Source organism: Pseudopipra pipra, chromosome 2 (assembly GCF_036250125.1).
Source record: "Pseudopipra pipra isolate bDixPip1 chromosome 2, bDixPip1.hap1, whole genome shotgun sequence".
Classification (NCBI taxonomy): Eukaryota; Metazoa; Chordata; class Aves; order Passeriformes; family Pipridae; genus Pseudopipra; species Pseudopipra pipra.
Window position 1 is genome coordinate 70269113 of NC_087550.1, and position 144179 is coordinate 70413291.

Genomic DNA, 144179 nt, shown 5'->3' on the forward strand with positions numbered 1-144179 from the left:
AGATCACTCTTTATTCAAAATTTTTACTGAAGTCACTCCAATAATTAATTTTGAGCTATCTCTAGATATGGAACTCTGCAGTTTCTCTTTCCATTAAATTGAACCAGTCAGTACGTTTTGTGGATATACGCTGAATAATCCCCTACTTGAATGGCAAAAGTTAAAATAAATACTATTAAAATGTGCTCTCCTACAAGCCTTCTATATTTTTTCATTAAAGGCCTGATTGTTAAAACTGATGTTCATGTCCTTAGTAATTAAAGAAGACATTGCTCAAATATGCAAACAATTATGCCTATACTTCTCCTGCAAAAAATATGCTATGATAAAATAGAAAGTGATCCTTGATCAGGACGCTATCACTTGAAGTCCTGTGACTATTTGAGAGAGGAGGGATGTTTAGAAACATGGATTTCAGTCCTGATTTATATGTAAAAACTCGCTAAACAGTAATCTGGAGTAACTAGACAGATTTTTTTTTTTTTGGTGTGGCTATGGATAATAAAAAAAAAAATCATACCAGATTGTTGCTTGTTTCATTTTTTAGAAAAAGAAAAGATAATGGCTGTGATTGTCATTTATAATTTCCATTAAGAGGTCCTAATAACATATTTCGTGTTTTGATGATGGCTAAATAAAAAAATTAAAAAAAATAATGTTAATACTGCGGTTATATGAGAACATGTAACCATTTTACAGAATTACAGAATCTCAGAATATGCCAAGTTGGAAGGGATCCACAAGGATCGAGTCCAACTCCCATGCCCTCACAGGTTTATGCCCAATTTGTAATGCCTTTCTATTTTTCTTTTTTTAATTATGTTACTGATGTCACACATGCATTTTGAGTATTACATAACATTTCATATGGGGTTTGGAGTCTCAAAATCAATGTACAGTCCTTTGCCCAGCCTGAACATGAAGACAAAAAAATGGGAATCAAGATTTCTGTAGTTCTTATAAGATAAAATATCTTAATTAATCTGGTTGACCACAATATATCCTATAAGGAAGTTTTCGGTATAAACAATAAATATTTACATGCTTTGGGAAAAATAATCTCCAGTTCAGTTCACCAGTTCTCTTTATTTCACTTGCATAATGAAAGGATGAATTCTACCCTGCCTGCCATCTCAGAGGAGAAAAAAAAAAAGAAAAAAAAAGACCAAAAGCCTCTCTGAAGAACAGAGAAAAATATACTAAATGTTTTCCTCCTCCTTTTCTATCTGTGTTTGCACAGCTGATGTATTGAGGCAACTCCACTGGAGATGTAAGCACAATAGGAAGCCACTCTAATAATTGTACCAGATGCTTAAAAGCTTCTTCTCAAAGTTTTGTTAAGAATTTTTTTTCCTCTCTCTGAGGAGAGAAAGGCTTGCTGTACTCTCAATAGGGAGCAGTGTCTTTTTACTTACTTATGGAGGAAACTAATGCCTTAATCTTAGCTTTTGTTGCTATATGGCTGCTCTCTTTTATAGTAGAACCCAAAAACATAGTTTCAAGATCTCATGTGTAGGTAATTCCCTCCTTTAGCTGACACCAGAAGTAGATATCTCTGACAAAATACATTTTTATTTAATAGCAAACCAGGAGGAATAGGAGCTCCTTTTATGAATCTTTTTAGTTTTCATTCAAATAGATGATAAGAAAGCTTTTTAATTAAATTTTGATTTAAAATGATTGAACTCAGTTTGAGTCAACTTTCAGATTATAATTGTCAGCTACAGGATAAATAGACATGTCCTCATTGCCATTTTTGATGGCATACTATACGACAGTAGACAGGTAGACCACTGTTCTGTTTCTCAGGCTTTAAATACTAAAAAGAAGGAATCTCAAAACAACTTGAGGTCTGAAAGAATACTGTTTTCTTAAAACATGTGATTAGACTCTGATACAACTCTTTAATGCCCGTTGGATCACAGAATTTTCCTGTCCCTAAGTTTCCCTCCATATAATCCTGATGGCAGCTTCCTTCTGATTAGTCCTTCTGTCCTTACAGTACATAGCCCCCACCAGTACACCTCATGCCACCTGTTCATGCTGGTCATTGCCTGGAGATAACTGAGGATCTAAGGACACATTTCTGCTTAACAGGGAACCTGAGCAATTCACCAAGGTAACTTTGTAAGAGCTGTCTTTGGAAAGTTCATGACATTTTGTCTTTCAAACCAAATATCTACTTTTTTTTTTTTTTTTTTGCTAGAAAGCTTAAACAAGCATGAAGAGATGCAAATACTTGTCTGTCTGATCTTTCTTCCTTTTTATATAGCTTCAGTCTAACTGTGAACATCTTTAATATTTTAAACTTTTAAACCAGCACTGTGATCCATTTTTCCTTTTCTTTACTGATTTACTACATTGTGAAAGCTCCAAGTTTCAACTGCTCTGTGACAGAGACCAGAAAAAATCATAAACCCATGGAAAATAAGGTGGGGATTGACTCCAAGGAACTACTTGTTACCAGTGTTTTTCACCATTGTTATTTATTTCCACCAAAACCAAACACACTGATGCCACTGGACTACTTAGATTAAGATATTGTTTAATACAAGCAAGAGGATTGTGGTCTGCCTGCCTAAAAAGTACAGTACATGGAACAAGACCGAATTCACAAAGGACTGCATAAATTTTAACTTTCACAGGCTAATGTTAACCCCATATCTGAGAAAGTGAGGTGGTGAAAAGCTGGAAAGAACATCCTAGTCTAGTGGGAAGGATATGATGGAAGGTTTTTTCTCACTGAGATTAGAAAATTAATAAAGTGACTTAGGCTAATCTTTACCAAACAGGAACAGTGAAATAGTTAAAAAAAAAAAAAAAATAAAACAATAGGCTCTGTGTTTAGAAATCCTGAGCACCTAGGAGTACTTACTAGCCATGTCTGTGATAGCCATTGAAAAATACTGGAGAGAATACTCAGGCACTTTAATTTAATGCTTTATATCATTAATATGCAAGTACAATCCATTGGAGAAGTCTGGACTTTGCCAGCTTTTTAACAGTTCCCAGGAATGGTTTGGGTAACGCCATGGGTAAGGGACCGTTCCCAACAGGCAATTTAGGTCAGGGCACCCTGTTCTGGACAGCCTAGTCTCATAGCTGTGGGGGTGGGGGCTGCTCCATGACAATTGCCTTTAGTTCCAGAGAACAGCCTTGGTACGTTTGATTTCTTAATATGTAGTCCAGCCAGCTGATGGGGAAATTTCCAGATGCCTAATAATTTAGAAAGTTCGATTTCCTTAAGTTGAATGTATGGATTTCGGGCCTAATTTTTAAAAATACATTTTTAGGATCTATTTTTAAAAATATATTGGCCTGAATAACTGAATAAGTACAGGACAAAGACTTCTTCCTTAAAGCAGGAGGAAACTTGATGGCTAGGACACATGCCAGATGCCAGCTGCCAGCTGGATCACTCCTGAGCACTGTACTGGCTTTCCCCTACTCTGGCTGCTCTGTAAATGCCCGGAAGTGCTCTTTCCATTGCCCATTTGTATATAATTTATGCACACAAAAAGACTAAGGTTATCATCAGCAAATACTTCTGAGAAAAAGAGCAACACAAATTACTTGACTGGGTTTGCTTATACTTCTTTACCCTTTTTGTTACAGCACTGCATTTTCAAGCAGGTCATGTCTAAAAACTAGTTGATAAACTAACAACTTTCAGGCTGCAAATATCCTCATGTTAGATGCTCAAAGGGTGAAAAAAAAAGACGCCGCACAGATTTCACTCCTTGAAGTGCACAGCTTCTTTCAGCTTCAATGAACCGTGACAATATCAAAGGGATAATTTGCAACTCAGTATTTCGATGTTCATCAGTCCTCAGATTGCTTTAGTAAGAAAAACAGCTGCATCAGTATTGTACAGCATTGCATTACACGCTGCAACTTTTTTTTTTTTGGTTGGTATGACTGTCTCAAATTTTTAGTTCTGTTAAACAACATTGAATCTTCAGTGGTCCTTGAGAGGTGATGATCCTTCAAAAACTCAAAGTGGAAAATGTTTAGGGAAAGTGAAACCAGCCTATTTTCTATGAAAATGACACATAAGTGTATTCTTCCTTTTGAACCTAATTATTATTTCAAGGTATTTTCAAAGAAGGAATGGAAAATTCAAATGACAATTATGTTCCTATAAATTTAATGAAAAACAAAATTCACTAACCCAAATATAAATAGGTACTTAATTTTGTAATACATTGAATTGTCTTTCTTACTCAAATGTTCCATCTGTAAAAACCAACACTTTTAAGTGTCTTTTATATAGAAAGTATTTCACAATTAATTTTTAGTGCTGAAATTATCTGAAGAATAATTAGAAGCATTCTGTCTTTGCACCCAGGCCTTAATATACGCTGTCCCCAAAAAATTCTCAGTTAATGCTTGTAGGCATTTAAATTGTTTTAACTTACTGATATTTATGTTTACAGGCTGGTGGCTAATATAATTTGTCAGCGTACAATAATAAGTTTCTTCTACTTGTTGATCTTAAATTCTTTTGTTCAAATCCAATAATTATTTTTTCCACATCTTAAATATCTTGTATCATAACCATGTTATTAACATGTCTAAAGAGATGGTGGAACTCTTCTGTACTTGATATTCTGAAAATTTTATCTTCTCTTAAATCATTTTAAGTAGTAATTTTAAAGAAGATACAGAACATCCCAGAGTATTCCTAAACTGATACGGTGATTTCCCTCTTTATCTATATAGTGTATTTTTCAGCTTCAAACATCTAATTTTATCATTTAAATATTTTGAGATTCCTAACTTTTCAACAAAACCCAAGGCTATTTTACAGAATGTCATGGTGTGTTTCTTCCCCCCCCCCCCCCGATTCTACAAAATAAATATATTTAATATTATTTTCCATGTTTTTCTTGAGTAGCTGACAAATATAAAATATTTGATCCCCCAGGAGTATCTTTCTTCTAAATCTCATATTGATGTTCCCTTCTCATTTCCTTTGATTTGAGGATGATGTAATGAAGATGGCATTAATGATAGGGATGCCATGATAATCTTCCAATTTAATCTCGTCAAGCTTTCTCCAAAGTTGTTATGTGTAACTGTTCATCTGTTCCAGAGATACCTTCAGACTACTAGCTTATTGGTTTTTGTTATCTTTTTCATTTCATAATTAACCAAGAGATTTACCAGCATGTTATTTTGCTGTTCCCAAGAAACCTCATTTCATCTTGTTTATTTTAAAAAATACTTCTGCCATATTAGCTTCCAGAAGAAGCTGTGTGCTTATAACATAATTAAGAAGCTTAATTCTTCTCTCAATTTTTCTGTAACTGTATTCTTTGAAATAAAAAGATGCCCATTTTCATTCTCCATCAGATCTTCTCCACTGCAGTGATAGTATCTTCCCCTATTCCTTTTGCCCCATTCCATGTCCTTCAGATCAATATAGGCAGTGCTTCTATCATCAGCTCTTCACTGGTTTGGAGGTCTGAAAAAGAGAAGATCCAAAAGAAAGATAACAGCAGTCTACATAAGCAGGGTGGAGAGTGTGAGTAGAGATCAACTGCTGATTGTCTATTTGAAAAAAATTAGTAAGGGGTATCAGAAAAGGAAATACTTCTTCACACAGTGTAGAAGTCCTGGCCATGTGGCACTGGAATATTAAAATGTCACAGGAGTTCAAAAAGCAATGAACAAATGTATTGAAGGAAATACAATGGGAACTGTTAAATACAAAGACTGTGCATATATTTTGCAAGCTACAGGCTGCTGGGACTTGGGCAGTTATTCTGTCAGTTGGGCAGTTATGCTTGTCTTGTTCTTACCCCCCTCTCTGAGCATCTACTGTTGGCAGATTTTGGGAGCAAGATCTGGAGGGAGTGGGACATTTTGTGTGACCTAGAGGCCAGTCTAACCCTAACCCAAAGCTGACCTTTGGCCTCTCATCTGCCAGGGATTCTGTTTCCAAAGACATATGATCTACGAGGCATATCAGTTCTCAGTTGTTCTTTCCAGCCTTTATGAAAACGCTGTTTATTATCATTTCACTTGCCATACCATATGATGGCCTCCTTGTTAGTGTCAAGATCAGCCATAATGTTGCCACGGTTTTAAAATCCACAAGTCTATTTTATTAATATTATATGATATCCCTATCTTTATTGGAATTCCTCTAAAACACTGTATTTTATGAGCAACTCAACTATTTTCCCATTCTTTATTGTGCCAAAGGTTTGTTGTTGTTTTTTTTTCACTCCCTTTCAGTGCTTTACAGATTTACAGTTAATTTCCCTTATTAGTATTCTGACAGACACAAGTTAAGTGGCCACCATCTGGCATCATAATTTTTCAAAGTATCTTTTGAACTTATAATTTTGAATATGTAAAGCACATCTGTAAATGCTACATATCTAATATAGAAGTCAATATGAATAATGCAAGCTATGGATATTCCTTAAATATTAAATGCTTGGGAAGTAGAGGCTATTAGGCTAGTGTCATTACTGTCCATGGTTTTTAATTTTCAGTAATACTTGATTGCAACCCAGTCAGATTCCAGGAAGAAATACTATAGGACCAAACACAAGACGATTATAGGCCAAGTGCAAGATGCTGCACCTGGGTCAAGACAACCCCTGCTATCAATACAGGCTGGAGGATGAACAGATCGAGAGAAGCCCTGCAGGAAGGATTTGGAGGTGCTGGTGGATGAGAGGCTTGACATGACCCAGCAATGTGCACTTGCAGCCAAGGAAGCCAACTGTATCCTGGGCTGCATCAAAAGCAGAGTGGCCAGCAGGGCAAGAGAGGTGATTCTGCCCCTCTACTCTGCACTGGTGAGACCTCACCTGGAGCACTGCACTCAGCTCTATCCACAGGAAGGACATTGACCTGTTGGAGTAATTCCAGGGGGGGCCACTAAGTTTATCAGAGAGATAGAGCACCTCTCCAATGAGGAAAGGTGGGGAGGATTGGTGTTGTTCAGCCCGGAGAAAAAGCGGCTCTGGGCAGCCTTCCAGCACCTGAAAGGGGCCTACAAGAAAGATGGAGAGGGTCTTTTTAGAAGGGCATGTTGTGACAGGACAAGGGGGAATGGCTTTAAACTGGGAGAGGGAAGGTTTAGATTAGGTATTAGGAAGAAATTCTTCACTGAGAGAGGTGGAAAGACACTGGAACAGGTTGCCCAGAAAAGCTGTGGATGCCCCATCCCTGGAAGTGTTCAAGGCAAGGTTGGACGGGGCTTGGAGCAACCTGGTCTAGTGGAAGGTGTCCCTGACCATGGCAAGGGGCTTGGAACTAGATGATCTTTAAGGTCCCTTCCAACCAAAACCATTCTAAGTTTCTATGTTACTTTATTGTCTAATAAAAAATCCCAGGAAAAAAGCTATCTTCCAGCAGAGTCAGATAATGGCTAGGAAAGAGACTCTGACAGCTCAAGTCCTGGCTGTTCTCAGTATTCTTGATCTCTTGCTCTATCTCCTCTAGAGTTTACTATTTGTTTGATTTATAAAATATGTGTGGAAATAGTGTTATGATTTTTGTGATAGTCCACCCATAAATAGAAATGAGGCAACATCTGTGGCAGAGAGACTCTAACTTACTAGATAACTGCTAGATCTGGGAAAAAGGCAGGCATAACAGACTTTTTTTCCAGAATATTCTTTTTCCCTACACACCTTTCCTCCTGTATGTGCATGATATAAAATCACCCATTACTTGTCTGGGCATTTTTCTTTTACTAGCACATTGTTAATTGATCTACACAGTATTTTACTCATCTGTTGTGCCTTTGTTGTTAGCATGTTTCTGTTTCACTTATTAATGATTTGTTTCTGTGATAATTTAAGATAGCTTGTCCATTTTTAATCTTTGAGAATTTAAAAACAATATTTCAGAAAGATAATTTTATCAATTAAAAAATTAATTGATCCTGTGACCTCCTTCTTCATTTCTTATGAGGCTGCTCTGTGGGATTCCTGAGCTGAGTGGGGAGAAGGAAGAGAATTAGACAGAAAAGATACAAAAGATTGGTTTGTTTGCCTTAACTTTCAATTGCCATTTCAGAGGCCTGCAGGTTTCTCAGATAGATGCCCTTAGACACCACAAAAAGCTGAGGTATTCCTTAGGTTCAGCCAGCCCTATATTCCAAGACATATCCCATTCCCTGGGATATGCTTGACTGTCCCAAGGAATTTCAGATGACCCTCACCTAGAGTCTAAAATTATAGGAAAAGGGTAGGGGTCAGGTTGTTTGTTTGTTTGTCTGTTTTTAATCTACCATTTCCAATCGATTTGGTAAGCTGTGTAGCACAACTAGGCAAAGGGAGACAATGAAAGGAAATAATTGCAGTCATCCAGCCTTACTTTCCCAGGAACTGGGACAAGTCTAATAACTGCCACAAGTTATTTTATGGCTATGTTTAAACTCCAGTAATCTGTGTTCTGATTCATAGGATAACAACTCTATTCCAGAAAATAATAATTCAAAAAAAAAAAAGTTTTGGAGCAATGTAGGAGCTTGATGACATCTGAGAATTTATTTCATTGGGATTTACGAATCCTGTTTTTAAAGCTGCTTCATGACTTTGAGCATATGAAAGCAGTTAAGGACATGCAGGTACATATCTGGCCCTTACGGTTCAGAGATGTTTAGTTTAGCCTTGCTTATTTAAACATAGGAAGTTCTACTATTATGGTACTAACTGTTGTTGCAAAAGGCACTATTATTTTACTCTAGATTAATTTTAAAAGAAATTATAATGAGTCATTGGATCAATTATTCATACTTTGCTAAGTGACAACATGTTATTATACCAAGATATAAAATTGTATTTGCTCTTTAGCTTTGGACACAATGGTATTATTAAAAAATCAAATACTAATGTGTACTTTGGCACATTTTCAGCATTTGTGCCTCCCTCTGATAAAATGCAATGCAAGAGCTTTCATCCAGCCTCTGTACAGACAAGAACACTGCTTCAGGGGAATGCCAGACAATGCGGTAGCTGTTCTGAGGTAGCCAGGGAAAACATACTTTCCCTTACAGTTAGCTGCTACATAACCTTGTTTTTATCCTCTTTTCTTTTTAAGTGTACCCCATTCTGCTCTCATTCAGGTGAATGAGAGCTTTTGCAGGAATTATGCTTTTGTTCCATAGAAATTTACAGGAAGGAAACATTTTTTCACAAAGATTTCATTCCTGTGCATTTATGAATTTCCTATAGCAACAACAATTTCACTACATATATCTGCAATTAAGAAATAACCTTAATCTCTCATTACTGCCAACTACATGGGCTTATTTATCTTAAAATTAAGAAAGACATTTGAGATCCTTCTATGGGCTTAATAAACTAACTCTGTGCTTTCCTAAAACACCAAATAACTTCTTTTTATGTCTTTTTGCACCCATTGCCATCCTCTTGACAAGATAACTGGTGCTGCGGGGCTCCACATCAGATACTTTTTCTGCTTTCCTCTCATGACAGGCAATTGGTCAGTTTGTATCATTGCCTATGTGCTACTATGAGAGAAAAATAGATTTCACCTTGAAGTAAAAAGAAGATAGAATTGTGGCAGATTTTAGAGTCTGCAAGAGATATTGAATCATGAAGGGATTATTCAAAAATCACAGGCAATCATTACATGCACTTTTGTTTGCTTCATTTTGTGAAAACAGCAGAGTGATTTAAGATCTGCATCTTTTCCCGGTTATTGTGGACATAAATAAGTCACAGATTTGGAGGCAGATTCTCCAAATCTTGAACTATGCATGATATTCAATACAAAGTCAACATATAGTTGTTTATTTTGCTGGAGAACCAAATTGGAGCACTTGTCTATGAATATTCCAGCTGTGATGTACATAGTGCACATATTTAAGACATATTCTAGTTAGCAGTGTCTGTTGGGATTGTGCTTGTGTCCTCAATATTGCCAGACTTCTGTACTGAAGATATGAAGAATGAAAGAAGCCTAGTCACCACACAGTGTTTTGCCTTAGTAATTTGTTTTCTGCATCGGAAGTGTTTTTTTTTCTTGATATAGGTATTTAATCTAAGTCTTTCAGATTTCAGAGCTCTTATAGCCTGGTTGTGAGATGATGACCACGTAAACCAATTCTAAAGGCCACTAAATATAATTACTTACCTTTAGTGGCAACAATACTAATAGTGAAATGAATTAGCAACTTGATCTATTGAATATATTAATTTGGCAGCCAGATTTGGACAGAAGTAGTATAAGAGAGTAGTACAAGAGAGTGGTATTAGCCTCTTCAACTTCAAAAATAGGGGATACCAGCACTGATTTGCTGAATACTGACTGCTTCACTATTATTCTCTCTGACTGCTTCACTATTATTCTAATGTATGAATCGCTACACTTCTCAGTAATATAAGTCAGGTATAATGTTTAGAAACATTATTAGTTAGAAACTAAGTTACAGCAAAAATCCATACTGCTTTGTCCTTTGTTAAATCTGAACTTTGTACTCTGGCGATAAGAAGCCTTCTCAGAATTAGTAGAGGTTAATTATGTGACAGATCCCTAAATTCCCATGATAAAAATATCTCCTCTTTAAGCAGTACATTTCTTTTTTTCAGGAAAAAAAAAAAAAAGAAAAAAAAGCCTGAAAAGCTGTCTTTTTTCCCCCTCTTAGCTCTGTTCTTACAGTGTATTGGGTCTGGCTGAGCTGGAGTTCATTTCCCCACAGTAGCCCTCACAGTGCTGTGCTTTGCATTGGCAGCCAGAAGAGTGTTGATAACACACCAGTGTTTTGGCTACTGCTGAGCACAGCATCAGCACTGTAACATTCCTTCCTCAGTTGAGGGTGAGATCCTGTGAGGGGACCAAACTAGGCCAGCTGACCCAAACTGACAAAAGGGATATTCCAGACCATATGAAGTCAGCTCAGATATAAAAGCTAAGGCAAGGAGCAGGAGGCAGGTATTATTGTCTCCATGGCTGCCTGCTGAGAAACCTTCAGGCATACTGAAGCCCTGCTTCTCAGGAGTGGCCGACCATTGCTGCTCATGGGAAGTAGAGAATAAATAAACCCTGCTATCTTTCGCTTCGCTTTTGCATGCACAAGCTTTCGCCTAGCTTCTGCTTTAATAAACTGCCTTGTCCCAAACCACAAGTTGTTTTCCATCTTACTCTCTCCCCTGTCTGGCTGGGAAGGGGAGTGATAGAGCAGCTGGGTGGGCACCTGGCATCCAGCCAAGGTGAACTCACCACATATGGGCACCTGGTTCAGATGGAGTTAAGGGTCTTCCAGTTCATTCAAACATCTGGTGCTATAAATATTCATGCCTTGGTATTATTCCAATTTTTTTTGCATCCATTGGCTTCCTCTGCTAAAAAATATATGAAGAGTTTATATGAGAGGAGCCTTCCTCCATCTGAGTGCTTCCTCAGAGTTATGACTGTATCTCCAAAAACTTCTGGAGTAAGAAAATTGAGGTTGTATAAAAGCATTATAACTAGACTGAGTCAGATCTACAAACATTTAGACCAGCATCCTCTCCCTGACACTAACGCACATATGATGACACATGCACCAGCAGAGAAGTCCTTCTAACAGCCAAGCAAGAGAACAGAGAGTTAATGTGGACTCCAGTTGAAACAGACTCTCCATCCCTGGAGATATTGAAAATTTGTCTGGGCAAGGCCTGAGTAACCCAACCTTACTGGGCCTGCTTTGAGCAGAGAGTTCTAAACTAGTTGACCTCTGCATGTCTCATACAAGCTATGATTCTGTGACTCTGACTGTTGTGTTTAGCATCCATGAATCTACTGCTGGTACCTGGGATCATTTCAGTTATACAATGAGAATGTCAAAACACACATTTGTTATCTTTTTGAAGACACAGGGTATAGCTAGATGCCTATAGATGAGCTTGACGCCCCAGCTCCCGTTAAAAGTCCATGGAAATCAAATCAATAAAGTTTGTAGTTGCACCAAGGTTTAAGAACACAGGTTGCCCACAAACTAGTTCTCCTTAAACTTATTACTAATTTGTTATATTTAAATTACAGCTTATGTCACCCCTGCCAATTTGGTGCAATATAACTTGTGCAGTTTATGTGGGTGAAGAACTGGGAATTTACTGCTAGTCTAATTAAAGTCTTCATAGTCTAATCAAAGAATTGTGATTAATCTGGACACAATGATACCATCAATTATACTCCCAATTATCCAAACATTACAGCTCATCCCTGTAATGATATAGTGAAAATCAAAATACTCAAACTGTATAGTAATTGTCCTTTTCTATGGTATTATGCTCACCCTTCCACTGTTGCTCAGGCAACAGAGAGATCATGTCCTAAGGTTGATGGCTTCTATCTAGGAGGGGAGGGTGTCATGGCAAATCATTCATGGTGTGATATGGGCAGCTTTTTACTTCTCTTTACTGAAAATATGATGTTGGTGTCGATGGTTTCCTCCTCCTTGCTCTTGGGTCTGCTTAGAGCCATTATTATGTACTTGCTAACACAGTTTGCTTGCTCCTTATTCATTGGTTCACAATTTCATATTATACCAAAATCTACTATATGTATGTTTTACATATATTGGATACCTGGGTTTGGCTCTATTTCTTCGATCCAGTCAAACTCTCTCAAAGTATCAGCCAGCATCTTAGGCAATATGGTTTCTCCCATCTGTTGGTTTCTAAGTTTCCAAAGGTTCTTGCCAATTATTTTTAACCTGTTTCTCCTTGTCTGGTGGCTTCTCTTCTTTCTGAGACTTAATATTGCCTGCAGATTTTACAGAGACTTCCATGTTCAGTCCCCACCATCTTGCTTCTTATTATATTTGTCAGTGCAAACAGCCTAATAGCAGTATTGTCAGCACGTGATCCAGCACTCCTGGAAGCTCCCACTGCAGAGTATTCCAAATGACAGAGAAAAAAGCTCATTTAATTCTTATTCAGTGTACTTATAGACATAGGGCTGGAACATGCCATGGTCCTGATTCTCAGTCAGTCATTCTTTTTTCCGATACACGTCTGGCCTTTGTTTCTTTTTATTTCTGCTATGGCCACACTGCAGAACTTGCATGGTGGTTGATGCCCACAAGGTTTTCACCTCCAAGAGAATATGGCTATCATGTGAACAAAGTTCCAGAAGTACAGAAGACGTGTTTCCTATACCTAGAATTAAACCCTTAAATATTCTTTCCCTCCTTCATCTTTCCCCTTATTATGTGGTGAGCAAAATTAGCCCTTAAGTGTTTTTTTCCTCAGCTTTCCAGATAGAAAGGGCTAATCAAACAAGATATCCTAATAAAATAAAATAAAATGAGCTTCAACACTGAGATGAAGTACCTTCTGTTATTTTTCTGACAAATATACCCTTATTAAAGATATATTCCACCCACTCTCTGGGTCACTTATCATCTTCCTCATCTTGTGCACTTCCTTTTTATGTCTGAATTAATGTAGGAACTCCTTGCTCATCCATGCAGGTCTCCTGCTGCCTTTGATTGATCTCTTATTTGCTGGGATGGAGCTTTCTTGAGCTTGAAGGAGACGATATTTGAATATCAACCAGCTCTCCTGGACCCTTCTTCTATGCAGGGTCATATCCTATGGGATTATTCCAAGAAGCTCTCTGAAGAAGTTGGAGTCTGAGTTCCTGAAATGCAGATTTGTAGTCCTGATTTTTGCCCTGCTTCCTCCTCTTTGGATACTCCTCCTCCTGTATTCTCTTTGATCATGTGACCCCAGTGGTCATATGGCCATTCAGCCAAGGCTGCTCCAACTTTCATATCCCTGACCAATTCTTCCTTGTTTGTAACTATCAAGTCCAGGAAAGAACATTTCTTTGTTGACTCCTCAAGGCTAAGACAGTTGGGCATGGAGAAGAGAGGCTAAGGGGGATCCCATCCTTGTTGTGCTGGTTTAAAGGTAAACCGGCAGGAGAAATGAACCTAAAGAGATATAATAATCCAAAGAGATTATAAATCAGACTTACAATTTAATAAAAATAATACAATAAATACAATTATATAGACAAACAATTGGCTTTAACCTCCAAAACCCGGATTTATAGCCTGGCACCCTGGGGCACGAACAGAATGGTGTTTGTTGGCTCCATGCAGAGCCCCACGTGGTCCCCCTGAGTCCAAAAGTAAAAGGAGAAGAAAAACCTGTTGGTGAGAGTGGTGGTCTCAGTCTAGCTGAGAGTGGTGGTTTCAGTCCAGTCGAGGTTCTGGTCCTCCTCTGGATCCCACGAGTGTTACCAAAAGTCCCAAGACCTCAAGATTATATACCCTCAGGTTCAGGCAGGAATGCCCAGTACCTCCCCCAGGGCGGGGAGTTCCACAATGGGTGATTGTGAGTCGTGGGTGTGAGGACAGGAATATCCTCCTATCTCACAGGCCTCTTAACACCCAGTTTATAGCCAGGGGGTCAAGTGTGCTCTGGGCATCTGCTGCAAATGATCTATTGTTAACAGTTTCTGGGAAATGACATAGAGGGTATAGAATACACAGTTTGGGTTACACCCACACAGTGATGAACTGGTCCCAGCTGTTCTAACTAGCACACGTGTATAAACACCTGAACAGAGGGAATGAAGAAAAGGTGGTCAGACATTTTTCAGTGGTGTCCAGTGACAGGACCAGGAGCGTTTATCTTAGAATGAGATGAATTGCATCATGAAAGTGCCTGTTTTTCTGTACTCACTATAAAAATATCTGGATATCTGGATCTGATGCAGACACCTGTGACAGAGACACCTAAATTTAGGTGAGCTAACTGCTCTGTATTAGAATAAATCTAGGCAAAACAGCTGACAAATATTTCAAGATAAGCATTCCTCCTTTCATTTAGCTGAACTCACATCACCACATGGAGGATCAAACCCTTAGTGAACTGATTGGTTTAGAGCACTTCTGTACATTCCCAGCTGCATTTAAGACACTTAAACATAGCACTGCCTTTTTTGCCTCAAAACTGGCAGGAATGTTGAAATATCATGCCTGAAGTTACCTACACACAGCACACAATTGAACAAAAGCTGGCTTCAGAGGAAATCACCACTGAAGATTATTTCTCAAAATTTATTTTTCCTTTCTGCCACTGCAGCCCTGGGTCAGCTCAGATGTTGACGGACACTTCCACTCAGATTCACTGAACTAGGCATTTTTTCCAGAGACCAACATGCTTTTGAAAACAAGAGTATGGAAAAGACTTGAGCAATTTTAATTACAGTTTTGACTACATGTTTGCACATTGTTAGTTCCTGAGCTGTGTTTGGATAAAATTTAGGCAACTGCCTCTAGCTGAAATAGTACACTGTATTCTGACAGTGGGACACAATGTTGTGTGACTGCTAGCATAATGGACTAGTGAAAAAGAACATTTTTTTTTTCATGTTTAACAAATTATCTGTTGAGGTAAGTGGTCATGTTCACATGCCACCTAAGCTTATGTGGCTAGCTAATAGGTAAAAATTACGTACATCATAAATCCTCTAAAAGTCATTTGAAAAGTAATTTGAACCAAGATACAGAATGCTTACTCAAGAGGAAACTCAAGGCATGGGGCCTTAGAATTTAGGCTGAGTTAGCATTGCAGCTGGATAGGTCTGGCTGATGATACGGTGGTTAACAATATTTCTGTTATGTTCTGCTCTATTTCTGTTTATATTTTGACTTATGTTCAAAGGAGACTAAGCTAGCATTACAAGCAGCCAGTGTAACAGCTCAACAGCACTGTAACCACGCTGTGTTTTTTAATGCAGTTGCATTACAAACACAGAATAAAAGGGTGGTTCCTAATAAAGGAGGTTTATAATTTATACAGTTTTATTTTATATAGAAGAAAATCAATTTTGGCATAAGGCCTGCTCAAGAGCTCTATATATGGATAACATATACAATGATGAGGAGACTGAAAGTTATTTAGAACATAACCACTGTCAGTGCAGTGCAGGGCAGTGTCACAGCAGATCTAATTTGAATGATCAGCATAATTTTGACATTGAAAAGATAATTTTCATTTCATATCTTTTTCCAATAGATTTTTTATATTGTGTTATAAGTGTTAGGAGAAATGCCAACACATTAGACTTCGTGACCTAGTAGTAACTTACCATGAATATATATTCTGCTTCTCTCTCTTCCTGTAGGACAGAAACAATGCATTGCAGTTAATACTTTAAAGCAATATTGGCACTGCAAGAGCATGGAGTTACTTGGTCTTTCCTCTTCTAATTCTATAAAAAATTGATTTTCGGAGAGTATCAAGGTCTTAACTGTTGAGATTTTTTTTTTGCGTACAACCAATTTAAAAACAACATAGCTTTCAGATAAATGGATTCATGGATTGAATATCCTTTTTCCTAAGGAATACATATTAAAACTGCTTTCTACCTAATCATACCTTAGTGATATTACAAAAATGACAAGTATCGCCAAGATCAGAATGGAAATGTCTTGTCCAAATAAGACTTCATAACAGCATTGGATTTCTTCTTGCATCTGTATTGACTCTCAGTGCACTAAACCTACAGAAGTCTGTATTTTCTACCATTTCCTCTATTTTTCCCCCCAGCATATCTCAAGGGTTTGGGGATTGTTTTCTTGTTCTTTGTTTTCTAACTGGAGGTATTTTCTCACATATTTCCCACATTCCTTCACAGTTTGGTGTATATTTACATTCTTTATTCTGTACTTCAACTTTACTGTCATTGGTTTTATTGACTCTGATTGACTTCTGCACATTCCATTCAACCCCACTTGTTAAACAGAAACTTGAAAGCCACATGGGGATTTTTTTGTTTGTTAAACACTGTATATTTACATAATAGCACATGTTGGCAACTGTCAAGATCAGGTGTTTAACATCAGATCTGTAGCCGAAAACACACTGAAAAAACTAGGCCTTATAAATTTTAAAAAATTCTAGTTACTTCTCATCTTTTACATTTTGGGTTTTTTTTAGGTAGTGTCCACCATCAGTGTTCATTACGCACAAATATTTAAATTATTATATTATTTTACAAGGGATTTTAAAAAAAATTGTTATAAACTCATAGATTTTTAAGAGACAAATTAGTTTTAAAGAAAACAACGTCAAACTGGTAATGTAAACACTGATGTGTTTACTCCTGTGATTCATCTGCTTTGAACTGACTTCTCTCAAAGTACACGTACCTCTCCGAAAAGGTGGGACTTCGCAGATCCTTCTTAGTCACTGTTAGACCTTCCTCTGGCAGCTTCTGCATTTATTCTTCATAACAAAACCCAGTTTGTGTCACATTATGTGGAAATACAACTTTTTAAGAAGAATCCACTCAGAGAGACAAGCACTCCCAAGACAAGACACTGCCCCAGTCTTTATTTATGGACTCTGTACCATTTCCTCTAGATTCACCACTTACTCCACAAAATTGGCTAAGCAATCACCTTGCAGTGGCAGCTCGTTATGCTCTTTTTTTTTCCCCTGCAAAACCACTGAGCTATACTGAAGAAGCTATAACTGCTGCTAACGTGAGCATTGGCTCCCTGAATTTGTCCGAAGCACAGCTATGCCTTTTTGGAAGATGATGTTACTTCGCTTCTATGGTCTCCTGCATTAATCATGCTTGTGGTCAGCAAAGGTAATTAATCTAAGTTGTAAGAGAGACAACAGAGACAAAGGGCTCTATGCTACTAGCTTACAGTACAGCTGTTTTATGCACAAGCTATGAGGAGCTTGTCAGAATATACCTAAAGTAGTTCAAAATTGTCTCTGTGACTTAACAGGAAATAGCTGTGGCCATATAGAGATCCATGCAGGCTGCAAAATCTGTCCTAGACCAAGGAAAATATTTGAGTTGTTTCCCAACCTGAGCTCTGTGTTGCAGTAATGACATTTAGAGCTCATTCAGATACATCTGCATGGTGTTTGGACGTACCCAAAGACCAGACTCGTAAGACTATACACATGTATATAGACACTGAACGAAGATGATGGCAATAAAATCAAAAATCTGTATTCAGCTATGAAATCTTAAAAATAGCCCAGTGTTCCTGTTAATGATGGCTCTGGCATTGCCTACGTTGCCTAAAGAAAGGCAATTTCTTCTTACTAAGAAATTCAGTTCCAGTGTTTTGTTTAAGCCAATTTCCTGCTTAAGGGAACTATCTAAGCCCATATAGAGATCACAAATTTTATGCAGTTTACGTAACCAAGAACATGGAATTAAAACCAAATAGTTTAAGAAAGGAATTTGAAAACAGCGAGGAAAACAAATACAGTCAGTAAAGTCACAGCCTGCTTTCAGGTCTGTCCATGAGTAAATTAGGTACATTAATTTCACTAGATTTACACCAGGAAAAAAACTATTTATTTCCCACTGACATCATCTGTATTAGAGGTTTAAAAACACATGCTAAAGATGTAAAACAAAGCTACAAAACCTGAAATTTTACTTTTTTTTCAGTTTTTGGATAGGAATGTACAGCTTTTAGTTTAAATTCTTTATATGGTACAGCAAGCAAAATATGACAGTAAGTGTAACATTTACTTACAATAGTATAAAATTGTAGAATAGTATAAACATGCAGTATTGGTTTTATGTATGTTTATTAAGATAAAATTAACCTAGTTCGGAAATCTATCTACTCTATAAGTTCCATAAGAAATTTTAAAAATTTGAATAGGCTTATGCAGGTGAATAAATGTAAATACCTTGCTTTCTTATTTGTTGGCCACTGATTGAATAATGAATGAAAAACAAGATTAAAATTGCTAACAGTCCTGCACTGCTTGCCTTTGTGCAATTACGTTCAGACTTGTCTGAATTCAGATCCTATCCTTCAAGTCAACTTTTCACAGAACTGTGCTTGCAAGAACTGTTATTACCAAGAAGATTCTTTTCTTGGCTCATTTTCATAGTGGAGCAAAATTTAAACTGTTGTAAACTTGCTGACTAACAGCAATTAAGTTTCTTTTTTTCCTAAAACAAATCTGAAGCAATACTTTCTTTTAAATGTAAATTTAAAACTATTTTGACTACATGCTATTTAGAGCACTATTACTGTTTCCTTAAATACAGTTCTTTGACAAAAAACCACTTTTCTGCAGGATCCAGAAAACAGTGGTAACCATTACTGCCATTGTAGACCCTTAAGGTTTAAGAAGGTCAAACTGAAAAAGTAAATCTTAAAACTAGCATTAGTGTTTTAGTCAATGGGACTTGTTCATCTAAGTAATAAAGTCTGAAAAGTTCTGAAAGAAACATTTCTTACATTGAATATATATTCTGTACTAGAGAGTACAAGAGAGATATGGACTTACTGGAGAGAGTCCAACAATGGGCCACCAAGGTGATGAAGGGACTGGAGCATCTCTCCTTGAGGAAAGTCTCCAAGGTCTGGGACCCTTCAGCTCGGAGCAGAGAAGGCTCAGAGGGGATCTCATCGGTGGATATAAATACCTGAAGGGAAGGTGCATAGAGTATGGAGTCAGGCTCTTCTCAGTGGTGCTCAGTGACAATGGGCCCACACAGAAACACAGGAGGCTCCCTCTGAACATCAGGAAACACCTTCTTTTTTTTTTTACTGTGATGGTGACTGAGCACTGACTTCAGTTGCCCAGAGAGCTTGTAGATATTGTAGAATTGTAGCTTGTAGAATGTCCTTGGAGATATTCGAAACCCCTCTGGTTATGGATAGCCTGCTCTAAGTATCCCTGCTTGAGCAGAAGGGTTGGACCAGATGGCCTCCAAGGGTGCCTTTCAACATCAACCATTCCCGTGATTCTGTGGTTCTTTGATTTGAAGGAGCCTTAGTGCTTGCCAATTACTTTGCATTATAGATTGATATTATGCCATAATCAAAACTTCTAGAACCAGTTAAAATATACAGATAACACTATTTTGAAAATACAAAGATTTGAAAGAAATGCATGACCTTCCTCTTTTAGCCTTTTACCAGTACAATGACATAACTTCCTATCCAGTTACATAACTTTAAAAAAACCCTGAAATGTTCCAGAAAGAATAAGAACCAAAGAAGGACATATTTAAAGCCTAAATTAGTCACATGGCCTGTTTTGATATGTCCCGTAAGTACACTGATAATATTCCCAAAGAAATAGAAGTTGGGTCTCTGTATATAAGCTGTATCACCCATCCAAAATTTGTCCCTAAGTATGAAACTCGCTCTCCATACACAACTTTAGTATCTCTGCTAAATCTACCCCTGTCTCTACTGATTCTTTTACCAAGCGCTATTTCCCTATTAAATACATTCTGTTTCTTGCCAATTGTCCTTTCTTCCCTTAAAAGACATGAATTGCACAAGTTCAGAACTGAAGGTTGCATCTTAATAAATGCTTACTCAATTGTATTCCAACATTTGCAGACTCAAATTCCATTTGGCAGCTATTAACTATAGCCCAAGTCAGAGTTTCTAGGACAGTGTATTCCACAGAACTGAGATAGAACACTTAAAAACCCATGGAGATCAGGTGACAACTTATTGGGCTGAGATGTCACTTGTAACATTTAAGAAACAGTTTACTTTGGAGATATTTGTTGCTAACAATATAGAAGATGCTAGAAGTTAAACTGATTACACTGATTACATGAATGGTCCAATTTTCATGTCCCATGAAATCTGGCAATGTAATTAAGAGATTTTCTTCTATTTGGTAGCTGAAGCACACTGCAATACTCTGTATAAACTTTCTTAAACTCAAGATGACCCTTACTAATAACTGTTCCTTTTAAGACAGAATAATTAAACATAGAAACATTCATTATGTGTAGAAGTAAAGAGGCAAAAGGAGAAAATCCTGTTAGGAAAATAATAACATTAATCCATTTCTAACCTATATTTCTATGCCAAGTTTGTTTCCTAACTGCTAGGGCTTTTGATGTGCAACAGGAACATAGCAAATGCAACAAACAGGACAAGCCTGAAATTTTCAAACTTTTTTTTTTCATAGCTGTAGTAACTGCTGCATTAGCTAGATACAGGCTGCAAGCAAGGTCCCAGGCACATACACAAAGTCTCACGCTTCCACCTCCTCCTCTCTTATAATCCTATCTTCACTCCCACCCCCATCTAGAAACATAACTGCGAGCTCACTCTCCACTTCTCTGCCCTCCTACGCACACATATTGGGACTTAACTCCACTCCCTCAAGACCTCAGCCAGCTCATCAGTGATGACTGCCTGTACACCACTACTTTACCCTGCTGCTCAGGTCAGCCTCCACGCTGGCAAGCAGCCCACGTAAAGGTGATGACCTGGGCTGCAAGGTAAAGTTCTGCATGCTGGTCATTAGTGAGAGCGAGAAGCCACTTTCATGAGAGTATTTGCCTTGAAGATCAGTTATGCTGCATCACAGACAAACACTCCACTGCTGCCAAGAGCTGCATCTATGGCTATTTTGAAATTGTTGCCTACCACAGCTACACATCTGGCAACCTGGGAATCTAGAAATGAATCAGCCTCCTCTAATATACCTTTATGGGTGAAGGCATTTTTCACTGGTTTTATTCCAGGAGGCCATAAGCATCTAAACATTTGGAGTTTTAGGAGGAAGAGAGAAGAAAATCACATTTCTTGTCACAGAACGGTGCTTTGCCTTCACAAGAAGAGCAGGCAAACGGGCTCATGACCATTAATTACTTGAGGTAGATGCCTATTCAAAATCTCTCTCCGGGTCCCCAAGATGCCTTCTGTGCCATATCGTACTTCTTCTCGCCCCGTGATGACAAATATACAGGCAAGGCCCTGGGCTTGGGACGCAACAGCCTCACAGGACAGAGCCGAAGCGTAAAGAGCCGGGAAAGAAGATGACAACGACCCCTTCTCAGCACCCCCGAGAGAACCGCGGGGAGCGGAGCGTCGCCGGGGCCGCGCGGAGGAGGAGGAAGAGGCAGAGGAGGAGCAGAAGCAAAAAGCAGAGACATACGGACGCCCCAGCCCTGGGGAAAGCGAACACGGCCGTCACTCCGGCGGGCCGGGCCGGGCGGGGGCGGTGCCTGTGCCGGCTCCGCCGCCGCGGGGGCGGGCCGGGGGCGGGCACAGCGGGGCACGGCCGGGGCGGCGGCGGCGCCGGGAGAGCGGCCGGGGGAGGGAAGGAAAGAAGGACCGAGTGACGCGGGGCCGGGTCGGAGGAGCTGCGGCCGCGCCGGACCAGGATGGATCACCACCAGCCCGCCAGCCGCTACCAAGTGGTGAGTGCGGAGCCCCCGGGGAGGCCCCGGTTCTCGCCTCCCGCCGCCCCCTCGGGCCGGCGCGGCGGGCGCGGTGCGGCCGGGGCGCCCTTTGGTCCCGGCCCCCGCTTCGCAACTCCCATGCTCGGGGGTCTGGCAGGGATCTCCGGCGTTCCTCCAGCGGCCCCGTCCCGCGGCGGGGTCTGACAGCCGGGCCTTGCTTGGCCGTGGGCGCTGCCCCCGCCCGCCCCCCCGGAGCCGGAGGGGGCGGCTGCCCGGCCTGCTCGGCACACCGCCTTTGCCCGCCCCCCGTCCCCTCCCGCGGCTCTCCGCGGTGCTCGGTCCCGGCCCGGGGGCGGCGGGGTTTCCCGAGCGCCTCCCTCGCCGGGGAGGGGGTGGTGGCTCCCGGGAGAGCGGCCGGAGCAGGACAGCGATGCGCGCTGGGCTGGTGCGGAGCGGCTACGGAAGGGCAGCGTTAGTTGTCTCTGGTTAGTACGTGCCGGGGAGCGAGGCTCCGAAACCCTGTGGTTTCTAATAGCCCGTAGCTGTCTGGCGTAGGGTAGAGTGTAAGGCCTGGATGAAGGTTGGATGGAGGGAGCTGTAAAATGCAGGAGACTGACCTTCAGCCGGGCTCTGTGTCTGTGTGCGTATGCACATATACGAGCACACTGCCTTAAGAACAGTCTTCAGTGCTTTGCAGTTCACTGAGACCAATTTAAATGGCCGTTCTTTCGTTCCTGAATTTCACTCCAGAAATAATCATTTAGGATGTAAAGATTTTCCTCCCGCCCGAATTGACTGCCCTGGTTGTTTCTTACAGTAGTTGGTTTAATGTCAATTATACTCAAAATATATAAGCTTTTTTGATTATTGGGTGGAAAAATGACTTAGGTGCAGTCAGTGTCCTCAAAAGCTTCAATTTTATCCTTTAGTTCCTTGTACTTGATGGCTTTGCTGTCGATCTAAAGGTATGGAAGTCTGAAATCTTTGCTGCTGTCTGTAATTCAAATTTCTGTTGCAACCTTCTAGCTAAATCCTGATTTATTTATCTTGGGGCATTCGTGTTTAACAGCTCGAGCAGTGAAAAGAATGTCCACAAAAGTAAATCACATTTACTTCTGTGCATGTGTAAATACTTGTATTCAGATTCTTCCTAGGTTAAGATTTAAGAAAAAATACTGGCAAACCCCTTTATTATATTTGGAATATTTATTTGGATAGTCTTACAGCATTGGAAATTTCTCTGTGCTTTTGAGCACTTATATACAGAGGTTGTCATGTATCTGATGTGCACACCAAGCACCCCGTGACTTCTCATGAGTGATACGTGCCTTAAGATTGCCTCTTGGTTGCCAACTGCTTTACGGGTCAGTGCTTTCTAGCACACTTCTTTTCCTGCGCCATGCTTCCGTAACTTGAAATCAGTAGGAATTCTAAGTCATTCCTTCTCTGCAACGGAGAACGAAAATGCTGGCGGAGCGTTTTCTCAAGAGCCTACTGACGCTATCTTCCCTGAGGCCTGCGTATGTTTTAGTAAGTAACCTGGGTATGTTTTAAAAGGCCAGAAAAGCATATGGTATTAAACTTCAGGCAGATAAAAGTGAAACCTTAATTCAGTTCCTCAGAGGAGTTAACAAAAACATGGTAAGGTGGAATGAAGAAATAATATGCCTCTGTAATATTTCTATGGTAGCTTTGTTAGGAACTTCCAGTGATAGTGCTGGTGTCCAACTCTGGGAACATGTGCTTTGATGTGGCCTTCCAGAAGTTCTTATCTTAACGTTTGACTGCATGAATTGGCCTCCCCAGTTCACTGTGTATATTAAACTGCGTGGTCAATTTGTGGCATGAATTTTGTTATGGAAATGTTCTCTGAAGCCTTCACAATTACAGCATGTGAAGTTTCATCAAATTTTTTGTAAATCAGTCTGATGTACTCCAGAGTTTTAAACCTTCCTACTTACTGTCCCATAGGAAAGAGTATGTTGTTTTATTTGCTTGGTTATATCTGACTGCTAGAGATTGAGATTTTTGTTATGTTATTTATTTACTGTTTTGGGTCAGAGAATGGAAGGAACAAGGCAATTGCAGATATACTTAATTAGCACCTGATTATTCAAGCATGTGATTTTAAGTGTTGTGGTGTATTTGCTTACATAATGGCTGTAATAGGTACTAAACAATAGATCATTTCGGATTTTGTGGTTGTGTCCTAGTTGTTAAGGACAAAATATAGAAGAAAAAGACGATTTAATGTAACTAATACCACATTTTATGAATGTTTTATGAATTTAGTTTTATGACTATCCAGCTCCCTAGTGCTAAGCTTGTGGAGTCTGGCCTGTTCTCCTGTGCTCCCTGAATGTCTTTTTTTTTTTTTTTCTTTTTCCTCCCATGAAAAATAATAAACACCTGTTTTTTGGTTCTCTTTGTACCCATTCTGCCTTTACTTCTTACTGATCTGCTTGGTTCTATTCAGGGCAAATTCTCATCTAAATAGAAAAAATTGTAGATGTATGTTATTATGGAAAGAGTTACTGACTTAAATTTCTGTGCCTGGCAGTGACAGTAGCACTTCAGAGAAGCTGAAGGAGCTATCTTTCTGTTTGTGGTTTCTTCAAGTAACTTAAAGACTTAAAGACTGGCAGGCAATTTAGTGTTGAGCTTTAACACTAAAAGCTAGTTTTGTGACTTCTTATGAAACAGAAAATGTCTGATCATAAAGCTAACCCTCTTTTTTTTTTTTTTTTTTAAACTCTGTCGGAAATAGCTCTGAAGCTTCATTCTTGCATCTTGTTTTTCCTTGGGTGTCTGCATTTTATTTACAAAGCAGTGTAAAAATGTTCAAACCAGGCAGCTGTGAAAAGCTGGTACTTGGAATTGGAGCAAAGTAAGTGTTGTGAGCCAAGAGCAGGCAGTACGTCAGCATTACGTAACTATTTGCCGCGGGCGTGTGTGATTTGTATTGCTTTCTGCCCCTCCTTTTTTGTCCTCTCTTCATAGGACGAAAAGACAACTAATTGACGGGTAAGAATTTGTAATGCTTCCCTGCAGGAATGTGACATTAGAAGTAAATTAGCCAACCTTTGTCTTGCTTTACTTCCTTTTCTTTTGTCCTTAGACAGTTGCATGACTGCAATCCTGTTGGTAAACGTTGGTAAACATTTTGCATTCCACATTCCTTGCAGGTATAGTCAGTTCAACTGTGTCATTTCCTTATTGTTGTATTTTTCTGTTTCTTCTCCTATTCTGCTTTTTGTTGGGTAAGACATCAACTTTAGGAAAATTATAATAAAAATTCTTCAGTGGACATTCTCCTGATTGTTTTTACCTTCTAGCTCTTTGTCATCCGACCTTAATTTATCCATTACTATCTTGTTTGAAATGTCTGCTCCTAGTCCACTCTGTTTGCCAAAAAAGTGATTGGAATGATGCTTTTTGAATCAAAGAAAAAGAAATGCAGCTATTTTTTCCAACGGATAAAAACTGGGTGAACAACCGAGCATTAAAGCTCAAGATTGCCTTTTTTACTGTGAAATGTGGTTTTCCAGATAACTGAGTCATGAGGGAAGACTACACGTGCATACGAGTGATTCAGGCACAGAAGTTGTATTGAAGGCTGCAGGACTTATATGCTGTGCTGCTCAAGAATTATAACAAATAATAGTCTTTCTTGATTAAAGTTTTGGGCAACCAATTTGGGGTCAGGTAGTCATGAGTCTTTGACTTAGGGTTTTGTCAGAGCTAGATAGGTGAGTGATAAAATGGGTAGGTAACAAACCAGTTTGGATGGAGTCAAAGGCAGGATGTCAGTTTAGCTGCTGCTGAAGTTGCCATGCTGCTGTAGCACTTGGATCTGGTGGGGTTTGTAAGTGATGTGTGAGGCAAGACTGAGATGACAGCCTGCTGTTGTACAGCACTGTAGAGGGATAAAGAAATTGTGAGTTTTTTATTTTTTTTTTAAAGGTGTGTTAATCTTGTATGAATGTAAGTTGTGTGTGCTTTTTAGAAACAGGGTTAAGAGGTGAAAATTTGTACTGTAAACACTTTATAGCAAAACAGAAACTCAGATAAGGTTTTATTTTCTGTATCTGTTAACTCCATTGTTGTGGACACTTTACTCTCGCAAAGTTATCTGGTTAAAAACCTTTATCAAAGTCAAATTGTCTTTGTAACTCTCATGAAAGTCTACCTACACAGGAAATGTGAACAAAGAAAAATCTCTTCCTCCTTCCTTTCTTTTCAGAGGACTTAGCCTAATAGTGATTGGCAAATAAACTCACAAATATAGTTTATTCTATGCCTTTTATATAAGACCACTAGCTTATATCTAGCATATTTTCTACAGTATTTATTGTCTTAGGAAAACTCTTACGTCATTGGTGTTACTGAACAGATCAAGCTAGCTTATGTTAGGGAAATTCTGTTGCTTTACACAGATATGAGATGATGTAACTGGTAGATAAAATACTGCATCTAGAGGACTAAGTTTATAGTACTGAAAAATAATGAGTAAAGATGCATTAGCTGATAAACATTACTGTAGCCTGCTTGTGACAGTTGCACTGATATTTTTAGTGAGCCTTAGTTATTGAAGATACAATTTTTTTGTGGCACTGACTATTTGCATATGAAACACCTAGCATAGACTTTTAATAGTTTAGAAAAGCAACTGAGGATCTCCTGTAATGAAGTAAATGATGCTTTCAGACAATGGTTTGCCCATGCTGCTTAGTTGCTTTTTGGAATGTAAGAATAGACATTTTAAATTCTGAATTTATTTTTGTAACACTTTTATCTGTAACGAATTTGTCTATTAAACAGTAGTTTTATTCTTGAAGGAATACCTTTCATATTTTTGCCAACTTTTTAATGTGTTTTTTTAATGAAGAATCCTGCTACAGACGAAGAAGAAAAATTATAAATGTTGAGATATGTTTGCAAATACAGTAGTGATGCAGTTAGTACTTAATGGAATACATTTTAAATTTTTTTCACTTTTTAGTGGTTTTTAATACATTTTATACAAACAAGGAAATAAACCTCAAATCTCTGTGTACTGGACAGGTACAATCCTTTCTCTCTCTTCTTGTTTGTTAATTTAAAGCAGGGTGGTTTAACTTTGTGCATTGCCATCACTGATTTTTGATTTTCTTTTGGAGGGCCACACATGAAACATCCAGCTCTGCAGCTGATTCATGGGAATAACACTGGCTTACTGGTGCATCAGGAATATCAGTGGTTACAATAGCTTTCTGGTTTTTTATATGGGCATAGGTTGTGGGATGTGGGCAGTTTCCTTTTTTTTTTGGCGTGAGCACACAAGGACATAAGCTATGTTGTACACAAATTGATTTAGTTATAGAGAATACCAGTTTTACCATACTGAACAACAACAGAAAAAAAAAAAGAGTACATAGAACCAGCAAAGCACGCCTGGGTTACTCCATTCGGGTTTTTCTCCAGAGGTACTGGTAGGCCAAAATCTAAGGCTGAATCTGTGCAAGGGTAGTGCAGGAGGAAAGGTTAGGAACAGGAGTGGCCTTTGTGGTGGAAGCAAGCTGTTGGTGTGGCTAAGCCTGTCTTGTGAAACTGGGATTTTGAGGTTCTTGAAAGGTGCATAAAGCCCAAAGAAAGAGGTACCTGATCTGTGCAGTTACGTGAATTCAGGTAATGTAAAAGGGCAGCTTCATGCTGTGGCATGCATGCCATATCTTAGAAGTCTTCAGTCCTATTAGGAAAGTTCAGTAACATGAATAAAACGGCTTCAAATAGCAGGGTTCTTAGCAGAAGAACCTCTCAGCTGTGTTGTGGCCAAGCTAGATGTTCTTTTCATGCTTGTTTAAAAAGGAGAAACTGTAAGCCCGCTCTCAAGTTGTTCATATGTGAAAAACGTGGTAGGAACAGCATCAGGATAATCCCAGAAATCAAGCGCTACACTAATATGAAATGTCAGTAGCCGTCTTCTAGATGGGGAAAATTAGTTATTTTTGAGAAAAAGTTTCAAAATAAGGCTAGAATTAGCTTTCTGCCCCATGACAGTGTTGACAAAACAAGGAAGATGTGGCGACCGGTAATGTCATTGCGCCTAACTTTGTGAGATCTCAGTGCTCAATTTACAGTTATAGATTTGAGTATTGTGTTAAGTTTTGTAGCCTCGAACTTCCTCCTAAATTTCAAGTGCATCAGCTACTTTGGAAAGGGGAATGACCAAATCGGTGTATGCCAGTACACTCAATTTAGGCAAGCCATTTTCAAACAAAGAAGAAAAGTAATCCTGAGATTATGAGTAAAAAAAGAATAAAAAATTGGTTAGGTTGGAGAGGCACTGCCAGCTTTTCCTGCTGAAAGTGAACTACTGCACAGCCAAGACTATGGGTTTGAGCTGCCTCAGGCTTAGATCTCCCACTTCCTGGGCAAGTACTGTTGCAACTAGCTGACTTCAGTAAAACGAGCTCCCCCTTCACCAGCTGTGTTTAATGAAAATGTCTAACTTTTTCTGTTTGTGTTAAAGTCATGTCAGGCTTGCACAGCCTGCACTCAGAGCACGTCAAGGTCTGAGATTTACAGTGGAAGCGGAAAATATATTTCCATTTTAACATTTAGCTGTTTATTCCACCTAAGCATCATTTCCATTGTTATAGGCTAAGATAAGCTTAAAACTGAGATAGTCTAACTTACTCCTCAGTAACTCTATAGCGAAAACATTAGATATTGAGTCATCCCCCCCAGCCTCAGCCCTGGCTGTGCGTCCAGCTATGTTTTGGAATGGACAGAACAATTTAGAAAAAAGTCCTCCAAACTTTGAGTGGTGTAGACAAAATAAAATCTGGTCAATAAGCTGTATGTGACTTTATTTCTGTTTGTAAACCTATTTTTCTTAGAGTTACTAGGTGCTTGGCAGAGATTTGTTATATTCCTTCTTGTAAAACATGGATTTTCAGTAAAAAAAAAAAAAGAAGAAAAAATTTGGTCTCCCCACTATTGTGTGGTAACTTAACATATTCACAAACATAGTTTGTCAATTTTAGCTTTGAACAGTATTTTACCTTTTGACAGTAATCCTCTTAGTGTTCACTGATTGTTGATGTAGGAGAGGTCAGAATCATGTCCTTGGTAGATGTATATGTAGCTAGAGTTATTGAATGTGCTTTTGCTTTTCCTGGGTTAATCTGAAAAGGTTATGTAGACCAGCCTTGAGGAAAGATTATTATTGACAACTGCTACTGTAAGCATGGTCTTATCTCCTCACTGCCGGAAATAAGTTAAGGGTTCTTTAAAGGAGCAGGAGCTCGTGGTTAAACATTGCTTTTGTGATGGTTAGTGTAATTAACACTTATCTTTGAGGAATGGGTGGTGCCTTTGGTAAAGCATGAAACAATTGGGATAAGTGTCTTGGGTGATACTGAGGCCAGTTGTCTATTTTCATCATGGTACTTTGAATTGATTGTCATATTCTTAAATTTAATAGAAAAAGTCCTTAAGATATTTTTGAAGCATTAACGCTCTTAATTGAAATCTTCAGAGTTGTGGTTACAAAATTGGCTTGCATCAAATGCATGAAATAAATGGTTAGGAAAAAGATTTGTTCTTTACTCTTTAAAACCTGTTCCAAACTCTGTGTGCATAATTCGAACAACTGAGCTGGCCATGCTGCAGTGCTGGGCCACAACTGATATTGAGCATTGTGGTATATGTTCCTTTCTTGTGTGCCTCAATCTCTACTACTTTTTTTTTTCCCTCCTTAAAATGCTTCCTATGATTTAGCGATAGCACTGATTTGGTCATGTTCTGCTGTCTTCCAGAGAGGTGAACTTCCTGGGCTGCTGCTTTTTTATTTTGTTATTCTAGTTTTGTTTAGCTGCCTTATAATCAAACAATCTGCTGGAAAGTGCCTGTTTTCAAATGTGTGCATCATCTATCTGGCAATGGAGAGGTCCAGAGAATGGTCCTTTTGGCCACATATTTTGTAGGATTGCTTTAAAATGATGAGTCAGCACTCTTTAATAACAGGGTTGAAAAAACTCCATACTACCTGATTACACATAAACATGCTTTCTTTAAAGAAAGGGCATTTAATGTTTATTGGTGTTTGCGAGTTGTGGTTCTCATTGCTATTTAACTTTATTAAAACTGTGAGTCTCACAATGGATGGAAGGGAAAGAAGATTGCAAATCAAAAAGAGAATCTTTTCAGAAGAGTCTGTTCTTGCAATACACAATAAGTGTGTTTAGCTGGTGTTGTGTATGTGTGTGGTTTTTTAAGCTGTTGAAATTTGTGTCTGTATTATTTCAGTAAATCAAGGACCTCAGGTACTCCATTTCCAGTTACTAAGAAAATGAGTTATGCTGAAAAAGTCAAGTGCGATTGACCCACTAATAAGAATAAAGCTTGCTCTTATTGATTAATAATATCCTCTGAGTTATATTTTATTAAATTATTGATTTCATTTTGGGCTACTGTTGAGTATTTTGGGTATTGTTGAGTAGGAAATTGTTCTGCTTGATTGGCTTTATTTTGGCTTTTGAAATTTTTCGTAGTTTTTCTGAAGAACTTTCAGGAGCACTTATGCATGGTACAGGAGACACAAACTTGAGTCCTTTTTTTCTACTTCTCTCAAATCAAGGCCTTAAGGTGAAACTGTGTGCTGCTTCTGCAGTTCAGTTTCCATGATACTTCTTCAGGAAGAAACTGCTCTTTATCTTTGTTACTCCCTTGTACATTTGTCATTTTTAGCATCTTCCTGCATTGTCTTTGTACTTGAGCTTTCCCACTCTACCTTAAGTGAAGTATGCATAATATATTTTGAATAATTCAAATGTTGAATTTTGCAGCTGAAATGAATGTAGGCTAAAATGGAAGCTGGAACTAACTGTTGAATACTGAATTGACTCTTGGTGACAGCCCTGTCCCATTTCTTAATTTTACAGGCCTTCCTGTTCCCTCTACTTTTGCAGTTTATATGTTGTATATGTTCTGTGTGACTTCAGAGTGACTGGGATCTACTTTCTGTACTGGTTTCATAAAGCTTCTGGTAAGTAAAGACATGACCTTTTGACTTGCAGTTCTGTCACTGGTGGCTTGCTGAAGCTGTTGGTTAGTGGCAGCTGCCAACAAATCCTGATGAAACATTGTCCATCATTAGGGAAGATAGTGAGAATGAACAGGAAGCATTGTATGAAACATGGGACCTGCCCACATGTTGAGTTCTGTATGCAGTTTTGGCCTCTCATAAGAGGAGCCTAGAGGAGCTACAGAAGGTAAAGGGAAGCAGACTCCTTAAAAGGGATGTCTGAAATGGGTGGTGGGAGTTGGAAGTGATCAATGCTTGTAGAGTCACCAAGGCACTGGATAGAGCAGTTGTGGAACTTTTATTCACCAAAGTGTGCAATTGTAAAACTGGAGAGCTCTCACTGAGGTTTGATTTAGAAATTACGCAAGGAGAAGTGAACATATGCAGTTTGTTAATACATAAGATTTTAGAGGTAGATAATACTATCAGATTCAGGAAAACAAATTCACATGTGTCAAATCCATACCAGATGCAAATGGCATTGGCAGAGATGCACACTTTTCCAGCTGTAGTATAACTGCTGTGAATGGTGGGGAGTCTGAAGAAAATAGGTGGCAAATAAGTGACTAAGGCTCATGTGCTGTTCATCTATCTCTTGATGATTGTGTTGGAGACAAAACACTTCCTTTGACTGCTGGTCTCAGTAATATGCTTCTGTTTTTTAGTGTGTTTCTTACTTCTATCTAGAAAGCATTCAAGGAGGAGAGCCTCGTTTTATACTTTGTCAAACAATGACTTGAGAACAGCTTGAGGAACTGGTTTCAATTCTGTAAACAAAAAGAAGGCTACATGATGGGTGGTAATGTCTTTAGTAACTTCTAGAGTAGTAGATCAGAGTTGCAATACCTCATTGTGTACAAGCTTTAGAGTAAGCTTTTAACAACTTCTTTCTAGAATTTTTTTATACTTATGAGTGAAGATCTGAAAATGTTAGGCCCAGCCATAGTCTTTATTAGTATTTAGAGACACCAGTGTTTTGTTGACAAATTTCATTATTCATTCCTATAACTATGCAATTGGAAGAACTCTAGGAAACGATGCCCAATTTATAATTTTACAATCAATATGAAGCATATGCCTGTTTGGATCATACAAAAATTCCAGTACTAAGAAGTATTGCTGAATAATTCTTCAGTAGAGAAGACACCTAAAAAAAAAATGGAGAGAAATGGATATATTTAAAGAATAAGACCACACTTCTAGTGGCATTAGTCTTAGAATATTTACTTTTCTAAAAGAGTTCTCATATTCACTTTACTAAGAGCTTCATTTTTACCAATAATATGGGGGATTGGAAGGAATAGAAGCCATAGGGAATGAATGCAAATGTGCATGCTGTGCTGCTAAATGTATAATTAATTGTTTCAATCTGGATCGTAATTCACAAAAAATGAACAAGTAAAATGCTATATATAACATAGCCATTGGGATGAAGAGACAGAGAGACACATCTGTCGACACACATTATAATGTTTTTATTTTTTCCTTCACAAAGTGTTGATAATAATTGTTCTTCATTTTGTTTTTAATGAGACTTACAAGCTTCTTTTGAAAAAACCTTGGGAAATTCAATAGACTAAAGATTCCTTGTTAAAGAGATCTGACTAAAATAATTTAACCCACTTGTGCATGTAAACCACTTTCACTTGCTACAGAATACTTTATTTTTATACAAGGAGATTCATTCTGGTAGAAAAGCCATTCTCTCGCAACTTATTTTTCACCAACATTTAGTATAAATCTCTCTGGATTCTTTTCAGTCAGAGTTTGCCTCCAGAGGTTGTGGGTTTCCATGGTACCTAATCCTTATTTAGCGGACACACTTGGTATTTCTACACAGCTGTGGAAGGGCATCAATGGATTTCTGTTCTTTCCTGGTTCTAGTGCAGATTTTACACCTTTGACCTTCTGACATATTAACTCTTGTTGAAAACTGTCTGCAGAGATGCCTCTGAAAAAAAAACAAACAAACAAACAAAAAACCCAACAAAACAACTCAAACCAATCTACTCCATTATCATGAAGGGACATTGCTAGATCCAGGTGTGTGATAGTTGATGCTTGCCAAGTCAGGGGAAGTTGAGGAAAAAAAATAGGATCTGCATCTGTTCTGTGCAGTCAGAGATTCTAATCAAATTTGGTCACTTAGTTTTAAATACATAAAAGCAAAAAGTAACTGAAAGTTGTACTGGAATATACTGAAGTGCCTTATGAGCTTAATTGCTTTGTACTTCAGTATTTGTTAATCTGAGGGATCGCTAGTCTTTAGAGGTTGCTGTTTGTCTGGAGTGTTGTGGCTGTGGTCAGGTCTATATTTCAGGAGAGTGTGCATTTGGTACTGAACTGCAAATAGTTGCCTTCCTACAAGCTGGACTACACAGGTTTGTGGTAGGTTGGTGTTAAAACAGGCATTTAAAAAAAAGGGCATGCTGTAAATTACCGTATTGGTAAAGGATAAAAAACTGATAGTGAAGAGGAAGCTAGTAAGTTAGAATACAATGTGGTTTGTTGGGCTTATTTTCTCAAGAATTCTTGGATTCTAGAAAATTGTAAATATTTCTTTCAAAGGCTGATGTGGGTATTTTTTTTTCCAAATAAACAGGAAAATGAAACCTTTTTTTTGCAGCAGGATTTATCTCTTCCGCTCTTCAGATTATTTGCTAAGTGTAATTACAGATTATTGGGTTTAGTTTTGATTTTTTTCAGTGACTACTGACATTCAGTGGCTACCTGAATTAGTGCTGATTGATCTTAGCACTTGCCCTCAGCAAGCTTGCTAGTGACACCAAGCTGTGCGGTGCAGCTCACAAGCTGGAGGGAAGGGATACCATCCAGAAGGACCTTGACAAGCTTAAGAAGTGGTTGTGTGCAAACATGAATTTCAACAAGGCCAATTGTGTAAGGTCCTGTACCTGGGCTGGGGCAATGTCAAGCACAAACACAGTCTGGGCAGAGAATGGATCGAGAGCAGCCCTGATGAGAAGGACTTGGGATTCCTGGTGGAAGAGAGGCTGGACATGGTCCGGCAATGTGCACTTGCAGCCTGGAAAGCCAGTCATGTCCTGGACTGCAACAAAAGCAGAGTGGCCACCAGGGCAAGGAGGTGATTCTGCCCCTCTACTCTGCTCTGGTGACATCCTACCTGGAGCACTGCATCTAGCTCTGGAGTCTCCAGCACAGGAAGGACACTGACCTGTTCAAGTGGCTCCAGAGGAAAGCCAGCAAGATGATTAGAGGGATGAAGTACCTCTCCTATGAGGAAAAGCTGGACAGTTGGGGGTTTGCAGCCTGGAGAAGGTTCTGGGGACACCTTAGAGGAGCCTTTCAGTACCTAAAGGAGCTCTACAAGAATGCCGGAGAGGGATGTTTTACAAGTGTGTGTAGTGATAGAACAAGGGGAATGACTTTAAATTGAAAGAGGGTAGGTTTTGTTTGGATATTAGGAAGAAATTTTTTTCTGTGAGGTGTGTACGGCACTAGAACAGGTTGCCCAGAGAAGTTGTGGATGCCCCATCCCTAGGAGTGTTTAAGGCCAGGCTGGATGGGGCTTGGAGCAACCTGGAGCAACTCCCTCAGGCAGGGGGCTTGGAACTAGATGATCTGTAAGCTCCTTTGCAACCCAAACCATTCTATGATTCTGTGGATGGTGTTTCTGGTTTGACAGTATAAGTGTTATGGTTTTTCTAAAAATAAGGTAATAGTCAATTAGGTGGCATTCAGAAACGAGAGATGAATAGACAGAGGTCAAATCCATTTTCAACATGAAGTATTTTTATAACAGGTTCAGAATTAAAATTTATTTCAGGATCTTTTTTTGTTTTGTCTTGAAAATCCCAAGATTAAGATTTTACTATTTACAGAGAAATTAATCTATTTTTAGACTAGTAAAGCTGAAAAATGCAATATGTGGTTACAAAACAAGCATTTTAATTTGCAGCCTGTATTTGTTTCAGTGAAATTATTTTTATGTAGCAAGAGATCTGTGCTTTCATGCCTCATTTGTAGAGAGCAGTTTAGTTAAACTTACAAATCACTACCAGTAGGCAGGTGTAAAAGGACTTAGAATTTTTCAATAAATGAAAGCATCAGATGTATCACAGAGAGGTGAGAAGGTCTCTCTAAGCTTAATGAAGAAAATAGCATGGTTTTTTTTAACCTGCTGTTGGTTACATGTCTCGTATTTAAAATGGTATGATTTCTGTGGAAAAAATACCTGTGTATGGAAGATGTCAGGAATCTAATGCAGAAACATCAGACTTCTTTTTGTGCACTGCACGGGCAGTCTTGAGTCTGCCATGCCTTTCTCTCCCACACTAGAAGCTGCGATAAGTGGATATTTTTGGTTGGTCTTTTGTTATTATTTGAAAAATTGATGATAGAAAACCCAAGTGACTTGTGCAAAGTGAAGACGATGAACCTCTGTTGCCAAGTGTTGCTATTTGTGAAGGAACTGTATCAATGGACTGTACATAGAAAGGTTGAACTTGTGTGATGTACTTGGTTGTCTCCTTAGCATTACTTAAAGCAGAGTATTAAGTTCAGCATTATGGAATTTCTGTGCATTATATTAGTTAAAATGCAGTTTGGAAGAACCCATGAACTGGTCAGCATGAGGTCAAAACTAGAAGAGTCAAAGCTTCTTCAGAAATGTAATATCATTTGAAAGGTAGAAGGGTTTGTTAAAAGTGCTTTGTAATTTATGATTGTTAATGAGAGTTCTGTATAGCTCTATGGTGCCCCATACAGAACTATCACTGCTAAAATTTACACAGAAGTTTATCTAAAAGTCACATTTTGACAAGATTAACTGTTAAAGGAAGCAGGAGAAGAAAGCTGGCTAGTTGTTTGGGGGCTTGTGGGTTTTTTTTTGTTTTTGTTTTTTTTTTAAAAACCTGTATGCGTAATTTTATGTTACCGTAAAGAAATTATATAAAGAAATTATATAAAGAGCATGAAAAAAGCATATGTTTATGACAAAGGGATTTTAAAAATTTATATCGTGCTCTTAATTATGTTGCAATAACTTTTTAATATACTGGTTTCCCTAAGTCATATTTTATGAAAGGATTAAAGAGCAGCTTTTGAAATGTGCATAAAATTAGGTAGCAAAAATTGTGAGTGGGGGGGTGTGTGTGTTACGCTATGACTAGATTAAGTGTGCTACTTCAATATGCTTATCAGAAAGCATTGTTCTAATCTGGTGTATGTATGGTAGACATGATATAAGACATCCTTTTCCCATGATTTTTTTAAATGACATAATTTAATAAGTTGCTTGTATTGCCACTCTAGTACAGTCAGTTCATCAGAAATGAAGCAAACTTTGTTTTTCTAGGAAAACAAAGTTTTGTGGGTGAAACAAAGTTACTATCTGCAGGTAAAGGAAAAGTGTTAAGTAGAGAATGAGATCTTCCAGTTTAAGTTTTTATTTTGATAAGCCTAAATAGTTAAAGTATATGCATCAGTCCCCTCAGTAAAAGCTTCTGTACTAAGCACTTTCTCATGAGTCATGTTTCTTTGTAGGCCGTCAGCTGATTTCAGACAGTGCATCTGATTCCTTTGGAAATAATTACACAAACAAAATAACAGGCTTAGGGAAATCAATTAGAAGGAAGTATTAGAATGAATAATTCTGTAAATTGTAGAAGAATAATTTCTTTAAAGAAATTATTACTGTTAAAGTAGTTAGAAAAGAAAGGTATCTGTATTTTACACAGTATTTTGGTGCTGAAAGGTCTGGCATTGATTTTAACTTCTTCTGAAATGAAGTAGCGAATCACTGTTTTGTAGGCCTTTTGCTAGGAAGAAAACCGAAGATTGTGTATGATAAAAAAATCATATGAAGGTAATTATTATGTTACTGTACCCCCTTTAGTAGTTACCATAAGATTGAGTCATTGGTGGCAGAATAGCCATTGCTCCTCAATTGAACTTTGAATTTTACATGTCCTTACATAGGACATCTTGAGAATATGAGCCTGTAATGTTCTGTAGGTTGAGGGCTGCAAAAGCAGGGATTGAAATACTGGCATAAACAGTAATATGTCTAATAACAAAGTACTTCCTTTTTTTTTTTTAATAATAAAGCTCTATGTAGTCAGCTGGATACTGTAAGTACAGACTACGATGTGAAGGAAAAAAAATATTTGTGTGTGACTTGCTTTTAAAATGGGAGGGTGGGGATCAGGGGAAGGTACTAATTTATACTTGTCCGTGGTTTAATAGGTCTTGGCAATTGTTTTGACCATAATCTTGACAAAAGCAGTTTTGTTGCTTTGAACCAAATAATGGCTCAGTTGGGGCTTGGGAGGGACTGGGATGATGAACTGTGAGTTCTCCTTAGTCCTTTAAAAAGTAGACAAATAGTCTTACTATTGGAAAAATAAAATCTTGGATACTGTTTGTATACTTTTCACGTTAAATGCTTCTTCAGGTGACATTTAAGTACATAGCCTAAGTAATGCCTTGAAACAGATGTTTTCTGTTCCATTCTGGGTGTTTTTATCTTGGTTTCTATGGCAATGAAACCTGTGTGGAGTGTCAGGCCTCTTCTTCCCCTGTCTCCAAAAATAACTTCTAAATTTATCAGCCAGTATAAGCCAAAATTAAATGTAAATGGGAAGCTCAAAGGTAGACAGATTCCTACTGGTTTCAAGCAAGCTGGTGACTCCACAGAGGAGAATCAGTGCCCTGTGAAAATGAGGCAGAGTTGCTACAAGACAAAATGATATAAACCACTGCTATCTACCCTGCTGGCTTGGGCAAAATTTCCAGTTTACTGGGGCAAGTTCTGCTGCAGTTTTGGGGTTTTATTACCGAATCACCGAATATGCTGAGTTGGAAGGAAACCACAAGGATCATTGAGTCCAAGCCTTAGCTCTGCACAGGACCATCCCCTGGAGTCACACCATGTGCCTGAGAGTATCATCCAAACACTTTTTGAACTCTGTCATTGTTTTGCTTTCTTACCTCAGTGGATTAGTCCCCTGAGAAGAGCTGAAATTACTGCCTTGAGGAGAAACTAGGAGACAGGACACAATGAGAACTAACAAAAGCTGGTTTCTGTTCACTGAACAACTTGTGTTTATTACTGTAGCTGTGAACACTCAAACTACTTAATCCAGTTCTTGTGATTTTTTTTTTTTTTCCAGTAAAGGAGTCAGGATTTTTTGTTAAATTACTGCATTATGATAACCTTGATGCCTTTCAGAATTTCTGAGAGGCCTGTATAATAGAAGAGAGGATAAAGAGAAATACTTGGTTTCTGAATATGAGTCCTGCAAAATAAAGACTTTTTGAATCCACTAAAGGCCATAATGAGACTCTTTTGTATGGAGCCCTTAGGATGGATTTTTTCCATTTCCAAACTGCAGTTGCTATAACAAGTGAATGACTTGTTGACTTTGTCTTTGAAAACAAGAAGTCTCATGTGCATATTCTTGTCCGATCCTCACGTTAACTTCATCAGTTCCTAAATTACTCCACTGTTACTATATTAGAGATAATATGGAGAAAAGTAATTTTCAAGAAAGCGCGCAGAAGACACAAAATTACAGTTCTTGTAATGGCAAAGTGTTGGGGTTTTTTTTAAGCAGTAATGTGCTTTTTGACCAATGAAATGCTAGAGGATCTCTATGTCTCCAGAATAGTGACAGTACATACTGTGGCTTGGTAGGGAGAAAAAGTTGCAGGGATTGAAGTGGAAGGTGACAGGAGGGGAAGAATGGAGGTAACAGACAGATGTCAATTAACTTGGCTCTGCTGCTTCTCCTGCCTGTAGACCAGGTTGTTGTTGGGGGGTAGTCAGAACTACACACATATCCTATATGAGTGTCAGTGTAACAGCATCAGTGTAAAAAACTGTGCCAGTAATGTCTGGTTATTTGTAGCTTTTCTAATAAAATGACAGTTTTATTTAAGAACTAGGGGGTTTTTTTATTTGTCCATTGCAATATTAGATTTTTCTTGTGAATGGTTGTACTGAATTTAGAATCATAACATTTGTAGTTCTCAGGTTGTTCTTCTGACCCGTTTGACCTTTTTAGAATCGAGTGATTTGTATTCTCACTTGTTTTCTCTATCACTAAATATATTTTAGTTATTTTGAGGTACTTTTGTTTTCTTTGGCTTTAACTACTCTAAATGGCTATTCATATTTCTCTGATTACTGCTACTTTTGGATCACTGATTAGCCTTTAAATGACCTGATTTCTCAGTACCCAGAAACCCTCAAACCCTCCTGTCAGTTCCATTGAAGATGACCTCTGAACATTAGGAAACTTTTTTCTTTTTTTTTTTTTTTTCCCCTCCGTATTTTTAATAAAGAGTGGGTAACTGAGCACTGGAACAAGCTTTCCAGAGAGCTTGTGGAGGTACTCAACAGTCATCTGAATGTGGTCCTGCACAACCAGCTGTAGGTGTCTCTCATTGAGCAGGGGGGGGCCTGAGAGGCCTCAAAGAGCTAGATGGCCTCAGTGATCCCTTTCAGCCTCAACCATTCTGTGAACTTTGATATAATCTACATGTTGAAAGAATTTTGGTGTGAATGTTACACTACTTAATAAGAAATCTAGCATTCTTTCTTCTCATAATGTGCTTTTTCCAATAATCTGATTGCACTTTGCCTAATAGGAAATTAATGTAGTTATAGTCTTAATATTTTTGTTATTGAAATGGTATTTTTCTGTCGGGTATTCATAGAAACCACCAATTTGAAGCTACGGAATTCTGCTTTTAGATTTGTTCAACTTATCTTCTGGTCTGGGTTTTACGTGTGGCCCTTCAGTTGTTGACTTCTATGTATCTTATCTTGTAGTTTGCACTACCAGGAACTAGCACTTTTTTGTTTTATTCTAACACTCTTTTTAAAAGTTTGATTCATATTCTAAGCACTATCAAGATAGCTAAAACGATCAAAAAGGCCTTCTCTAAGAAAAGGTATTAGTTGCTGGATCTAAATTCCACAGTTTTAATCAACATTCTTGCTTATCCAAATTTTTATTTCTGTATATGCTTAACTGGGCATGTCCTTATAAAACTTCATCTTAATAAAACAAACAAACCAACCAGCAACTTAAAGTTTTATAGGAAAAAGATTGTTTCCAGGGTGTAAAGAAAAGCAGAATGTTTTGAAAAGTCTTAGAATTTGCATGGAGGAGCTCTTTGACAAATTGTAAGAAAATGAAAATCCCAGTTACAGAACTAGAAATGTCTTAAATTTTTATTTCTTCTAGATCAATACAATAAATGATAATATTTCTCACCTGTTTTGTTTTAAAATGGGTTAAGACATTTTATGAATGTATTTAGGAACAAAAATGTAATGGTGTTAAAATAGTCATATGATAGTATTTTCCATTATAGTAAATGAAAAACTCCATTATTGGAAAACTCCAGATTTTTAAGACTCTCTGAACATCTCTGATGAGAAGAAATACGTTTCGGGGGGGGGGGGAAAGGAAAGCAAGGCAGTTAAGACTATCTTTAGCTGTTTGCTTAAAAGAATTTAGCTGGACTACTTGAAGTAGTCACATGCTGGTTTGTAAATATTTTTTGTTTTGTTGATGAGAGTAATCTTCTCTCTTTGAACATGCTTCTGTATGTATTAGGTTGCTGTGGAAAGTATTCCCTGAATGCCTCTGAAATTCTGAAATTTTTGTTTTTCTTCTAAGCTTCACAATGAGGATGACCCACCAGAATCTTCAGCAGCTGAGCAGCCCTCGACGTCTGCAGAGACTACGCAGACTCCCCAGACAGCAGCCTTATCTGAAGCAGATACTTCCCCTCCACCTTACTGTAGCATAGCTGTGGAAGCAGCTGCAGCTTCAGGTATTTTTCTCACATAACAGCTTGTCAGGGAGGGGCGTGTGCGAATCAGTACTTGGTTCAAACTGGTACGATACTGTGGCATGTTTTTTTTTCCTAAGCACACAATCACAGTAAAAAGATATCCGTTCATGTACAGTCCTGTGGTTTATTCAGAAGAAGCACACTTCTAAATTACACTGATTGTTCTAAATTGCTAGACTAATGGATATTCATTAATTAGTATAATAGGTTTTATTTAAGTCTGCTCTAGTTCTGTTCCACATTTAATCTACATCTTTGAGTAGTGCTCCATTATTAGACCTCATTAGCACTTTTCATTGCCTCTTTATAAACAAACCCCTCAAACTTCTAGGTATGTAACATTGTTCCGTGAAAATATTGCTGTGAAAAGGTTAATTTTTGTTTAAAGGCTCTTGATAAAACTTCTCATGAAAAATGAGTAACAGGAGTCTCTTTATCCATTTGTTCACTACTCCCTTTCTCAATGAGATTGTCACTTTTCTTTGGGATATGGGAGACTTAAAAACAGGTGACATCGGAGTTCCCGTTTAAGTAAAGTTGCATGGATTTGTGTCTCCCATGTGCCAAATAAATATTTTAGAAGTAATAGCCAGCCTAATGTTTTTAATGTTGGTTAAAAGAGCAGTTTCCTGTCCTTTGAGACAGTATTTGCAAATATAATACATAGCTGTGTGGAATTATCCCTATATATCCCTATATATAACATCCTTGTGTTGCTGTGCTGACAAATCTGTTGACCATGTGACCCGTGCTGACAAATCTTTACCTCCTAAGCAATCTTGTTACAAGCTACTGCTGGCTGTAGGAGGAAGATCACGGTGTATTTTGAGTAGTTTTTAATTAATGTTGTAAATAATTCTATGTGATGATATTTTACTCTTGCAACATAGAAGAATGAAGTCTGTGGTCCATTTTGATGGAAGGAACATTTTTAAAAGAATGTGTTGAAATTGGAAAAACTGATTTTCACAGAGCAACTGGAATTAGCAACAAGGCCACACTGATAAGAATACAGCGTGATTTTTACTAGATCTTGATATTGATATTTAAAGGCTCTTTTTTTAGGATGTTTGTGTGCATGTCTTTTGTATGATTTGATAAAAAGCCTTTGGTTGGAATGCCCAGGGATATAACTGACATAGTATGATTTTTGTTCATAAATTTTTTGCCAGCATCTGTGTTAAAGTTTCTGTCTTGATTAGCAGCTAAAAGTACCATCAAGCTGCACTACTTTTTATAAAAGTATTTAAAAACCCCCGAACTTATTTGAAATGCAAATATCATGAATTTCAGTCTCTGTAAAAAAAAAAAAAAATACTTCAAGGATGAATGTGCATGTGAAAGTTAATATTCTTGACATCCTTCTGGTTTAAGAATACATAACTACATAACTTCTTTATTTTGAACAGAAACACAAAATGAATTTTATCCTGTACCACCTCCATACAGTGTAGCTACCTCTCTTCCTACTTATGATGAAGCAGAGAAGGCCAAAGCTGCAGCAATGGCAGCTGCTGCAGCAGAAGTTGCCCAACGAGTAAGTGATATAGTTCTGCTTTATTTCAGTTTTGTGAAACATGTTAGGCTAGTTAATTATTTATAACAATTGAGCCCATATTATGACCTATTACTAAAATAACAGTGGGCTGATGACTTAAATATTTTGGATACTTAGGTTTTGTATAGACAGTGTAAGTTAGTTGTAAAGTACTGTGAAAAGCATATCATATTCACCCTCTTCTGAGATGTAACTGTTGTCCAAACAACTTTAAAAGCCAAATTTTGCCCTGTTCTAATAGTTTATCCAGAAATTTGTCAACTTTTAATTAGGTATCCACTACTAATGTTACTTTGTAGAGTTATTGCTGACATTTAGTGTTTTGTATGGTAAAAAAAATGACCAAAGACCTTTAGAGAGGAAGGGCGAATTCCAACAGTATGGAAGGAGCAAGACCCTAAATGATGTAGATCTTTTTTAAAAGGAAAGGTCCCTGTTGTTTGTTCCATGCAAGTTCAAAGAAATGCTCCAAGTTCTTAAAACAAACAAAAAAACCGTACACCACGAGTTATTGTAAACAGTAAATTAAGTAAAGGCATATATTTGGTGTTTATAGTTTTAAAAGAATTAACCTTATTTAGAGTACAATCTTCAACACAGAAAACTGATATCTGCAATTAGTAATAGGTGTTAGTTTTGTAAGCAAATTTCTTATTTTCTCTTAAGATTTGAAATGTGGAAATTTTGCTGCTCGGTAGTATTGACCATAATATATGATAGCCAAATAAGGCTTCTAGTGCTTTCACTAAAAATCTCCTTGAGATCGAATGTGATTACGTTTGATATATATTTAAAATCTTACTGGCTACAGAGTGCTCGTGACTGGAAAAAACCCTCTGCTCACCCAGCAGGAGGCTGTTCCTTTCTTCACTGCAGCACAGTACTCAGTGCACAACACTCACTCACTTCAAGGTATGCACAGCTAAAGCTAAAACTGGATTTGTGTAACATGGTCAGTGAAGGTGTCCCACAAATCTGTTTTACTAAATGCGGTAGGGAACCAGGGAGATCTGAATGGCTGCTTGACAGTTTCAGCGGTGAGCTGATGATCTCCAGCTGTAACATTTTAACTACTATGTAGTCTGTCCTTACTCTTCATCACATAAGTAAAATATTTGGTGAAATACCGGCCTGAGTGAAACCCTCAATCTGAAGTTACAAACTTGAAACATTAGCAACCCACACCTAACTTCTAGAGTACCTGTGGTGCGGCAGACAGGATGTGCAGCTCTCGCAAGATTCTTGTTGCTTTTAACTTCATATGTCTAGAATCCTATGAAGCACAAATTTCAGACATACAAGGAATCTTTCTGACAACAACTCAGCCTGGGGTTCAGCCAATTTCAAGAATAAAGCTAAGCAAAAAAAAAACCAAACAAAAAATGTTTTTTTTTATCTTGTAATTTTAAGCTTTTTTTATTTTTACTTTGGAGAACTCTTTCTTAAAAGTTCAGGTCAGTGTGACAGAAACATCTTTTACCCTTCTTTAGACAGTCTGCCTGGTTTTGGTCAAACAACAAATTTTTGAAAAGTGAGTTTCCTCAGTTGATACATATGGCTTCAAATTTGGTGAATGTGTGGAGATTGTCTTGCATGAAAAAGTTGAGGCTGCTCATAGCTCTGAAGGGGATGGGACTTCAGATGTGCTGTTCCCAGAGAGCATTCTCAAATGTTTTCTGTCAGAGTGGGATTACAGAACTAAAAGTAGATACACCTTATGGCTGCTTTGACTGTTTTTGGTGAAAACATTGGAACTGAGAAATAGCAATTTCTGGTGTGCTCTGAAGTAGTTTTATTATTCTTGCCCTTCAGTTAGAAGTGAAGGGGAAAACCACTTGATTCAGTTGTCATCAATGGTAGGTGAAGAAAAGGACAATAGCTGACCAACGCTCTGAAACTAATGTGTTGTGGGAAATTGGTTTTAGTTGAGTAAGGAGGTAACTGGCTCAAAGTGGACGCAGGCAGGGATCAGAGAGGATGGGTCTAAGTCAAAATAAGAAGAGGCAAGGATGAATGGAGAGCAGCGGTATGGACAGAGTACAGAGATTTAAATGAGAAACAGAAGGGAAAAGGATAAACTGGGATTGGTGGAGAAAAGGACCGAGTGGGGCTAAAATGAGGTACTCGGAAAGGAACTGAAGCTGGTGTGTGAGAAAAGAGGAGTAGGGAGAGAAAAGAAGTCTAGAGTTAAGAGGCTCTAGGAGAGTTGGATACAGTGATGGAGTTAGAAGTAAACTCTTACACAGTCTGCCTTGCTAGAACATACAGTAGAACTTGACATTCAAGAACTGCATGCTGACACCACAAGAATATCACTTGCTTATGAAAAATCAGTAAGAACACACTATCATTCCCTCAAACTAGAAACTGAGTAAAAAGCTCTAGACTAATGACATTACTAAGTGTCAGTAGTTTAGTCTACACAGTGTATCTGAAAGTCACATTCTTGCTGGCTGCTGAAGAGCTCCTTTTCTTTTTTTTTTTTTTTTTAGCAAGTGCATGCACACACACACAAGCTATATTAAAGAAAAAGTATTAAGGTCACAAAGTTGGGATTTGGGGAAAAAATAGGAAATGCTGAAACTGAATTTCAGTTTTGTAGAAGATATTAAAATTATGTGCAAGTGCAGTTTTAATTATTGCCAATTTAATTACCATGTGATACTGCCAGAAAATCCCTGCCTCATTTAATAACTCTGGACTTACACTGAAATGGACTAAGACTGTATAATAAAACTGTCTTATACTGGCAGATGGCTGGAATAAGAAAGAAGGGTCTTGTTACGGTTAGAGTGGTGGCTCGCCATCTTTAGGGGAAGGATTTAGTTCTGAATACCTGCAGAATAACAGATAAGTGACTTAACTATGTAACAGTAGTGCACAGTTTGTTTTCTCACTTTCACAAGTGACAGCTGCAGACAGTATCTGACCTGTACATTACAGACTTTGCAAAACATACACAAATGATATAATGTAGATTTTTCAGTTTTTATTTTCAGCCTTATGAAATTAATGCTCTTACAAATCTGAGCTCTGCAGTGTTCTGTTCCTCTGGTTTCTTCCTTGTAAACTGAGGATATATTGCTTCTTTACTGCAATAATGTGAACAGTTGGAAAAACTTAAATGTCATTTTGTTGCTTTGAGTGATACATGAAGCTGATAATTTTCATGGTATAGTCCAAAGTGTCCAGTGAAGAAGGTTACAAATCTACTCATTGAGCAAAAAAGAGGAAAATGGCTTGAAAGGGCAGCACATTTAATAAACAGCTTTTATACTTTTTCCCCCAAATCATGTAAGGATCTTAAAAAAACCTTAATGTGATCATATTATATACTTCATCATAGGCCCTGCATTCACAGATATCATAGATAATATATTCATATAATATGAACAATCTAAACCTTTACTGAAAGTTTCAGCACTTGTTTTTATAGTTCTTTGTGTAGCTTATCTTACAGGAAGAGATTGTGTATTCCTTTCAAATGCTCCCAAATGTCTCACTGTGTCAAAGAAATTTGGCACACCAACCTTGTGTCATCAGTAGTGATAGCATTAGTTATCCTGGGTTTTCCTTTTCAAATTATCAAGGTCAGTTTTGAAAGGTCAGTTTAAATGGACAAAAGTATTGCTAACAGTTAAATGACTTGTTTGTATGTTGCAATGAATGGCTTTTACTTAATACTTTTCAGTTGCATTTGTCTTATGTTTTTCTGTTTTTACATGCTTAGCACGCCCAGTTTAGGGAATCTAGGAGTCTGTTTGATGAAATATTCCTCAGTCGTCCAGAGGTATGGTATAGTTCTCTCTAGTTTAGACTTCGCTATGAATTTTCCTGCTGGCAAACAAATGCTTCTGGGATTCATTGTGCCTTTCCCCCCCCACTGTTAATTTCTCCATATTGTTTTGTATGTTCAAGGTATCATTTATGGGGTTTATTAAGTAATTTGACCCTTTTGTAGAAGTTTTTTGCTGTAAACATTGCGTTGGGAAGACTTATATCAATTTAGTGGTTCTTTACTTGATTAAAGGTGGTTGTCTCACTATATGCCATGCCAGATTTCAATTTGAAAGATATTAGAAAGCACTGAGAACAAACAGTCCTCCTCTTGCAGAATACTACAGAGAGGGCTGTAGTTTACGGGGAATTAGTAGATTTGACTTCAGTAGATGCTGTGTACCATTTGATGTTCTTTTGCTTAGAGAAGTTACTGTGTGACATGCCATTTATATCGATAATATAATTTGCTGTTTAGATGTTTCTCTGGTCATAGGAGCAATAAGTTTTCTGTTTGTACGCATGTCAGCTTATTTAGAAAGCAAGAAATACTGCAGTATGAAACAGTGTTACATACCATATAGATTTGTGTGTTGTGTTACATTCTTCTCATTAAGAAGAAAAAAATATAAAATATGCAATCTCATTGATAAAAAGGTCACTACCTAATAGAAGTATTTTACTAAATTATGTTTAGCTCTAAGCATCAGCAGAGAGGACAGTAATTCTCCATTGCCCATTTTCATTCATGAGCGCATGGTGACAAACAACTCTATGTTGAAGAAAGACTAGGGCAGTTGACACCAGCTAGATCAAATGAGAGCACTGTGAAAGACAACCAGTATTAGTGGGACTTGAGCAGCGGTCAGTTAGTGTTTTCTGTGTGCAGGACTGCTCATGAAACCTCATAGTCACAAGTGATGTGGATATAGGCTGAATGTGATTTAAGCAGGGGGAAGTATTTAATTTCTGAAATGTTCTGATAATTTTTGTATGCCAGTTTTTGGAGACAGTAAATAGGACTCAGTTTACTGCTCCCTTTTGACATGGAGTGTGATAAATTACAATTTGTTTACACTTAATACAACAGTGCCTACTTGCAAGTGTCTGCTCTTATATTTGTGGGCTGCGTATTGACCTGTGTTTCTCATGTGTGTAAGCCTTAAAGAAGCCTGTGTGTACAGAGCAAACTGCTAAACTTGTTACCGTAGTTGAGCAAAATTTTCTTATCTCTGAGGCAGCTTTTTGCATGGAGTATAATTCACAAATTGTTTTGGAAATGCCAGTATGAAGTACAGTAATTGGCAGACAGTTTAGAAAAAAGTACAAAATTATTATATATGGAGTTTTGTAGACATTGTGAAATGAGAACTGAAAATATTTTTTGTTATCCTGACTTAAAAAAGGAAATTTTGTGGCATGCACTTCAGATATAAACACATTCAAATGCAGCTCTTTGTTTAATGCCTTTTCAGCCCGTCCTCTCCTTCCCTTCCCCCCCATCAGTCCTGTAGCTACATCGAAGTTGAGCTAAATAAACTAAAGCTTTCATAGTCACTTATGATGACCATTTAGGGACATCTGAAATGATGTACTGTTGAATTATAGTCCCTTAAGATTGTTGTTCACCTAGCTTGTTGTGCTTTCATTGGAATTGTCTATGTGAATAGCAGTGTTTTTAAAGTAAGTTACCTGATGCAGTGTCTTCATTAATTAATCTGAAATACAGAGCACAGCTGGAATTTCACAGCCACATTACTCAGGGTAAAGCTGACTGCCTTGAGTTGTTACAGGTTGTTGTAGGACATTTTTTACTTAATCTCTATACTCTGGTAAATTATTTTGCTCTGTTGACAAAAGGGAACACGTGGATCACTTGGCAGAGCTTTAGATCACTGTGATTGTTTAATGCCCTGAATTTTAGTCATGAATGTTATTTCAGTAGTAAGTGCTTCTGGGTGAAATAGACAAGTAAATTTCACTTGAATTAATCTCTCTTGATTTCATTTGTTTTTATAGGTAATTTCTTGTCTCAGTTCTAATAAATTATGTTAATTTGAGCAAAAAAATAAGAAAAGAATATTACTTGTGCTTCTGTTTAGACCATATTACTGCTGCTACTGACAGCATTATTTGTGTCATCCTGCATTGTTCTAATGTTACTCATTTAAATATAAAAACGTTATATAATTTGTCTTAGTTTTCAGCAGACTCTCTTCAGTAGGTGCTGTTATTGTGCAAACTTTTACATTTGTCAGTCTGCAGTCAGAGCAATGTTTTACCTGTGCGTAGAACTGACATATGTAATGTCTGCCAAGTTCTGTTGAAAATCGAGTCCTGAGAAACAAAACAAATTCTTACTTTCAGTATTTTATGGCCCAGTATGTTAACACAATGGGAGAAATCTTTGAATCATTTTGACTGACATCTCTGTTGTCTTTTGTTTGGCTTAAGTAATGTGCTTTTTGAGTTTGGAATACTTTTAGACACTTCTAAGGTGCTTGCGCCCTCTAGTGACCCTAGAGGTTTTCTTTGCGTTGCTTATGTTTTTGTGTGGGCTGTAAAATTGTTTAGTGCAGTGCTGTTGCATCAGCAATTTATTTCGAAAACTTTTATTCTTTATTAAGGGAAGCATTAGAAGACTTTTATGGCAGGAAAAATATAGACCATACTATGTGATGACTTTTAAAAAAAATATTTAATGACTTGGTTACATATCAAGACAGTTACAGTTAAAAAAAAGATTTGTTGGTTTTGATTGTCAGAGTACTAATCTGAAATAACTTTTAGCTTCCCTTAAGATGAATAGGCAATATGTACATATCTTCTACGGAAACTTTTACAGGCAGTTTGGGCTTTGTCAATATAAACAACAAATAAGACTTGTTTTATAGTTATAAATTATTTTTCTTTTAAACTTCCTCGATGTGGACATGTTACAGAAATGTCAATTTTCTTCTAGCTTTAGAAACGTGATTAATACTTTATCCTATAGATAGTTATTCTAAACTTTTCACTAAATTATCACTAACCTGTAAATCCAGGAAGAAGAGTATCCACCACGGGATGATTTCAGTGATGCAGATCAGCTTAGAGTGGGCAATGATGGCATCTTCATGTTGGCATTTTTCAGTAAGTTATCTTATATCCCAGACCTACTGAGGTATATCTTAATTGTACCTTTTTTCTGTGGAATATTAAAGAGAGCTGTGATAAATTGTATTAATGTACTGTAATGAACACATTTTTCTACCTGTACCCAGATATAAAGACTTTGTGTTCCAGATGTAGCAAATATGTTTCTTTTTTTTTTTTTGTGGCATCAGTCACAGATAAGGGGACAAAGCAAAATCGTAGTAAATACTTGGAAGCCTAGCAAGACTGCACTGTTACCTGTGAATTGTGAAATTCTGTCATCTTTTAGTTGGACCACTAACTTGAATTAAAGGCTAGGTCACAGAAATCTGGCAATTGATTTTTAACTAGAAAAAAAATTGAGAGTGGTGATGTGCTGTATAAAAGTTGCTGGTGTTAGCATAGTGAGTTAAATAGCCATCCATCCATATGGTGGATTTTTGGAAGAAATCCAACCATACTCATTTTCAGGTTGAACTAACCACTGGCATATAAAAATGCACTGTCTTCAGGTAACCTCTGATTGCAAGCAGCCCTACTGTAGCACTTCATTCGATACTATGTGTGCATGTCTTGTAACTTACATGATGCATTAAGCAAAGTTAGATTTAGCAACTAGGAGTTATTTCTAGAAAAAAGCTGCATCTGTTTTGTCCAATTGCTTATTTCCTTCTGATTTGTAAGGATATTTTCCCTTTCTGAAATAAATGTGCTTGATAGCCTGGATGGAATCTTGGTCTTGAGGATCTATATGTTCTTTTTAGAATTCATCAGGATGAAAGCTGATTGATTATCCACTGAAATCTCCTTTATGTCTTTCAACCCATCTCATATTAGTTCTTTTTTCTGTAATGTTTTTTGCAATCTCTCTATTTAACTGTTACAGATGCAGGTTACAAAGCTTTCATGAAAGTTTTTTTTCATGTTTGGCATATGATGTACTGGGACAATGTGGTGTTTGCATCTTGGGATAAAAATATGTGTCTGCCTCACATAGCAAATCTATAAATACATTTATAGGTTAACAAAGTGGATTTTGTAGACTGATCTCTTTCTGTAGTTGGACTACAGAAAGGATATATTCTTGGTGCAAAGGGAGGTATGACTTCATTTTTATTTTTCCTTTATTTCCCTCCCCCCTTGCTTTCCTATGTGCTATTACTTTTTGTATTTAACCTGTTTAGGTTCTGTATTGTGTGAACTTGTTCTTGCTCTTAAATCCTGGTTCAGGCCTTCATTAGCACTGCAGTTGGAGGTCAAGGGAATTGTTGGCTTTAATGTGTCTTAGGTCCTTAGAGTCACAGTTGTCCAAATCTACGTGTCCAGAACCTTGTGTCTACCTTCAAGAATGCAGATGTTTACATGGATAAACTGGCAGCTTTCTCTTCAAATCAATGTTTAGCTGAGTCTGACTGCACAGAGCACTAATTTTACACTTTTGACAAAAATACGCTGTAGATCGTACTTTTTCTTGATTATTCTGAGACGGTTACTGCAAACTTCACTCACATATGGAAATCGATAAAGTTTGCTTTGTGTCTGTTCTCACAGTATGAGGAGTTCACAAAAAACTCATGGCAGTTAGACCTGTAATACTGATTTTCAGTAGTTTTTCTTGGGAAAGTTGGAGAACTAGATGAAAAATGAGCTCAACATAATAAGGGTATATTGTAAATAGCAAATGGTGTATTCATGTCCTTCCAATAAGGAGATAAAAGTCTCCATAACGTTGATGTATGTAGAATTAGGAGAGCAGGAATTAAAATGAAATTTACAGTAAGGCTATCTTTTTTTGGTTTTTTTCAGGGTGGGGTATGTTTAAATGCTGTGAGCAGGGGTGGCAGATCACAGGGAGCCTCAAATAAGTTCCCTCACTTAGCTAAAATGTAGGAGAACTGGATCAGGAACTGTTCTCTAGTGAGAGGAGCATGAACGAATGGCTTATTCCAGATGTGTACTCCCACCTTCGCTGCTGACTGTCAAGTACAGCGTTGGTGGAAAGATCTCAGGGTTTGGGAGGAGGGTGAGATGCCTTTAAGTATAACAGTAAGTTAATATTCTTTAATTTCATTTTATTCAAGTGAAATATAGTAAGATAAACTTCTTACTGAGCTTACCTGCGTATTGCAACCACTTACTGATATGTAGCCACCATCTAGTGGTAGCTGCCCAAGTTGCATAAAATTGCTGTCTAGAGGCCATCTAGTGGACAGGTCTGTTTGTTTGGGGTTTTTTTTGGTTTTTTGTTTGTTTTAGGAGCCGGTGCACATAAGTTAAAAATCTGTTTCCCGTCTAAGTTATAAAGTACTGTTCTGTTTAGCATAACTAAAGAGAATGAGACAATATACTCTAAGGAATAAAAGTCCTTTGTGTGAACAGCTGAGGTTTTTTTCTGCTTGATTCAGAAACTTGGTGTTCAAACTTGGTAAACGACCCATTTTATTTGTAATACATGGTAAAATCATATTATGATCAGTTATTCATCGTTGTTGATCTGAAGTCTGGTTACGTTGGTGAGACTCTGCTCTCTAATGGTCAGGGCTGGTGTCTGTCAGTTTCTCATTTTGATGTAAATAAATATTTTAGTGAATATATTCATTTTGCTGTGAATGCAAAATGCAAAAAAAATTTTTTATCAGACCACTTCATATATTTTTTATATTATGTATTTTTAAGTGGACTGTGCCTTATAGAGCATAGTAGAAACTTTCCAGAATGCCAGAGGAAATGATTAATAGGTGAGTTTCTCGGAATAATTTTTTTTGTATGCACAACAAAAGAGAGGAATTTCTGAGCTCTTTCTTTCCATTTTGAACACAGATGTAATTGTGATAGTACAAGTAACTGTCATGGGCAAAGGGTTTGTTTTCATGCTTTATCTGCCTTTAGTGGAAGTTTTTTGAATTATGTCTGATAGGCTCATCCTGGTACATTATCTGAAGGAGTTCCTTTTGGATATTAATAAAGGTCTTATATGGTTGTCTTTTGTATTTAAGGAATGCTTTAGAAATATCAACCAGCCTTTTTTCCTGTGGGCCCCAAGAAGAATTGCAGAGCTCATCTGGATTCTTGGAAACCATGTAAGGGAGTTTTGGGTTGTCCCTGCAATGTAGGAAAAATGAATATTAATTTGAACTCCACAGATGGGTTAATAAGGAGAAAGAAATGGAGAAAATTAGTCAGTCATGCAACTGAAGTCGAAGTTCTCATACAGAGATCTGATTTGTTCTTTTTGAGCATCTGGGCAATTTAAGCACTGTATACAACTCATACCAATAAGGTCTTTCATGGGGAAATGTAAATGTATATGTTGTCCTAGATGCTATATTGGAACAGATAATAATCATACCGAGATTTTGTAAACTAATGTTCATACAGTTTTCAAAGCTATTAGATACTTGAAACAAACTTCACACTACTAGGGATACCTATGTTGAGGGTTTCAAGAGGGCCCAAGATGGAAGGCAGAGTTGTTGCACAAGCTTAAGGTGAACATAGCCTCCTGGTGTATGCTTCCTGAGGAGGGGGAAGTGTGGTTAAATATCCTGTGGGAGGATTCCTCTGTGTGAATTAAGGAGACCTGACTTCTATATGTCTACATCCCAAACGTTATGCAGGTTTCCCTTAGTCATGCAAGAGAAACTGAGGAGAAGTCACTTGACTAAAATTTTGGATGTTGGAAGGAGATAAAGGAACTGTTTTGTGAGTGCTTATTTCTCTCTGGTTATTAGGAGAACCTGGCTGACCTTCATACACAATCACCTAACATCTCTTACTGTAGAAAGAATTTGACTTATAGTTTCTCCATATGCACTGGATATAATACAAAATAATTGGAATGAGGCAGCTTCTAGTTGGGCATTAAGACAAACTTACCAATAAGGGTAATGAAGCAATAGGCATAAATTGACTAGGAAAGTTTCTGAACATTAATTGCTAAGTAGAAAAAAAAATTGTCTGTTATCTGTGGAAGCTGATAGCCACTACTTCTAGTGATCATCATCAATATATAGGTGAGCCCTCAGGAAGAATCAAAAACATGTTACAGCTGATGAATGGAATAAATTCTGTGCAGGAATGGGAAGAATAATTTCTAGTGGTGAATGAAGATCTGGAGAGTATTGTATATTGTTGCAGTATACTTAGTAAGTCTAGGCCAGGTATGAAGCACTAAGATCTTTGGTGTTTGCTATATATTAAAATAGTAAGCAATTGGACAAATTGTGGAATAAAGAATACAACTGAGCATGGTTGCTTTTAATCTTATAATATAATTATAATCTTATAATATAATCTTTAGCCATGGATAAAATTTGGAACCAGCATAAGTCTTCAGACTAGTTTTGCTGGCTTCTTTTCATGATGCTTAATACAAACTTAAGGTAGGTGATAACTGTGTGGCTATGGAAAGCTGAGTAAAAAAGATCAGCAAGTGAAGTGCAAGAACAACTGGGGGAAAAGCAGATTTGGTGTAGTATGCTTGACATTGTTTCATCTCCTGATGAATTTCAATATGTACAACTCAAAACTCTTATGCTTTGTATTTTGGCTGAAAACCTTAAAGGGAAATACAGCATAAATGTGAGTGCTGCATTGGATATCAAGAAGTCTTTTTATTAGAAGAAGCCTTTAGTGCAACCCTCCTCCCAAAAAACCAACTTACCTGTGTTTCATCATGAGTTTTGTGGTCATGAGGAAATAACACTATTGTTTATATTCTTCTTATGTCAATTACATTGATATGGACTTACTCTCTCCTCTTGGTGTCACTTCAGGAGTGACACTCAAAAATGATACATTTATCAGTCTCACTTGTCTGTATGGTGCTAGAGTATCAAAGGAAGATACTGAAATCATGATACCAGTGCAGTCAACCTGAGTTTCATCTAAATGTCTGAAATTCATTAATGGAAAGTCAACAGTAGTTCAAAGTTGGGCTCAAGTAGGAATGTAATCACTCTTGGGATAAGAAACCATTCTTGTTGCAGAGTGGTGTGTTTTGCAGTGGGTGTCTAGAAGATGCACACAGAACCTGGCTGCAGGAAGACGATGGGCAAACAGAAGTTAAGAATGCTTTTTTTAGATAAAACCATGATGTGGTTGTAGCAGCTCATTAGGCTTTCTATCTCGGTGTTAAGAATGGCTTTCCTTATGGTAGCATGTGTTAGTGTCACAGCAGGTATATTGTCTGTGTGGGAATCTCATGGGAGCTGAAGTGATAGGAAGGATGAGGTCATCTCTTTAACAACTGAGCAGTGTCATTTACGTTTCACAAAGTGAGTGGTTGCAGACAAATAGTGGGGGATACATTTGTTACAGCTGTACAACTTAGTTGTTCCTAGTAGATAGAGAAGCAAGTTGGTAATTTTAGAGAAATTAATAGATAGTTCCTTTTACTAGTCACTGTCCTCTAGAATCTATTTTCTCTCTCAGCTTGGTAAGGGAAACTTGTGCTGTAGCTTCTCCATAGCAACATAGGGATGAAAATTATGAGCAACTTTAACTGCAAGAATTAACAATCAGTTGAGACAGGAATTAACTCTAGTAACTCTTAACAGGTGCAGTGTAAGCGGTAGAGCTCAGAGAACTTGCATGGCTGGCAGAAGATGCACATGGATACACATGATGGAAAAAGATATATAGATAGGCAAATGAGGTTAATCTTAATGTAGAGAAAAGCAATTGGAAGGAATTTCAGTCTGCTCAGAAGCAGGAGATGCATTTCTGAATGCAAATAGTGTCTTTTGCAACCAGAATGAGACAAGGAGGATGATTTTTGGAGTAGCAATAGGATGTGGATTGTGAGGGAGAAGTAATGGGAAAGACTGGAAACATGTAGATATTATTGTTACCAATCTTAAGTTTGTTAAAATGATGCAACAGCAAGGCAGTATTGGGAGAATCTCCCTAATATATTGTCTGAGTTTTACAGAGGTGAAAGTAACATTCCTTATGCTGCTGAAGACAGGGAATTTTGAATAGGTCCTTACTGTACAGTTTTTCTAGCAGATGGTTACAAATAAAAACTTAAATAATGAGATTTTTCTTTGCCATATGCCTCACTTTTACTGGGATGTTTGAACTTCCATAGTCTGCAACTTTCGTATAGTTTGTCTTGTCTGCTTATGTTGGCTGCTTATATAACTTGATGGAACAGCACACTGATTAAAGGAGAAAAAAATTTACTCTGAACAACATTGGAACAGGCTGATGCCTCTTCTTTCAAGAGCTGGGCAAATAACTCAGTGTTAAATATCCATCAAATACTTCTCCAGTGGCTGTAGATTCTATTTTGAATATTCCTTTAGCTCAAGTTGAAAGGAGGGTAAAATTGTCATTGTGTTTGACTTAGATTGTAAGAACTAATTTTCTCCCCTCATGTATTTATGATTGGGAAATCTCTAATTTTTATAAGGCATGTACAAATGAGTTCAGCTACTATAGATTTTTTTAATATATAGCTATTAAATATATAGAATATTTAATATATAACTATTATAACTTATTATTAGTTATATAAGTATTAAAATTGTACATATTCTTTAGTCTGTGTAGTCCATTGGAAGCACATCTGTCTTCTGTCCTTTTTAACATACATGTCCTTGGAGCCATAATCACAGTCACCCTTTGTAGCTTGAGTATTGGGGAGAAAGAGCAGTGAACTCTTGTGCTGAGACAAGAACAGAGGATGCATTCAATAACGTTTGGAGAGCTTGCTTAAAATAGGGAAATCCTATTTTTAAAACAGCGTAATCAGGCTTTCTCAAATATAAGTACTTTATCTGTGTTTTGGAAAGATAGGTAAATGTTAGGGTCACAATTTTGCTCTGTAGTTGGTTTTTTTTTAATACCAATTTGGATTGGCATTTATTTAAAGTTGTTGTTGGTTTTCCCTCCCTCCTTTTTTCTTTTTTTTTAAGATTAGTAATTAGTATAAAAGTAAGGATTCTCATTGCCACCATCTATTGCCTGTGGCTCTGACCAAAGCAAGATGTTTTCTCACTTGTACTACATGACTATGTTGATGTGAAGTCTTCTAAAACTTCTCTTGGAACTTCAGTGTCTTTACAGTTCATGGAATTCCACTGCAGTTTTACAGACTAATTCTGCATTTGTGGGCAAATCATGCCATCTTCACATGGATTGTTGGAGGAGTTGTAACAAGATTTTAAATTATAAAAATAGTGGTTGTTTATAGATTATGCTTCAAAATTTACTTAAAGAAAACTACTGAGCAGTTTTCTGTTCTTAGTATTCTGCATTCAAACTTTAACTGAAAAGACAGACTTTTTTTCCTGTAGTGATTTAATGTCTGAATTATATGTGGCTAAGTTGGGGGATTTAAAACATTAAGGATTTATATGCAGGAGTTTTGTTCCCCTTTGCCCCTCTTCCATTCCTGCTTTTCCTCTTCTGTGGTTTTTGTGTTTACTGTGGAGTTCCCTAAGGTTTTCAATTTTCCAGTGTCTTGTTCTCTCCAGAACTCTCCTGAGTTGTCTTCTTGCAACAGCTCCTGCAGTTCTTCTGTTTGGTCGTTTTCTTTTCAGATGCCCTCACTGACTCCCAGAGCTGGGACATTACCCTAATTGTGAATTCCCACACCTTGATGTAATACGTGCAAACTGAAGTTGATACAGATGATGATGATGTTGATTGCCAAGTACATGTGCAGATATGAAACTTTAAGTTATTAAACTGCTGGGAGTTGTATAAAATTGTTAATTGGAGCAATAGCGGTAGTTATGCTCAATATCCTTTTTGTTCCTTGATTTCTTGAGCTTCCCTGTAAGACTTCTAAGGCTTCTTATATCTTATGCTTGAATATAGATCTAAAGGAGAGGACAGTCACCCATGAAACATCAGCTTCTCACCTTATCTTCATTTCTACGCTATGTTTACAGGGCAAGAGTGAATACTTTTATTCCATTTGATCCAAACTGGATAAAGCTGAATATGCAGCCTTGGTACATGCACGTATGTGTGCATGTAACTATTTTTTTGGTTATAAAAATGTCGTGAGGGTTTTTTTCTTTGTTTTAATCTGAATCTTGTATGTTAAAATTCTTTGTGTGAATTTGCCCTTCATCTCTAGTGTAGTCTGTTTAGGTGTGTGTTGCAATGTAATGCTTTATTTTATGTTGGCATTTTCTCTTGTGTAAAGCAGTAGGTTCCAGCCTGTTTACCATTTGCTTTGTCATTAAGTGACTACACCATGGGGAATGTCTGGGTTCAAAGTCAATCTCTGAAAGCCTGAATTACTGGAAGGGAATTAACTGTGTAAGCATGTCCTTAGTAGTTTAAAAGTGAAATTACTGTTAAGTCTGTTTGCTTAGCTATACAGATTAACATAAGCTACTGTTTCTTTTATTTTATAGTGGCGTTTATTTTCAACTGGATTGGATTTTGTTTATCCTTCTGTATAACAAATACTATAGCTGGAAGGTATGGTGCAATCTGTGGATTTGGTCTCTCCCTGATCAAATGGATTCTCATTGTACGGGTATGTTTCTTGATTCACAGTGTACAGACTCTGTTTGTAGAACAAACCCATCACAATTTATTCAAGGCTATATGATAAGAGAATTAAAAAACAGTATGTTAAATGCTAGTGCTTAACAGAGAGCCTAGAATTTTCCTAACTTTGTCTTTAGAGAGAATTTACTTGCTATATAATATATGCTTACTAAAGATGAAGCTTAATCTATTTTTACCTGACATAGCATTTGATGTTCACATTTCCACTAAAATAAATGCAGAATGACTCATTCTTTGCACAAATATTTAAAAGTCTAGAGGAAGTGGAGCAAGTACCTAAAATATCACTGGTATTATAGCGTCCTATATGAAAGATTTATAAATGTCTTGGCCTGTTGGGAAGGAATATCACAAAACATTTCTTCCTTACATTTGATTCTTCTATTCCTTGTAAGATACCCATCAAATCAAGTCAAAATTAAATCTGAAGTTAGTCACATTTTTACCATCTTACATGTTGGATTTCTTGATATTTTCACTGCAAGACTAGATACTTTTCTGGAAGGTGCATTAGCCAAATGGAAGTTACTTAGCTGACTAAGTGGATGCTAGATGAAACGTAATGATTCTTTCTGAGCCTGAATTCTGCGTATCTGAGACACAACATTTAAAATCTCATCTCTTTTAATGAAGAAAGAGATCTTGGATGACTTAGTTATCTTTTATGTTCTGCCAGTGATTAGTTGTTTTTTTTTTTAATTTTTTTTTCCCCTTTGTGCGTGTTAGTAACTGAAGTTGATTTGGTCTTAGCACGATAGTACGAAGATAGTAGAGAGATTGTGTGGTCCTTCTGGGACATGTACTGCATCCTTCTTGGAGTTTTTTTTTTTTAATTTCCTTTTTGGTCCTTTGGAGCAGGGGAATGCTACTGGACCAGATGTAATTCTGGTGTGTTTGTTGGAATTCAGGTGTTGAGATGGAATTTATCTTAATGGAAAGAAAAGACATGAATTTTTCAACTATGCATGGGGATATTTTAGCTTGCCTTGAAGCATACTAATCAGAGGGCAGAACTTGCTCATTGTGTCAGTTTTATTATTCCTCTCTGCTTGAAAATGTGCTCATAACAAACACAAAAATTAATATGTGCTAAACTTCCTGAAGAATTACTGTGTTCTAGACTATAATTAAATAGGGTTTTTTATATAATGTTTTATAATGTTTTTTTCTCATAGTGAAGATTACCGTATTCCTGTGTTGCCTCCCTTCCTAGAGACAATAGAAGAAAGCTGATGAGGTGTATGTTGACAGTTGTTTTAATGGTGACACACAAGCAAGCATATGTGCACAAAGTGACTTTGTTTCAAACTCCTCCAAAGGCTTGTATTGCCCTTTCTCACTCAGGTTCAGTAGTACAAAACGTTATAGTGACTAAACAGCCTGAGTTCACATATACTTTCTCTATCAATTTTTACTGGGTGTGGCATGGATGGAGAGAGCCTGGAGAATAAAAGCACAGTTTTGCTGTTGGGGAAATTCTACAACCATAGCTGATTCTACCCGCAGAGAGTGTGAGAGTAATGCACATAGGCCAGTATTTGATTGTTGCAGTAAATCTTCTTTCCAACTAAATGAAGTTGTAATTTTTAAAAAAGAGTATTGAGATATATATATATATATCATAGAATCAACCAGGTTGAAAAAGACCTTCGAGATCATCATATATGTGTGTGTGTGTGTATATATATAGAGAAAGAGAGAATTGAAAATACTGGTTATCAAGTAAGATGGAATTAATATTGTTATCAAAATCCCAGGAACTGAGTATTTATATGGGGATAATGTGAATACCAACTCTTTAATTGAACTTAATAGTTCTGTTTATTCATATTTTTTTATTGGATTGATGATAGAAATGAATACAATACAGGATCAAACCCTCAAATAATTCACATGATCTGGCTTTATTCTAGGGAAAACATGTGCATTAATTGAAGAAAAAAACAACTATATCTAGAGGTTTTAAAATATCTTGGATTTTTATCTCGTTGCATGTGTGGCCCAGTATCCACTCTTTCTTCCCCCCCTCCTTTTTTTTCCCCCCCCCCCACTTCTTGGTTGATATACTGAAGTGTCCTAGAAATGGCAAATAGGAAGCACTCTGGCAGGATGCAGTAAACATACTGAATGATATCAGAATGGAAGCATATGAAAAATGTACAGAGCTACTAAGTAGATTATTTTATTCCTTCTGGCAACTTTTCACACATCTCTCTGTTTCTACTCGTTATGTGAGTTTCGGAGACATTTGATTAGCCTTTTTATCAGTGAAGCATGAAGTCTGGAGTCTGGTAAAGGCACAGATACCTGTCTCCAATACCATCACACCCTGCCCTCCAGCTGCCTCGCACATCACAGGGAGGACAAAACTGTCTACCATGGTCACTAACAGGAACAGCTGAAATGCCACTTCAAGGTTCATTTAGTTGTGTTCAGCTCACTGCTGGGAACTGAATGCTGGTTTGAAAATGAAAAGACTTTAATGAGTTGGGGGTCTTTATGGGGCTGGTATTCTTGGCAGCGATTAACAGTAGGGGGTATACAGAAGGTCAAAAGCTCTTCTTTTGAGGGGTCAGAAGAACATCCCTGTCTGATAAGATTAAACTAATGTGGCTTTTCGTGTTAATATCTAAAGCAGCAGGCTGCTGTAATGTGTTTGGGATGGTAGGCACTGGGGGGAAAAGAAGAAAATCAACAAGTGGCAATTCATTTTAACAGAAAATGTAACATGACTAGCAAGTAATACAAGGGTTTTTTTCATATATATATTCTTTTATATACACACACACACACACAAACGCATGCGTTTTTTAGATATTTTAAATAACTTTGCCACAGACCAACTGACGCTGGATGAGTTCTTTGTGTATTAAACTGCTGCACAAATACCAGTTTTGCATTTTAGCAGGATGCCTTTTATTTAAATTTGCTCTTTCCTCCATGCTTTCTATATTTGTGTAGTGTGTTAAATGTGTCTTAGTCATCTGTCTTACTACGGCTAAGCCTCGTATGAATTTCAGTTTTCAGATTATTTTACTGGATATTTCAATGGACAGTACTGGCTTTGGTGGATATTTCTTGTACTTGGTAAGTGGCAATTGAATTCATTTATGTTTTGATGTGGAGGTATTCAAAGATGAATCATGTCATTGTAAGTAAGAGTTCTGTAACATGTTTAGCTATGTGTTTTTCTTTACCTGCTGATAGTTTTGTGTGTTGTTTTTATTTCCACAGTATTCACAAGGTTATTGGTTACCATAGTGGTGTTATTATGTGAACTGCGGACTATTCAAATAACCTTCAACTCAAAAAACTTTGCTCTGCATGAGTGATTATGTATATAACTGAGACTTGTAATTTATGCTTTTTAAGCTGCTTCTGCTGATCTAGGGGTGCAGAACTGTGTAACAAAATTTTGTTTTTTATGTAGAGTACATACAGAAAAGTGAGTGATATATACTTAAATGTATAAACCTGTATGTCAAGTATTAAATTTTAAGAATTGTGACTGATCTCAGGAAGGTGGAGTCTGATATTTTGTGCACAGGTCACAAAATGTCCTTTTCAAGTCCTTTGAAATGCATACTGCATCAGTAATTTCTCAGTAGGATGAGAGAATGGCTTCATGCTTGCTGATCACAGTGCTCCCATGATGTCAGCTTTCTCTTAAGAGGTCTGTCTTCCCGTGTTCAAAGTCTTAATGTGCATCAAATTCTGCTCTTCTCTCTGTTTTTAGTGAGGATATACCACACCCCAAGCACTATACCTTTTCTCCTACTGTGGATTTTGTAATTTGAATATGGCATCTGAAGTTATTTTCTTTTACAGAAATGAATGCTACTATCCGTTTTATTTTCTGTTTCCAGCTCTGGAAGCACAGTAAACTGTTGCTGATTCAGTAGGTGGCACTCTTCCCTTTGAGTCAACTGACTTAAATGGCTAATAGTGAATGTTAGAATGAAATGCTGAGTAAATTAAAAAAGAAAAACAAAACAACCAACACTGAGATTTTGAATGTTTATGACTCCTTATTTATCTTGAAAGAAATGCCAGAAGTCTTAAAGGACATTACCGTTATCTGCCTTTTAGTAGTGTTTGAGGCCATTCATCAAACTTCCTAATACTCACCTTGCTCTACTGTTGTGCACTTTATAGCTTGAAATATGTAGAAACTGCAAATATTCAACACATCACAGCATCAGTCCCTTGAACGCTTTCATATTGTTTGAGGTGATTGTGTTGAAGTAGGAAGTAAAATTACTCTTTGCAGGCACAAACATCTCCAGTTAAGACTTTGATTAAAAACAAACCTTGTGGTGCCTGAGATTGAGGTTTGACACTTTTTTTCACTAGGACGAAAATATTGTGTTCTTTCTCAACACCTTCCCCCACCATGTCTATGGAAAAAGCTATAGCTCTTCTTTTCACTAGTCTTTTGCAGCACATGTTCAGAAAGAAGCTCACTTTAATTTGGGAAAGCCTTATTTTCAGTCTAAAGTGTTTGAGGATTTTTTTTTTTAAATCACGAAGTTTAGGATATACTTTGCAATAAAAGGTATTCATCCAGCAGTCAGTGTTCCCTTGTCTTACAAATGTTTTGCATGAAATATACCAACAATGTTTTTAAACTGATAAAGTGGATATACCAAGATTGCTGGAACATCATAGAAGGATTTGACCCAACAAAGCTACTTAGCAGGACATGAAGGAGTTATTATCATGCCATGGGAACACTGCCAGCCAGATCTGCGTTTTGTTGGTTCGGATAAATTTTCCATTAGACCACGTGAAGTAGCATGTCCAGGATCTCTTCAGAAGTGAATGAGTTGTAGTCTTTTTTTATAGCCCTTTGACATACTTGAGTCCACCTACTGCCATCTGCTCTCTTCTGGTGTTCACCCATCGGTTTCTATTCCCTTTCCTTCTTTCAAAATCTGACCAAATCTGCTAACACGTCACAGAAAAGCGAAGTGGTCGATTTCCTAGGAGCTGTCATGTACAGTGAACAAATTGGAGAGAGACAGTTCAAATTTTCAAATTTAAATGTTAGCCAGTGTTTCTTTTTGAGGAACACAGTGTAAAATGGGATGGTTTTTTTTCCTTCCCTAAAGAGAGAAATATAAAATATGGGTTGAACTTGGACTGGTTTTCCAGCATGTGTAATGCAGAAAATATGCTATCAAACACCTTAAGAGCGGCCTGCCCTCATTTTGCTGTTTCAGCTGCTTTTCAGTTGAATGTGGGACTACCTCTGGTAATGTCTGGGCAGCAGCTTTTCCAGTAGACTTGTGATCCACATCTTACGGCTTTCCTCTCTGTGCAGAATTCGCCTTAATCACAGAAACATGTCTGACTTAGGTCAAGTTCCCCTAGTTAGCAGATCATTCTCTGTCATTTTATTGTTTCTCTGTCTGTCCTAATGAAACTTTGGCTTAAAAAAAAAACACAAAAGGAAAGTTAAAAAAATCGCAAGCAAAAAGCATTTACAAAAGAAATTATCATAGCAGAAAATCAGGGACTCATCCAGGACAGCAGAAAGAAATAGCATCATGTAGGAAAGAGGAAAGAATTAAATCCTTTGCTAAACTTGTTAAACCTCAGTTTGAATTTTCCTTTGAACTTTTGGAATCTTAATACATACGTGTATCTATACACATAGGCATATATCTCCAAGATACTGTTGTTGCAAATGAACTTCTCTGTGACTAGTGTGTACATTTCTTAGCTGAAATTTGCTTTCAAATGCAGTTAAATGTAAGTATTTTAAAACAATTTTAAATGTGGAGTTAACAAAAAATGTTGTCTTAACACATTTTGAGTAATTTTCTCTGACAGTTGCTCTTCTTCCTCTTAGAGAAGTGTTTTTTCCTGAATGGTTAAATCTCAAGTCATAATCTACCATATCTTAGTACTGGCTTGCTTCTGGAGCAATCCCTACCTTCTGTCTTCTTTTTTTTAAACTCTTTTGACTTGCAAGATGATTATCTTACACATGTCTAGAGGTACATTTTGTGGTTCAGGTAGTCTTCTAGCACACTAGTAATTTATTTTGAGTATTCTAATTGAAAAGAATGTGCAAATCATATCCTTTTGTTTTTCAGGGTTTTTTTCTTCATTCTAATTATTTTCATACAGTCTTTTTAACAGATGATAGTTGAACCCAGAATAAGTGTAAAATTTCTGGAAAATTTTCCATAAAACTGAATCCTCATCACAAGATAAAAGCTGACTTTTTTGTTGAATTTCTGAACGATACATAAAGACCTTGCTTTACTTTGTATAATCTAGGTTTAAAAAAATTATGTTAAAAAAATAACATGGGATAGTGTGTACTTATGTTAATATACTTTATTTTGTGCATTTTCTACACTTTCAGGACTCCTCTTGTTCTTTCGAGGCTTTGTTAATTATCTTAAAGTCAGAAATATGTCTGAAAGCATGGCAGCTGCTCACAGAACAAGATTTTTTTTCTTGTACTGAAGGTAAGCATCTTTTATCTTTCCCAGGAAAATGGAGACGAATGAAATATTAAAAATAAATAAACTATTGTCACAAAACAGCAATTACATGTTTTTTGAACATCTGTCATGAATATTGCATATATTCTTCATGGACTCGGAGGTATGTGAAGGCTCTTATTTGTAAGTAAATAATGCATCTTGTTGCCTCCAGTACTCCCTTGAACTAATGTTCAGTAACAAAAATGAAGAGGAACATTTTTTTTTTTTTCCAAAGCAAGAAACAGTATCTGCCGCCTGTCAGGATACTGTCCTTTGTGTTGGAAAACTGGCTTTAGTAGTCAACCTGTTGTCAGCAAGTTTGGAAGCACTAATCTGCTTGCATATTAAATCTGATTGACATGGGTTTGAACATGCAAACAATAGATGAGCATTGTCTCTCTTTACACGACTGGATTACGACAGTCATGTACAAGTATGATTATTGTGTATGCAACAATGTGCTTTATGTACCCTTCAGGTAGCTGACTAATCAGTCTGGCACATATCCACTCTTTTTTTTTTTTTTAATACTTTTTATCCGTTAAGTGGATTTATTGGACTTCACTATGTAACTTCAACCAGGGGTCTTTATTTATGTTCAACTTTTTTTATTTAAATTGCATGATGAGATAAATTTAAGCTTAGAAATAAGTACTGCAGCATTTTCATTGCTCTGCACTTTGCAAAATGCTTAAAGACTGTTTCGACTTACCTGAGAAGCTATGTTTGCTGTAAAAAAAAAAAAAGTTTGTGTAAATTTTCTCCAGGATTGATCACAGGATCAATATTAATTAACCAGCAACACATTATTGAAGCATGTAAAAAAAAAAAAAAGGACTGTATATGTCTAAAAAAACCTAGTTCATTTTATTCCTTTTATATGAGACAGTGATATATATTTAAAAACAGGTAATGATGAGTATCTGTGCTATACAATATGCACTTGATCATGGAAAAATCTGTTAACTATAGCATAATATTTCTCTTTCATGTGCCATTTTGTCAAAATTATGTAGTAAGTTAATTAACTGAGGCATATATTGCCTTTTAGTAACCAATCTAAATTAGCAACTACATGGAAGTATTTCCTTCTTGCAATAGTTACATATGACTTCTTAGTGCTGTGTATAATCTCTTCAGAATACTGAAATTTGTAGAGACAAGGCTGAAAATATCCGTTAACTTTCAGTACAATAAAGTTTTAAAATGCTACTTTTAAAAAACAGTTGTTGGGACTAAACGGTCTTTGAGAACTGTAGCTTGAAGAAAATAATGAGTGTAGGATAATGTCGTCTGGGATTCCTTGCTCTTCTGCAGTTAAAATTCTGCTTTGGGACAAAACAGTCTTTAATCCAGCATAAACTGAAGTTAATGAGTTGTCCTATCTAAGTTCAGTGGCTTTGAATTTTTCCTTTACCTGTCACCACCACTGAGATGTATAGGTTGTGGGCTGATAAGATCTGTGGAGTGTTTGTAGAGCTGATATTTACAATATTTACAATATTTATAATATTTATAAATTTATGTTTTTGAAGCATCTTAAGTACTGAAACAGGAAGTTCAAATTAATGGCTATCACACTATAATGTCCTTATTCTTACACAGACAGGTAGCTTCATCTACAGTGACTCCTCTGCAGTGACTATTAGTTTTAATAAATAACAAATACAGTTAGAAAATATTCTCGGTTATTCTTTTGAAATCATAACAAAATAACAGTAAAGTTTTGGGTTTTTTCTCCCATCTTGACATGGGGGAGTAGGAGGCTGCTGTTTTGCTGAAGTTCAGGTTTGCTAGTCACTTAGCAATGCTATTCTAGTGGATCATGGGTGGTGAACTGAAGTACAACTCTTTCTTTATCTCTAGACAGCATCGAACAGACATTCCTTTCCAGTGCTGGTGTGAAACTTCCAGATGATGTGTAACCCTCCGAGTTAATAAGACAGAAGACTACTAAAACAGGAAGACAAATTAGTGAAGATATGGCTTTAAGAATGAATGACAGGATGCTTTATGCTCAAATACCAGTTCTGGTCATTCTAGTAAATATTTATTATTGCTGCCTTTTTTTTTTTTTAGCACATTTGTATATGTGCTTATTAAAAAGATAATATTGAAGTAAGAACAAACTATCTGTAAGTATAGATTAGGTACAGTCAGACTCAATCTGTGCTTGTTGTGTCTGAAAGATTTAAGTGGTAACTTGTTTCACAGCTTCTATGTACCACTGACTTGGTGATCTGAACTTTTGAGTACAATGAAATGCATTAAATGATTCAGATTAACCAGTTCAGACAATTTTTTTTTAATATAATTTAGATTCATCTAATGATTGTATAGAACATTTTTAAGTTTACTAAACCCCAAAGTTCCTTGTTGTCACAAACTTGTATTCACCAGTATTTTATCAAATTCAAAACAACATACTGGTTTGCTTAAAAATTATAGGCTTTGAGTTCCCTGTAAATAACTCTACATAAATGACTGTTGGAATTGCTTCTTAGGAAATATGTCAAAATATATTTTGAAACAGCATATTCTCTAAATTTTGTTTAATCTTAGAGCTATATACATATTTTTTGTTAATTGGCTATTAAGGGTATAGTTATTATTAGATGTAATTTTGGAGGTTTGCATTCTTGAGTTCAGTATAAATACAACATCCACACTGAGGGCTTCTCAAAAAAAAAATCATATCGCTGTCTTATAATGCTTGTTTAGAATAAATACTTTGTCATTTCATAAGAATAAACTAGTTTAAATGCAAGGTAATTTGGGAAATAATCTATGAGGGGAAAAAATATTTCAAAGCTCTGAAAGTAGAAAATGTTTGTTGCACCTCTCCCAGTATTCATTTAAGGTATACCATTACTTTCTTATAAATATCATCTCTTTAAGGGGTACTGTCTACTGTTCATGCATGTGTGGTTTCTTTTAAAGTTTATGAAATTTATGCGTCTCATTAAGTAGAAGAATACATCTCTCAGTCCTTTGTACAACTGGAATCTCAGTTGCAAAAATGCATTGGTTGTTGGTTGCACCTTTGAGGGGAAAAAAAATACAAATACTTTCCTGCAGTTTTTCTTTTTATATTAGAATTCTACCTTTTTATTACTAACATTAAAGCCAGTGGGGTTTGTTGTGTTAAGCTAGTTCTGTATTGACTTTTGTATCTATAATGAATGTTTAAAATATATGTATGTAAACTGGTCACATTATTTTCCTAATCTTTCAGAGATACAGATAGTGACTAAAATTTTAGGGGCACCTCTACTTCTCTATGGAAAGAAGAGAGTTAAATATTATGTTCAGCATCCTATTGGGATTTCCTTCTAAACTTATCTGTTTTTCTCTGTTACTTTGCATCCACTGTCCAGATGAAAAAAAAATGGATAATAAAGCATTGCTTTGTTTTGCTAATTAAGACGATGTTTTGGGGGATTTTTTGTGTACTTCATGATGAAAAATGCACACTGCAGTATTTGTGTCAACATGTAATTATAGAAAAATTACTTGGCAAAATAGGTGCTGACCAATCCTCTCTTCTCTTTCTCATCTCATATTTTATGTGAAGAAACTGTTAGGACACTTCTTTTAAGAAGTTAATGCGACTCTGCAAGGCATGCAGTATCGCCTCATTTTCTGTGCTTACCAATATCAACTAGTACTATCTTCCAACTATATCAATTTTCCCATATTATTAAGTAGCAGACTTCTGATAGAATTATTTCAGTTTGGTCCACTGCACTCTACAGAAAGCTTTATACAGATATTTCGTGTACTACCTTGGAAAAATTGTCATTTGGACAGAAAGAATATGTAGAGTTAAAAACGTACATGTTATCTAATCCTTTCTGGTTGATGCAGCAGTTTGGAAGCCTGAAATCTCATCAGCAGGAGGAAGGGAACTGGGACACTGTTTTCAAAGACTCTGCAATCTATTCCAGATGTGTCAAATGCTGCATATTTTCCTTGCTATTTCCTGTGAGCTCGGTTTGGAGCAGCTGGCTCTGTGGTTTAGAGACACCTGGCCAGCTTTTCTTTGTGTCTTGTTGGGGGCAGGGGGAGAAGCTCCAGTATCACAGTGAAGTTGACTGTAAACAGATTTTGTATCAATGCAAATAAATATGGCTTTGAAACTTGGGGCAAAAACAGCTGAAGGAGGAAAAGTGAGGAGAGAAAATTCCATTTTATTTGAGCAACAGGCATTAAAATAATTTTTCTAGTTTTGTCACCTACTTTTATTGATGTAGACACCACAGGAAGATTGACATCTTATATATGATTTAGATAGCCTGTGGGCTGTTTCAGAAATGATCCATGACTCACACTTCAGTCTTCTTACAGAGCAGAGGTTGTCTCCAAGCTTCCGCTTTGCTGTCTCATCCTAGAGTATGGACACAGTCCTCATCTTGCAACACCTTTTAACCTGATTTCAACACCCTACTCTTTCTGTATCTGCTTCCCTCCCTTTGAACAATGACAACAGGTGAGGAAAAGTGGCTTTATTCATGTGTTACCATAACATCAGAAGCCTTTTAATCTCTTCCACATTTTGAGAATGTTTTCCCATAATACTCTACATTAGTTCCTCCTGTGTTGTTGTTTGCGTTGTTCACTTAAGCAAAAAAGTTCATCTCATGGAATAACTATACCTTCCTGGACTTTTGAAGAGAAGGTGAATAACCTCTGGTATGGAAACAAATATCTGTCAATAAGGAAAAGATATATTCCTATCATGCTAAAACACGATTAGCATATGTGCACATTCCGCCCAGAAACAGTGGAGTCCAGTGTATTGTTTTTTCTGTGTACATTGTTCTTTTCCACCATCCCGAGATATTTACCTTTTTTTTTTTTTATAATTCTGAGGATACTTTTACCACCTGTATATCCTCTGATTAGCATATGCTTTCCAGTTCCACATCCCTTCTCCTTTCTCTGTCCACTGGCTATACGTCCAGCAAGGATAGGCAGAAGGCTTCTCTACTGCATGTTGGCTGCAGTTAATAAATAAAGCACTTAGCAATTCCGAAGAGGTTTTTCTGTGCTCTGCAGTGATGGTTTGTGTCCTCATAAATCCATATTTTACAGGTAAGCCAACTTTTAAAATCAATGACTTTCAGACAACTGAAAATGCTTAAAATACATAACTGTGCCATCCACCTGTTGTAAGCATTGTGTGTACAAGTGGAATTAAAATGATGGCAGAATTTGTCTTGCGTATGAGTCTGAATAGAATCATAGAACCATTTAGGTTGGAAAAGACCTTTAAGATGATCTTGAAATGTTTCCCTGATACATAATTGCCTTCACCTCCACAACCCTTTTAAAGTGAAACAAAGTGAGTTTCCCTGGATTTTTACCTGTGGTATATTTTCTATGTGAGGAAACTGGCACGCAGTGAGGCTTAGAAGTATTGCAAACAGCATCAGCTCTCCAGCTATTGTTCCTTTTTTTAATGTGTAAACCAGAATGGTGTCTGTTCAAAAAAAAGTAATATTATTTGGTTCTTTCATACTGAGGGATGGTCACAGTTATCCCCATGTTTTTACTTTTAGTCTTCACTCTTAATTTTTCTTGTGGTCAAAGAAACTGTGTGTTTGTGGGGGTATCCTTGTACTATGAGAAGTTGTTAATTGATTCTTCATTATACATAGCTGCACAGATGCCAGTCCTTCTTAGTTTTCTAGGTTGGTGTAGTCCCATGACTCCCAAATGCCCAGTTAGACATGGACTCCTGCTGCTGTAAGCTGTCTATGAGTTAAATAACTATAAAGTGTGCTTCAGTTGGATGCATTCATTAACTGAGTCTTTTCGTTTAATATGATTGCAGTAGCATTTCTGGTCAGTCCACTTCTCTTACTGTATGTAGCTGGTGAGAGCTTTCTCCTGGGGTCTGAGGTCTTGGGTGTATTTTGTGCGGGTGTTAGAGCAAAGTCTGCAGGTCTTACTGGTGGAAGTGTTATTGGAATAAAGCCAGTGCGAATCATCATGTAAGTGGTAGCATGAGCACCTGCGAGACCATTGCTTACTTCAAGCAGGCCTACAGGAGAGCTGGATGGGTACTTTTTACAAGAGCTGTGGTTAAACAAAAACCAGGAATTTCTATTCTAAATAGTTATCAGTCAGTTGTAGTGTTACTGTACTTTAGATTCTCAAGTGCTGCTATTTTTCCCCTGAGAAGTCAGAGTTTTTGGAGGTTTGATGTTGTGTTTGTTGGTTTTTTGCAGTTCTTTATTTTGTAGTAAACGCGCATCAGTTCTGCTGGTATTCGTCATAATGTGGACACATAATCCTGTGGTTATGAAACTTGTTAGTTTACACATTCAGGAGTTAATATGTTTCTGAATTGACTGAAAGCTGACGTGACCTGTTGGACTTGGCAGGTTACATATGACTTGGCTCAGTTCTCTGCCTAATTCCTCCTTCATAATGATGCAGTGTGCTCTGGATATGTCATAGATTCAAGCTAAGATTGCTACATATTCAGCAGAGATTCACTGTGAAGAGAGAAAGAGGAAAAAAAGGGGAGAAGGACTGCTTGGACCTTTAACTCTGGGTTTGCAACAGCTGTCATAGCAGATATTTCTGGCAAGATGACCAGAGCACATCTGAGTGCAGTCCTCATCCCCTTCTTCCCCAGTTGACCAGCCACTTTGTGTACCTATGTAATCTGTGAAAGGGACCCTCAGGTTTTCTTTCTGAGGCAACTGAAACAGCAAACTCTCCATCCTTGGACAGGGAGAAGGAGGTCCCAGCTGGCTGTCAACTACAGCACTTGGCCAGCATTTGTTAGCCTAGGTGGCCTCACGGGAAATGCCTCTCCGTGTTATTCTGCCTTGCCAGCAAGAATGCAATCTGCAGCCCTGTCTTTGATTGTACAATCTATGTGGCATATGCAGCCTTCTCAGCTCTTTCAACACTGAAATTTACATTAATGAAGAAATCAGTTTTGTCAACTTTGTATTTTGCCACAAATCTCATGACGTTGAGTACCTTTCCTACCCTTTTTAGTGTGGTACCTACACAAGTTTAGGGTTGAAAAAGGTGTGTTCCCTCCCAGCATGGTTTTTAAAATCTCACAGATGAATGTGATGCATTCATTAACACTTGTTCCTAATATCCTGAGCAGACCCCTGTGCAAAGGGGTTACTAAGATTTGTGACTGGCTGCTTAGGAATTACTCATAAAATTTGCACTTTTTAAAGAGAAACTGCTGCTTACTAGAAATGTTATCTATCCAGTAACAGCAACAGCTGGAGGGGGATCATAGATCAGAACAATAATAGTTCTTAGTAATAGTGTCTAATAGATTGTTTTTCAGTGAGTAAAAAAATTCAAGTACCATGTTAAAATTTTTATGTTGCAGTGTTTTTGTACTTGTTTCTAACTTTGATTTTCACATTTAATGTGAATGGAGGATGTAGACAGCTAAAGTGTGAGTATTACAGTTCTCAAAGGCTGTTACTTAATTTGGTTGTCCTTAAAGGGTTGTGTATCTTTGAACTGCAAACCTGAAAATTACTTGGGGAGGTTTCAAGAGCAATAAGAATTTAAGAATCAAATTGATAGAGGAGGTATACCCAAGAAATAAAGAAAAAAAAAATTCCCTACAAAGAAAACTAATTATTTTGTAAGTTGAAGAAGGTATCTACTCTATGATAATAATTAGCTTGAAATTTTGTGCACTTGCCATTTTCTGAGAAATGTCTTGGGTAAAGTACTGTTGGGATTTTCATTTTACCTTCATGATTATACTCTTCAGTGGGATGTCATGAAGCCAGTACAGTTCTTAAGACTGGGTATATGTGTTAAATCTGAGCAGTATGTGTGATACAGGATAATAATGATTCTTGTCTACCTCAATTCTCCTAAAGATGTATAATGCAAGAAGATCCTGCAACTCTGTTGATTCTGTAATATAAAAATTAATAACTTGATAATATGGGAAGATACATTGTTCTTTATTTGCTTTTTGCTTTCAGAAAGTCAGATGACTATACAAGGTCCTGTACCTGGGCTGGGGCAACCTCCAGTATTCAGCAGTATAGGCTGAGGGGTGAAGGAGTTGAGAACAGTCCTGCAGGAAGGATTTGGAGGTGCTGGTGGATGAGAGGCTGGCCGTGACCCAGCAATGAGCACTTGCAGCCCAGAAAGCCACCTGTGTCCTGGGCTGCGCCAAAAGCAGAGTGGCCACCAGGGTGAGGAAGGTGATTCTGACCCTCTACTCTGCTCTGGTGAGACTTCACTGGAGCACTGCATCCAGCTCTGGGGACCCTAGCAAAGGAAGGAAGGACATTAACTTGTTGGAGTGAGTCCACAGGAGGGCCATAAAGATGATTGGAGATAAAGATGATTCTCCTGTGAGGTAAAGCTGAGAGAGCTGGGGTTGTTCAGCTTGGAGAAGAGAAGGCTTCAGGGAGACGTTACAGCGACCTTCCAGTACCTTAAGAAGTCCTACAGGAAAGACAGGGGGCAAATCTTTTACCAAGGCCTCTTGCAATAGAACAAGGGGTAACAGTTTTAAATTGAACAAGATTAGATTTAGACTAGATATAAGGAAGAAATTTTTTGTTATGAAGATGGTGAAATACTGGAACATGTTGCCTGGAGAGGTAGATGCCCCATATATGGAAACATTAAAGGCCAGGTTGGACAGGGCTCTGAGAAAGCTGATCTAATTGCAGATGTCTATGCTTATTGCAGGGTGTTTGGACTAGATAACCTTTAAAGGTTTCTGACAACAAACTGTTTTTAAATGTTATCACACACCTTTTTTTGTTTGTTGGTTTTTCTCTGCAGATTTTATAGAGTCTTGCTCATGATTGTATCTGTGCTATATAAGTACTATATATAGAATTTGATCTCTATGTGGTCCATGCCTGTAAAGTGATTTACTGTGTTTTAAGTACGTGCAGTATACATTTCAGTTATGATATCAAGAGAAAAAATAGCGTGGGAGGTATTTTTGAAAACTAAATCTAGTGAAGTTTGCTTTTGGTTTGCTTTAGAAGTTTCAGCAGACCATTTATTACTTCTGCATCTCAGCCCTAAACTGTTAATTGCAGTGATAATGGCAATTTTTCTGTCTTTATTTCCTTTGATATTTTCTTATTCTGTTTTTGACACCTGTGCTAATGCTTTGTGCAGTGTTTAGTATACAATCCCCACTCCCCATCTTTTTTAGAGTTGCTCATTATAGACCATCTGTGTTACAAAAGTGATTAAACAGCTCATGTGTGTGATTTAATCCAGATTTGGGGCTTGTGAAATGCATAGGATGCAGTCCAGTAGTATTTGTACTTCTAATTAGTACAGAGTTGGTTTTCACTTCAAATGAGAAATACCATACAATTAACTCTCAGCTATCCAGAGGCAGCTTATCTGTGTGGTGAATTGGTGAATCCCACGGCCTGACACCTGTACTGGTCTTCTTTGGCTGCCAGGTCTGTGCTGATCTGTTTAGTCATGGCAACCACACTGCTAAGAGCTTTGATTTAGGTTTGAGTTTGGAAAAGTTACCTTCTTTTTTCATGATAGTAAGAAATTAGTCTCAGACTGATGTATATTGCATTTAAGTTCCTTTATGAGGCCTGTTTTAGGTGTATTGGTTATACAACAGGTTGAAGCTGAAATCCTGCTTTCAGGATTATTTCTACATTTGGCGTAAATAAAAATCACCTTTCCCGGGTATCCCAACTCCAGGTTTCAACACCTTCTCACATGCTTTCCTTTGGACCAATAGTTTCCACATGAAGTGCACAGTCAGGCATTCGGGTTGAAGGGGACCACAGGAGGTAATCTGGTGCAAGCTTCTGTTTAAAGCAGGGCCAGTTCTGAATTCAGACTACATTGCTTAAGACTTTGTCAGATGGGTCTTAAGAACCCCAAAGCACAATAATTTCCCATGTGTCTTGAGTGACTTGTCCCAGTGTTTCATTATCCTCGTTCGTTGTCATCACTGACTGAGTTTTGATGAGGCACATGCTCAGGGCCTGCTTCCACAACACCCTGGTGTACCAAACTCTCTCCTGACAGGTGAATCCTGGCATGAATAGGGGTGTAACTCGGGTCTCTGAGCTACTGAGCAGCCCTGCAAACTGCTCTGCTGTCAAGTGACAAGGAGGAGAAAGCATTTTGAGAGAAAGTGTCCAACCTCTAATGAATTGCTCACATTTCCAACACTGAAAAGATATGGTGGGTCTTCCACTATTTCTTGCCAGCTTGTTTAAGCATCTTAACACTAAGGGCATTGGATGCTGTGAGTACTCTGAATCATTCCTAAAATTATCTCCCCCACAAGGCCTCTTCCTCAATACATGGCATCTGGGTATTCTGTGATTCCTATTTCAGACTAACTGATTGTTTAAGTACCTGGATCATTTGCTGAGGGACTCATGTAATCTAATTTCGTTTTCTTAAAAGTTCACATTTGTCATCTAGTCTAGTTAGTCACCCAGGATTACTCTGTAGTCAGACCAAGAAATGCATCTTCAAATGATGCTTTTTTCCACCCAAACCCATATGTCCAAAATGGAGTCAACAGAATCAGTGTTGAAAAGTATTGGAACTGCAAACTGCACTTTTCAGTACCTTATAAAAAATGTGCCCTGCAGGAAGAAAACAATAGCTTTTGGTCACAATGGAGCTTGCTGAAGAGTTCCTCGTTTATTTCTTTCTGTGAAATTCAGCTGTGCAATTTTCCCCAGCTTCCAGTGTTCCTGCCCTTTGGGACCATCTGTCCTATGGCTGAGGATACCACGACTTCCAGAGTTGACAGTCCCATGGGTTCCCTCCGGATCCTGCCTTGTATTTGGCAATAGACTTAAGTCTGTGGTTGTTTTGAATGGAGTGATTTGGGCTTTGTGAAATCCTGTTTTCCTACGGACTATGTTTCATAAGCAAATAAGGATCAGCTGTTCACTCCCTTCTGATCCAAGAAGTGTCAGGACATAATGGACCAAGTATGTAGATATCGAATTTTTTTCACAAAACATACCATTGAGCTGTGGGACTCATTCTCCCAGTATTTTGGTATTTGTTGTGATTAAAGTAGCTAAGTTCTTTACAAAGACCAAAGAAACCAATTTACATGGTGAGGCTCCTTTTTAGTATGGCTTGTGGGGGCTGTATGTTTTCGTGATAGAGCTGGCAAGGTGTGTTAAGTATGCCACACAGCAAGCTGCTAGTCAAAATGACTGTCATGTTCCCAGCTCAATTATGTAGTTTATGAACAGTCTTTCTAGTTATTTTGAGATTAATTGCTACTTGAGTGATTTTGAGAAGTTTCCCAAGTGCTCCGAGGCCTACAGCTCCATTTGATTCTTGACTCCTCCTGCTGTGATAGCGAGAGCTTTACCAGTTCTGAGTCTTAGACACTTGGCATGAAGAATTACAATCCTGCTGCAGGACTGCTGCTCCACAGCTAGGCAGCACTTTCTAGATGGGGCTTAGGGACTTGCACTGACACGAATTAAGCAAATTTTCCGAGACAGCCTGGGACACTCAGTGCTCTGCAGCTACAGAAAGAAAGGGATCCTTGACACGCAGGCCAGTGGTGCAGAATGGCTTCCATCTGCACAGATCTGGCAGACCTGCAGCAGACTGATTGCATCCATACTTCATATATGTGCTCAAATGGTTCCAAGGCTTCTGAGATAGTGTTTGGAAAACTGAGACAGTAGAAGAAGAATGAGAGTCAAACCTGATGCAGTATTAGTCATACTGCCTGTTGGGAACCTCCTCTGGAGTAATTTCTTGCCTGAATTGCATCCAGGTTCGGTCAATGTTACTCAGCAAAATAGAAACAGAGAATGACCTAACAGCACCTCTGTGCGAAAGATTGGGGCTCCAGTACTTGCGTTCAATCCATGACACCTTCACTGAGCAATGTGGCATAACCTTAAAACCTGTTTTCATGATGCCATGAATTTACTTAGCTGCAAGCTCAATCAAATAAAGCTTGTAAGAAGCCTCCATATTGTTTAAGAAGTAGTGTAGATTCCCTCTCAGGTCTGGTAAACTGATTCGGTTGCTCCAAAATAAGCAAGATTTTCTAGTGAATTGGAAAGTCAAGCCTAAACATTTCAATTTCTTGTATGAAATAAGTGATCCAAAACAATGCAATGAAGGGTTTGAGGAGTATATGACTGTGGCCAATGAGGAACAGGAGAGTATAACATGACTTGAGCTCAAACTTGCACTTGCCACTGCTATACAAATTAAAATGCTGTCACTGTGTGATTTCCAGGCAGGTAGCAGAAGGTGTATGTTAATATTTAATTGTCATCCTGTATGATGTAGGAGTGCCTCCCTGCTCCCCCCTCCACTCCACATCCCATCTTCTGGCAGGCCAGTTTCCATACAAAGGAAGGAAGTTGCAGCAAGCTCTGAAAATATCCTCGGTTCCAAACAACTATAAAAGGAAGGTGTGTTACTGAATACACTCTCCCTGCCCAGACAGAGAGACCACACTTTGTGGTTTCACGAGCTGTAAGGCCTCAAATCCTGCCAATGTTAGCATATAATCTCTTGGCATTTGTAAGTGGTCCCCTTGCTCTTGAAGAGTGGGGGAGTTTAAAAGAGAAACTTCTCTTTCTAGGACTGAAGTTTCATCTGTTTTTTAAAAAATCTCAATCAGTGTCTTTGATTAAAGAACAAACACAGAAAATGTGACCTGTTTTAATATTTTAGTCATGTTTTCTTTCTTTGGATTTCTGTCAAGATATATGGAAAGGGTGACAAAGCTGTTGACACAAACAAACATAAAGGATAACTGGCTGCTCTCTGAGTGGCCGGATGGGTATCTGGAAGGTAATGCTTCACCTGGGCTTTGCCTTCAGCCCTGGTGGTTGTGCCCACCCAGAAGGCTCCATAAAAACCTTTTTTTTTTTTTTGCTTTATCATTGTTCTACTGAGAGGAGGCTTCCTCAATTCATCTGTATAAACTTTTAATGAGTGACCAATTTGTGAGACTCCTTTCCACATTAACAAACAGTGGGGATGGGAGGGATGCTCTCTGCCCTATGGCCATCCCCTCCTCCCCATCCCCTTTCGTGGGGCCTAACTGAGGGAGCAAGAGCTTGACCCGAACTCGCTAGCTGAGGAATACAGCAGCTGGACACCCTGTTTCTGCACCTTCCTGTATCAACACCAAAACAAATAGTGACCTTGTTGTGAAACTGGTGGTGTGTACTGTCTATCCTGGCTGATGAGAAACTTCTCAGGTCCAATGCAAACAGCTCTTGCTAGATGCTGGGGCCCATACTGTTGCTGACATAGTGACAAAATAGAGTTTGCAGCGTACGGTGTCCTTTCTTTCACTGCTTTTGAAAAGTGTAGTGTGTCCAAGCACAAAAAATGCAATGGGTTTGGATCTGGCATGTTGTGCTTTGCAAGGAGAGACTCCAGCATCTGTCTCCATGGGGCATAACATGCCCTTCCTCTTCTACCTGCTGCTCCCAGGGTTGAAGTTTTTCTACAGACGTAAGGAACTCTGGATTAATTTGTCCATAAAAAGAAAAGACACTTCCTTGAAATAATACTTTTTGCATGTTGATTAGGCTTAATGTGTTCCTGAAAATGGGATTAAGAACTAGAACTGGGGAGAAGCCCCAAGCCTAGATCAAAATAATCAACAGAAATGATTGAAAAAGTGAAGATGTAACTTTACACATTCTTTGAAATCCAGGTGACTTCATACAATGTAAGACAATATGGCAGAAGAAGTTTATAAGGAATAATTCATTTCATCATATGATATTCCAGTAAATACTGAGAAAGAGAATTTTTGCTCAAGGTTATGAAGCCAGGTACTTTTTTTGAAAATAGTCCTGAGTGAACTTCTATGGACAACTCCAGTCAGATTTCTCCCACAGACGGTTAGCAAAGGCTTTTTAAAGAAAATACCACCAGTTAACTTTAATTACATAACTTTTGCTTTGAACAGAAAGGAGTTCATGGTCTGTACTGATGACAGCTTAGTCCTCCATCTCTGACAGACTTGAAAAATATTCATACTGCTACAGTGAAGATGAAATATGTACATTATGTAAATTGTAAAGAGACAGGATACATAAAGAGGAGAAAAAGCAAGCATCAATTAACGTCTGCTTTCACCTGAGGCAGATGTGGGTTTCACATCTCAGATTTGGTTCCATTTTAGTGTTCACATACAGGCTTTGTGAGAGACAAAATGCACATGTCAGTTGCAAGCAGAGTCCGTCTTTCATGTCTGTGGTACCTGCATACACTGTTTAATGCTGTATGCAGGGAGGAAGAAAAAAAAACCTATTTTTGTCTTGAAGTTGTACTTGGAAAGTGAAAGAAAAATGCCCATTTCAAGTCTGCAGTGTCGCTCCCTGTTCCTGTGGTTTTCCAGTGAGCTGATCTTTAGGCCCTTTTACAACTCTGTATGAAATTGTCCTTACAGTTTGCATCTCAATATTTCAGCTCCTATTTCTCTACAATAACTAATAAAAGCTACAAGATTGATATCCAGTTGAGCAAGTGTTCTTGAAATGCCAAAATTTGGTTGCAGTGAAATTCAAGGTTTGTATAAGTATTTTAATCCTGAAACTCAGATTCAAACATTGGTTAATTCAGCACGTTGGATAGTTTATTTGTATGCATCTCAAAACTGCTGCATAGTTTGGCCTGGGAAGGGAACAGCAGCCAACTGGTGGGTCAGGAGTGAGGTCAGCTGGCAAAATGATGCAGAAGCTGGCACAATACCTGCCTGCCATTGGTTTTGCTCCCGGTAATGCTAATGTCCCTTGACATCAGGAGCTCTGAAGTCACCCACAAGTCAAACAACATTAAAAAACAATTGTAGACTTTTGTATAACACTGTAAACATGAATCAATTTTATTAATGGAGTGTGCTTTATCAATGGAAACAGGAATATGAATTTGGGGAAAAGAAAATTGATGTGGGATGGGATGTTTTCTTGGGGTGGTGGGAAAAGAAGTCCCTTCTCTGAAAAGGGTGAGACTCATTCTTGTGGAAGGTCCGCACCAGGTGTTTTGGTGAAGTCCTGTGGAGGAATGTGCAGTAATAAAAAATTGAGATTCAGTGAACAAACCAGGAGGCAAGGATAGATTTATGTCCTTGGCAGCACAGGCCAGTCTCCATATCTTGTTAACATTAGATGGTGAGAGAAATTAACTGTATTGTATGCTATTGCACAGCCTGCATTTTAAGCCTCTCCTGTTTAAAAACAACTTAAAACAAATGGAAAAGATAAAATGAGCATTTTTCTCAAGTGAGAACAGAGGGCAAAGTTTTCAGGCTCTGGAAGGCAGAGGGAAACTTCTCCATGGCCAGGAAGAGGTGGGGCAAGGAGCTCTTCTCAGGGCACCATCTCACCACTTTTTACAGCAGAAGTGTCTAAATCCTCCAACAATGTACTTTGTGTTGCATTAGCTTACTTTTTTTAGCAAGCCTACTCTGCTTGACTGGGGTTCAAAGCTGCAGATATTGTGGGCACAAAGTTCCTTGACAGACATGGTCATTACTCCTGATGAAACTTCGTTTATTAAGCTGCATCTCCCAGTTCCTGCTTCAGCAAGACTTGGGGCCTATAATGTGGCACTGTCAAGAATCTTGGTCTTCTTCCTTTCTTATATATCAGGAAATGTGGGAGTTTATTATTAATTTTTGTGGTGTCTTAAGTTGCTCTCAGGCCGTCTGCCCGCCCAGCTGGCACCTCCAACTTTTTCTGGGCTGCGGTGCCAGGAAACAAAGGAGCTGTGATAGACATTGGTGGGACCCAGAGGCACCCTGCCTGGAATCCAGAGCCTCCAAATAAAGCAGGGAGGATGCTTTTAAAACAATTAGCTCAGGAACTCTGCAGTTCAGCCCTAAGTTTATTTAATTTATTAAAGATGTGGTCTGACTTGAGTTCCTTAAAAGCCTTAGGTTGTAATTATTTTCTTTTAAGATGTGAGCCTTTTCAAGCCTCTGAGACAAACAAACCTCACCTCCCACTTTGTCCAAAAATTCTGTCACTAGAACACCTGTCTGGGGAGTATTCAATTCTCATTTCACCTGCAGGGGATTTTTTAATCCATATCCATTTGAAACATGACAGTTACCCTGCACCAAAACAGTACTCCCATGTGACAAGGTGTCTGGGGGCTACTTTTCCAGTCCTTGATGACAATTTTTTTCTTCCCCAATAAAGATTTATTAGGTCACTGACATAGCAACATCATTAATGAATTATTTACTGGTTTGCTTTACCTCCCAGCAGAGTGCCCTAACTGATAGGCCTTAAAGTAATTTCCCTCTCTCTTTGTTCAATGTATATTTAAGTAATTACTTTATACAAAGGAGTGGAACAGCTCCAAGAGCAGAGCTTGGTAGAGCAGGGCTGCTTTGTCAGGGCAGGCAGGATCCTCTCCCAAGAGATGACTGCTGAGGATTCCATATCCCAAACCAGTATCTCCCAAATCCTGCCTGCAAGCTGTTGAATAAAAGCACTACTGCCTTCATTTTGCAAGTGATGCTGAAGCGCAGCCACTTGAAGATTTTGTTTGCCCTGAAACAGCTTGGTTGGTTTGGTTTACTGTTGTTGAGAACACTGCTCCTAAGATCCATTTTGCTTTGCAAAATGCCTTTTAGTTTTTTTCAGTGGCTTACTTCCTAGACTTAAGTAAAATGAAAAAACCCAAGGAATTTATTGACACATCTGTAGCTCGCTGGGCCTTGTAGAGAAAAGGCAGTGAGGGAAATGCAGCTGCAGGTTGATCCCTGCAGGGCAAAGAGATAGCTTTTCATTTTCTGTCTACCGCAAGATGATGAATTTCAGTTCATCTGGAAAACAGTCATGGCTATAGGATCTCTGTTCATGTCTGACCTTCTGGGCGGTTCATATCGTTGTGGAGCCCGGGGGTTTGGTTGGATTTGTAATCACTTTTGCAATGCCTTACACTTGGTAAACATTTTGAAAGCTGACTGCAGCTCCAACTGCTAAAGACTTTATTTTCCAATGTAATCTGAGATCCGAGGCACGTTTTGCAGAAGAGTTGAGCTGTGGGCACTCATGAAATATACAGCAGAGGCTGCCATTGCTGGTGCTTGTATTCCTAATTGCTGACAAAGCTGGTAGCAACCAAATCACTTTCTAGCCTCTGCAAATGAGGAACTGAAATACCAGGCCAGCCAAATGTTGTGGTATGACTGCAAATAAACTCCAGTGTCTAGGTGATTTTGGGGTGGATTATCTGGCTGATCAAATTTGTAAACTGTATTCTACAGTACAGAATCTAAATTTCTCAGCAACGTCATCAAAAAAATTGAACAATTGTCCAGGAAGTCATTTGTTTACACTAAAACAGCTTTCTTTCAAGACTTTGGGTGTGGATGAAACATAATATTTATTTAAAGATGGAGATAAAATTTACCATTCTCACATAATCTTGTATGTACATCTCTGGTGTAAATACCTTCTTATCCCTAATGCTTCTGACTGCTGTAATTGTGTATTGCACTATTTATACAACCAGTAAAAGATGAATAAAGAAAGAAAATACTGTACATCTTTTATATTGGGGTACACAAGAGCACTCAAAGCAGGGAAACAGAACCTTTGGTTTTATATGGATTTTGTGTTTTTTAGCAAAGAAAATGGCTTCTAAGCACACATATTTTGCTCTTGCTACATAGTTTCTAGCACTTATGGTATAGGTTATGTCTAGAGAAGATCAATCAACTCTTTTGCCCTGTCTCTGTAGTAACAGCAGAGCAGTTGGTTGTGGGTTTGGTACTCTGTCCTTCACCTCACCCTCCTTTGGCTGCAGGCACAGGCTCAGTGCTGCAGCAGCCCCGTGAGCAGTTAATGGCAAAGTGATTGCTGTGGTGAGGAGTTGCTTAGCAGGCCAGTCCCAACACGGTGTATATCTCCCTTACCAAGGATTCTAAACTTGTTGACTGGGAGAACCCTACTTGCCAGAACAAGATCTTTTTACACACAGCGAGAACAATCTCCTATTGTCTCCGGGCATAAAATGGTGCCAATAAAAGATAAAAACCCCATGCCAACACGGTGATGCATAAAACTATGTTAACTGCTTCACCATTGTATTTAACTATGAGGTAAAAGCTTCTGAGAGGTGTTTTTTTAATCGCACAAGCCCAAATAAATGGAATGTAGCAATTACACTGAAAAAAACCCCAACGTTACATTCGCAACTCCATGCAACTATGAATATTACCATTTTTGTTTATTTGTTCTTATGCCCTGGCTGAGTGTCTGTATGGTGGGGTAGGAGTGAAGATGGAACTGTTCTCTGCTGCCTTCCCAGCTTTGTGGGGCTGCTGTCAGAAGTGAAGCATTCCTATTTTAATTCTTCATATCTGGAAAGAAGATGTTCTGACACACTTCAGTTATTCATGCGAATGTGCCATTTTCTGTACTTCCTCTCATGGTGCTTCCTCCCTCTGTGGAAATGGAGCCTGCCTCAGTCTGCCCATACTAGAGCAGCCCAGCTGCCTTAGGGTACCTGTTTAGTGTAGCTGGCAATTTTCAGAGAATGGAGAGAGACTGGGGATGGGTCTTATCTAAGACATGCACTGAGTAAAAAACTATGTAAGCTGGGTCTCATATTTCTAACTCTCCCCTCTCAGCTGAATGCCCTGAAGATGAGCCTGTAGAGTTTCCTCTGCCCCTCCCTACTGCTTCTCCTCCAACTCACACTCTTGATGTCCTGTCCTGCCAAGTAAGGTGTCCAGGGGGCAGAGTAGTACAGTGGCAAGGTACTTCTGTGTACCACGGGCTCATTAGGTGGGCTTGTAGGTGAAGCCTGAAATGCCTTCTTCAGAGACATTGTGCACACAGGGCATGAGAGCTACACTCAGAAGGGACTCTGGATGCAGCATGCTCCTATTTCAAGAGGCAGAGCATTTTGCCTTCCCCGGTCTGTTATATTCAGTAGTATAGATAAAGTCTGCAGGACATGAAGCAGGAGCTTGCAGAAGCAGGAGCTTGCAGAGCTTATGTGGAAGATGGGTGCCTCTTCACAGAGAGGAGTGTGCTCAAGACAAGGGGCTCTGGAAGCTCCCAGGTTCACCAGGGAAGCTCTGTTGGAGTTAGGATCCTCAGGCTTTGATGCTGCTCTCCACTACAGATTTTCAGTATCCTTTGGCTACTTGGACATTGGTAACCTCAAGGAGAATTTTGTGATCTGAGTCTTGCCCTGTGCCTTTGCCTGATTTTCCCTACACAAGTTGCTGACTCTGCTGATAGTTTTGAAACCAATCTACTGCTTTTCCTTTGATCTCCTGTTGTTCTTCCTGTCCTGCTCAAGACCATTTTGTAAGTTAGCTGGAGATATTTTTCATGATAATAATACTGGCATTGCCTTTGAGCAGTCTTTAGATACTTGCTGAGGGGTGGTTTACCTTGAACCATTCCAGCCCTTTCTTCTCTTTCTGTTCCCCCCTCTCCCCTGTTCCAACTTCCCTTCACTATGCTCAAATAACATATCTCCTAAAGATCAGGTAGAGAAGCAATTTATATTGTATGAGTGTACAATGCCTGCATGCACGTATGCACAGAGTATCTATTTATATATGTATGTATATATATGCATATATAGAGTACCACAGAAAAGCTCCAAATGCAGCACAACCTCTAGATGCTACTGCATACAAACAACCAGCCCCTATTTCAAAATCTCTTTTTTTAGGTTTGGATGTGCTCATTGTGGAGAGCTGGCCCCATTATGGGGCTTGCCCTTTTCCATTGATTACATGGCACCAAAATGTAGAATTGAATGCAAGTCTAGGTTCATGCTGAGAAAACCCTGCTGTCCTCAGAGAGAAAGAATTAGTTGGTTCTGGAATTTTAATTTGGTCCCAACTGTATTTCAGCTTTCTTTCAAAAATCTGAAAGCATAACAATCAGGAAAACCATGCTACATAGTTAAAATGAGTTTTTAACTATGTCATTGAGTTAAAATGTTTATTTAGAATAAATAAATAGAAGTGCAAACCACTGGAAACAATCTGGTTGCAGATTGTTGTCAGAATTATATACACACTTGTATACATTTTCATTTCCTTCCTTCCCAAGATAAATTATTCCTTAAGCTTCTCCTGTGGAACACATGTGTCTCTGGAATTTCAGGAGACTAAAATGTGTGGAAATGCAACATGTGTAATCAGAATTACATCTGGTTATGTACTTCTTGACTCCAATATGGCTCAGTCCCTTGCTTCCCAACAATGTTTAGATTAAGCCCTCCAAGTTGAAAATTGATTCTCTTTATGTGTCTGAATCCGCAGCCATGGGAATTAAAAAAAAAAAAAAAAAAAAGACTTCTCGTGGTGTAGTCTTTTCCTGTATGGCTCTATGGCTTTTTTTAATTGGTAAAATCAGCTGTTATAACAGAGGCAGTGTCATAAATAATAAGCAGCAATAAGCAGCAAACTATCCAACTAAGAGCTTCTTTCTCACGCTATTTCCTGCAGAGTCAGATTGTATGAATGCCTGCAAATATGTAAACTTGGGGCAGTATTTGAACATCCCTATTACCTTTCTGAGCTTTAGATCCAGCTCTTTGATTTGTTCTCTCAAGCTCCTTAAAGCTCCCTCTCTGCCAGTTTGGATGATGTGTAGGAGTCTGTGATGAATACGCTCATTATCTAATACAAAGTGGCATAAAACACTCATGCCATGAACTCCGCCACACAGCTATACCCTGCTGCAATTCTCTGATTCATGCTGTACGAGATTAATAGCATTTATGTTATTCATATATCTTGGTTGACCTTGATCTGTTAGAAACTCCCTCCTTTTTATCTCTGTCCCATACTGGGGAGGTTTTGTCCCACATTAACAATGGAACTTTTGTACTTCAAAGCACATTCTCCCCACACCCAACATCCTGAGTTTTAATTTTCCTTACATATATAATATCTGTTCCCTTCTCTTTCCCTCTCATATTCTTACCTATGTTTAATGGGCTGATACTATCTCAGAAGCTGTAAGCTTTTATTTTATTTTTTTTTTTTACATGGTAAGTTAACTCTTTGAAATCTAATTGCAGAAAAATGTTTCAATTCTACCGGGAGAAACAGAAAAATGTTCTAAGAATAAACACTATTTGTAGCTTTTCTCTGTGGCATTCGTAGGGCAAATACTGTAATTTCATCTGTGACAATACATTAGATGTGTGTATGGTGAAAAGATGATACAGAGTTTTGAATAAGGGAAAAAAGGGTCACATAGTTATAGATGTGATTTTTCAGAATACTATGGTTCCTGAGTTTCTCCTTGGGCATATTACAAAACTTAAGCATGTTCCTGCCTCTTGTATTGTATGAGAGGGATGAATTGATCCCCATGATCCCCCACATCATCTCCCTGCTGCAGCACAATGCTCCCTGCTCATGGTGATGTGAGAACCTTTGTCTGTGTGAAAATCTGGGCTGCGTAGACAAAAAGTGTCCGATTGGAATTAGGTGTCCATGGTCTAATATGTTTTCGATCAATGGGTCTCCCTTTGCTGGTTGCAGCCTCCCACCACTATTGGCAATGCATAGGTTGAGGGGTAAGCAGGACTGTAGCTGGGAGGAGCCATTCCCTGCAGATGAGAAGCCATCCTTCTCCATCCTCTGTCACAACAACAGGTGCCTTGCTGCCATGCTGGTGGGGAAGGAGCTCTGGGTGGGCCCAACAGCTCTCATCTCGGCTGAGCGGAGCAGGAGCTAACAAGGCTCTGGGCAGGACATGCCCAGGAAGAGACAGAGGGACAAAAGCAGAGCTGGGCAGGGGCTTCTGGCAGTGCAGTAGAGCAAGGAAGTGCAGAGGAGCACAGAAACAGATGCAGAGGGAAGGCAAGATAAGAACAAGATCAAAAGTGGGATGTGGTGACAAGCCTGAGTGTCAGTCCACTGAAAATAAGAACAGAGCCCCTACATACAGTGCAAGGGGAGGTGCTGCCTGTAGCACTGATGCCAGCCTCACACCTCAGAGTCATGGCTCTGCTGTGCACTGAACACCCTATGTCCCTACTGTCCCTCCTGGCCATCTTCCACCATAGTTGGAAGTGGGATCCGGTTCTGTCTGCGTTCCAGCCTGTCAATTGCTGTGACACCATGACAGGTGAGCAGGGAACTTCAGCTACCACCTCACTCCTTTTTCTTTTCCTCAGCACATGCTAAAACTTAGAGCTGTCAAAACAGGTATATGCCTGCATTCAGTAACTGCAACTGGCAAGAACCATGTGATTCTTAGGCTTATAACAATTTTCCAGTCTATTTATTTATTTGCATCTCCCTCCAACTTGTGATTGGAGGGAGCTTTTATTTTTCCAGCAGCTTTCTGGAAAGCTGGATTAGAAATGTAATAGTGAAAACCACTGATCTGGAAATACATACGAGCCACGACCTAGCTGCAGGGAGAAGCAATGTCTTTTATTTAGACACACTGATACTGCTGAAAAAATGGACAAATTCCAGATATAGTAGCTCAGCTTTAGGTCATGAAATCTTGTCTTTATTTTTTTCTTCAGTGGTTACGACCAATAAAAGATATGATGTCTCCTTCCAGATTCTTCCTTATGTTCCTAGACCATCATCACTCCAGCAACACTTATCAGTAAATATTTGTGGCCAGAGCTGTGCTCCTTGGAGTGGTTTCTTCCTCCAACTCCCCCCTTCTCAGCTGTTGTCTCCTCATTGCCCTGCTGCTGCTGGCCTACAGCCCCTGTGCTGAGTGGCACAGCCCCAGGAGCAGAGAGATGTCTGGCTCTGCTCTGTGTCACTAATGTTGCATTCATTCACAGGTCTGCTTCTAGGGGATTTGATGAACGGGAAATAAAACAATTGCATTTAACACAGAGTAAATAGAGCAGATCCTACCAACCTTTCTTTGCAAAGTATAGTGAGTTCTGCATGTTTTTTCATGCTGTTTTACTGTTTTTTTACAGTACATGAATTACCATGAATCAGAAGTTTTAAAGCAGACGTTGCTCTAAAATGCTTATGAGTTTTCCTTGTGCTCATGCTGTTGCCCAGACCTGAAGAATGTTAAGATCCGTCTATGTTATAATACATTGATTTAGCTAAGGGAGAAAAAAGGAGAAAGCAAGATAATTTTTTCTAATTTCTGCTTTAATCCTGCCAAAAAACCTCCTGACACTTTCTAATAGAATTCTTAAGTGCTAACAACCTTATTGCTATTAGGCCCATGGTTTAACTATGCTGTACCTGTGTTAAAGGAAAGCTCTGTTGACTCTGGGTTTGTGACAGAGCATATACTACTTTCACAGGATTAGAAGCCTATATTCTCTGGCCTTGTGAAATTGTTTTGCTTTCTCAGCATGTTCAAACTTCTTGAGGAAGTGAAGGACTTCCTCTATGAAGGGCTGTGCTTACTTCATTTCTTTGTGCTCCAAATACTGAGACAGCAAGTTCCTCAGGACATCTGTTCTTTGTTCGCTTTGGGTTTATTTATGACATGCATCTGCCTGCCTTTTCCTCTCTGCATTCAGTACTAAGAAGAAAAAAGAAAGGAAAAAAAAAGAAAGAAAGAAACTCTTGGTGCTTCTAGAAAACCATATCCCCTAGTCTTTATTCAGAGATAGACTGATGCTTTAAGGTACAGTTTCACACTAAATTAAATTGCAGGGTGCAGTGCCAGGAAGTGTATCTGAACATCAGCCAGGAGAATATCCTTTTTTTTTTTTTTTTTTTTTTGTAGACTATAATAAGCAAGCCATGTACCAGTATGGCCAAACATTTTCTAACCTTATGGACTCCACCAGGCCAGAGTCAATTAAAAGGTTTATTTTCTGGCTACTTGCAAAGTTGTGCAAAACCAGTCCTTAAACAGATGGGGGCCTCAACACACCTTGGGTAAGATCAAGGTGTATTGCTGATGTCCTACAGCATCACATAGGACGTTGATTGAAAAGTGGTAAAAACTTTCTTATCCTGTCTCCTGAAAAATCTGCACTTGAAAACTACAATTTTTTTTCCTGAAGTAGACATGTAAAAGCAAAATTCGTGATCCTAGAGTTAGTTGCTACAGTTCAGGTCTCTCTCACTCTAAGTTAAACTCATCCTTTAAGGTTCCTCTGTGGTCAGGGATGATGGATTCATCTCACAAGAGGCATGGTCTGAAATAAGGATTCTTTTTCCATGGATTCTTCTCTCCCTTCATTCAGGAGTAGCCCAAGCAGTAATTTAGGCTAGCTGACTATATGTTAAATGCTTAGCATTTAGATGAGCTAAATCCTACCATAAGCAAACAAAGGTATTTCTCAGCTGAAAGTCAAGGCACCCAGAGAATGCTCAGGTTAATACAGAAACACAATGGTTCCTCAAAACATTCCACTGCAAAAAGCAACACATGGGACTTCTTTAAAAGCTGGATGGTGCTTCCACCTTTAATACATGTGACAGTTTTTATTCACCAAAACTGGTTGCTGATTCCCAGCATAACATAAGAAGATGCAATGGAAGATTGGAGGGTGATTATAGCATTTAAGCTGAACCTCAAAAAGGAGGAAATTCATCTTCTTTTCAGGTCCATTGGGAAAATAAATAATTTCAATTATTTCATTAAACCGGAGAGGAGATGATTTTGGCCAAAAGCTTTTCTGACAGAAGGGGTGACTAAATGCTAAACAAGACTAGGAGGCCATGGAAATCTGCCACTAGATGTTTGTGAATAAGAGGTTAAACAAATTTTGGTTTAGTTTATGTAAAGAAACAAGAATAGTTGAAGAAAGATGAAACTGCTCTGAAGTTACAGAATGCATTTCCTAATACTGACCTCTAGGCAGTGAAGTCTCCTTCCTACTGCTGCTGCAAAGGAAGGAGAGTTAAAGCAGCAGTCTGTCTCATACAGGACTGGGGAATGACTGAACTCATGACTCTGGACTAGGGGGAAATTTTAACACTGTGCTAAGAATGTGCAAATACAGGGGTTATAACAGAAGTCTGAATGGGCACTGCATTACTCAATAAGGACTGATGAAAAGTCATTTGAGTTAATGAGTTACATGACACAAACCTGGAAACCAGGCAGCCAAGCCCAGTCTGATGTGAATTTGTGAACTTGGTAAAACATCTTTCAGGATGAATGTATAATAGCTAAAGAATTGTAAGAAATTCCAGGAAATACACTGAAAGGAAGTAGGAGGCAGCATGAGAAAAAATTGATGGTATAGTGTTGTGTCTTGCTGTGCATGTGTTTGTGCATCCCTGCCACTGTATCCCCTATAACCATCTGCATTTGTTGCCTGCCTTGTTTGGGATCTGGAAAGGGGCTGTATTTTTAGCTTGACTTCAAACATTTTCAGTGCTTGGCTCGCTCTCTGAGATGGGCTCTTGGCATTTCTAATACTCATTGTTTGGGACTGGAAAGCCTTATATAGCTTTGTGTTGGAAGATTATGTATTCAGCTTCTACAGTCATAGGAATGGACTGATTTACATCTACTTGGTGTTAAAGATTTAGGTAAAGCCTTCAAAAATCTTTTAGTGTTGTTGAGTAGAAACCAGGAAACTTTTGTAACTGGTACCATATTTCACAGTTTCATTTTACCTTGTTTCCTTTGTAAGTTCCTTTAAAACGTGGATCCAGCCTGGTATTTGAGATAGGGTTGTTGTGGCAAGAGCTGTGGCTCTGTCTGGAAACACCAATTCCTCTTTGCTGACCATAGAGGGAGCCTAGAGGGCCAACTTGGATTACACATTCATCTTTCTGACTGCTGACTTTAGATTAGAAGAATCTATGTCTTTGCCAGTAGTGAAATCAAACCACGAGGAGAGAAAGTGCCAGAAAGCAGATCCACAGAAGGCAGTACATAGTGGAAAAACTTTGCTAGCTTTTAGGAAATACTTATGAGATAGTGTGGTTTAGACACTACTTCTGAAAGTGAAACACCAACTTTAAGGTTCCAGAGAAATGCCTAGTGCTGATCGGAGTCACAGCTATGAAACAACTCCCAGAGCTGGATGCACCTTAGTGCAACTGTTGTCATAAAGGCCAGAAGAACACAGGAACCAGGGTTAAAGTATTCTCTGGATATGTCAGAAATATGAGGCCTTTCTTTCCTTTTTTGACTGCCACTTGTGAGAAATGACTGGTTTAATAGCAGTCATCCAAGACAGGCTTCTTGGCGATGAATTCCACATGGAGGGATGCATACTGTCTTTCAGACTTCAGTCCCTACTTTGTTTATAGAGATGTAGAAAGGTATGGCACAAAATGAGCTCCAAGGATAGCCTTTACAGGTAGAGGAATTTGTAGTCTGTGAATTGCCTGTCTCGAGATGTGAATTAAAGGCCAGCTTGCTTGACACCATCAACTCTTAGGCTGTTGTGGCTGTGCTTAGGAGAAATATGTTTAGGTATCAAAGAAAGTTTAACTAAAAAACCTATAGAAACAGTTGGGACCCTCCAAGGAGACGTGGTGTCTAGATGGAGAATTTGAAATCCAGATTTGGCTTTAGAGATGTAGAAGAGCAGTGTCCTGGTAGCTGCTCTGTATGGCCACATGGAGCTTAGCCCATGGTCTCTTTTAGAGTCCTTACCAGAGTTCACTTGTATTACCTGGCATGAATTCCAGGCTGCAGAGGTTAGAGGACTTCCAGTTCTTAAGTAACAGATTCCACCATCTGAGTCTATGCCAGCCTTGGGCAAGTGACTCACCTTGTTGTGTTTTGGTACCTGAGTTATGAACTTTTCTACCTATCCTGTAGTACCATTTCTATTCGCACAGGTCATAGACTCCATAGCTCTTCTAGACCTTGCTTTTAGCCCCTAAAACTCAAAACCTGAGAAACTGAAAACTTGCAGCCTAAGTGCACCAGAAATCAAAAGAAGTATCTAAGTTTGAAAGCACCTTTGCTTTGCCTGTGTGGGCAATGGAAAGAGCAAGAGTCACCCGCAGAAAGGAGGTACTCCTGCCTTTGGGCTGAGATGTCTGGGACACCTCTGTAGTGTTTGGGTGGTTACCTTGTCCTGTACCACTACCACAAATGGGAATTTTTGCCACAGAATTGGTGGAAATGGATCATCCTTATAAACACTTATTTGCAGAGAAGCCAGGAGCAAAGCTGTGCTCACCTGTTGTAGAAGCAATTTTCTTAGAGACAGAGTGTGAATTTGCACATGGCCTAGGTATAGATGTTTTTTAAAGAATAGCCTAATCGAATGTTTTGATGACAGCTGTTTCATAAATCCTATTGTGTCATACAATGCCACTGGTCTTATGTGTTTGCTTTCCATTTACATTGTTGACTGGTTTTATTACCTTTTATTAAAATTCATCACACAGTTTATTTCTGTGTGAGAAAGACAATCTTGAACATGTGGAATAACCTAGATAAATAAACTGAAAGTAGTTGAAAACTTCTATGCTCAGAAGTGCCTAATTTGAATTTCTTACGTGGGAGTATTTACTTGCAAAAGACAGGATGTTGATGATCAAACATGCAATTAACTGAAAGAGTTCTGGTAAAAGAAAGTATATTGCATAAAAACTCTGGCAGTTTATTTTTTAACTCTTTTAAATGAATGAGTACATATGTTTCACTGTGCTTTACCATAATTTAACTAAATGAAGTCACATATTTGTTAAAGGAAAAAGATCAACTTTCAATAACTTAAAATCTCAGAGAACTGCTGATATAAATTCCTTCACCTCTGTAAGCTGATCTATCCATCTGTTATATTTTATATTGGTTCATTTCTATATTTTAGTCACAGGGTCATTGAGAATATCCTATCAGATCTCCTATGTAATGCAGCCCATAGATCAGCCAGCAGTTTTGGCTCAAATCTGTATCGTGTGTAAGAGCTAGAGAATGTCTCAAAAGACATCTCATTCACTTATAAAGACTGATGGAAGGACACTCTGCCTTAATATTACCACCCTGTCGCATTTCAGAAATGCTTTTATGTCACCATCGTCGCTCAGTGCCAGCCATTCTAGTGCACCTGTTCCTCTTTTTTCTTTTTAATTTCCTTTTTTTTTTTTTCCCCAGGCTTCTCACAAGTGTCTGCATTCACAGTTTTGTGTGTCTGTTTGTATTTTACTCTGTCATCTGACACCCTGTTGCTTTGCTGGGATGTACCTCTGCAGTCCCAGTTTTTCACATTTCCTGTTCAGTTGTCATTTTTATCCCACCCTCTGCTCCCAGACACAGAGTTACCTTTGTGCTCTTGACATCTCTAGCAGATGTCTTCATCTGACCTGAGTGCTCCACAGCACCTGTTAGTTTTCCCCAAAATCCTATTTGAAATAACCCCTTCCCTTTGCAGTTCTGTCTGTTTTCTTGAGTAACTTGGCTCTACTGCACTAAGTAATCCTTTCCTCGTATGATCATTTTCCTCTTTATTCCTATCTTATCCAGTATTCAGGAAGAATAATCCTCTTTTTACATATTTTTTGCAAATACTGGGTTTTCCTTGCCAAATGCGGCAAGATGTAATGATGCAGAGCAGTTCAGGATGGGAATTGTGTGGAAATTTCAACCCTAATGACTATGTAGTCATGTTTCATAAAGAGACGTATTCTGTGCAATGCCTTGCAAGAGTAAACTGCATTAGTACCATGCTATCTAAGTTTGGACATGGCCTAAGATTTTAAGGTCCAACTGGTATGTAGAACCAAAATGGTTCAAGACAGGATTTAATAACCTAGTAGTCCAAAATTTAAATCATGTCCTTGATAATCAAAGCATCACCCCATGATCTTTTAACTTCTCAGCCATATGTGAGGTACAAGATTGTGGCCATTAGCACAGAAATGTGGATCCATGGTGAGATACCCTTCAGTCTTGTGAGGCACAGAATTACCTCTGATAACACTGAGCTCTAAGGGCAGAAGATGCTGGATCACAATTGCCACATCTAAGGGGAGCAAATCCTCTTTTGTAGGCACACAGATGACATATAGAACAAGAATATGACCTGCTGTTGATTTTCTGGAGCCTTTCTAAATCCTATGTGACAATAACTCACCTTGATGCACCTCCTAATAACACACAATCCAAATTCTGACAACCAAAATGAGATTGGCTATTCTTAGAGGGTGTCATGATCTGCTGCTTTTTGAACATTCCCACCCTGATGTGAATGTCTCTGAACTGCTCTGCCCCATGCTGCAGATTTTTGAAGAAATATTCGATCTGGTCCCATATAAAATTTGCCCAGATTAAATTAATTTGCTTAACTGAACTGCAATCCTCGCATGTTTGTATCACATCCATGAGATGCTTTTCTGCTTGGGAACTGGTGATATAGTCAACAGCTTAGCACATGGAGCGTACCATTTGCTCTGTTTAAAAGTGAAGAAAACTTTTATCTCTGAACTGTGTGGTGTGAACATTTAAGGGTTTGTTTGTTGGTTGGTTTTGGTTTTGTTTTTTTTTTAAGGAAGAGAGCACATCATCCAGAAACCCACTGAAAAATTCTCCCCATGTGAAAAATGTGATCTATGATAAAATCCAAGAGGTGTATTTGAATTTAACAGAAGATAAAGTTTTACTTTTGAAAATTATTTTTTATTCATCAGTACAGCTAAAGTACAACAAGGCTTAAGATTTAGCGTGGCGGTATCCAGATGCTTTCTGGCTCTTCCCCTTTTTCTTTCCTCCGTTCACAGATCACCTCACCCTGTCCAAGAGTTGTGCCATTAGGCAGTGACTATACTTGGCTGTTGATAACTGGTAATACATTGTTCGAATGATATTTTTGTTTGTTTGCTTTACATATGGGCAAAGAATGTTTAATAGAGTGCAAAAGTGCATAGGGGAAACGTAGGAAAACACCCAGGGTGGTTCCTTAATTCCTCAGTGAACTGTGGTCATTTTCACTGTCTGTGTGGCCACTTCTCTGTACGACAGGGCTGCCTACACCACGTCTGTTCAGGACCTGCAACTACATTAACTTCGGGATTATGACATCAAGAATGGCATTTGTACAATTAAAAATGTTATCTCACAAGGCAGCCCTTGTTGCCCTCGGCCACCTTTGGGTAAATTGTGCTGTAGGAAAGGTTAAAAAAAGCTGCTGGAACTAATCCTTTTGATGAAACCTTTAACAAGTATGTCAAGCTCCTCTGATCTTGGCCCTGGCAGAGTATAGTTGTAGTTAATGTCCTCAGCTCTAACTCACTGTCTAAGACCCTCTTTCCTGCCGCGTGTTTTCTTCATCAGTTTGTATTTCTGCCAGTCAGTGTCACAAAGCACTTCCTGCTTCATCCCTGCCTGACGAGGTTAAGCCACGCTGATGGTCTGCAGTTGTGTGCAGCTTCATTTTTCATAGATTCTTTCTGATAACCATAACATGAACTCTGGAGTATGTGTTAGGAACTGAAAACAGGCCAAGTGTTTTGTATTAGAGCTTGTATTCCCACATTCACCAATTCTCCAAGGGTTGAAAATGCATCAGTGACATGTATGAGATTGGGACTAAAATCAATTTTCTCCCCCCTTGCCTACATGAAACAAAAGTAAAAGCACAATGAGCCTTATTCTTTTTTCATTTACTGCTGAAATTCCTCTGCCGTCTGTGAAGCAACTCTTGTTACACCACCGTAACTGGAAGTAGAATCAACCCTGATGTCTGCTGCAGATGTTTTACACCTTAAGAAAACAGGAGTGCACACAGTTTATCTATCTACTAATTTTTTAAAAACCCAGTAAGCATTTTATCTTTATGGATGGAGCTAGACCCTGAAGAACTGCATTAATCAAAACCTGTAACTTGCTCTAAATGAACAATTTGATATTCCCTTATACATGACCGGCCTTCAGTATTGTAGAGTGTATTGTGACCCTAAGCTGTCAGTTTAATGCCTGTGTTAACACAGATCAAAGGAGAACAGAAACAAAATATAAAAATATAGCAATAAATAACCTAGTGTGTTTTCTTATCTCCAGTGAACATTTTATATTAGGCTGGTGTATTTGCTTGGTATTACAGAGTCATCTTTATTTCTGCTGAAATAAACTGGGGTGAAAAGCCACAATAATACTTCAGATAAAATGGAAAAAGTTATTTATGCCTCTGCTATTAATAGATGTCTCTTAGAAACCAGCCTTTTGTGGTGGGTTTTTTTGTAGCATCCGCTTTTCTCTGTGAGATATCACATCCTTTTTATTTTTAACTTAAATTAATTTTTTGTTTTAACTGTAATGCAGACCCATGGTAAGAATTCTGCCTTCCTGGCTGTCAAAGAGATTTCCTGTGGTCTGTTTTTGGCTGTGCACTCAGCCAGTTGCACTGTATATCAGGCATTTGTTTAAAAAGTAAACAGATACAGTCATCATTGGCATAAAGATTAACCCATGATGTGCAGAACTTTTACTTTCTTAGCATCTATCCATGAGCCACCTGAAGAGTCATTGAAAGATGTACAGCCAAGGAGTTAAATGCACTTGAGGGAGGTTGTTGCCATGAGAAAAGCAAGCCAAGTGCCATCATCTGAATGCTAAACAGGGGTAGCCGTGGATTTGCTCATGTGATTTGGTCCATTTACACTGCTCAGAGAAAGGGATGGAGGAGATGCTGCTGGCAACAGAAGGGGACTCCCTGCCAACACCAGGCTGTGCAGGTCCCCCCCACTCCATTAAAATACATCAGGTTCATTTCCTAAGAACGGATTTTTCTCAGCATTTTTTGAAGAATAATTGTGGTTTCACAAGTTATTTTTCACAGTAACATGTGAAGAAAAGGGTAAATTACTCTACTCTGTTCAGGATGCAGGGGTTTGTAGAAACATTTACCAAAAGTAGGTGCTTTAAGCCTAAGAACCTAATGACTTTTTTGTTGTTGTTGTTGTTGTTGTGTTTTTTTGTATTTTTTTCGCCTCTGCTGCAATTCTGTTACAAGGTGCCTAGTCCTGTTTTAAACATCAAATCACTGTCTGGCACAGTTTCACAGTTCCTGAGTATTAAAAATGCTTTTTGAGGCTTGCCAAGAATGCTATATGAATGAATAATGCGATTTGACTTACTAAAAGGGTTCTAATGCAACATTAATTCAATGCAACAAACCCCTTGCAGAGCAGTAAAACAGCTTCCTTTAAAAGCTGATGAGATAGCATTCTATAATGTCACAACCATAAAGATTTGCAATGCATTAATTTTAAGCTGGCTATATAAATTTGGCCGGTATAGAGATTAATCTGCATAATTATTTGCTTTAAGAATGAATCAGAATTTATATTTCCTGCATCAGACTGTACTTTTAATGCAAGTGTCATTGAAGCTAAGTGTTTCTATTTGCAGTAGCAATGTATGTTAACACATCTTCCAGATGCCACCCGTTCTTTGTGATATAGAAAACAAAATACTGATAAATTGCATAGAGGTCCATACATTTTCATCAAGCTTGGAAAATCAAACCTAGGGTTATACAAGTAAGTTCTTTACACACAAACAGAAATACTTTACACACAAACAGAAATACCAAGGCAAGTTACAGGGTAATTTGGAATAGATCTCATCTCATCTAACTTTAGTTCCCAAAGGTTGGTCTCCAGGCACATGTGCCTCTAGTGGATTATATACCCCGTCTTTAATTTGAAGGTCTAAGATAGTTGAAAAAGTTCACATTTTGTCTCTTTTCTTCTCTCCACCTAAACATGTAACAGCAAATCAGATAAACAGGTTTGTTTTTTTTTTTTTTCTGCTTAGAAATATTGCAAGAAACATGAAAGTTAAGGAGCTTGGGGGAAAAAAAAGGTTTTATGTGAAGTAAACCTCTCAAAGACATAGAAGAAGCACATAGTCAGAATACCACAAAGTCATCTGAAGTACATTTTAGGTAGCAGTAGGTGCCCAGGTTTGGAAGAACAAGTCATTTGCTTCTCCTGGGGTAGGTCTGTATCATGAAAGGACACACACACAAGGAGAAAACTCATGCAATGGTTGGACTTGGCAGCTTCCTCTTGTTCTTTCAGGAACTCTTTTCTCTAGTATTCGTTAGCCTTCCTCTTCTTGTATCATCACAGTGGCAAGCTCTTAGGTTTTCTGTTCATTTAAGCGTACAGGAGGAGCAACCTTTCCTGAATAATTTCGTCTTGGGAAGTAGAAAACCCAGGTGCCAGAGAAACTGAGATGTCTTCAAAAAACATCCTTGAATGGTGCTCTGGATCAAGGCTGGGGAGGTGGGAAAGCCTCCAGTTTTCTCTTGAAGTTTGTCCATGACTACATGAAGACAGCAGGAATCCTGAGACCTCAGTGACATCAGGAGAGAAGGGATATACTGATTGTGCAGTGACCAGGAGACTGGGCAGGGGGTTGAGAAGATGAGGTGTGAGTCTGTGCTGGTATCAGTACCCCTTTTAAATCTGCTTCATAGTGTAGAAAGTACATGTAATTCTACCTATGTCACAACCCAGGGACCATCCAGAAAATATTTCGGTGATTCTCAAGTGAAAGGAAGAGCAGAAATGAGAACCTGAGACTTGAAGGTAAATGCTGCTCTCAGAGCAGTGGGAATGCCTGGTTCTAGGAGGGCTTGTGAAATCACTTCACATTTGGGGGTCCTTTATGGGCTGGGACATGAAATCACCCTCTGAGCTGAAACCATGTACTTCCAGTGCTGATGGAGATGCCACTGCAAGTCACTCATTTCACATATTAAGAGTGGATCAATTATTTTGTCTCTCTGACTTTCCAGTTCCAGGAATGCCCTGGGCTTTTGTTTCCTAAGCTGTATTTCTTTTTGTGCAGGCCATGAACTGGATTAATTTCTCTAAGAGACATGAGTAAAGTTTGTTTTTCCCAAATTCCTGGCAAACAAGTTGATGAAATCCATATGGATCACAAAGTCAGAATGCTTGAGTACAATGTTCCTCGTGTGAGCAAACACTTGTCTTTTAAAGTAGATGACTTTTAGCTGTGGGGATTATATATATACATATTTGAGATCTGTTCTGTGAGCCATCAGCTGGATTTCAAAAACATAAGACAGGAAGCTGATTGCTTCTGAAGGTATTTTGATGCTTCTGAAGGGTTTTTTCCTTTGTCCTCCTGTTAAATATACATACTTTTCAGGTAAGGGTTGTTAATTTGGATTTGTCATCATATCTCATAATTAAAGAAAAATTGTAAAAATGTGATTTGAACCTTTCATTTTAGACCCTAATCCTTCTCAGCTCAAATGTCTCTGAGTTTTAACCTTATTTTTTACCATTGTCAAATTCCCTTCAACACACACACACGTACACACGTGTGCCTGTGCACACACACATATATCCTGCGTCTCCTACCTTGGCCAAGCTGCAGATGATCCAACCTACTGGTATTTTGAATCAATTTCTTTTTGATATGTCTTGTACACATCTCCATGCCCCAGCAGGTCTGTAGCCACACCTTCCTGGCACCGGTCTATCTGAGACATTCTCAAGTGCAGGCTAAGATGGGAAAGCATCTTAGGGGCAAGCATTTTTAAAGGCTGCAGAGAAGGTGCTTTCTCACATGTCCCAGGCTGCTCAAAGGAAAGCTATGACCTTCCCTCTTTTTAGAAAAGAAAGAGAGTGACCAGCTTAAAAAAATTCTTGTTTGTGAAATGAGTAGCAGTGAAATGAATTATCAGTTAGCAGAGCTCATCTGTATGTACTTAAAATCTGTGTGGCACTTTCTTCTCCTTGTCTGTACATGAAAAATAACCATTTCAGATGCTAAACCCTATGGCAGGAGACCATGGTCTTCCACCCTCTTTGGCTTCCCCAAAGCACTTCCTGGGGGCTTCCACACCAGCCACGTGCTTTGCAATGCACAACCTTCCCTCTTTTAGGGCAGGAGCAAACCTGCATATTTAATCACATTCTCTACTGTCTCCTCACTTTCTCAAAAGACAGGAGAAGTGGCAACAGCCTTAAAGTTTCATAAGAAATGTGCATGATTGATAAAGCTGGGAGCTAAAAGAATTGTCTCCCAGCAAAACTGGGAGACAACAAAGTGAGGGTAAGGATGGGGTTGGTGTATCCCTGTAAGGAGGCTGGATAGGGGTGGGCAGCTGCCCTTGCACCTGGGTGCTGGAGGTGGCTCCTGGCCAGGCATGGTGGCCCTGCACAGTAGTGCATAATCATCAATCTACCTGCAAAATAAAGTATAAGCTTTTTAGTGTACAGCATCAGAAACCTTTAAAATTACTCAAGAGAAGAATAAAAGCAATTAGCAAAATATGTGGTTAGAATCAAGGCAGTTTCTGCTGATTTTTTTCTTAAATGTTTATTTTGTAAGTGGAGGGAACAGTGCGTAGTAAAAAAATTGAAAATTGTGAAAAGTTTTCCTTGGCAAAAAGAAAGCATTTTGAAATCAGCAGAACATGAAATGTCAAGGCAGCTCTTGGATTGTAGTTGCTATGGCAATCATAACACAACACTTTGATTAGTTAGGCACATAGTGGGGCTCTGGGTAAGAGTCTGGAGGTGGCAGTGGTGAAGAACAGGTTGTTGTTTTTTAAGGATGTTTTAAAAAACTCAACACAGAGAAGGATCTGTCCTTTTTAAAGGACAATATGTATCAAGTTTTCTCCTAAAATACATTTGTACACACATTTTGGCACTTTAAAGAAGTCCATCTTGAAATTGGTAACAGAGAGATGCTTTTAGCTAAAACAATTCTTGCAGAACAGAAGGATGACTCTCTTAATATGGGATCCAAGCATCTTATGTCTTTCATGTATTTGTATTTACAACACCATGTGAAACAAGGAAGTTTTTTGTTTCCACAATTTCTTGTGGGGTTAAGAAGCCAGAAAGGCTGTGATGTGGACTCATGAGAAAAGGCAGGTGTTTGGACACTGCATCACCTAATGTGGGCACTTCCAAACTACTTGCCAAGTGAGCTGGGCTCACCTGTGTCTCCATTTGTGCAGGGTTTTGACAGTGGCATGAAACAAACATGCTGGAGACAAGGCAGAGCTTTCTTTCTTTTTGCTCCTCCACTTCCCACAAATCGGAACTGAGCCTTAAATATCGTGTTACTGAACAGAATTGGAAAGTCCTCCCAGTCCATCTCTTGAAAGGAAGGAAGGAAGGAGGGTTCAGTTTTGAAGAAAAGACCTGGCTTCCCAAATTCATTAGTGGATTGAGATCTGGTAAAGGATCCTGGTGGAGCTGAGCATGGTATGCCAGGATGGAATTACCATCAACATGCTGCCTCACTGCAAACAAGGACATTTCGGCTCTGTATTAGTGGTTTCTCTTCAGACCTTTTGTCTGTTGTGTTTATTTTGACTAGAAATGTGTGTGTGTGTGTGTTTATGTGTGTGTGTGAGTGTGTGAGTGTGCATGTGCATGTGTGTGTGTGTGTGTGCAGGGACATGACACGTGGGATTGGCTTCTACAACGTGCATAGCACAGTGTGCCTCTGAGGTGATTTGGATGCTGTAAGGACACAAACAGTACAAATAATATCGTATATTATTTCAAAATGTTGAAATACATGAATTACACAGAATGACACATCACCTGTTTATGCTTTTGTCTTTCAAAAAAAGACAAATAAAGATCAATTTGAGTTGATTTTTGTTTGGTTTTGTTTGTTTGTTTGGTAGGTTGGTTTGTTTTGTTGTTTTGATTTTTTTTGTGGGTTGTATTTTGAGGGTTTTTTTTGTTTTGTTTTTTTTTGCATGGAGAAGTTTGAACAGGAATGACAGTCCCAAATCTTGTAACAGATTTCCCCATGATACACTTTCTTACGTCTTTTAGAGCTGCTGCTAATTTTATGCAGTGGTGTTCTGCACTCTCACATGTCAGGGGTATTAAAATCAATCCTTTCTTCATTTTGTTTGTCAATTAAAAATCTCTTCTTGCCTTTTTGAATTCAAGGATTTATCCTTTCTTTCAGCTGTCACTTGCTTTCCTGGGTAGCAGCTGGCTTCCTCCACAGTCCCTTTCCACTATGGCATCCCAACACCCTCATCTTGGGGAGCTCTATCTCCAGCGAAGTTCCTTGCCTGTGCAGAATCTTCTCTGGTCTGACTGCACAGATTGGCTTGCAGGACAAAGATCTCAGCACACAGCCAAAAAGTCATTTCAGGCTGAAAAGTGCTGGAGTAATACAGTAATGTAAAGCAATACCTAAACAAACCCACACAACTTAAAAGGGAAGAGCGTTAAGTCCTGTAATTGCCCTAAGCTTTGCTAATTGTGAGACCTCCAGCTCTGATAAAGGAAATTGATTTCATCAGTTGTCAGTCATCCTTCTTTTTCTTTCTAATGATCAAAAGTTCACATCTGCTTCAGGCAGGGCAAAGTCCTGCTCTGCTCTGTTCCTCTGTTGTGCCGAAAGCTTTGGCTATATCCAACCCTTGTGTGTTAGGCAGGGAGTTTTCTCTCTCCCTGGTGTTTTCTTTTGCTGGGATCATGCTGAGACAAGTCGCTGTCCTGACAACATCACTTGGAAGTTTCTTGTCAAGCTTGTTCCTTCAGCCCTTCACTTATTAACTAATTAATATATCTGACTTCTAGGGCAGAATTTTTTTTATGTTGGGGCTGAACTGGTTTCTGTTAAATACAGCTGGGCAGGTACATTACCCTGAGAGGGTGTTGTTAAGTATAATGGGCAGTACAAAAATGCAGGGCAATGCTGTCTGCTTCTAAAAAAAAGGGCATAAATATTTCAAATTTACATGAAACTGAATTCAAACAAACCATTTTGCTAGAGAGGTTGTTTTGTTTGACAATACAATACGTTGCCACCTCTCCTTCACTCCAGTGCAAAGCTAACTCTTAAAAAAGATGTTGAAAGATGGAATTTTATCAGAAGGGAACTTGAAATTTTGCTGTCTGTGTATCCATCACTTCTTGCTTTTTAGGGTTCCAGTTTCAGATAGATGTGTATTGACAGGCCTTGATACTGCCCTTGGAAAAATGAGAGAGCTCTTAAACATAATGAAAAAAGAATGGAAAATGAAAACCAGAACAGGCATGTCCTTCTCCCTCTTCATTCTAAGCAAATTATTCTGGCAGTGCTTTTCCAGCTGACTGGATGTGTACAGAGGGAAAAGCTGTACCAGACTTTCCAACTGTCAGCACTGAACCTTATTCTCAGTAGAAATGCATAACTTTAAAATATATTGAAGGAACATTGTGGGGGAAAAAAATAAATGTTTTGGGGTCAGTTGAGAGGTTTTGATTAAATGCTGAGGGGTTTTTTTTGCCTCTTTCTGTCTGCTGTGTTCAGACTTGTTCTTTTTCCTCTAAGTTTTGGGCACCTGCAGTAGGGCACATGAACCCCACTTCTGCAGTCTGATGGAAGTGCTGGTATTGTGGCATGTGAGTGCTTCATTTAATCAGTATTCCCAGAAGAGTCATGGAGTCATACATCTTTAGTGCTTCAATTAAAAACACTGTGGACTCTGGAATGGGAGAATGACAGAAGGGGAGTGAAAGTATAAAGTGAGGGCTTGGGATCCACACTGAGTGTGCAGTACCATTTGTTAATTTTGCACATTAATTAGACTTGGGAATGATGACTTGTGGAATTCACGACCTTGAGAGGTATTTGTCTTGGGAAAACTTGACTTCTAATTACAAAGTTCCAATGTCTTGGAGAATCTCAAAATCTTCTACAGTTGTATTTGCATCATGGATGTTCAAACAAAAAAAAAATATATGACGGAAATAGATGATATACCCCAGAAATGGTAAACAGGGTGGGGAGCTAGAAAGCTGTGATAGAAGAAATGAGGGTTACTAGGTGGAAAGGAAATTTTGAAGAAGGATAGTAGGAATGGAAGGAGGCAGAGAGGGGAAGTGGAATGGGAGGAATTAGAAGCCAGGCATCTAGGTACAAAACCTCATTGGAGCCCAGCCTTGAATGAAAGCTGAGCCTGCAGAAAGCACTGACACCCTCAATGTGCAAAGGAGGCTGTGCACAAGCTTGAGTCTTGTGTTTGCTGCAGCAGTAAATGTGCCTCTAAGATTCCAACCAAAAAAAAAAAAAGAGGGAAATCGAGGGGAGTTTTGCACACTGTGGTGGGGGAAAAAAGTTTTCCCCCTGGAGTTTTAAAAATGGTAACCCCAGGGGGTGGTGACCCTTGGTGTTGAGCAAATGAATGCTCCTGCTAAATATAAACATATAAACAACCAGACTGGAAAAGAAGGTAGTAGTTGTAGTTGTTGGAGAAGAGTGGCCGTGTTCTGAGGCCACGAGGAGAAGGGGCCCAGAGCCCCACTGGGGGCTGGGCACCTCCCAGCCCTGGCTGGGGCGCTGCAGAAACCTGGAACGGTGTTAGACTGGGTAAGGTATCTGTAGCCAAGAGCTGGGGGGAGTTTCTTCCCTGTGAGCAGCAGCAGGAGACACTGAGAGTGGCAGCAGAGCAGCAGTGGACGGAGAACAGTGGCAAAGAGCCAGAAGGAGATAAGGAGCAGCAAATAGGCATTGCAGCCAAGGAGGGAAGACACAGAGATCTCCAATGAAGAGAGAGAGAGTGAAGACTAAACTCTATAGAGAGGGTTGGAGTAAGAACTGAACCAAATCCCCCCAAATCCCTTTGAGATCTCTCCTAGGATGAGGGAGATGGAGTCCAGCTTAAGAGGAGTCTTAGAGTGCAGCATGCACCAAAGAGAGGAGCTGAGAAGCTCAAGCATCCTGGAAAGCTGGACCAGGACAGCCAGATGGAATGTGGAGGGGTGACCTTGCCTTCCTCCCTTGCTGTTACTGCTAAGCTAGCAGCCTGAGACAGAGCATGGGAGCTCTGCAAGGGAGCTTGAATCCCCTGAGGAAAGGGACCGTCATGAAGACCCCTGCACTTCGTGATATGATGTGGTGACATGAGCTTGTCCCTGATATTGCAGTCCATGGAAGACAGGAGAGAAAGGAGACTCCCTTGTGTGTAATGGAAGGAGATCCATCTGCAAGAGTCCAGCTACAGCTGCTGTATGGAAGAAGAGAGGCTGCTGCTCTGAAAGTGGAAAGGATCTTTCTTTTTCTCTTCTGGGCTTTTATTGGAGGGAGATCTGATCCATTGTAAATTCTGATTTATTATAGGAGAGATAGTTAAGATTATGTATATGATGTATTGTAATATTTATTTGTACAGTGATTGTAATATAATTTCCTTTTCGCCCATATTGAGTCTTGTGTTTGGAAAACCCATCTCACACTGGGTTGAGATATGGGAGGGGGGCTTGGACTCGAGAATTGGATTTTGGGGCTCTCAAACCACGACACACACCCTTTATAGTGTGCAAAAAGATTCTCTGGAAAGCCCACATACCTAATGCTGTGCAGTGCTAGGAAGAATGTTGTGTCAAAAAGAACACTTCTTGTACTTTCTCATCACTCTGTGATGAGACCTCTGACCTTGATAAATTTTATTATATTAAACACTTAATTGTGTTATTTAAAACCTCTTACAATTACTCAGTTTTCTAGAGGCATAATTACAGCTTTTGCACAACAGTCCTGGATGGATCCTGAAGCAATTATTAAGGAAATCCTGTGCAATACTATATTGTAGAAGCACTCTACTATATTGTATGAGTTAGTTCTAGCATAATAACTATGGGAATGTTCATAACTTGCTAGCTTACTGCCTTTTCATACCTGCAGCGGGAAGGGACAGTTCTGAAGGGACAATACAGGGGAAAGTATTGCAGTTCCTGTCAGAACTATCTTGCTCCACAGTTGCTACCTGAGCATTTCTCTTTTCTTGAGGCAATGTCAGCCGTGCTGGAGTCCAACTGGGATGCAGACAGTCAGAAGACAGGGAACAGAAATGTCAGTCATTACCATTGCTGGATGACTCTTTGGGTCGAATTAATATTCATTAGGTTTTTTTAGATATTATTGACACAGATAAATTGAGTTAGACGTGCTAAAAAGTAATAAGCTAGAAATTAAAAGCCATTTCCAAACTTTTTTGTTTTCATCTACACTTTGTAATATGTGGCATAATTTCATCTCTCTATAGAGTTTGTGTAGGACTACCCTCTGCACTGTGTATTTTAAAGGTTTTTGCCCTGTTATAAAATCTTGAAGCTGTGCAAAGTGAGTACAGCGTGTGAGCGCAGGTGGCTTTCTGTGACTCTATCTCTCTGACAGGCCAGAAGCCTGGTGTCCATTTGAAGACTGTCTGCGGGCAAAAGAAGGTATTTTTACAGGAACCCACCAGCAGTGAACCACTTATTTCCAGTTTGTCTCTATGGTTAAACAATAATCAAGCTCTTCCACTCTCAGTTGGTGATTCACAGTAATTTTGTCCTATACAGGCTGTAGATTGGATCAAGGCAGCTGCCTACATTTGATCAGACACTCACATCAGCTGAATTCTGACAGGCTGGCACTGTCCAGCTTTAGCACTGTTCTTCATGCATACAAATGTTCTGGCATGAAGATTTCCTAAACCACATGGCAGGGGCTGACCAGCATGGGAACCCTGCTATTGCAGAGAATGAATAAGTGCCTTCCCTATGAGACTCAGGCTATTTTGTTTCCCATTTAAGTTGCTGCACTGGAAATGCGATGCATCCAGTCATCTTTAATGGGCGATCTCAGACATTATAGATCCACTTATACCTTGTAATGAATTACTTCAGTATTTGGCAAATATTAACATTTTTTTGTTGACATGGAAGTGTGACCTGCAAGCTACAGCTGGTCCCAGTGTTTGATGCTGTTTCTGTCCTGCTGTCTCCCTCTTCCTCCATCTGTTCTCTCATTATTGAGAGAGCTGGTTTACGTCCATCACAATCAATGGAAGGACATTTCTGAGCTGGTAATTGCTGAGAGGATCCAGTGCTGATGGTTTCTGGAGCTGTCAATCTGGGTAGCATCCTTTGGCTCCTGCTCTGTACAGTATGCCTGCAGTTTGACCATTTATCTCACTTCACAAGAACTGAAAGAAAGGTTTGTGCAAGCACTTGCTGCTCATTCCCTCGGATGTCTTTCTCCCCCTCGTCCCCTACCTCCCACTCTTGTGTTGTCAACTATTGCAACAGCACTAAAATGTGTCAAATAAGGTGAATGCTGTTGTCAAGTTTTGAGGGAATGCTTCACAGTAATTCCATTTGGAGTCAGCTTGAGACTTTGAAATAATCATTGGTTCACAATCATGGGAAAAGAAACACAATTACACTGGCTACATTCTGAGTGTTGAAGGCCCAGATTGTTGAACTTTATTCTGTAAATGCAGTTGTATAAAATCTATTTAGGCATTTAAGAGTGTGTTTCTCAGCTCAAAAGCTGGTGAAGACTCTCTGTCAAGGAGACACAAAAGGTGGAAGAACAATGAAATCAGCCTGCTGCTGTAGGTGGTTGAATCACTTCATTTAAGATACCGGATGATAAAAATGTGGAGTGGGATCCGGTGTGCAAAACCCTGCCTATGCTGTGACGTAGGTAGTCACTCAGTTTCCAGTTTTGCTTCATCCTGTAGACATCTAAAATTCACTAAGCCTCTAAACCCTTGAAATCTCCTTCAGTTCCTGGTTTGATTCATCTGCAAATACTCAGACTGCTGTTGCTAGGAAATGGGTGTCTGTCTGTCATCTAAAGCAGTTTGGGACTCAAACTGAGGAGGATAGGCACTCAAACATTGCCCAAGCCCCTTGGAGAAGAAAATGAAAAATGAGGTTTCATCAAACCAATGATTACTTTCATTTGATACAATGACACTGCCCATATGCTGCTTGGGCAGTGCCTAGAGATTAGCAATGTCTTGCATGCTGATAGAAGGAGGGAGATGCTGGGTGGTTAGCACACTGACAGAAAAATGAAAACAGAACAGAAATGCTATTTAGCATCTTTCTTTCATCGAAAGACCTTTTAGAGCTTTTAGTGGAGCTGAGCTGGACCCAGCTATCTGCAGTGTGCATTCCCTTTCTATTAGATTATCAATGAATAAACAACAAAAACTGACTTGGAAGCAGGGATAAGAATGGTATCCTTTACCCTTCAATTTCTCAATTTTTTCCAAGCTACACAGAAATTGTACCAAAGAAAGCTCCTAAAATAAAAATGTTGTGCCTTTCCCTTCCTTTGCCTTCCCTTCTCTTTCCTTTCTTTCTAAGACTTACCTGGGGGAGTAGAAATTTTTGCCTTTATTTGCAAGATCTGAAAAATGTTAATATAAATTTTGACAAAAACTATTCTAGGGTTTATTTACAAGAAAAGTGAATATTTTTTTTTTTTTTAAAGAAACAAATATCAATCAAGGTTGAAATACTCCTAAATTGCAACACTATTCCACAGGCTTGGAATTATTGTCCTCAAGAAAATCACAGTACATATGTTCTTATACTATACCAAACAAATCATTCACATGTACGGTATATTTGTCTACAGGTAAAAAAAAATAAATCCCTTAAGTGACAACACATTCATAAAACTGCAGTAGTGACAAAGGAACTGTAGGAACTGATCTTCCCGTTTTCACCAAACAACAGCAGGTGAGAACCCATTTGATCTCCTTGCAGAGATAAACAAAATATAAAAAATTACCAACCAAACAACACCTCCCGAAAACCCAAACCAAACAAAAAAAAAAACCCATAAAATTGTGCCTTTCATTTTTATTTCTTGGGTAAACTCTGAAACAATCAAACACCATTGCATTGTGTCCATTGCATTGCAGCCTCAAGGCCTAAATCCAAATATTTGAATGTTACATGAACATTGGGATGCAAATATGACCAAAGTTCTTTAACCTCAGTGAATGAACACTGAGAACAGTCATCACAGAGGGTTGAAACACACAAAGATGCTCAAAATGATAAATGACACCTTCAGAACTGACTCAAATCAGTAATTCTGTAACAGATAAAGAAAACAAAAGGGAAATAGTAACAAATGAATGCAGAATACAAGTTTGCCAAATTCATTTGAATATAACAACATTCCTTGGCAATGAGTTTATATGTTAAGGAAATTGTGCATACCCTGCAAACTTTGGACATCAACAAATATATAAATTTGTGTATGCATATAACACATCAAAGGAAAATAATGGCAAAGAATAATACTCAAGTTCTTTATCCTGGTTTTCTCTCTCTTGTGAATGTATAAATACACTTGCTATATTGACTTCTGTCTCAGAAATTTATAACCACTATTTCTGATGCTATTGTATCTGGGATGAGGATGAGGAAGGGTAAGGTTCTTTAGGACTCCATTACCTCCTGTGCCGACCCCTGCCTCAAGTCATCCAGACCTTGGGGGCTATGGGACCCAAAGCTTCCCTCTTCCTAAGAAATACTGTGGCATAGATCAGCTACCTGCTACTGATCTTCCCACTACCTCTCAAGGAATGATTCTGGGGCAAAACCTATCATCTGATTACAATGAAAGTGGCTGTGCCCTGTCACTTGACACAGATGGTGGTCCATTCACTCCTCCAGTTCCCATCACCCCATTATCTTGTTCAGAAGTTAATTGTGAAGTAAATGAGTTTCTTGGAGAGTTATTGAGACTTGCTTGACAGCGACTTCTCAGTGAAAGTTGAGTGACCACATGCTGGGAAGAAAACTGAATTATGTTCTCTTCAGCTTCTACCTTTCTTGAGTCAGGAAATACACTTTATCTTCTAAACCAAACAGTACTAAATAATAAGATTCTTGGTCAAGTTCCATAAGTTTCTGCAAATAGAGTTTATGTTTTGTTTGACCTATTCATATATTTGCAGGTATGCCCCAAGTACAAAGCGCCTGCTTCCCTCACACTCCTGTTGTAAAAGTAACTGAGCTGTTGCTGAACGTGATTTCTGAGACCGCACCAAGCATAGTTTGTCTTACATATATAAGTTTCAGCATTAATTCATATTAATGGTTTTGCAAACTTCTTTACTGTCCGTTGTCAAAACAGTGTTTCTTGCATAAAATTTGATCTTAAAATACAGTGTGCACTACACACCCCACTGTTCTTTATTACTTTATGTTCCTCCTATGCTGCATGACTACTTTTCTTTTTTAATGTATGCCAGAAAAAGCTGAAAAAATAATTTCTATCCTATCAAAGCAGTACTTTGAAACACCTACCTCAAGGCTTAGACTTGCATCTCTGAAGTGCGAGTAGAGAAATAGAAAATGTTACCTGGAAGGTATGTTTGATTTGCAAAATTCTTTAAAATTCAACTAGTGAAAAAAGACTGATTCTCTGATAACTACATTCACTGGGAACTGTTGCACTGCACTGGGTTTTTATGTACTGTATGAAAATTAATTAAATCGAGAAAGACAAGTCCACATTTCAAATGTTTCTGTTGTTTAATACAAAGAACCAGAATTGAGCCTCCAGAATTCCCCTTTCAACATATTTACTGTTCACGTAAACTGCATTCTCATCTCAAACAGTGAAGTCTCTGCCTGATCCCTTTGCCTTTTTTTTTACACTTTGATTAGTAGGTGCAAAACACGGTAACCTGACCAGAGGGTTGAGAAATAAGTTTTTTACATTAAAAATATATTACAGATGTTCATGGATTTTTTAACTCAACTTTCCTTTTTCATTTTCTTTCATTTTCTCTCTTTTTTTTCACCAAAACTGTAATTCTCAAAACCAGAAATTATTTTTTTCTTACCATCAGACATCTTTGCTTGAAAGAGAACACAGTGTCATACACTAAATATTTCATTTGTTATGCCCTGAAATATAGCATCTCACCAGCTTGACTTAAATCATTAACATCATGAGTTTAAAAGTAACTTGAGAAACATCCTTTCTGAGAGTATTTTTGATATAGTCTAGTCAGATTGAGTTCAAACCGTTCCTATAGCTCTAAAAATATACATCATGGTTTCTTCTGTTACAGGTTAGTATTATGCTTAATACTAAAGTCTACACATTAGCAGCTCCAACATGGAATTTTCTAATACATGTTTATCTCCGGCTCAGTTTTAGGCAAAATAACATTGATTAATAACTGATTAGTTGTGCTTGCTCTCTACAATTCCTAGAGCATTTGCTGTCCTGTGCTATGATAACTGAAAAAATAAATAGTACTAATATTGATTAACTGATGGTGACAGAGTTAGACTGCAATTCAGTAACACCTTCATGGATATGCTTCTCTTCATTTTGGAGGTTTGAATATTTTTCTTTTTTTTTTTTTTTTTTTTCCCTTTCTACTAATGACTGTTTCATCAAACCTAAGTGCACACCTATTTCCAGGAAACTTCTTGCAGAATTATAAAAGCTGCAGTTTACATTATTTCATTCTGAAAAGAAAAATCAAACTAAAATTGGTGCGAAAATTTGTCTTGACTTCTTTCCCCCCCCAGCCTCTTTGAAATATCAGAATAATTTTCTGCTTGCAAACAGCATGGATGAATAGAGTTAAAGCCTATCTTTTTCAACTTGCTCAATGTAACAGTTTTACAGTGTGAGTCCTTGACTGGCAAAATGACAGGTATTATCTGATATTTTCATTAGGATACTTCTGCTTTTCTTCTAAGAGCACTGAAAACTTTGTGATCTGAAAAAGGAAGGGAAAAAAGAAAAGTGCTTGTGGATCTTTGGTCATGGGGAGAAGCTTGGGAAATTCCATTAAAAATATGTAGTGAGTATGAAAGCTTTAATTGGGTGTTTAGTTGAAGGATAGCCCATGTTTAAATGCTACAGTATACAGCCAGATCAATAAAATCCTGAGTCACTATCTGGAGAAGAATGAATGATTTAAGCTGTTTGAAAGTGAATTAGTCACTCCTGAGTGAAAATTGTTTGCAAGCTGTTCTACTGGCAGTGAAAGTGATGAATCTACTGTGTTATAAATGTGTTTCCTACATTCCTGCTTCTTCATATTTTTTATTCCTTATGAAATACAGAAATAACAATAACTATTAATTATCACTGACAATTCAACAAACTTATAAACGACCTGGGTTTCCTTTCTGCATCCCCTCTGGAGGAAGAGGTAACCAATGGTGTGTCTGATTTTGGACTTGGCACACATTTATTGGCTGGATAGGAAGCACAAACCAAGTAGCCAGGTTAACAGAGGATTTCCATCATCCTTTATTAGGTTCTTGCCCAAAATGTTGTTCTTATTTGATGGAATTTCTGTTTTGTTTATTATGAAATTTTAATATTCTTTAGCAGAATATCCCTGTCTTCTTCCAAAACTTCAGATTCACCAGTTATGGTCCTCAGTTGTCTTTCCCAAGGGAAAAAAATGCTATTTACTTAGACCCTACTAGTTGTTTTATCATCAGAACATTTACTTTATTTTCATTGAAAAAGCTTGTTACCAGATACCAGCCAGATGGTGGCTTATTTTTCCAGAACATAACATTTAATATAGACAAACATGCTGCTGTGTCTCCAAGGATAGAAGAATATTTTATGTCAATGATATATGGCAAAAAATTTACTTTGCAGACCATATTATCTTTTTCTACATTTATTGTTTGTTCTGTGTCTATACAAATGAATAAGTCTATCTATTCTCTCTACAATGGCTCATTTTTTTGGTCTCCTTTATTTACTCTCTGATTTGTAGAGAAATTAATCATCCTCTAATTTTGCAGAAAGGGAACTTCACTGTGGCCAATCTAGAAACTCAGTTTTGATCATGTGTTGTTGGGATTTTACTTTAACACCGAATGTGGGGAGGACCTTCCTCTCAAAGTGTGATGAATGATGTTGCTTTCTAAATATATTGTTCACATCCACTGTATAAATTCCCCATATGGGTATAAAACCATCTTTGAAAGATGCCTCACTTTTATAAGTGTCATTTCTTTAGCTTGGACTTTACTTACAGTGTAAGTATTGTTGTTTCTGATCTTGTATTAGCCTGTGCATCTGTTCAGTTTAAAATTAATGATATTCCCCTTGTTTTTAAGATCTACTGATGTTCTGCTGTGACATAAGCAAATACTCCACTTAAGAGAGGTCATTTAAGGTAGTCCTTGTGTTGCCATCTTTCTTGTCTAAACAATGAATGTCTTTCTGGCATTTGGACAGTTTTGCAAAATAATGCTCTCCATTGCAATCCCAGCTTTTCTCTGAAGTGCCAGGGATTTTCTGGACTTATTGGTCAGCGTGTGTTCAGCAAACAGTGTTTTAGGGAATATGCAAAAACAAGGGGCTCAGAAGTAACTTAGTAACACTATGAAAAGCGGACACCGTCTTCTCCAGAGAGGCTAGAGCTGAACAACACTGCTGGGAGCGCGCTGCTGGGTGCACACTGCTAGCAGCATGTTCACCCTGTGGCACCGGGTGCAGTCATCAGTCTCTGAGAATAATATATCTCACAGTGTTGTTTACTTATCTACCACGTGTGCTGATCAAAGGCTGGCAGCCTTCAGGCTTAGCTCCTCAGCACTCTACTCAGTGGCTTATCAGCCAGCCAAGCGAAAGGATGGGAACAGTCAGCTTTTGGGTGGAGACTTTCAGAATTAGCAGTTTATGAAACCCATGTGTGATTCTTCACAACTTTGTTGGCCTCATATAATTTCTGAGAAATATTTCATTTTTGATTAATCACCTTTCTCTGTCCAAAATAGTTCCATGAAAAGACTTTTAGCAAGTCATATGTGTGGCTACAATTTCAAAGAGCCCTGCACACACACCAGGATTTTTTTAAGGCAGGATTTTCTAGAAACATAAAGATGGCAAAAGACTGTTGACATGAGAGTTTAAAACAGACTACCTGTAAAGAAGAAAAACAATCACACAATATAAATTATAATGGTAATCTCTGGTATAAACTTATCAGACTATGAGGGGACCACCTATGGGTTTTTTGACATATTTACATTTTTTTCTTTTAATTTTTCATTTTAAAGCAGTATTGTAATTTAAGTAGTGACTTAAATTAAGGAAACCACAAGAAAAAGATAAAAAAAGTTAAAAAATGGACATGAAGTTATCTAAACTGCAAATGAGACCTTTCATTATGAATTGAAGTATTTTATATTGATCCAAAACTCTTCTTTCAGAAGCTTGATTGGTTATTTTGCAAAAAACCTCTTAATTGGATTATTTATTTCTTTTGGAACTGTTTTCACTTTTCCATTCTCTGTTCTTTTTTGTTATTCTACCAAACAAAAATATGAATATTCATATGGTCCTTTTCTGAGATGACTGTTATTTCTCTGTATATGTTCCAGTCCTAACCAGAAAAAGCTGAGATTGCAGCTTTCACTAGAAAAATACTAGTACTATGAAAAAATAATAAGAAGCTTGTTCTTTTTTTTAAAGTTACTATGTGAAGCCATTGAAACAAAACTGAAAGTTATTAAGACAAAACAAAAAAATCCAGCAATTACAGCCAGTCCTTCTTTTCTTGACAATATATTTTCTTAAGGATGCATTTCTTTTCAGTACAATTCATATTGATAATTTTTTCCTTTGCATACCAAAAGTGTTAACATACCAAAAGTGTTAACATACCAAAAGTGTTAACAGGGATATATTATTCAATTTCAAATCCAAATGTCAAAGCTTTAGTTGCTTGTCTAATTCTTCTACCCACATCAGTTGATAAAATAACAGATATTACCTCTGTCTGCAAATATTGTCCTACCTGTATTTTTTTTATATTATCATTACAAAAAAATACTACTTTAGAGAGAGATATTTTCTAGGCACTATTTTGGAGAGCCTCTCTAGCTTTCTCCACTGATGATACAGGAATGCAAGGGACACTAATCTCTTAATTTAGACACTTTATTAAGTAATTTCAAACTAATCTGTGCAAAATATCTACTTAAATCTTGATCCTAGCTGCCTTACCAGGTAACCAACTGTTCAAGCAACTCTGAAGATTTCTGTGTCACATGGTGAGAATGTCAATACAGAAAAATCTGCACTGCTGAAGTAAGAACATAGCACTGATTTAATTCATTTTTAGACATGTAACTTTTAGATTTCAGAATATCCTTCCACAGAAAAAATCCCAGATACCTGAACTTAGTATCTAAGGGCTCCTTGTCACCAGTGACTCTAGCAGGAGGATGCCTCCGCCTCTGGGGACCTGCAGTCTCACACCATTGTGTTGCAGCTTCTAGGCACTCATTGTTGAAATCAGGGAATGACATCCAACATACACCCTGTGTGATTTGTCATAGTCACCAAGAAATCACTTTCTGGTGATATTTTGGGCAGACTCTCTTAAAAAATGCACTGTTCCTCCATGTCCTGAACTCGCCTCTGTGGCAATGCTGGAAAACTGTGCAGTCTTTCAGGGGCTCTGTGTGGTTCTGCTTTCTCTCATACCGGTGCCGGTCTGAATGCTCTGCGAAGGCAAAGGAAGCTGTAGAAGGAAAGACTGGAGAAGTTAACAGGAAAGGTGAGACAATGGTACAGATAAGAGCTTCAGGTTCCCAGCTTCAAAGGGGTTCGGATAACAGTGGCTAGGACATCAAGTGATGGGAAGCATTTGCCTGTCTGACTCCATCTTTTCTGGCATCAAAAGACATGGAAAAACCTCAAAGACCTTTGAAATGGGAGGGGACTCTGGAAAGTGCCCAGACTGTGTCAGTGAAAAAATGCTGGTGGGCTCCCTCCTCCTACATTAAAGAAGGAATGGGCCACTTTTGACACAGAAATTAGGAGTAAAACAGGGCTTACTTTTGATAGGGTGAAGAAAACTTGGTAAATAATGCATGTGGGTAACATAATTTGAAAAAGAATTTTCCCAGTACTGCATTCCTTCTGGCAAATAAAAAATGCTTTGCTTTCCATTACAAATGTTTTCCTTATTACTGTAGAAGATATTCAGGCTCCAGGAAGACAGTTCTTACAGTGAGTCAAAAAGTCACTTTTGAGGGCACATTCATAAATGGTTGGTACTGTCCTACACTTTGTATGTCACCTAGAGCACAAAGACCAGGTAGACCACATTCAGACAGAATGTTAGTTTTTCCCTCAGGAGATTCCTCTGAACACAAATACTGTGGTGATCAGATCCTCATGCCCAGCATACAGAGCATTACTGCTTTCCCATAAATGTCTGCAGCCCGTGTGTTAGCTGATTGCAATAAAACTATTGAACATGAAAACTTATGAGCAAGAATAAAATTATTCATATTGTCAGGAAGCTATCTGTCTCTGTGCCTGTGGTGGCTATTACAACAATATGTCACAGGTGTGGTTTTATCAAGAATTCAGGATTTGCTGATTCAGGATTTGATTTTGGCACAAAAAGTGATAATAGATCACCCTTCTTTCTCCAGCTCTTGTTTTAGAAATTCTCTGTAAAGCATTTTGGTAGGAATAGTAAAACTGGACTCATTCTGCTGTCAGTGGAAAGAAAGAGGTATTTTCAGAACATACTCATCATACTCCGTTTAGCTGTTTTTGCACGAGATGACCCAGCCTGAGGGGCTGTGTATGTCTTTTCGTTGACAGCAGAGGGTGAGTCAGTTTACTGGGTGAATTTTTTTATGCTCTGTTACTTGTCAATATGGTGACTTAAATATCTCATACATGCATGTGATATTAGAGATCTGCAAACCATTGCAGATAAGTAACTTTAAAATAATTGAGTGTTTTTAATCTTAAGAAGAAAACACTGAAACCATATATTGTCATCTCAAATAATCCCAAATAATTAAATTGTAGCTGGAAAGAGAAAAGAAACTTAGTCTTTCATTAGTCAGTGAAAGACTAATAGGATAGGAAACTACTAGCTACTTAACATTGCTGTAGGGTGTATTTAGGTTGGATTTGAATAAAACTAAGTATAATTATGAATTAAATGATCAACCAGTGCTGATTATGTGATCTCTGTCCCTAGAGGTTTTTGAGAACTATATGGACAAACATCTGTCAGGTGCACCGAGCATTTGTCGTGCAAGACCTATCCCACTACAAGAAGCAAGTGATCTTGTCAGGCTCCCCGTATCCCTGTTTTCAAAGGCTACGTCTATACTGATAAGTTAAATCTGCCTGACATGATTTTCTGACATGACTGCAGATAGTATAGAGCAATGTCTATCTATAGTATTTAAGTGCCTTGGCCACCCAAAATGAGGTGAGCAGCTCCACCCTACTCAAGATGGACACTGGGCTGTCAAACTGCTCAGAATTTGTTTGGGCAGCTGCTAACTGATGTCATCCAAAGATGTGTGGAGACCCTTCTAACATCTGAACAGGGACAATATCAAGCCAAATTGTTCGGGAACGTTCCTAGGCCCAGGTTGATTTGCTAGTATAGTCATAACCTGTAGTTCTCTGGCCCAGTCTGTCCACACCCTCATCAGAACTGTTCTCAAACTGAAAAATGAAATAAAGCTTATTGTTCTCTACACCTGAAAACAAGCAGTCTTCTTTTACTTGTATTGGCTAGTGAAGATTCTCTATAGCTCTCATATTTAGACTCCTATCCTTTTTTTCTCAGTAGAGGGCATCCTTAGTACAGTCACTTCAACAGTCTCTATCCATACAGCAAGGAGTGGGGGAAAACAACATATTGCCTCCAAAGTAGACTAAACTGAGTAAACACTTGGTACATGTGCATATTTATGAGAAACACTAGGTCTTCTGGAACAATTTGGGCCAGTATTCACTTGAACAGACTTTCTCCTCTTCACCATAACAGGCAAAAGAAAAAAAAAAAGGGAAATAAGAACTGAAAGACTTTAAAACACTTGTGAAAATTTCTTGCTTAACCTTTTCTTGGGGTAGAGAAATAGAGCCGGTTTGAGTACAGGGTCAAAATAGCATATTTATGTTCTTGTCAGAAGAAGGAGGGGAGATTTCTCCATTTACTTTAATTAAAGTTCTCCACAAGCTCTTTTTTCCCCTTAGGTTTGGGAGCTTGGCAGGCTTTATGTTTTTTTAAAAAAAATCCAGCTTGCTCACTAGGCGAATTTTCCCATGCTTTCAAAGCTGTACTGTTTAGGCAATCAAATGTTAATCCAACCACAGTCTAGCTTTTGCTTTCTTCCCAACAGCTTGATATCTATTACCATTACTGTTATACCCTCAGATGTAGAGTAGACAGTGATGTCGCTGTCCAGCACATAAGTGGTAACGGACTGCAGCATAAATAATGAATTGATAACACGCATGTGTTCCTCACCCCCCGAGCATGTGCAGGGGTAAGCCAGCTGCAAATGATTTATTCAGCTTACCAAAGCTATACTAAATCAAGCCAAACAATATTGCCTTTTTTTTTTTGTAAGGGTGAAGTATTTCCCACGAAGCTGGTAACTCATATCTATTAACTTATTATCTATATAACTCTGATGTTTTGCTTTTTAACATGCTGCCAGAGGTAAGCATCAAAATAATTGAAGACAGTCCCTAAGGACTATGTTAGCTTAATAATGGGGAGAGTGAGCTTGCCACTGAAATGAAGAAGGCACATCTAAGGGAAGAGAGAATATAAAAGTGAAAGTCTAAAGAGTTAAGAGATCTCGATCTTTGAACAGTTTTTCACTGAGTCTGATCAGCAAAGAGTTACCATCACAAATATTTTGAAAAGCAGACCAATACAAAACTTGAATTACAGCCCTTAACTCTAACTGACATGTATTGGTCTTCATTGGTGGCCTTTACTGATATATTTAAGGTTCATCTAAGATTCTGGCTATATCTGGCAATAATGAAAAAAAATATAGAAGAAGCTTAAAAAAATGCATCATTTCGTCTTTTTCTAACAAAAGTCTTCATTATAAAGGAGGTTTGTAACATTTCTTTATTAGAAGCTAAATTTCAATGACAATAATTTTGCTATGATTGGTTTTGATGATAAACTGGAAACAGCATACAGTGATCACTACCATATGTATTTAGACTTGGGTTGGCTAGACTTATATTCTCCCAGGGAATCTGGGTACTTCAAATGGATTTAATTTTTTAAAATTTATATCTCACTGAGAAATTTCCAACTTAGTTTCCAATCTATTTATTCACAAGAATTCTTAGGGCTTCCACTAACTAACTGTTGCAGATGTTCTTTGCTAGGCTGTGTTCCGCAATCTTGGAACAAGCTCTTGGGAGAGAAAAGGCCTATTTTAAGGAATCAGACTGTTTATTCACACTGAAGTCAAAAGGACTATCTGTATCATGTTGCAAACAACAGCAAATTATCTTTACAGACAGATTCCTTTTCATTACAAGGGTAAATGGGCACGTACGCACACATGCACACACAGACAGACACACAGACATATGCACACATGTGCAGGAACTCCTTGGGAGTAAATCTGTTAAAAAAAAAAAATTGAGGGACAGATGAGGTTAGAAAAAGTTAATGGAAGAAAAATAACCCCCTTGGGCTTAACACTACTCCTGTCAAAGAGTAATAAAGTGGTTTTGTTTGTTTTTGTCTTGTTTTTCCCCTGATGAAAATAGATGACTGAGGCCTGATTCTGTTCTAAGCAAAACTGTTGTAAAATCTAGAGTTGAAAGTTGAGCAGAAAGGGGTACTTGTTGGTGCTTGCCTAGAGAGAGGAGCTTGAATGTGTAGGGCCTAAAACAGTAGTGTGACATTAATGTCAGAATGTTTGGACTTCTTTATTTATTAAAAAAAGTGCCCGTGTCTTTTTAGGTGCAGAAGTTAGATGGATGCAGCAGTAAAAAAGGACCCAGTTTCTCAGAGATTCTTAGGAGCTGCCAGATAAAATTAGGGTTTCATGAAAGGCTGAGAGAGTGCAGATGCTCATAAATAATGATGCTGTCCTCCTTTCTTCAACAGCACTGCAGTGGGGCTCTTCTGGCAGCAGGCGCTGTGTTAACGCTTTTAATACACTTTAAAAATGAGGTTTATATTTTAATGAAACCGTCTTTGATGTTCTGAAAGAGATTTTTTTTTAAACGGAAAACTAAAAGTTGGTTTTCTTCAAACAATATAGCCATCTCTTCTTCCTCATCCAGAATGTGGAATTTCCCCCTTGAAAATTCATAACGAACTGCAAAAACCACTTAGCCATGAACATCCTTGTGTTGATCTGTCTTCCAGAGGTGCATCTCTGGATGTCAACTGTACCCTAGGTTGCACCTTACTCTGTGAGAATGGGAGCAGAGGGGGGTAATGGTTTGTCACTTGTTATATTTACGTCAGAGGCTGTGCTGTACCATGCAGGCTCTCTCCCAGTGTTCAGCAGAAAGCTGAAAGTGAAGAAAGGTGATTGAAAGGATTCCTCTCTAATCCGTCCTCCCAGTCCAGAAATAATGCAAACATTTCTTATAAACATGAAGGTTTCCTTTCATTTAAAATCATGACAAAATGCATACTTGTGTCAGGTTGCAAAAATAACTGCTATATGGTAATATTTTATGCTTTAGAAAACAGGTGTTTTTACTGGCCTAGGCATTGTCACATGAGTCAGATGACACAAAACAGATGAGTGTAAATGAGAGTCAGGGGAAAACCCCTTATCAGGTTTGTTCTTCATCAGTTAAAAGAAAAACTATTCCACTGCGCTTTTTAAAAAATAGATTAAAAAATGCAATCACTAGGACAAATCACAAAAAAACCCCAAAACAACCCAAAACTACAAGCCCTGAGCAAGCACATAATATTTGGCTGAAATCACCCTTCTATTTGAAGCAAAAAAACACCAAAAAAATGGAAGTGACAACAATAGCAAGCCTTCCCTTAGTGCTGGCATCCTCCATGCCTTTTAGTTTGGTTTCAGAAGGAAATCCACCTTCCAGCCATTCAGCCCCAGAAACTCCTTGGAACAGGTGGTCTCTAAGCTCCAAGGGAAACCAGCAGGCTGAAAGGGAAAAGTTCCCAATTGTGTCCTACCCTGGAGAAAATATTTCATTATTTGTGTTTCTTTATTGAGATACTGTCTCTTTTATAGCTGAAGCGATACAGACAGCTGTTCCATTTATTTCAAATGCTCCCTGTTTCTGGGGTAATCATTCAGAGCTGGTAGCTGAACCTCTGAGCAGATTCTGCTTGACTTCTCAAATAGAGATATAAATGCAATCTAGAGATCAATGAGAACTCTTCTGTTAGTTCTGGGTGCTCTGGTAATTCTGGGTAATTAATTTAAATTTTCTTGCTACTCTTTTCTTTATCTTGCAGCCAGCAGTCTTCCTGCGATCACCGAGGAAAAATAAAACAGCAATTTGTAAAAGCCAGCCTCAAAACTAGATCTTAATGTGTAGTGTAAGCTCTCCCTGGCAGTTTGTTTTTCCCTTGACCAGGCTATACTGCTGCCAGTTTCATGACTCCAAAACTTGTGAGTCACATCTTGATCAGTAAAGGAGCTGGGTCATGCGTGTTGTCATATATTGCACTTGCCTTTCCCTTTGCTACTGTTGGTGAGTATTGCCAATTTCATCAGTGTGGCTAACAATTCTAATTTACTTCTGGTTTACATTGTCTTCAGTGAAAGCAAATACAGTAACTCTTCACTTTAGGTGGCACCAGTAGAACTAGATTTGTCATGCCACAGAACAGCCAAAAGAAGTACAGTATTTTCTGGGAAACAGACTTATTTACATGTTACGTTCTTGTTAGTGCTATACTCTCATAGCTGTCTCTGTTTAACAGACCTGAACACAAGAGATCTGGAGAAGGACTGTAAAAGAAGCAGGGGAAAGTGGAACAAAATAAGGAAAGTAATGCAAATAGCAGAGAAAACCAACAATGGATCCTAACTGAAATGCAAACTTGAGACAAGAGAATACTGAATTTATAGATAACATAAAAGGAGGAATTGATTGTGGTCAAATCCAGGCCCTCTACATTTAAAAAATAAACAACCAAAGAATGGTAAGAAGTATAAATAGATGCATTCTAGCCATTCCAGGTGTTTGGGCCCTGTTCAAACAGCCAAAGCTGGCTTTTGGTGTCTATAAAAACCACAGCTGGGCCCCTCACTTTTCTTGTCAATTTTATGCCTGGGACTTTTGTTCCTATTATACTTAGGCAATAATTATGTATAAGCAAAAAATACCTATAATGTATACATGCTAATGTATTGATATAGATCATTTTGTGAGAACCAGAAATAGAAAGTAACAGATGAATCTTTTACAACATCGATGAAAGAAATTCATAGGAAGGCCAAGTGTTTCCAAAGTACTCTTGTGTGATGTTAATCAAAATGTTAGTTCGCATAAGGGAGAGAGAAAGGGACTGATCTTAAGACACATAAGAAATTGGAGAAACACTGAAAGCTGCTGGGCTTTGCCAATCTCAGAAGATACCACAAAAATTGTAATCTTGGCTTGTGCAATAGGGATTATAGAGAAGGCTAAAGTATTTAAAGATTGATAAATAAACATATATGCTTTAAAATTTGTCCAAAATAAATCCAAATTACAACCTATATTGAATTAGTAAATCTGCAGTGCATGCTGAAGAACTGTTAAAGGGAAATTATGTTCTTCATTTGTTGATGAACTGGCAGAAGAAGAGATTAATCACTATCATTTTCTTCAGTAATTTCAAGGGGTGTGAAGAAGGCTCTCAGAACAATTCAAATATCTGAATTGCAGAGTACCAAGTGAAAGGAGACAATTGCAGCTGATTTCTGTGAACTATTGCCCAAATGGAAAAATATCTTTTCTTTTTGAGGAACGCATATTCCAGATATCTGCTGGTGGCTCTTTGTCATCTACTTCATCGAATGCTGTGCTTCCTGTTTTGGATCATATACTGAGCACATGTGGTAACTAACTTTTATAAAATCCGACAGCAAACCACTGTTCGATAGACTAGTTTCTAAAAAATGTGTGGAACTTTTTGGACTTAAACACAAGGAAATTCAAACCCAGTTGGACACTGTCCACTAGGCTTTATGCAGAAAAACCCTTCTGGTTGACGATTATTGAAAGCATTCTCTTAGAAATAACTCTAAATCAGTTTTGAGACATACAAGTCCAGAGCTGGTCTCACTATGGGGAAATTGTCTGGAAAGTTTGATTTCTTGAAGGTAAATAAAGATGACTTTTCCAGCTATCAAGCAGAGGAAGCCTGATTGTGACATCTCCATAAACATTCAGGTCACAGCCGCCAATTTAAAAGCCAAGCTCTATAAAACGGGGATGACAAAAACTGTCTTTGGAAGCTCTGGGTTCATTGTCTGACTGGAAGAATATGAGTCTTAAAAAGACATACCTCCATTTCTACACAATTTCCAGTCATCAGAGGAAAACCATATGGAATTTAAAGTGAATCTCCATTTTTCAATCAACTCATCAGTTTCTAAAGCAGAGATGTAACCTGTGCTGAATTTTATTGGATGGCTTACAGACTTTCAAAAATGTTCTACAGAACATTTTTCTACACCTATGTTGGCTTTGTCTCTATTATATTTCATAGTAGCTTTCACACGGATGAGGAAAAGCCCTTTATTACCCAAAAGAAGGGAAGCTTGCCGATTTAAAAGCCATGGTCTGAGGGTATGTGTGTATGGCATGGTTCAGTGTCATGCAGAGATACTGGAAGCCACCCTGGATATCCTTTCTGCGTTATGGGAAGCATCATGACTGTATTATCCACCCAGGCTCATACCATTTGCTTCTCAGCTAAGCTTATTATCCTATAGAAAGAGTCGTACTCGTATACAAAGAGATTTTTGTTCCACAGTAGCCTATTTAGATTTCACTTGGCCTTTTTAGGACATCACATCCTGTTAAGCAGACTCTCCAAAAGTGGCTGGAAGGAAGAAAACATTTGTGTGAGAGGTGATTCATTCAATGTAAATTAAATTCACTGCATCTCCTACGGAAGGTGTCAACAAATGGAAACGCCAAATGCAATTATTTACCGTTGATCCTGATCTTAGCAATTATCTTCCAAGAAGTAAGCAGATTAACGTGCAGTGAGGAGAAGGAAAGTGTTTCTAGTATCGTTGAATAGGTTAGCCACAGGCCTAGTGATCTGATCTAAGGCACTTGAGCTGAAGTTTTCAAATGCCTCTGACTCCCCACTTGTGCACTTTAACACAATGAGAAGTTAGTTCTTCCAAAGCACATGTGAACCTGATCCCAGGCTATGTCTAATATTTTAAAATAAAGGTTTAGAACTTCCTGGACTGTACCTAGAATGAACAGTAAATACCATAATTCACACCACTTTGTGGTGATTTTTATTATTCTAAGGGCAGGCTCCCCATATCATACAGCCTACAATTTCCAATAATAATGAAAGATTTTTTTATGTTTTTGTTACAAGTGGCTGGCTATTTTATCTGTACAATGATAACTGCAATTTCAATTTAAAAAATCACGCCCCTTGCAAGTGCCAGGAATTTCGTTCACCATATGTGTCTGGATTCCTTTACATTATCCTAACACACACACGATTGTCAAGCTAGACTTTACAATGAAATTAGTGTCATGGATAAAAAAATAAGAGCTTTATCCTCTAAGTGCACCTGTTTACAACAACTAGGCAGGATCAGTCAGGGTGTGTGTGTCAGTCTGCCACTGCAGCTGTTCCATTACCATAAAACCCATAGTATTTATGAAGTTTTAAGCCTTTCTGAACTTTGGCTTACAAAGGGAGGCTGTAATGCTATGTCTGGACTGTGATAATAGTTCAGATAAAGATCCAGCATGTGACTCCTAATGAAAGCATTAAGTCTATTGGAAGGAACTATATCAAACTACATGCAGTAAAGCAGACAGCAAATATGAACCATGAAGAATTAATGATTAACTATTTGCTGCATGCTTCACTTGGAACAGCACTGCCATTGAGGCACTCTGGAAACTCCGTTGAAGAAGTTAACTCACAAACTGGTTTTACACAACAAGGTAAAAATCACAAAGGCATTGCTTAAACTTTGGGTGTGATTTTTTTTAGTGCAAGAAAATTATTTCCTTTGCAAATGAATGTCAGGTCTTGTTCATGTCTCCAGTTCTGCAGCCGATGATATACAGACAGGACACTACCTTCAACAGACTCCCTGGGCATACTGAATTTATTGGGAGTCCCAGGCATGTCCACATGGATTCAGCTAAGTTTCAGTTATGACAAACAGCCAACTCTTATATGGTGAATTACAGCTTTATTATTCTTTAAATCTGCTTATGATTTTTATTTTCCTAGGAGAAGGTAGCATGGGATTACGCTTGTTAATCTTTGGGCATTCTGTTATTTCAATAAACTGTAACATTTGAAAGCTGACTTTGGAGGTGCTGTCTTGTGAATGACTTCTACATTAACATCACTGAGAAACTGGCTGGAAACCCTGGAGAACCCAATGCCATGGCTACCGACAGGCTTTGGAGATGGCATCTGTCTCCCTCTGTTCCTGGCAGCAAGGAACTGCTGTCTTGCAACTGCTGTCTTACTTCTATGCAAGGTAGCAAGTCTTGGCTCCTGCTACTCTTGGACTCCAGTGGGACCCAAAAAAGTATGGCAGGAGCACCTCTCCCTCCCAAGGATGAAATCCTGCTGTCAGCTCGTGTGTTGTGGTTCACCACTGTCCATGTCAACATTTTGAGAACCAGCCTGCTCTGCTGCCATGCAGAGTAGTGGTGTGCTGGGGATCTGCCTGACCTGTGAGCCCCCAGGTCTGCACACACCCAAGAGCACATTGCAGCTGAAATCCTGACCTGACTCCCCAGCCTGAGCGCCAGAGATGCACAGGTGAGAAGTGATGCTGTGCAAAGCTCATTCTATAATCACTGGAGGAAAGCAGACAACTCCAACAGTCAGTTCAGTCTGCCTCAGATTTAAATTGCCTATCAGTAGAAGACTCCATTGACAGTATGAAATGATGAGGCTCCAACCTTAAGGCTCACTTGGAAGTGCATGGTTGTTTACCTAAGTCAAATGCCAAGTACAGAAATTACATTTATGCCAACACAGTTCTATTTATGGCACTTCTATTTATCTTGTAATCATGAATGGGCCTAATGAAAATGAGGAGGAGCTCCAGCATATTGAGGAAAGTAGGTTATAATGTTCTCTTCCTAAAAGTACAGAAAATTTTTAGTATTAAACAAGAAGTACTTAATGGTTTGGGACAGCATTTTGGCACAGACTGATGCAACTCTTGATTGCTCCACCTCCTGGCACTGTATCCCATCACTTCATCACCAGCACAGTGCATGCGAATTCCATCTATATTCCTACAGTGGCTTTTGCATTTGTTTTCTGCTGCTAGATCAGTGGGAATTTGACTAGTCTACCAGATGCCCAACCAACCTCTCTCTCACTCCCCCTCCTCAACAGGACAGGAGGAAGAAAGTAGGATGGAAAAACTCGTGATCTGAGATAAGAGCAGGGAGATTACTCACCAGTTACTTTTATGGGCAAAACAGACTCAACATAGAAAAAAATTAATTTAATTTATTGCCAGTTTGAATAGAATGCAATGGTGAGAGAGACTGAAACTCATACACCTTCCCCCTATTCCCCTTCTTCCCAGTTTCAACTTCACTCCTTCATTCTGAGCTCCTCTTCCTCCTTTCCTAGGATTTGTTCAAGGGGATGGGCAACAGCTCCTTCCTGCCACTCCTTTCTTCTCACACTTTTTCCTTCATCCAGCATGGATCCTTCCCATAGGTTGCAGTTCATTCCAGGAGCCTGTTCCAGTGTGGTTCTTGGAAATATGTGCCCCACCATGATCTCCTTGGGGGGCCTGACTGCAGGGGAATCTCCAAGGGACCTCCTCCCCTCCTCTGACCTGGGTGTTCCCTCTGTTTTTTCTCACTCTTTTCATTTCCTTCTCCACTCTCTGTTCTCTGTTTGTTTCCCTATTCGTATATATGTTTTCTGCAAGGTGCCACCACCTTGGCTGCAGGGTGGGTTGGTTGGAGCTGTCTGGAACCATCTGCTTCTGGCATGAGTCAGCCCTAGCCACTCCTCATAGAGGCCCCTGCAGCCCCCACTACCAGTGCCTGGGCACCTGCACCGTGTGTGGCTCCACAAAGGCCCAGATCCACAGGAAGATTTGCTTTTTTCAGTCTCGTATCATCTAAATATTGCAGGCACTTTTATCAATAGATAAATTTAGTCACATGTGGGAACTCTCTTGCCTGTTTTATTCATCCAAAAGTCAGGTCTCTGGTCTACAGTTACCGATCAGGGTGCCCCTACGGTCAGGAGAGAGAGAGAAAGAGGCATATTCAGGATGTACTAAACCATGGATGGATGTCAGGGCTGGACACCCAGCTTGGTTGAGCAGGGATCTTCTCTTGTAAATAAGGCAAAAATAGAAGGTGTATGTCCAGTGGAAGCAAGATCAAGTGACATGAGAAGAATATAGAGATGCTGCTTGCCACTGTAGGGAGAAAATTCCTGTGGCCAAAGCCCAGCTGAAGTTGAAGCTGCAAGAAATATGGGGGACAATAAAAGAGTTTTTTCAAATACCTTAATGACAATAGGAAGTTTAGAAATATTGGCCTGTTACAAGATGGGGATGGTCACCTCACAAACAGGGACAGAGACAAGGCAGAGATGTTTAATGCTTTCTTTGCCTCTGTCTTCAACATGGATGACAGATCGAGGGTGTCTCAGTGCCCTGAGCTGGAAGATCTTGACTGTGAGAATGATCAACTCCCAGTTGGCCCTGAAATCGTGTGGGATCTGCTGCTCCAGCTGAATCTCTACAAATCCATGAGGCCTGATGGGATTAATCCCAGAATCCTGAAAGAGCTGGCTGATGTCATCACAAAACCTCCCTCAATTATTTTTGAGCAGTCTTGGGAATCTGGTGAGGTCCACGAACTGGGAGCTGGCTAACATTATCCAAATTTTCAGGAAGGACAAGAAGGACAACCCTGGAAACTACAGGCCTGTCAGTCTTTCTTCCGTGCCTGGTAAAGTTATGGAGAAGATTATGCTGGGAGGTACTGAAAAACACCTGAAAGACACTTGTCATCAGTCACAGCTACGGCTTCATTCCCTTTAAACCCTTCCTTCTTTCCCTGATTTTGTTTTATGACAAAGTAACCCACCTAGTTGATCAAAGGGAACCTGTTGATGTAATCTTTTTGGATCTCAGTAAAGCTTTCAATACTGTCTCTCATGGGATCCTTCTGGACAAAATGTCCAGCACACAGATGGATAGACACATCATGCAGTCAGTGAGCAATTGGCTCACGGGTCGAGCACAGAGGGTAATAGTGAACAGGGAACCATCAGACTGGTGACCTGTCACTAGTGGGGTTCAGCAGGGCACTGTCTTAGACCCTGTGGTCTTCAGCATCTTCAAAATGACTTGGACGCACCACTGGAAAGGATACTAAGCAAGTGTGCAGATGACACAAAGCTCAGAGGAGCTGTTGAATCCCAGGAAGGCAGGGAGGCCCTGCAGAGAGACCTCGACAAATCAGAGGGCTGGGCCACCAACCATATGAAGTTTAACAAGGGGAAGGGCCGGATTCTGCACCTGGGGTGGGACAACCCTGGATGTTCATACAGACTGGGAAATGAGATGCTGGAAAGCAGTGCCACGGAAAGGAACCTGGGGGTCCTGCTGGATGACAAGTTGAATCTGAGTCAGCGGTGCCCTGGCAGCCAGGAGGACCAACCCTGTCCTGTGGAGCATCAGGCAAAGCATCACCAGCTGGTCAAGGGAGGGGATTGTCTTGCTCTGCTCTACACTTGTGTGGCCTCACCTTGAATATCGTGTGCAGTTTTGGGCACTGCAATATAAGAAAGACATTCAGGCCTTAGCGAGTGTCCAAAGGAGGGCAATGAAGGTGGTGAAGGGCCTTGAGGGGAAGCCATATGAGGAGTGGCTGAGGTCACTTGGTCTGTTCAGCCTGGAGAAGAGGAGAGACCTCATTGCAGTCTACAACTTTCTTGTGAGGGGAAGAGGAGGGGCAGGCACTGATCTCTTCTCTGTGGTGACCAGTGACAGAACCCAGGGGAATGGCCTGAAGTTGTGTCAGGGGAGGTTTAGGGTGGATATTAGAAAAAGGTTCTTCACCCACAAGGTGAGAACAGGCTCCCCAGGGAAGTGGTCACAGCACCAAGCCTGACAGAATTCAAGAAGTGTTTGGATGATGCTCTCAGGCACATGGTGTGACTCTCAGGGATGGTCCTGTGCAGGGCCAGGAATTGGATTCAATGATCCTTGTAGGTCCCTTCCAACTTGGTATATTCTGTGATTCTGTGATTCTGTGATCTCTTCAGTGGACCTGTCCCTTTCCACTGACTACACAGGTAGACAAGGCAAGAAATTACTTCCTTCTTTCTCTTTCCTGAAGTCTGCTTCATGTCTACCCTGAAACAACACATTTCTCTGCCTTTCAGAGAGGAAACATCCCTTCCTACATGACAATCTGACTGTAGCGCTCTGTGGATCAAACAGATTTAGAATTTCACCATCATGGCAGCCCGTCATCTTATTATGGATGATAATGCAGCCCAGAACTGCAGCAGAACATCATGAAGTTTCACAAAAGTTTTGAAGTTTTTGGGTCTTGGGTATGTGCATGCATATGTATGTGTTCTTACATACATGTGGGTGCACATGTACGTGGTTGTGTGCACGCTCACACTGCTCCAGGGAAGAGCAATCAGTGCTAAATGGCTTCTGATTTAGCAGCAGTTATTACCTGTGCTATCACAATATTAGAACATTGTGTATTGTGGGCTTGAGGTACAATTAAAATATTGGGTTTAAGGGAAGAAGTTAGGAAGTGTTTTAAAAAATAAGGATATGGAATGACAATCATGTGGGAAAGGTCCAGTTTCAAACAAAGGCATTTGGAGCTATTTTAGGTGTCCTGAGGAACCAAACATGTCCACTTCGGGCTGGTAAACACAGCCTATGGGGGATTTGTGTCTGGCATGGAAGCCAGGCACCCACTTGGCTATCCTGCAGTGACTACAGTCACAATAGGGACATGTCTTTAAGCAACTGTATCATACACTCACTCATTAATCACAGGTTTGCACATTTTCTTTAAGGAATTTATTTCAAAATCTAGTGAGTGTTTTTTTGCTGCTTTTTCTAGATAGCTCTTTAGGGAATTACGATATCCTTACTGAAAATGAGTAGCACTTTACACTATGAATAGACATCAGTTTCAGTGTTATTTCCCCAGGTGACAACTTTGCTGATGAATGTGAGAAATGCAAAACCAGTCCACAAATGAATATATGATAAAGGGGAACTGTTGTTAATAATATTAATAAATTTAAATTCTTTTTATTTAGAAAGTAATTACTTCTTTTTTTTTTTTTTAAGAATTTGGAATTAGTTAAATCTTTCTACAACCTGGTTTTTAAATTAATCATTGCTTTGGATTCTGCAGTTTTATAAATTAAAAAAAAATCATTCTCGCATTACTTGCATTACAAAACCATATTTTCTTTTATTTTAGTGGCTGCTTTCCAAAGCAGGAAGCTGAGAAAATAAAGCAACTTTATACCCAGAGTAAGACAAATAGTAATGTCCTAAGTGGCAATGCTATTTATATTCCCTTTGTATTTTTATTTCCTCCTCTGTCCTCTTCCCCATTCCACTGACTGTAATTAAAATCATAACTTCTGAAATAATTTTACATTTTCTTTCCAGTGCTAATGCTGTTCTATCCTCCAAAGAAATTATAATGGTGTAGTTGCTAGTGTAGGTAAGCAAAAAAGGACAACTATTACTGTAATCTCTGCTATTTAAACCTGCTCTTTGTAGCTAGGTCATTATGATGAAATAGGGGGTACTTTCACAAATGTTTTATCAGGAGTAGAGTCTTGATGCTGCACATGTTCTAACAATTACATCGCTGTGCAAAAATACCCATCTTTCTGAATATCAGTCTTCTTCTTGGAGGAAGGGGAGGTGACCCAGGTTTCAGCTGGGTAGGAGTCACATAGCATTTACACCGACTCTTTGTTCAGTCTGTATAGAGAAATACATGCTTAGTGTGCTTGGTTTGTCTTCTGGAGCTCTCCATAGGCACATATGCCTCTTCACTGAGTGCTGGAAGCATGTTGCATCATTTATCAGGACAGTGTTGCTTTTTTATGGTGATACACATCAGGTGTAGGCACATATGCCCTAGAGCTGGATGCTTAAATTAGCCACACAAGACCTGGATATAGGTTATTATATAGAAGTGTATCATCATCATCAGCAGCAGCTGAGTAAAAGAAAAACTGGAAGTAATTCCAGCTCACAGACTCCAAGTAGCTGGGATTGGATAAGGGAGAGATAATGTTTCAGGGACACCCTTGTCCTCAGAGACTGATGTCCACAAGTCTGATGTCATAGGGAACCAGTCACTTTATTTCAAAGGAAAGCCAGAGAGCTAATTAGTACGCATGAATTATCTTGCTTATGATAATGAGGAGTGCATGGGAGAGTGCCAAGATTGTCTGGTAGTGTAAGAATTTAATTTTTTCCCCTAAATTCTTATATATTATATCCTAAATTATTTCCCTGTATGAATAATATTCTGACTGTGGTGGAGTCCTCCTAAGACACCTGTACTTCACTGACTAAGTGTGGGTGCAGTGTTGTCCTTTAATGAACTTAGTTATGAAGGTATTAATAATGTGGAATTGTTTGTATATGGTGCTGGGCAAGAACTTTGTGGGACTGAAACCCTAAATACAAAATGCACTCATAAAAAATAGCAAAATAATTATTCTGCTATCTTTAATTCATATCTTTTGGGGATTACAAGTCACTGTAAGCAAATGGAAAAAAACAAACTGAAACAATGCAGAGTTATTTGGCAAGGCCTTTTCAGGATGAATAAATGTTCTTTCATTCAAATCCAAACAGTACCAGGCACAGTGAAGGCTGATCCCTATTTAGGATCTACAGGGGAGATAGGAAAATTGTATAGTCTGAGGTTGCCTCATCATGCTCCTTTCAAAGCCGAAATAGACGTGGTAGAGTTAAATCACTCAGAATACCAGAGTTCCAGTAAGAAAAAGCACTGTCCAGTGTCAAATGACATAAAGAAAAGCTGATATAAACCAGTGAAACATACCTCTATTCATCCCTCCTCTAAAGCCAGTGACTGGTTTGAGTATAACTCAGTCATACCTAGAGCTTTTCCAAATTGGTGATGTGTATAAAAGCTGTCTGGCAGATGTGGAATAAATCCAAGACAAATGTAGAACATGCTAGATGGGCTGCACGTGCATCACAAGGGGCAGTGCTTGGGCTGCCTGTCCACTGCTGCTCCCTGGAGATGGGAGGGGAAGGTGGGTGGCCAGACAGGACACCTTAGAGGAGATGGGACCAAGCTGTTGTATGGCTGGCAACTCCAGGTACAAAGCTTTTGACCTGTGCCACGGCTACCAGACATCCAAAAGTCACAAGCAAAACTATAAATGTATCAGAATTCGTCTAGAGGGAGCTTTTCAGCAGGAAGGAGTAGAGATGGAGGGGGCATGTTCAGAAAATTTTGGAAAAGCCTGCTATGTGCTAGATTGTGTGCAGTGACATGAAACAGATCTCAACTCTTCTTGATGTTTTGATGATAGAACAGTTCTTTTTATAAAAAAAGGCTTTCTTGAGGTTCTACATATTAAGATGTGATCAAAGTAACAGTTTGCTTATTAATGGTGTGCTCTAGAATGAAGCAGTGATTCCTAATTGCAAAATGGGTAGTACTCAGCCTGGCTTTCTGATTGGCTTCAGGGAGCTTGAATGCATGGCCTTATTTCACTGCAAAGCCCTGGCAGACTTTGCACATTAAAATTCTAAACTGTCTAAGTAGGTGTGAAACTAATTTTGTGTTTATTTTTTAAAAACCACCTATGATCATTCAGAGCCATCCACTTCACTTTGGGAGGCCCTTACCTAGCTGCAGGTGGGCCCTAGGAGACAATAAAGCCCACCTCAGAGAGGATAATTTCTTGAATATCATAACCTGAATATTTATAGCTTCTGGAATCGTTGTAGCTGCTTATCCATGTTTCCAGCCACAACTTTTCTTAATAAGAAGGGCTTTGAAAAACTTGCTAAATCTGGACATAAAAGGAAACAGAAGTTTTCCTAGTGCAGTGGAATTTTTTGAAAGTCACATAGTAACTTTATTGATGAAACAAGGAAGAAAGCACTTTTCTACCAGACTTTGCAGAACTTATTTACGAAACACAAGATTTTTTCATTGATGTGTAGGAAAGGCAAAGTCATGACTAGGTTTCCTGCAGCATGAGGACGCTTATGTGGCTAGTCATTTCATCAGTGAGTTATCTTATTTCTTTGCTTGTGGTGTTTTAACATGTTTATGAGAGATGAAACTTGGGAGAAAAAGGTTTTCTAAGAGAGATGAAAGAACTCAAACACATTTTTGAGTTTTAAAGTTTTATTTTAAGTGTGAAAATGTGTGCTACATCTTATTTACAGACATAGAAAAATGTTTGCAAATCAACTTGTGAATCTATCATTCATATCATCACTGACTCTGCTTCTCCGTTTGTTTAGTCACTGACAGAGACAAGCTCCAAAACTGGTCACTGAAGTTCAGCAAGGACTGAAATCACACTGTTTGACTGGGGTTCACCCGCAGATTCAGACACATGATTTTGACTATCTAAGTAAAAGTATCTGCACACAATCTAGAGTTAAGCTTCTTTTCCTGTCAATGGGGAAGTGAAGAGCTAGGGCAGGATTCAATTACCTGAGTGTGGGAATCTGTTGTCATATGAGATGCCCAAGTGTCTCCCATCAGGTTCCTTCTGGTACCTCAGAGAGGTTCAGGTCACCTGTGAGTCCTGTGCCTATGTATCAGCCCCATGTAGCTGATCTGGACATCTCATGCTATCTCAAGTGCCACAGATATGTTAGGCAGCACAAGTGCATTTTAATTGTTTGAATCTGGAGTTGCGTCCTAGCCTTAGTTGTTTTTTATCAGTACACTGCAGTATGCACATATGTGATCTTTGCTTCTGCTGTTGTGTATTCTTCTCTGTATTACTTCTCAGTGCTGCTGTTCAGTGATTTTTGAGAGGTCAGACCCCTGGCTTTGCTATTTTTCCCACCACTTATGTAGAGGTTGCATGTAGCTATGGGAAGACAGAAACGATAGGTTTAGCAACAGTCACTCAAGCAGACATATTGAGAGAGCATATTAATGGTCAGCATGTAGTTAGATTAGTGCAGAAGCATAAACACACACATACACATGACACATCTTACTGACACACATTGAAGGAGGTGTGGATGATAACTAATTTAATTTTTAGTATTTATTTATAGATTTCTAAGAGTCCAAAGTTCTGAAGATGAAGCCAAGGTGTGTACCCTCTCCACATAAATAACACCAGAACTACAGGTAAGACTGCAGATAAAAGTCAGTGTCACTAACCAAACCTCTGGAAATAGAGTCAGGTTTTCAAAAATCCTGCAGACAATAACTTCTCTGTCCTCTTCAGAGACAGTAGGCTGAAAAGTGCTTTTGCAAGTGTGGCCCTTTGTTGTGAGGTACAAAAAGATACCAGTATTACCAAATGGGGTGACTTTAGCTGCTACATGAGGTTTCAAACTTAGTGCTAGTGGGATATAAATCATTTGGGGAAGCTGTAATGCCTTGTTGAGAATGATGGGAGCTAGGAAGCATTGCAGTTCTGTGAAAGTGTTATTAATATGTATGCCTAATACACTACTATGTATATTTAGGTTTATAACATGCTTTTGTTATGTTTATAAGTGTAGGGAATAAAAGCTAAAGTATCAATTTCCCACTATGTATTGTCCTTGTAAATCAAGACTAATAACTGTAAATGTGTTAAAACAGTGAGTCAGCAATTACTCTGTCCTGTGAGTAAACAATTGCTCTGGAGACAATCAGTTCAACAGCTTTTACCATAAGATATTAAAACCTCAAGAAACTCTTCTTTCCAACCATGAGGATTTCTCTTCTTTAAGGCAAATCTCAATTGACTGTGAGCCAGACCCTGCTGCCTTTGTATCCAGAAGGAGGAGGCTTTGGTTCTTTAATTAAGCAGTCCGAGTCTTTTTTTCTTCTCTTCAGTGTTGGAAAAATAAAATAAAAAGACTGATTGATTATAACAACAAGCTGAACACCAGATGTTTTATGAATATATGGCTTCCCCAGCCCATGCCCATGTGCATGCAAGAGAAAAAGAAAAAACAAAAGACTGTTTATAATTGTCAGAATATTAAAACCTTTGCTTATTCAATGTTCTTTCTTCACTGGCCTGTTCATGCAGCCAAAAAATTCATTTATGACACAGACCATTCATTGCTTGACTTTTGCTTTCCAAACTTGGTAGAAGTATTTCATGGCCATAGTCAGATGTCTCTCTTTATGTAAATTTTGATAATTTGGAGACTATCTTTAAACCAGGTCCTGAAACTGCAGGCCACAATAACTCACTTGGTTTCAGGCACTCAGCTCAGTCCCATCAAGACAAATTGCTGGGTTCAGTGTCCTTCGCCAAAAGACAGGAACATTCCCTTCTCTTGTTACATAACACTGAGACACTTGAGTGTGAGAGACGGGAACCAAGGCTTGCTGACTAGCAGGTATTCTGCAGCTTTGGGGCTTTCTGCCAGTCTTATAGTATCTTTTAGGGAAATCTAAGCACTGTTCTCCTACAAATTTGTGAATGCAGCTACTACTAGTTCATCAGCCTTTCCCTAACACACAGGCCATAGACCAAAGCTTTCATACAAAAGCTTCTGTTTGGTTTTAAAGGATTTTTTGTCCCAGCAACACAAAAGTGGGTCCAAGAACACATAAAAAATACTTCATCATATTGTTTTATGGTTTTTATAAAAATCTAAGATTATTTTTCCAGAGTTGTCAAAAAGCAAAATACTTCTTGGGATTCGTTGCCACCTTTAGCTCCTTGGATGACAAGGTACCTCAAACTGATTTTTTTAATGACACTGCTGCTTTCATGAGTTTATTGTTTCACATCATTTGATAGAGTTCCAAAACACAATTCAGACTTCGCAAGTTGAATCTGGTGCAGTCACATTTAAAGATAGAGAGTAAAACTGGGAAGGAAACATTAGCCTCCCTTCACAAGGCTACTGTTAGCTTAAATTAGGATCTTGAACTGCCTGAGTCTATGTTTTGCACGTGCTATACTTTGATGTAACTGAAATGAGAAACATCGTGACTACTTTGTTTAAATTGAGAGATGGCTAAAAAAGTGTCACTAAAGTTACCGGCTTTTCTGTTTGAACTATTCCTCAGCAGTTTTTATAATCTGTATATTTAAAATGAGATAACTGCCTTACTATTTACCCTAACTTAAATATATACACACGTGTGCTTGAGTTTAGTTTAGTTTCTCAGAGGAATGAGGCTTAGGCCATCACATGCTGAAGAGCATGTCCATATGTCTACTCATTCCTTCTCTATAATAATTTTTGAACTAGTTGCTATGTGACAACCAAAACTAACAAGCAGAAAGTCCCAGAAACCCAAACTTCCTGCACATTTTGCGGAAACTGATGTCTACGGAGGCAAGAGAGAACCAAATAAGGACTCCTACTGAAGGGAAAGCCGTTATAATCCAGCTCTGTAACATTTGAAGGGATTGCAGGTGACCAGTTTGCACACACTGGTGGCTGGAGGACAGCACATGGTGCTGCTTTCCTGACCAAAGAGCTGGGGTACTCAGGGGACTGTGGAGGGACGCCTATACTGGAAATACATGAGGAAAAACAGATAGTTCATCCCTCTGCTCACTGAACAAATTATGTGTATATCTGTACATGTATAGTATGATTAACGCTGCCTCCGTACAATCCTAAACATCCACTGGTCAGATTTTGTGACCAATACATCTGTTCTAGAACAAGCAGCTATCACAAGTATTGAGGCCATGTTGATGAGAACACAGCTGCGATGGGCAGGGCACATCTCAAGAATGAAGGACCACCGCCTCCCTAAGATCTTGCTTTATGGTGAACTTGCCACTGGCTGCCGCAAAAGAGGAGCCCAGAAGAAAAGATACAAGGACTCCCTGAAACAACATCTCAGCCTTGGCCATATTGATCACCATAACTGGTCTACTCTGATCTCCAATCAGGAGGCCTGGAGACACACCATCTGTAATGCAGCTGTCTCCTTTGAGAACACACACAGGATCACTCTCGAGGAGAAAAGACAATGCAGAAAGAACCGTGTCTTGCAGAATATACCACCTAAGGAGTCTTTCTGCTGTGCCTTTTGCAATCAGATATGTCTGTCTCGTATTGGCCTCATAAGCCACCAGCGTGCCTGTAACAAATGTGGATAGAGCCTTCCTAAATCTTCATTCGCGAAGCCCAGCCATGATGAAAAATCAAAATAAGTTTTATATGTACCACTGAGGGCAGGGACAACTGATCTCAAGTTGGCAATGGTCAGCTGAGGATCTTGGGGTTTTCTTAGGCAGTATCTAACCAAAGATGGAGAAAAAGGGAAAGCAGAGGATTTGGATCACAAGCTAGTTATTTCTGGTGTATCACTTTCCACTTAAAATATAAGTACCAGGATTGCCTTTTACAAGCAAAATTTTAGAATTCCTGATATTAAAATGATAAAAGGGAAATCAGGTTATGCTGTAGTCTAGAGAAAATACAGTATATTTTTAGGCCTTGTAATAACAGTTTTGATTTCTTGTTGGAATTTTATTTCCATTCAAGAAAGGGTTGATGGACAACTACCAAAACCAAACTTAGCCCAGGAATTTAGTGAAACACTTGTGAGAATCCTGATTATCCCTAGTAATATATGGAAATTAATCTCCTCTGTTTTTCCTTCTGTATTTTTCCTCCTAGCATGAGGTCATGGATTGAAAAAAGACCTTGTGAACTAAGATGTGGATTAATTCTGAGCACCCAGTGGCAGTGCGCATGGTCTTTCTATAAAGCCCTGATTTATACCAATCTACAGGTAGTTATAGTTCTCTGTAATATTGTTACTGAAAATGAGATTCAAAGATTTCAGCAGCTGACGTGTGCTGCTGATTAGCACAGGTCCAATTATTCAGTATCACTTCTGACAGAAGTTACCATTTCCTCTGTTCTAGTTTCAACATTCACTTAACTGTGCTCCAACTCAAATTTTTGTAAGTATCTATAACTATATATAAACATGTATTTTGGTGTTAAAGACAGAAATAAGCAAATGCCTTAGACTGGGACCATAGTTTTCCTATAAGCTCTCTCAGGTTGTTCTGATTTAAGTGGGAGCTGCTCATGAAGCAAAAATCTTCACAAAACCACTAGAGGAATTTTCTCTTTGTTCAAAATCCTCAAAGCTATTTAGGTATAGAGCTCTCAGTATTTAAAGAATATATACCTCATTTTCCTTTCTGCAAAGATGTGTTTCAGAGCCCTGCCACACATTGTGGGAGTTAAGGTGCAATGGAGCCCCTATGGCTCTAGGGAGCAGGTGCTCTGAGTGTGCATTACAGCCCTGCATTTTCTGCTTACCTGCTTCAGTCTGACATCAGAAAATCTCCCTTACAAAGAGCTACCTTTATAGATTTTATACCTGATTTCATTTGAACTTGCACTGAAGTATATCAAAATTCCTGAAGATTTCCATTCATATATTAAAAATGCTGCTCTCAGTAAATAAATGTGTATTTAAAGAAACCGTTTATGGTAAGTAACATGTCAAAAAAAAGTGGAGCTGCTGAATTGATCACAATTTAAAAATATTCTTTGTAGCATTTCAGCTAGTTGTAACAAGACTGAGAGGACGATGTAACTTTGAATAGCTGAGATGTTTTTTTTAAGCGAAGAATGGAAAATACATGAAACATCAGATGGCTTGGCAGTTAAAACAGACAGGAGACAGGAACAGGAATCATGATATGATAAATACACAAGGGGAAGAAATAAATCTCTCCTTTTTTTCCAGGTGCAGGTACATTTAGATGCAACTTCCTTTTTAAAATCTACCTGTGTCAAATGCGTGACGCACCTGATAATGACATTAATACTAACAAACGAGGGAATTTGATAGCCTAAAATATACACACTGTGATACCAGGTTTATTTTACACAAAACAGATAGTATCAGCCAAAAATAATCTCTGCCACAGGACAGTGTTTCTCATTCAAACACAACTCTGCTATATATAGTTAGTATAAACTTTATTCTTCAGATATTAAATTATTTAGCTCCTTATGAGATGTAATAGCCAAAAGCACGTTTCAAAGCTGATCACTTTCACAGAATCACAGAATCACAAGATACAGAGAATACAATATCTCCATAATGAGATGATTGGCTGCCATGATGGTGAAATTCTAAATCTGTTTGATCCACGGAGCACTACAGTAAGATTGTCATGTAGGAAGGGATGTTTCCTCTCTGAAAGGCAGAGAAATGTGTTGTTTCAGGGTAGACATGAAGCAGACTTCAGGAAAGAGAAAGAAGGAAGTAATATCTTGCCTTGTCTACCTGTGTAGTCAGTGGAGAGGGACAGGTCCACTGAAGAGATCACAGAATCACAGAATCACAGAATATACCAAGTTGGAAGGGACCTACAAGGATCATTGAATCCAGCTCCTGGCTCTGCACAGGACCATCCCTGAGAGTCACACCATGTGCCTGAGAGCATCATCCAAACACTTCTTGAATTCTGTCAGGCTTGGTGCTGTGACCACTTCCCTAGGGAGCCTGTTCTCACCTTGTGGGTGAAGAACCTTTTTCTAATATCCACCCTAAACCTCCCCTGACACAACTTCAGGCCATTTCCCTGGCTTCTGTCACTGGTCACCACAGAGAAGAGATCAGTGCCTGCCCCTCCTCTTCCCCTCACAAGGAAGTTGTAGACTGCAATGAGGTCTCTCCTCTTCTCCAGGCTGAACAGACCAAGTGACCTCAGCCACTCCTCATATGGCTTCCCCTCAAGGCCCTTCACCACCTTCATTGCCCTCCTTTGGACACTCGCTAAGGCCTGAATGTCTTTCTTATATTGCAGTGCCCAAAACTGCACACAATATTCAAGGTGAGGCCACACAAGTGTAGAGCAGAGCAAGACAATCCCCTCCCTTGACCAGCTGGTGATGCTTTGCCTGATGCTCCACAGGACAGGGTTGGCCCTCCTGGCTGCCAGGGCACCGCTGACTCAGATTCAACTTGCCATCCAGCAGGACCCCAGGTCCCTTTCCGTGGCACTGCTTTCCAGCATCTCATTTCCCAGTTTGTGCCAACAAGGGACAACATCCAGGGTTGTCCCACCCCAGGTGCAGAATCTGGCCCTTCCCCTTGTTAAACTTCATATGGTTGGTGGCCCAGCCCTCTGATTTGTCGAGGTCTCTCTGCAGGGCCTCCCTGCCTTCCTGGGATTCAACAGCTCCTCTGAGCTTTGTGTCATCTGCAAACTTGCTTAGTACCCTTTCCAGTGGTGCATCCAAGTAATTTTTGAAGATGTTGAAGACCACAGGGTCTAAGACAGTGCCCTGCTGAACCCCACTAGTGACAGGTCACCAGTCTGATGTTCCCCTGTTCACTATCACCCTCCGTGCTTGACTCATGAGCCAATTGCTCACTGACTGCATGATGTGTCTATCCATCTGTGTGCTGGACATTTTGTCCAGAAGGATCCCATGAGAGACAGTATTGAAAGCTTTACTGAGATCCAAAAAGATTACATGAACAGGCTTCCTTTTGATCAGCTAGGTGGGTTACCTTTCGTTAGGGTGCATTTCATTGTTCTCAGTTTCTAACTTGGTAGAGTAACAAGACAACCATTTTGATTTCATGTATTAAAGGAAAATAAGAAAGAAAAGTAGCAAAGGAGCTAGAGATTAATCTTTTTGAGATCTGGTCCTACAGTGCCTTGGTTTTGATAGCCACACAGTGTGAAGTGGCCACATTCTCAAATTCAGAAGCACAGCTTGTGGAGGTGCCCTCATTTTGTGCAACAACCCAGACCTCAAGGCAACTGAGAGACCTGAGTGCAGTTGTATGAGCAATTCCTGAATGGAGGAAATCTGTATCACTTCTATGTAGGCTGGGCTGCCAATCAATTGACGTGGAAAAAAATTCCTTAGATCAGAGGGAGAATAGTTTACTCCCTTTTAGATACAGATGTTAGTGTTAAACATTAAGCTAATGGTGAAGGAGAGGCACATGCATTCAAATCACTTTGCATCCTGCTCGTGTAATCTGGGCTTTGGGTAAGGACTTTCCACTAGAGAATTGAATTCTTATAAGTAAATAATAGGGTCCTCGAGAGGCCTTATTTTACTGTCCTACTGAAATTGGTGCACTTGAAATAAATAGGGATTGGATGAAGAAAAAGACTAGAGATCTATAGTTCAGATAGTTGAGAGAGAAAGGTAATTCTTTAACTGCAGACGTGGTGGCTACCATTGGTCATACAAGACAGAACAGCTTTCCACAGAAAAACCTATGTGCTTGCTAGGCTGGCTATGTACTCTGCAATGTTGAAGGACACATTTTATGCTCACACTGAATGAAACAAAGGGAAGATTTGATCATTAGCTTTACATGTTGGATAATATTTTCTGAACCTGTAAGGCATACACCTCCTCTGATTTGTTCCAAATCCCCTTTATAAATGTAGCCCCTCTTTATCCATTTCTTTCAGAAAGACTTAGATGAGCCAATTTATGTTTTTTTCTTATTCTTTTGCCCCAATCCAAATTTGCCAAATCTGATTCATGTTGAAGAATCACTTCCAGTTGAAAGAGCCATCTTTTTTTTTTCCCAAAAAATAAATTATTTATTGAAAATAATTCATTTGGCCACCCTATGGTATAGCATTCCTGGCTATGTTATGGGAGAGCAATATATTCTCCTCAGTGCCTGGGCTCCCTTGTTTGGTGCATTTTCTGAGGCAATCTTGGCAGATTAATTCCATATTAGCCAAATGATCAGAGGGCTAAACACAGGGGTATATTAATTTTCCATCTGTGTAGGTCCCTACAGTGGGAGGTGTGAGCAAGCTGGAATTTTCTAACCCTACAGAGCAGAAGTGTGAAGGAAAACATTCAGCCAGGAAGTAACCCCAGCTGCCACGTGTTCGGACAGGAATAAGAGAGAAATCTCTGGCTGCTAGCACTAATCCTCCCAGAGCTACAGTTTGCTGATGGCACTGCCAATCATTCTGACTTTTTTAGTGCATTGCTTTCCCCTATCCCTTTAATCTACCTGTCTATTATTAATTTAGTTAGTTCCTGCAAGATTATTTATTTATTTATGTCCTGTAGGATTTAAATAATTAAAAGTTACATTCAAGGTTATGGATTTTCTCACTGAAGCATTGCAATGTCTAATCCTATACAAGTGCTGTGGCCCAGTGTTACTGCATCACTCTAGTTGATATTTACCTGATGCCGAATCAGAACATTGGTTTTGAGGGAATTTTTGCAAAAATGGGAAATGTGGGAAATTTCACATCCCATCAGAATGAATGAGTGCAAAAAATGTCGTAACAAGTATTTTTATAGATATTTTTTTCTCCTGCATTTTAGAGAAATGTAGAATGCCTGGAACTATGGAGGTTCCCAGAATTTTGCTTAAAACAAAACAAAAGTCCCTGTTTCTTTTCAGCTTGAAACCACATGATCCTCATTTAAACCTGGAGGGCTGATATTCTCTTTGTTCTCCTCTTCAATCAATTAAGCATACATGCACAGCTTTTTTGAATCTGCTTACTGCTTACTTCTGACACAAGAAGAATGTTCCAAGCTGGTGGTCACTGAATTCTTTTGCTTAAACCAAAACATTCTGTGGAAATCTAAATTTAACCATCTTTTCTTTCCCATAGGCTGATAATAAGCAGACTCATAAACTAAAGGGGTACAGTATCTCTTTCCAATACAGTGTAAAGACAGAACCTCATCATATATTTAGGCTAGCTGAAGAGGCCAAATTCACTCCTCTGCTGCATTCTTTGGGATCGTGTTGAATTCAACGAGAACCACCTGCACATAAAATTTGACCTCAAAATGAAAGCCTGGCCACAGATTTGATTTGAATTACTTGATATAGAAGTGAAGTAGGTTATGTTTTTCCACAGTATTTTTAGAGTAGTTGTTATAGTAATTATAAAGATAGGATATTCCTCTATGGAATATGAAGGAAAATATTTAGAAACACTTCTGAAAAACAGAGACAACTTGCTGTGTTGTACCATCTATTAAAAACTGGCATTCTCCTGTGGTGTATTGGAGCCATTATGTTAGAGATAGAATGGCTTTTGGTGTCAGATGACTCAAAAATTCACCTAAGCAACAGTTTGAAAGTGGGTTGAGTCTCATTAAGAAACAGAACTATCTAGTCTGCTTTGGCTTAAGCAATCCTGTAAATCCACCACACACTGTGGCTAATGTCCTGTGCTGGAAGACAGGGACAGGGAACAGAATGAAGCTCCCATAATCCAAGGGGAAATGGTCAGCAACCTGCTACATGACTTAGACACTCACAAGTCTATGGGGCTGGGTGGGATCCACCCAAGGGTGCTTCAGGAGCTGGCAGAAGGGCTCACCAAATCACTTTCCATTATTTAGTAGCAGTTCTGGCTAATTGCAGAGGTCCCACCTGACTGGAAGTTAGTGAATGCGCCACTCAATTACAAGAAAGGCTGAAAGGAGGATCCAGGGAACTACAGGCCTGTGAACCTGAGCTTAGTGCTGGGAAAGGTCATAGAATAGATCATCTTGAGTGTCATCATGAGCATTTGCTGGATAACCAGGTGATCAGGGTCAAGCCAGCAGGAGTTCATGAAAGGTAGGTCCTGCTTGACCAACCTGACCTCCTTCTGTGTCAAGGTGACATGCTTAGTGGATGAAGGAAAGGCTGTGGATGTCATCTACCTGGCTTTTATTAAAGCCTTTGACTCCATTTCCCAAAGCATTTTCCTGGAGAAAATGTCTGCTCATAGCTTGAATGGGTGCAGTCTTCAGTTCATGGCCATTCATTAGTGGTGTTCCCCTGAGCTCAGTGTTGGGGCCAGTCCCGTTTATCAACTTTATCAATGATTTGGACAAAGGAATCAGTCAGTTCATAGACAACACCAAGCTGGAAAGAAGTGCTGATCTACTGGAGGGTAGGAAGACTCTACAGAGGGATTTGGACAGGCTGGATCAATGGGCAGAGGCCGACTGTATGAAGGTCAGTAAGGCAAAGTGCTGGGTCCTGCACTTTGGTCCCAACAACTTCATGCATCACTACAGGACTGGGGATGGGGGGCTGGAAAACTGCCCAGTACAAAAGGACCTTGGGGTGCTGTTTGACAGCTGTCAGAACATAAGCCAGCTATGTGCCTAGGTGGCCAAAAAGGCCAATGGCATCTTGTATCAGAAATAGTGTGGCCAGCAGGATCAGGGAAGGGATTCTTCCCCTGTACTCAGTGCTGGTGAGGCCACACCTGGATTACTGTGTCCAGTTCTGGGCCCCTCAGTTCAGGAAGGATTGAGGTGCTGCAGCAGGTCCAGAGAAGAGCAACAAGGCTGGTGAAGGGACTCAAGCACAAGTCCTATGAGGAGAGGCTGAAGGAGCTGGGGTTGTTCAACCTGGAGAAGAGGAGGCTCAGGGGAGACCTCATCACTCTCTACAACTCCCTGAAAGGAAGTTGTAGCCAGGTGGGGGTTGGTCTCTTCTCCCAGGCAACTATCAGTAAGACAAGAGGGCATGGTCTTAAGCTCTGCCAGGGGAGGTTTAGGCTGGATATCAGGAAGAAATTCTTTACAGAAAGGGTAATCAGGCATTGGAATGGGCTGCCCAGGGAAGTGGTGCATTCAGCGTCCCTGGAGGTTTTTAAGAAGAGAGTGGATGTGGCACTTAGTGCCATGGTCTAGTAACCACAGCGGTAGTGGATCAAGGGTTGGACTTGATGATCTTGGAGGTCCCTTCCAAAACAGCTGATTCTATGATTCTGTGATTCT

The 144179-nt window shown here is 38.8% G+C and overlaps 1 protein-coding gene and 1 long non-coding RNA gene across 4 annotated transcripts; one reads left to right on the plus strand and one right to left on the minus strand.

The window, feature by feature from the left end:
* Nucleotides 1-2465: 2465 nt before the first annotated feature.
* On the minus strand, nucleotides 2466-22036 carry LOC135409859 (uncharacterized). Its single transcript, XR_010428389.1, has 3 exons — nucleotides 21903-22036; nucleotides 19275-19413; nucleotides 2466-5467 (listed from the first exon to the last, which is right to left on the minus strand). It is a non-coding gene; the product is annotated as an uncharacterized LOC135409859 (long non-coding RNA).
* On the plus strand, nucleotides 22016-67997 carry NDFIP2 (Nedd4 family interacting protein 2). Of its 3 annotated transcripts, none has more exons than XM_064645975.1 (9): nucleotides 22021-22167; nucleotides 40891-41047; nucleotides 42478-42605; nucleotides 46357-46416; nucleotides 49448-49535; nucleotides 57914-58038; nucleotides 61094-61160; nucleotides 64450-64555; nucleotides 66444-67997. In XM_064645975.1, exons 1-8 carry the CDS (start codon nucleotides 22132-22134, stop codon nucleotides 64551-64553), a joined length of 765 nt encoding a protein of 254 aa, XP_064502045.1. In that variant the 5' UTR covers nucleotides 22021-22131; the 3' UTR covers nucleotides 64554-64555; nucleotides 66444-67997. The 3 variants fall into 3 exon arrangements, with proteins under 3 accessions (XP_064502047.1, XP_064502045.1, XP_064502044.1); XM_064645974.1 differs by having other exon boundaries at nucleotides 22023-22167; nucleotides 66440-67997; XM_064645977.1 differs by lacking the exon at nucleotides 46357-46416 and having other exon boundaries at nucleotides 22016-22167; nucleotides 66440-67997.
* Nucleotides 67998-144179: the final 76182 nt, after the last annotated feature.

Bases quoted from the DNA above. Each gene is read 5' to 3' on its own strand.
- NDFIP2 (XM_064645975.1), top strand. From the start codon at position 22,132: ATGGATCACCACCAGCCCGCCAGCCGCTACCAAGTG. The intron at 41,048-42,477 runs GTATTTTTCTCA...TATTTTGAACAG, and splicing joins GGAAGCAGCTGCAGCTTCAG to AAACACAAAATGAATTTTAT. The intron at 46,417-49,447 runs GTATGGTATAGT...CTGTAAATCCAG, and splicing joins TATTCCTCAGTCGTCCAGAG to GAAGAAGAGTATCCACCACG.